Below are 144,179 nucleotides of genomic sequence, written 5' to 3'. Positions count from 1 at the left end.
AATGAATTCTTTCCATCACGTTGATAAGACTACATCTACGAACTGAATCACACAGATTCAGATTAATATCAACAATTTACAAAGTTTAACGGGCTAAGAAATCTCACAAATATCAATATTTTCTGGACTGTACTCCAATTCATTATTAATATTTAGTATTGATAAAGAAATCGTGCGTATAAAAAAAATCAAAATGTCGATAACATGGTTAAACAGTGAGTAACTGCCGTAAAAGTATGAAAATCGCTTACACGGTACGAGACAACATTATAAGAATTCTGACAAAAGATCCTTTATACTGTACCTGAAAATGTTATGAAAAATTCTATGCTCAGTGTTTATGATAAAAATTCAAAGTATCACAAAAAAGGAACTGATTGCTCTACATATCTAAAAGTTCTTAAAACGACACAATATCAATTCATTCCTTGATACATAAGCTGAGTAGTGTGTAGCACAATTTACAGATGGACTGACCGACGGCAAGGCGGACAAATTCTTTCAGTATATACCTACCCGTGTGTTGAGTTATTTTATATCAAACACGGTGTTGTCCTTCTCTAGGAAAAGTCTTGTTTTCAACATTGTTTTTGACATAGGATATTCTTACCTGATTCATGTTTGATTAACGGCGAAACAACGACATAGTTGCATGATCAAAAAGTGATGCATATTTACTGAACTATATCTAATCGACACATTTGTATAAATAGACTCGAAGCTGCTTTGTGATGTCGGAAATACAAGTGGCTCAGTCAGATTTAATCTAAAAAAATATCAACTTTGAAGCATGTTTTCTCTTAAATTACATTATAGAATACTTACCTGCTCATTGAAAGAATATGTTACTCCTTTTTTATGAATTCCAAAATCCAAGTGACAGGAATCAAATTGAGCTAATGCTAATAAAGTGCTTTCCAAATAGTACGTTTGAATTTGGGGCTGTTATATATATATTTTTTTTAATTTCTTAATAGAAAATCCTTTCTTTGAATTTGCTTAGTTTCAAGCTATCTATAAAACATGGTTTAACCCATCATTTTCTTCGGAAAATGCCTGTACCAAGTCTGGAAAATGACAGTTGCTTCCATTTGTGCCGTTGGTTGATATAGTCGAGCATTTGGTTTTGTCAGGTATTATGTACTTTTTTTAATCTACCTTGCTGTTCGATTTTTTTTTCTAATGATTTCCTGCGAAAACAAAAATCATCAAAGATGCCAGGTTAATAATTGTGTACGCCTGATGCATGGCGCGTTTCGTTTACAAAGGTCTCATCAGGGACGCACTAATAAAATGCTACACTTTTTAAAGTGTAAATGCAAGACAGAATGAGGTATGATCAGATCTCTAACTGACCACTGATATTCCCAAAAAAAGACTCGATAAAATCATGAATATTTTCAAATAAACTCGTCATAGATACCATGATTAAAATTGTGCACGCCAGACCCGCGTTTCGTCTTTAAAAGACTTATCAAAAACGTTAAAAAGTTTAAATTATGGTTGAACTATTGGTAGAAACAAATCAATTCAAATTAATTTTATTGTTTTCAAATTCTAAATTCAAAAGTCATTAAGTATATAAGATAAGTAAAATTTAATAATAGCAAAAATCCAAAAAATTTACTTTCAAACTTGTAAATAAGAATATAATACAGCTAACACAATCCGTAATTAAGTTAGGTAGAAATACATATATTTATACAGATTGTTATATGAATAGGATAGGATTGGGATCGACTTGGGCCGAAACGACTAAGGACGAATCTACTTCAACATGAAAGTTACCCGGTCACTGGTTCTTCAATTACTTCACTGACGGCTTGAAATGTTTGTATATATATTAAGTCTGACTTTTTCTTTCTTATAAAACATATTTTAGGTTTCCTAAAATATCTAAATGAAATGATGTAATGTCCAGCTGAGATACGATGAACGAATTTTTATTTATTAGACAGTGACTATAATCTGACTGGCGGCAGACATGTTATTTAATTGGTTCACTGACGGCTAGAAGTGTTTGCATATATACAAGTTCTTACCTTTTCTTTGATGTAAAGTATTTCTTAACATATCCAAAAGAAATAATATAATTTCCAGCTGAGATACGGTGGCCCAATTTTTACTTATTAGACTATAAAATAAACTAGAGAAAACAATAATAATTGACGGAGTTGAATTTCCGGATTTTATTATCGAACGTTCCTGAAATTTTTCTCATTTGTCCTACACAAAGCAAAGGTGTAAAGTTAAGAATTTTGCAGTAAAAACATCAGTTCAGCGATAAAGGCCTAACTTATATGTATGATTATACGTTTCGTGTCAACATAACAAACTTAGTTTTTTTTACATGAAATACTTCCGTACCCCATGATCGAATAAATAAAAAAAAATGTAATGACAAAAACCAAATAAATTCACCACATTTTATCTGAAGTGACCAGAAGCGTTTCGTATTTATTTCTTAAGGACAAGATAATGTCATTATCAAGTTACCGTCATTATATATGTCAATCATGCAACATCGTTTCATATGAAAACACAGGATAAAAACTTACATATGCAACCTTATGAAGTAAATTAAAAAAAAAAACGACATAAATTTTGGAACGGACATCCTACTACGCAAATATAAAATATTTAAAACAACACTGATACTTCAAATCACAATTCGAATCAACAATCACTGTATATTGTGTTTTTTTACTTATATATCAACATCCTATTTGTATATTTCACTTGCGCTGTAATTTATGAATTCTTTCCAAGTTGCGCAGAATATTCATAATTTCTTGCCTGAACGGAGCTTGGTATTTGTCCTTTATGGTGGCTGAAAGCCTGTTGATCAAAATTATGATTAATAAACATTACAGTTTGTTTTCAAACTTGCATTTAGTATTTATCATGCTTGGGGAATGGTATGAATGCAAATATGCATGCTTCAACGCAGATGGTTGAATATACCACATATATGTTCCTCTTGTCGTAGCTTCAACTCCACCGTCATCTTTTCCTTGATTAGGACATAACATGTACTTTATGCAACTTATCATTCTATTTTCAATTGCAATGATTAACAGGGCCGTGCCTACTAGTAGAGCAGAACCTACCAACACATCCATAGCACGCGAGGTCATTCCTTTGTGTTCTGTGCAGTGATTCTGTTTCTGGTGATTTTCGTTTTTCTGTTTATCCATGTTTTATTTTATAGTATGAAGTTCAAGATTTATTCCTTTGATTTTTGATAATAAAAAAGAGAGATGAAATACAGTTTTATCAAAAACCAAAGGAATAAATCTTGAACTTTATACTATTTAACTAACACATTTTTTTTGTTTTGATCTATTAAACGCAATGTACAATAAGCTGCAAAAATATATTTAAAGGACATGTACGATAAGCTGCAAAAATTTCTTAACACCATCCGATTTTACCTGGAGGCTGCACGCGCCTGATGAAGCTAACAATAATTTTTATAACACTCATTAGCGTGTTAAAGTTACATTCTTAGGCATTTATATATATGATTACTTATAAATGGTGTTGATGTATACATGTCTGAAGGTACTTGAGTAACTAATGATTAATTGCATTTAAAATTCCTTCCTTCGCTGCACACGAGTTCACTTTTCCTAAGCTTGCACTTTTGGCAAATTTGCCTGAGCCATTCCACCACATCTGTACCGCCAGAGCAAATTTGTTTCATGTGCAGGACCCTTAGCTACGTAATTAAGCAGACAAGATAATACTTCTAAATAGGAAAAAAATTGTTGCTCCCTGCGCTGACTAAATAGAATGCTTAAATGCATCAGTAAGTTCTAATCACCGTCCTTTTGTTAATTATTAAATGTGTTTTATTTACGATTCTAAAATTCTGTTTGATTGATCTGGTTTGACTTTGCAATCATTTTGTTCGAAAGGTTTCTATTAAATTATAAATTTAAATTATAATTGTTTACATAATAAGTACATGTAGTAAATGAGCTATTAGTTATGGTATACAACAGTACTCGATTTGAAATTCTTCACCGAGTTGATATTCCTACAAAATATGCAAAAGAAAATTGTTACCAATAGCAGCCTGCATTGTACACTTTTGTCAGGAGATATCTATTCCTGTCAAGTAAATATATACTAGACTGAATTAAGCGTCGAATTTGGTACTGTGCTACGCAATTCTTGTTGAAGAGCCTACTTGACTTCATAGAGATTTTGCGGAGCCGGTTGTCGACGGCATTCGCCTCGATCAAAATCATCCAAGAAATGCTCTATTAGGCTCAAATCTTGTGAGTTTGACAGTGACTTTATGGTTCGCCAGAAAAATAGGGCAGCCATAACACTGACGGTCAGCTGTTGACCCGGAAGTTGCTAGAGTCGACAAATTCTGCTTAGATAAACGTTTCAAAGTCTAGCAACTGCATTCTGTGATTCAATGGCCTGAGGATATTCAGATAGTCCGGGTTGGATCACCCAACCTTGGCATGTCGTACATCTTCGGATATGAATTTAGCGACTATAAATAATCAAACGATGAGCTGCATTTTTACTCATCATACGGTCTTAAAAAAAAAGTCTTAATCGTGCAACATTACACCTGCTGACCCAGAACAGTCACATTTGATTAAAACCGTAATCAGAAATTTCAATTCCTTGGACAATCAAATTTACACTGATAATGTATTTCGTTTTTGTACTTATCTAAATGAAATAAATATCTTGAATGTTGCGAACCTTTAATTGGAGAGTATATCTAGCAAATGGCTATAATTAATACCTTTTATATAGTACTACGTTACAACACTTCGACAATTATCATAAAAACTATATTCATTTTGATCTCAATTCTTTTCAAAGTGTACTGGGACTATTTGCTGATACGCATGACATAACGCAAAAACATCATCCTATTCTGAAACTTTTTGATGCTATTCCTGAAAAAAATATGTATATCTTGACAATACCATGTCCTACTGGCAAATTCCTCATCTTTAAAACAAAAACCAGGCACGCCAGGGTACAATGCAATTCTGGCCGAATATAGTACTATTTATGGAGACAAATCGGACCGTCATACATACAATGTTCAGTAGTTGTCGTTTGTTGATGTGGTTCATAAGTGTTTCTCGTTTCTCGTTTTTTATATAGATTAGACCGTTGGTTTTCCCGTTTGGATGGTTTTACACTAGTAATTTTGGGGGCCCTTTATAGCTTACTGTTCGGTGTGAGCCAAGGCTCCGTGTTGAAGACCGTACTGTGACCTATAATGGTTTACTTTTATAAATTTTGACTTGGATGGAGCGTTGTCTCATTGGCACTCATACCACATCTTATATCTAATGGCTTCTGTGTATTATTTCATCGATTTAAAAACATCTGGGATCATCTAAGGAGACAATTAGAAGAGTCAACAAGGACAACCCACTCCCTATAGCCCTTAACAATGAACAAAACCCATACGGTACCGTAACTATACTAAATTAGACTATACTTTTATGTACCCGTAAAAGCCGATATTCAGGATTTGTATTCATGACATCTTTTAGCATTTTCTCTATGTCCGTCTCTGATAACCCCATTTGTAATCCAATGTCATTGATGGTTCCACATTTACCGAAAGGAAACTTGTTGATAAGCAACATGAAGAACTGGTCTGAAACTGGCATTGGATCGCCTGAAATTATATGTTATATTTATATTGACAATGCATGAAAGTTGCAATGAACATTTGATTAAATTAAAATCAGTATTTTAACGTTTTTTCATAACACTCGCATCATATATCTGCTTATATTATTTCGCAATGTGATGTTTTTATTTCGTTTTTAACAGCAACTTTACACTGGAATAGGTTTCGAATTGTAACAAAACCAGACTCTGGACCTAAATTCGCCTTACCTAAATAACTTAGATTATAAAATGTTCAACTATTTACTAGTAGTTTTCGTCTTCGCTTTGTTAGCCATACATTAGGCTAGTTGAAATTAGTTTTTCCTTTATTTCTCGATGTGTTTATTTTTTTTAGCTAACTTGGTTGGAAATACTTTATGTCTTATCCATCATAATCCCATCTTACCAGTATCTGTGATCACCAATGTCAATCCTATTCTATTATAATCCCATCTTACCAGCATCTGTAATCACCAATGTCAATCCCATCCTATTATAATCCCATCTTACCAGTATCTGTGATCACCAATGTCAATCCTATCCTGTTATAATTTATCTTACCAGTATCTGTGATCACTAATGTCAATTCTATCCTATTATAATCCCATCTTACCAGTATCTGTGATCACCAATGTCAATCCTATCCTATTATAATCCCATCTTACCAGCATCTGTGATCACCAATGTCAATCCCATCCTATTATAATCCCATCTTACCAGTATCTGTGATCGCCAATGTCAATCCTTTCCTATTATAATCCCATCTTACCAGCATCTGTGATCACCAATGTCAATCCCATCCTATTATAATCCCATCTTACCAGTATCTGTGATCACCAATGTCAATCCCATCCTATTATAATCCCATCTTACCAGTATCTGTGATCACCAATGTCAATCCTATCCTATCATAATCCCAACTTACCAGTATCTGTGATCACCAATGTCAATCCTATCCTATTATAATCCCATCTTACCAGTATCTGTGATCACCAATGTCAATCCTATCCTATCATAATCCCAACTTACCAGTACCTGTGATCACCAATGTCAATCCTTTCCTATTATAATCCCATCTTACCAGCATCTGTGATCACCAATGTCAATCCCATCCTATTATAATCCCATCTTACCAGTATCTGTGATCACCAATGTCAATCCTATCCTATTATAACCCCATCTTACCAGTATCTGTGATCACCAATGTCAATCCTATCCTATCATAATCCCAACTTACCAGTATCTGTGATCACCAATGTCAATCCTATCCTATTGATTTTTGCCCAATGGTAAAAATCAGCAAAATGATCTTTTTGGTCTATGTTGGATTCTAACCTGCAAACAATCACATGACTACACATACTACAAGTCAGATATGGAGCACTTTGTATACAAAATATACTTTTTGACAATGTCTCTTTTCATATTGATAGTTTTGTCGGTTAACAGAATATGGTATTGTTGACAGATCTGTTGTAATCTCTGTTAGATTTATTCATATTTAATATCAAGCGAAAAACAGCATGATTTATTTTCTAAACACCTGTCTTATTATAAAATTGAGAATGGAAATGGGGAATGTGTCAAAGAGACAACAACCCGACCATAGAGCAGACAACAGCCGAAGGCCACCAATGGGTCTTCAATGCAGCGAGAAACTCCCGCACCCGGAGGCGTCCTTCAGCTGGCCCATAAACAAATACGTATACTAGTTCAGTGATAATGGACTTCATACTAAACTCTAAATTATACACAAGAAACTAAAATTAAAAATGATACAAGACTAACAAATGCCAGATATATGTTTGACATCCAGGTGTCTTTTGGTGTTTAGCTCAATTTGGTTGGCGTGTCATCGCCGTATGCAAATATTTTCTTTTATTCACCTTTTGCTCTCTTTCTAAGTGTGTATGTATGTGTTTTGTTTTGGTGTAAGATAATAGTGTAAGTATGCCTGTTTGTAGTTTGCCCCCCTTGCAGCGCATTAAATGATAAAGAAACATAAAGTAAAAATTGCTTTAACGTTGATATATTCGATTTTTCGTAATGTTCAGGAAATTATTATGAAAATGTCTAATCTGTTCAATTTCAGATATAAATATAAACTTTTACAATTATAGATAATGCTCGCTTCTTCACAAAATAGCAAATAATATATACTAACCATGTTTCGATCTCGGTCTGCATTAGTTCCAGCAGATCATCTCTTCCGATTATGCGAAGAGCTAAAGCGATTTGGTTTACTCCATAGTCCTTTTTTGTTTACATGTGTCTCGCCATACTTCGAGTATCTGTAAAAAAGAAAATTTGTGTCTTTTGTCGGTCATAAAAATATTCCGAAATAAAGATCAACGCTGTATGACTGTCAATGAGCATACACTTGACCATTGCTTTGTTTTAAGAACTGCCTACATGGGTACGTTGCTTACTATGTTGGCCGCAAATTTTCGTTTTTTTTTATAAATGAAAACAATCCTGTAAATTCAAGTGATCATAATGCACTTTCTCGTTTCGCAAAGACATACTTTACAAATTAAACTTCAAAATTATGGTGGCCAAGTGGTCTAAGTAGTCGATCTACTGTATCACTAGCCTGTCAACACCGAGGTTGTGAGTTCGAATCCCGCAGGTGGCAGGTGCGCTCGACTAAAATCTTAATTGACTAGGATTATCAGTTTTCCTACCGAAGGTCGGTGGTTCTCTCCGGGCACTCCGGCTACCTCCACCTATAAAAACTGACGGCCATGCACGAAATAGCCAATAATGCTGAAAGTGACGTTAAACACCAATCAATCAATCAATCAAATCCAAATTATTGAATTATTAATTAAATATATAGTTACAATGTATATATAAGCTGCTTTTTTGAACTTTTTATATACCTGTTAAAAGGGTTCTTTTTATAACCTAGTTTTTTATATGTTAACGAATCAGGTCGTATAAGTAGTTTTAAATAAAAATACATAAAACAAAGTTTCAAAGTCCGGAGCCAGTAATTCAGTAGTTTTCGTTTGTTGCTGTATATCATATTTGTTTTTCGTTCATTATTTTATACAGAAATCAGGTCGTTAGTTTTCTCGTTTGAATTGTTTTACATTTGTCATTTAAGGGCCTTTTATAGCTGACTATGCGGTATGGATTTTACTCATTGGTGAAGGCCGTACAGTGACCTATAGTTGTTAATTTCTGTGTCATTTGGTCGCTTGTGGAGAGTTGTCTCATTGGCAATCATAAAACATCTTCTTATTTTCATAGGTTGATATATTTACTCTAAACTTTTTGTCCGTATCAGAAAGGTTGGCGTTGGTTCGATAAACCTCAACAGTACGAACAGACAAGCCAAGAAGAATTGCCAGTGTTGTCCATTCGTCTTCCAAGTGTGTACATACTAATCGCAGGAAGCTATTGCTGGTGGAACCTAATCACGAAGGTAAAAATATATGAAAGTCAAGAAAAATCCTTCGAGATTTCAGATTCAATATGGTATATGTCTGAACTCGAAATTTAGAAATTCTAAATTCAACGGTTTTGTTTTAATTCGATATTTGAAATTCAAGCTGTCTAAAAGAGCCGTTCAAAAGACAGCTGATGATGAAACTATTACAGCAAATGAAATACATTTTAGAAATTAAGAAATGTCATAGTAACTTATTTGATATTTGATACGAAATTTGTGAGGCATGCCAACTTTGTATTACTTTACTTTTATCGTGCAAGTCAACATAAATTCCATCTTCCGGTAAATGTGCTGAAGTGTGTTTATGAAAAAGGAATATTATCAACTGATTCCGGTTATTATCGCACTTATGTTCTTTACTTTATCGCATGCCAATTCGACGCCACTCGTAAAATATATTTCAACTGTAAAAATAAGGAATATTTTTGGACGGAAGACAAACACAAAGACTATTCATAGGCCTGTACAGCTTCAAATCTTTAATGATTTATTCTAGATGGTAAGTTTGCATAGTTTGAATCTCAAATGAAGATCGATTTCAAATGTCAAATTTAGTTCTTGCATCTTGAATTTCGAGCCTCAAATGATTCCTTCGATGAAATAAATTTTCCAGCCATGATAAAGACCTTGACTGACTAAACCAGACTTTCAGTTAAATCAGGTAAAAGGTTTTATTTGCATTTAACCAATTTGATTATAAAAAGAGAATACTAACATTAGACGTAGTATTAGACATAAGAAAGGCAATATGCATATTAATATGGTCGTTACCTGAAAAGGCGTGTACGTCAATATGCACTTGTGCTCTAGCAACTGGCGTGCCTGTCAATTCGAATGGCAAACATATTAGCTTTTTTCAATCTCTTTCTCTTTTGATGCAGTTTTTACTCCGAATACATCCACACAGGCTGTGGTCGAGTTTAACGCCGTGACTTCAAAGATTTTGTAGTTTTCTTTTAAAGGATGAAATATCAAATCCGTAGTGGGACTCCCTGAGACAATCTGGAAGTTGCCACTAAGTTTAAGCACATATCTTGCCCCTGGAATACTCTCAAAGTCTCTAGAATAACGTGGAGCTTGTTCTTGATAGTTCTGATCCATCCAGAAGTGCTTTCGAAGTTGTCTTTTCCATATAGTAGTACAGTCCACGATGACCTTGTAAACATTGTCGTCCACTGGCTTTACCATTACGAAAAACACTATAGGAGATTTACCTTGACTCACAATCCGTGTTAACCTCCGGATTGTATCGGCTTCCTCTACTGTATATCTAATAAAAAGCAAAGCAAAATAATTAATTATGAATTACTAACCTAATAGGCCGTTGACGAAAGTCGGAATTTTCAAATTTTAATCGTCAGAAATACTACACGAGTAAATCATATATCATTCAATTCGCAAATGTGTGTACTATTAATTAAAATTAATTTGGTCGTCAAAAGAAAATATGTGCATGTTTTCAGAAATCAAGATCAAAGTCACTAACCGTTTTCAAGGATATTTAATTCAGATTTAAATGTCTTTTTGTTGTAAAATTAATGCAAACTTGCATCTATTTTCTTCCTTATTCAATTTTTGATAAAAAAAAAAAGTGGAAACCTATCATTGAATGAGTTTCCCGAGTAAACGTATATGCGACTTAACAAAAAGGGGGTGGTTTTCATTTTTTTCAGATAATAACAACGGCTGTCAAAACCATACCAAATGTATAGACAAATATGAAAGTGCAATGGAATAGAGTGCTGGTCGAATGTTTGTGTACAGCATATGCATGTAGCGTGCTTTTATCCAGCATCATAGGACATTTCAAAACGTTTCGTCATTGCAGAATACACTTTGGCCATATAAAAATGTTACAAACAGAAATGGGACACAAATGTTAAATTTTCAGATCTGATCTGGTACTTAGCATATAAATATATTAAACCTCGAAAAGATGAGTTGATCCACGGTAAAGCTTTTAAAAGGTAACACAATTCGTGATGGTGACCTTGAAACATAATTTTAAGACCCCAGTTCTTCCTCATAACTCAGTACATATCACCAAATCACGTTCGACGCACATGTGTCACATGTGGAGCAAAATCTGCTACACTTTCCGGGGGACACGATATAGCCCCGGTTTTAGTAAGGTTCGTGTTGATCTTTAGTTTTTTATGTAGTGTTTTGTAGAATTTGATGTTTCTTTAAGTCGTTCTTCGACTTTTGCCATGACGTTGTGATATTGTCTTCGACTAATAAGTTTGAATATCCCTTTGATATCTGATATGTAAACTATATGATGGCACAGAGGATACTATTGAGAAATGGGGAAATTGACAATTGGAAAGTTAAAATCGTCATGCGACATTTGTCATAGATTTTTGTTAGAAGTCGTCAATCTGTGTCACTATCATAGAAAAGGTCAAGATATGAAGCATACATTCTAGTTTCGGTAGTATCCTTTATCACAAGCTCACTGGGTATATGAAATATAAGCGCTGACTGAAATGTGGGTTATAATGAACTTCGAAAGAAATTTATCAAACCATATTATTGGAGAAACCCTTCGAATTTTAAACTCGTACTGTTGAAAATGTAAAGGAACTTAACAATTTAGGGAAGTATTTATTCCTGGCTGAGAAGGCACGTAATTAAACTCATTTATAAATGCTAAATATGTGTTATATTTTATCATTCTCTGCTGTACTGTTATATGGGTATACTTACTTATATGATTATTTGACTGATTATTTAAATGTATTATATATATTTCACTGATGTAATTGAATATTTGTAATTATCTATATTCTATAAGTTGTATTGCTTACGAATAAAATATTATTATTATAGAGTGACAGGAAATCTTCAATATATCTGAACCTGAAATCAAAGAACTAAGCAAAATGGTTTTCTTAAGGTCTTTGACAAGGTACTGCATTTCCATGTGAATATGGCAGTTGTTATCAAATTGTCCGTTTCTATGTTTTTGTTTTTGTTCCGTTGTTTTCCTCTTATAGTTGATGTGTTTCCATCGGTTTTAGTTTGTAACCCGGATTTGTTTTGTCTTAATCGATTTATGACTTTTGAACAGCGGTATACTACTGTAACAGTTGCCTTTATTTACGATACACTTTATTCATCAGCGCTTTATCGTTTATTGTATGATGTTGGAATCCGGTGAAACACAAAATGTCCCCGTTTACAGTAAGTTTTACCTTCATAATTTGTCATCTAAAGGTTTTTAGGATTAACCTTTTCGCCTAATGAATAAAGCATTAGTGTATACGTAATGCTTGATTAAAATAAAAATAAAGTGTATTTGAGTGCAGCCTTTGAATAACAAGTCAAACTGCATGCCACTAATGATCTTCATTTGTAGTCAAATTGGCTAGCTAAACGCTAAAATAACTGCACCATATGACTTTTTGACGACCAATCTTAAATTCAAGTAAAGCGTTTTTCTAGGACTGTGCACATTTTTAGCCGTGTTATATGAAGTGAAATTAAACTCTTTTCATATTCGACTTTTTCTTATTCCGTCACCGCACTATAATACGTGACATACATGTACATATTTACTCTTTTTCTTCTTTTTGAAATATTAGTTGATGTGGACCACTTACGTTTATGAATAAGCCATAATATCATAACCGCTACCAAGTTTTCTGCGCCATTTGCGCTTTTAGACAATTAATGTCTCTACAATGATATTCGAGGCCTAAATATTTGCAATTCCAAAACATAATACAAACCAAAAAGGACCAAAATTATAATCAATGCCGGACAAGGAAGCATAATTCACTAACCGCATAGAACTTAAAACAAAATATTTTTTGGTTTTCTTTTTCCCCTTTTTGCACAATTAGATTAATTGAAGAGGTCAGATATTTTTCTCTGCATTTTTTACAATGTCTGCTTCCTGTAAAACACCAGTAGTGTATAGCCCTCCTGTGTCAACACAGTTACACTGTTTACCTATTGCTTGAGAATTGTACCCAAGTGGTTTAAATCCTTGACCAGGGATCAACCAGCAGGACGTGGTCTGAATTCACAGGTGCGTGACTTTAGGGAAATTTGAATGACAAAATATAACATAAATAGACCGACAGGACGGAATATTTATTTTATTTTACTAATGTACAAGTTATCTAGTATGTTGTTTTCTTTTCACCTGATATTTTTTGTGAAACAGCATTAATATAAATGAAATTTGACGCAGCATATATTTCAACGAAACTTTAACCAATAACACACTAAGACAAAAAAAAAGCATACAAATCGGAGGAATTTAATCCTAATTTTGCACGAGAGTATTTTTCACTATTTTCAAAAAAGAAAATAGGTCAACCCGCCCATTTTTTAACCCGCCCATTTTGATTTAAGTTGAACACTTTACTTTAGTTTATTTCTACTTGCTAGGTACCTTTTACATGTTTGTGTTTTATCTCTGTCTAACAAGGATATTGAGAAAAAAAACCATGCAAAACATTTTTATCAAAAGTTTGACAATTTTAATTTATAGATATGTTTCCTTTAAAACAGTCCAAATAGTCTCTGGGATGGCCCTAGCTGTAGTGTCTGTTAGACTGTGTATATAACGATTACTCATCCTGATAATATAGCTTAGGTCTCCACCTTGTTACTGCCACCATCGTCACCTATAATACCACCACCGTCACCGCTACTACCACCACCTTTACCACCTTTTCATTACCACCACCGCCACTACTTATACACTGTACCACTTCCATCTTTAGGACATTTAACATACCATCATCGTCACTACTGCAACTATCACCACATTCGCCACTTTCAGACTACTAAAACCATCACATTTACTACCGCTCTTAACTACCACCATTAACATTACCACAACTACCACCACCATTTTCACCTTTTCACTACCACCACCGTCACTACTACTACAACTCTTAACTACTACCAACAACATCACCACTGCTACCACCACCTTCATCACTCTCTCACTACCACTACCACCACCTTCACCACCTTCTCACTTCCATCACCATCACCACTTCTACCACCACCGTTACTACTACTACTACCACCTTTACCACCTACGTCATTACTACTACCACCGACATCATCACCACAACTACCACCGACATCATCACCACAACTAAAACCACCAACATCACCACAACTACCACCGACATCATCACCACAAGTACCACCACCAACATCACCACAACCACAACCGACATCATCACCACAACTACACCGACATCATCACCACAACTACCACGGACATCATCACCACAACTACCACCGACATAATCACCACAGCTACCACCGATATAATCACCACAACTACCACCACCAATATCACCACAACTACCACCGACATCATCACCACAACTACCACCGACATCATCACCACAACTACCACCACCAACATCTCCACAACTGCCACCGACAAAATCACCACAACTACCACCGACATCATCAACACAACTACCACCACCAACATCACCACAACTACCACCGACATCATCACTACAACTACCACCACCAATATCACCACAACTACCACCGACATCATCACCACAGCTACCACCGACATCATCACCACAACTACCACCGACATCATCACCACAACTACCACCACAAACACCACCAATACTACCACTCTCATCTACAACCACAATCACTACTATACCACTCTCAGCTACAACTATCTTCCAAATATCACCACTGCTACCACCTTCATACTGTAACCAGCATTATCTCCTACACAATCGCCACCATAATCACCACCTTCACCAATACCACCATAAACCACTACCTCCCAAACCTTAGAACGTGATTATTGGTTATCCGTTTACAGTGAAGATAGCAGATTAATAAAGCTTTGGAATGTTTTTTATTCATCACAACACATTACACAAAAAGACCTGTATAATTATTTGTAATTTCACAATGCTTCTTAGTATGTTGTTTGCCAGTATATACAATCACAGTCCTAGGTGATGAGAAAAATTGAATCACGCACTAGTTATATATGCAAGCTGAATTTCCGAAGATGGGTGTTAGAGGTAATGACACATGGAAATTCGGGAAAATTTTATAGACAAGAGCCACGGTTAGATGTAAGCAGTATTCATACAATGGTTGCAGTAGTAAGATAAAACGTATTCGTGTAAACCTGCTCGCATTGTGAGATATAGAGTGAACAAACCTGGATATGATAAATTGAAGTCATTCCTATTTACTTCCTTGTACGAAGGATACGATGTACTGTTGACCCTTTCGTGATATTGAAGATACTGTCGAGTAGTAAGCAACCATTTCTTTTGTTTTATCTCGATGTATATAATTGGTTACGCAAAAATAATTAAATTTTAAAGACAACATTTGAATGACTCTGCCTGTTTTGGCGAAAGGGATTTCAATAGCATATTGTACGGAAAGTTTTACTCCTTTGTTTTGATGAATACATGCATTATTATAATCTTTCAATGCTCTTCAATGCTCTTCAACTTCGTATTTTATTCGGCCTTTTAATTTTTTTACTCGAACGTCACTGATGAGTCCTTTGTAGAGGAAACGCGCGTCTGGTGTAAAAAAGTAAAAGTTTTTAGTTCGCTATTACTTCATTATAAAATCATACCAACATTCTATTGTTTTCATTTTCTTTGTATGAGCAGGGATACATTTTGTCCTTGCAAAAAACTATAAAATTGGAAATAAAGTTAGTAATTGGAAAATATGGTACAACATTTATAAATCGTATATATATTACGTGAGTTGTGATACAAAATAAGTTTTTATATAATATAAGATATTACAATATGCAAATTACTAAAATAAAATCCTTTGTCACAAGTATTAAAGACTGCATGATATGAAATCAGAGGGTACTTTTACTGGGGATTGGATTTGCATATAATCATCTTTAGTGTTTTATATGATCACACATTTTTGGAATACAAGACTGGACTGAAAATTTATGGACGACAACAACTTAAGGAAGTATAAAATTGAGAATGGAAATGGGGAATATGTCAAAGAGACAACAACCCGACCAAAGAGCAGACATCAGCCGAAGGCCACCAATGGGTCTTCAACGCAGCGAGAAAATCCCGCACCCGGAGGTGGTCCTCAGCTGGCCCCTAAATAAAATTGTGTACTTGTTCTGTAAAAATGGACGTCACACTTAACTCCAAAACATATAAATAAACAAAAATTAAAAAAACATACAAGACTAACAAAGGCCAGAGGCTCCTGACTTGGGACAGGCGCAAAAATGCGGCGGGGTTAAACATGTTTTGTGAGATCTCAACCCTCCCCTATACATCTAGCCAATGTAGAATAAAGAAACACATATCAATACGCACAGTAAAACTCAGTTCAAAAGAAGTCCGAGTCCGATGTCAGAATAGGTAACAAAAGAAATTTAGGAAAATGACAATGATACATAAAAGAACAAAGGACTACTAGCAGTTACTAACATGCCAGCTCCAGACCTCAATTAAACTGATTGAAAGATTATGTCTTCATCATATGAAAATCAAGTACAATCCCTCCCGTAAGGGATTTAGTATCATACCATTATAAAATATATGAGAAGAACATAACCCGTATCATGCCAATAACTGGTTTTAGAATAAATGTGTTTATTTGCGATGCAAAGACCCTATGAGTGAATCAATATTAATAACAAAATATGCAATCCTTAATGACTTGACAACGGTATCGTAACTATATCCTTTCCGAATAAGTCTGTTTGAAGATTTGGTTAGCTTTTGAGGTGAATGCCGACATTTTTGTGCTTTGTAAAGAATATTACCATAAAATATTGGATGTGAAATACCCGAACGTATAAGATGTCTGCATGTTGATTTATATTTACGAATGATGTCCTTGTACCTATGATAAAATTTAGTAAATGTTTTGACTAGTTTGTGATATCGAAAACCCTGGTGTAATAATTTTTCAGTAATACAGAGATTTCTTTCGTTGAAATTAAACACATTGTTACATACACGAGCGAATCGAACAAGTTGAGATATATAAACACCATAAGATGGTGACAAAGGAACGTCACCATCTAAAAGTGGATAATTAACAATAGGAAATGAAAAATCATCTCTTTTATCATAAATTTTGCTATTAAGCTTCCCGTTCAAGATATAAATCTCTTTAGTGTACATACTGAAGTCGTCATTATTGAAAGCCAATATATCATCTAAATATCTAAAAGTGTTATTAAATTTTTGAATCAGATGGGGCAATATGCGCAATTGTTTCTCCATAGGCGGTAATGGTAACTTTTTCTTCTGTAGCTCAGTCCATATCGTAAACTTGGATATGTATGATGGCTCGTTTCGAAGCTGAGACATTTTCACATATGTGGTTAAATTTTCGGGGTACGAAGTGTGATTCATTTTCCCGTAAATTAGCATACCCCGAAAATCTTTTCGTGATGCGGCTCTTCATGGTAAAAAGTCCCTTTTTTCACACAATAGTTTCTTTGAAAATTTAATACTTTGAATACATATAATAACTCCATAGTTTTTACACATTTATTCTATGGTCCTATACTTTCCAGATCAACACAAATGGTTAAGCTCAGTCACTTGTTAAAAATAGAAACATGTCCAATATCACTACACAGATATTTTTTGTTTACACACAACTTTTGTGTTCCTAAATTGGAGGCGCATTAGGGATATTGACCCAGATGTTGTTTCGATGGGTCTTTGCTGATTTTAGTCATAAATTGAAACTCATAACAATACAGAAACAGGTCCGCAATAAGTGGTGCACAATTAGTCCCCATGGGAATTCCGATAACCTGACGATATACGGAATCTCCATAACGAACTAAAATGTTATCTAGTAAAAATTCAAGGGCAGTTATAGTATCAAAGCAGGTCCAATTGACATAGTTCTTTTGTTTTTCGTTACTAAAAAATGACCTAAAAGAGTTTGAACATATATATTCGCATTCCGATTTTTTAAATGCCCATTTAATCAGGTGTGTGAATTTTTTCTTAATAAGATTATGAGGCAAAGTGGTATATAGTGTATAAAAATCAAAACTTTGAACAGATTCGAAATCACCAATATAAGCCTGGGATATGGGAGATAACCCTTACAAATGATTTGGCAGTCATTTATGAGTTTTAGCGCAGGAGTTAATGGAACAATAACCAAGCATTTCTGTTGTTAACATTTGGTTTTATGAATGAAACAGCAGCATCTAATAAGAAAATTGGAAAAGTTTGATTCTATCTACATTAAATTAAGAAATTACAATATTAATAAAGATTAAAAAATCAAAAGATAAAACTGTATAAAAGTATTATTCATAAATGAAAGGCTTCTTAAAACTATGTTTTTATGTTTTTAGAGATTTAACACAATTAAGATAAAATTTTTGAAGGTTGGGGGGAAACTTGAACTTGAAAGAAGATGATTGTATATTGTTATTAGGTATATATAATGTTTCAGTGCTAAGAAATATGCTGTATGTCTGGTTTTCATATACCAATGTGGCATTATTGTAGACATATGGAAAAATCCTAGGTACTTTTTTCATAGGATTTGCACCACGTGGCTTCGGCTCTTTTGAATGAATTATCTTTAGCTGTAGATTGAAAAATACAAACTATTATAATATTAAATTTGCGGATAACGAAGTTTTTTTTCTGTCTTGGATCTAAAGCTAACGTGCCTTTGAAAACTTCCTTTGGCAGATTTTTACAAATATGTTGTGTAATGCCAAGAAAAAAATCTTAAAATTTTACTATTTACGAAATGGGAAGAATGAAATCATAATGTTTTTAAAAGAATTTGACCGAAAACTCAAGAAAAGAAGTCAGATAAAAGTTATTCACCCTGAAAATTCAACCTTACAGGTGTTTCTCTTAATACGTTCTGCAGAATTTATGTTATTTTATATAGCAATTATCCACAGGCACTTGTTTCTATCCATGGGAAGGTCGACTATCCATGTATAATACAAGAAGGTGGCTAACGAAATTTATTCATATCAAGACCGTCTCCGCTTCGGACGCTTTTTGTTACCTTTAACTTAATGCAAAAAATCCCAATCATATAGGAATCGATTCATTTAATATTTTCCTTTAACACTAAACATATTTTATATCCCCCTCAGTGATCCTTTTCATACTAATCGAACTATTAATCACTAAAACGCAGTTACATTTTGAACTTCTCATTGTATTCACTTCCGGTTTGCATCGCAGTATATATAACTTTGTTTCCATTAACTGAATTTCCCTCCCCCAATTCTTTCGAATCTGTATGTTTTTTTTACCTCCAAAATAGAATATCGAGGAGTTTCTTTAGAGTTACCATATACATTCGGAATTCTCTAGTAGTATCCAATTCAATCAAACTTGGTTTTTGACTTTCTGATTTATTTAATCACAACGAAAAACGTACTTATATTGACGATATTTATTCTTTAAAAACACATAAATAATGAAAATAATAACACAGTAATTTTACAGCATCATCTGTTTTTTTTTTTTTTTTAAAGATAACATTCTGCTCTGATACAGGACAACCGGAAGTAAATACAGTGAGAAGTTGCTAGTTGAAAATGTCACCACGGTTTAGTGAATAATAGTTAGATTAGTATGAAGAGGATCACTGAGGGGGGTATAAAATATGTTAAGTGTTAAAGAAAATATTCAATGAATCGATTCATATAAGGTAGGGATTTCTTGCATTAAGTTAAAGGTAACAAAAAGCGTCCGAAGCGGAGACGGTCGTGACATAAGCAAAATTTCGTTATCCACGTCTTCTATAATATATGGATAGTCGACCTTCCCATGGATAGAAACAAGTGCTTGTGCAATAATCCTATCTTACGCTTCCAATTTTCAAACTAAAAAGTTTTTAAAGTGGACAATGTTCATTTGTACACAAACCGAGGGCAAAAAAACATGCGCAATTGACCTATATGCGGACAAATTGTAGATACGAATTGGGAATAATCAATTGGAATATTTGCATATTTATTTTATGGGCATATATAATCCCATTGAAATGGCTGCCGTCAGGAAAAACAATATGGCCGCCATGCAAATTAGCAAAGTGCTCAAAATTTTGCCATATGAAAATATGATCTGAACAACCGCCCTAGTACACGCTAATACTAACAGATAACCAACATTAGCACAATTAGAGTACTTAAATAGTGACAGATTGTATGGTTATTTTAGGATATATTGAATTTGGTGTCTGTTGACTCGATGTGAGGGGGGATTGTTGTCTTTGGGAAGGAAACAAACCTACAGTATTATAATGACGATGTCTATTCTTCCAAAGGGTAATTGCCCCTTACTTTATATAACTGATTTTCCTTTTAAACTTTACTACAATTTTCATTTAAAAATGATACAGAGAGATTATAGAAGGTTTTATAGAAAAAAATCTGAATATTGTCTCAAAACGTTTTTTTCTTATGTATGTGAGTTAAACTGTTTGAATTTTTTTAAAGTTTGTGATTCTCAAGGAATTAAACGTTCAGTCTGGACCCTTGCTTTTCAATTGTGTAAATATCTGAAAATTAACAAGATAAAAAAATGTGGGGTTACCAAGGCATACCCCTTAACTTGATGCAATTTTGATAGATCTTTATAACATTGTATCAAACTAAGTAGTTCTTATATACTCTCTGGGATAAAATGTTTAAATAGGTATTACATGGGTGTCATTTCTTGGTCTGGTTCTTTTTAATATTTTCTACATAAATGCCACATCTCTTCAAGTTTGTACAAAATATCATAACTTATAACATGCGTTTACTAATAATAAAATGGTAACATATAGTTTTTATCACGTTAATAAGGATGTTTACACGGAAAAGATTGATTGGTTAATGGCGATAAACAGTTTTTCTGTAAATTTAGTGAAGGCTATTCCTGACAAATATAATTTGACATTCAATCAAAACGATGACAAAATCTATTATGAAGATTATCTTTATTTGGAATAACTGTTTAACAACAGTTAAATATTCTAAAACGGATGGGCAAATATGTAAATAGTTTAGGTAGATAACCGGCTTATAACTTAATTTATTCTTCTCGAAGTTTCCCTATTGTCCTGTAACATGACACTACTATAGCAAAAACAATCTTTTGTACTAGACAGAACTCAAGAAAGAGTTCTTAGATTCATGTAATGAAGATTCTGATAGTAAATGTACTAGAAAAATCAAAAATACTTTCTTTCAAAATCAGGGGAACAAAGCCTAGTGTAATTGAAACGTAAAATAATTCATAAAAAGAGTCAAAATTTCCTTAACGATTTAATATATATTTAAATTTTAGATCACAGGAAAAAGCAGTTATTCAAAGAGTCAGAAAAAGGAGTAAGTAAAACTCTAGGAGTGAGAAATATATTTGCACCAGGATCGTCCTGAACATGCATGAAATATTTGCCATTGGACGTTAAGTAACCAACAATCAACTGTCCAAGGAATTGTTTGAAATCGTTTTGTTATAATACTGCACAAACTTGTGACAAGTTATAAAACCATTCTAGCGTGAAACATGTTTGAGAAATCCCAAAAAATAATACAAAGATTAGGACAAATTTAAACCACATGCTGATATAATATTTAAAAACAGGAAATGGATAATAGAAATCACCATAAATACTCGGCATTACATGTATACATTTTTTTCTTTAGATTTCTTGATATGTTTGGCTTCTTTTAAGTGCTATCAGGTACTGTGCTATTCTTAATAAAATGCTATGTATTAACTTATACTTTATTTTTGCATTCAGTATGCCCACTACTTAATGTATGCATGGTCTGGACCATGACTTGGGAACTATTCTTATAAACTTTTATTTGGCATTAATTATTTCATATGTATGTGTAAAAAGTCTATTTGTATTTTTTATATAGATTAGACCGTTGGTTTTCCTGTTTGAATTGTTTTACACTAGTCTTTTTGGGGCCCTTTATAGCTTGCTGTTCTGTGTGAGCCAAGGCTCCGTGTTGAAGGCTGTACTTTGACCTATTACTGTTTACTTTTTACACATTGTGACTTGGATGGATAGTTGTCTCATTGGCACTCGTACCACATCTTCTTATTTAGACAATGCATAGTCTATTTGTAAAGTTCATTGAGCTTTGTAGTCTGCTTTTTGAATATCGACTTCTACTAAAACTTTGAATTGAATTGAAAAGAAATTTGAAATTTAATGTCTTTTATAATCGATCATTTTACGTCACATTATTGATTTAAAGTAGTTGCTTTGTTTGCTTTATCACTTTGGTTTTTAAACATAAAACATTCAATTATGGATAGATAACGCATTTCATTACTTGGTAGTCAAAAAGACTTGAACTTTACCAAACATATGTACTGATTTTGGGAATTAATATTTCAGTTATTATTTCATTACTTTTACTGAAATTTCAGCCCACATGTTAAATCAAAAACTTCATGCTTAACTTAATATTTTTTTTCACTTTTATTTTCCTCGCAAGAAAAACAAACTGATATCAAAAGTTTGTACTTAAGTTTTTTTTTTCGTAAATTATAAATTAAATTAAATATTCTTTGCAAAGGTGGTTACTCCTCCCATGGTTTTAAGTGATTTTTTTATGATTTTCCTCAATTTAGATAGGAAAGCGAGTCTGGAAGTTAAGTTATACATTAGTTCTATACTGCTTAATCCCCACTTTCCTTTTTTCTATTTATTTCACATCATGGCTATTTTCAAAATAAGTATCTAAATCTTTACTAAATAAGGTGCACACAGTATCATAGTTTCATGTGTCATTTTTGAGGTTCCATAAACAATATGATATTTCTGGAGAGATGACTAAAACTTGCAGTTTTGATACATTTCGATATATTTCAAAATATGAAGGAAGACAACAAAACTAAAATTCTTTGAGGATTAAAGCTATGTTTTATCTTTCCGAAAAAAATGAATTTATGCTTGCTAAGGTTGTCTTTCGATGAAAGTTTTACAAAAAAGTGAAATATTTACTATAATGTATCAAAACCGTAATCAACGGCGATGTAAAACCATTTTATGGAGTATAAATAATGATTTTAGTAATAAGTATATTATATAGTGTCTCAGAGCTCTAATAGTGTATTTACTTTTCAAATGTAGTAGATAGATCTTTATTCTCATTAACTTCATTACATAGTTACAGAGATGATAATATACACAGTATTATATTACATATTTTGCATGTGTGAAAAATACATAAATAACTAGCACTTTCAGATCTTTCTTGTTATAAAAATTACTCTTGTTATAAAAATTTATTGTACAAAAAAAAAATTAGTTTACCTTTTTTTTCAAAAAAAAACCAATGCTTTAGGACATTCACATGATAAGTCCCCTTAATAAACACTGTTTATTTGTAATTTTCAAAATATTTTCTGGAATTTTTGTTTGTTTGTTTAAACGAAAGAACATATAAAAAATAAGAAGGAGGACGAAAAACACGGAAACCACAACTGTGGTTTTACTTACAACATACAGACAAAGGTTTCGAAATTTACAACAAATTATACTCTGTTTAATAAATTGAATAAAATATACATACATGTACACTGTCATGATTTTGGAAGCAAATACAATGATGGCTGATAAACGAAAATTCTTCCTATTCCAAAGTATAAATGTTAACTTGCGGATATTATTCGACAGATGGCGTTTCTACATGAATAGTATAAACCAGGATGTTAAAAGTACTTTCTACATGCTTTGTGAACATGTCTATTAGTATGAAACATATTTTTATGAACTTGCATTATGATAAAAAGAAACAAGATTAAATTAATTATCCCAATTTTCTGATGTAGGTTTTAGATTGTTTAATCTTGGTCTAGACAAGTGTTAAAATAAACCGATGGTGAGTTTCGCCCAAAAAGGTAATCAGTCAACCGATAAAGGTCAACTAATACAGTAAGGTTTTTAAAAAGCGCCAATGTCAGCCGAAATTATGCCTGTCAAAAATATGAACAGAAACATATATATTAAAATTTCTGCTGAACTATAAGCTCGTGTTATAAGAAAGACATGTTGATTATCGTGCTATACATAGTACCGAGAACTTATATAACGTATTTGGCAACAGGCACCTTCTTAATCGTGATAGGAAATACAAGCCATTGAATATCGCATCAACTGAGAAGTTAAAACTCCATACGATGGAGCTGTCTGAACAAATGCTACAGAAATATAAACTGTAATCACCTCCAGGGTTGTAAAATGTAGTTTTCAACTGATCCTCACTGTCAATATGTAGATGTAAATCAGGAAACGAAGCAGTCCTCAATATATGTTTTTTTCACCTTTATTTCAAGTTTAATGAACAGATATATTCAATCTAGTCAACAAGCATTGGAGTATTTACTGAGAAGACACCCTTTATATTTGAAAGAGCCAATAAAAGTTTACCGATGTTCAAAACATTTAATAACATTTTGAAATATGCAAACCCAGTGGGAAATCACAAGGTAATCTCAGAAGTTACAAACTGAGCGGGACTGGGCGCGTCGATAGGGTAAAGTTCTTTCCTTTGCATTCATCATCCACCATGCGATTCCAGAATAAGTGAAACATGTCATAAAAGGAAATTGAAAGTTGATGGAAAATGCCAGCCTATTTTCTTTTCGGTCTCTTGTATGGAGTTTTCTTCATACGAATGCTGATTAATTATGTGTTACTAATTTGGAAGAGTTTACGCGGGGCATTTTGCACACTCGGTTCATAATATAAATATAATGTTAATTGTAAGGACACTTATGTTATTTGAGTATCCAGTAGATACATAGGTCAGCGTACGGTCTGCAACTATTTAAAAAAAACATGTGAAAAATACCATATAGAAAATACTACCAAATGTTCCGACATGACATAATGAGAAACAATTGGAAAGAAAAACCCTCCAACAATATTGTTGAAATAAAAGTTCAGTATGCCGCGTTTATTATTCTACCGTCATGTAGGTAAGCATAGTGAACGGCAAACTAAGATTGTATTTGTAAAAGTTTGGAATACCAACGGCAACATTTATGATAAAACATTGACCACATAAAACAAATACGGCAGATAGAAACCAACGACAACCAATGCATTACATCCTCCTGACTTACATACATGATATGGTTGGCTTAAATATGTCTTTGAGCTCTCAACCCGCATTCTATCCAGGGACAGTAATGGAACAACAAAAATGGGAGAGAAATATAAGAAAAAATAATTAGAAAGGTTTTGAATCATCAGATCGACGCATAGCAAAACAAAAAACTTCACATTGGGACAAAAACACAAAGTGGCGAAATAAGTACACTCGCATTTACTGAAAGTCAGTTCAAAGCCAATTTCAGCTAATGAATACACCACTGTTTCACCGGACAATAATATATATCAGTACACAATTGCAACTAATGGATTTCGCGTATAGACGATGTAAACAGTCTTAGAAAAGCATGAATTTGTGCCACGCTAAAATATTGGTATCGACATGGGTGCTGTAAAGAGACCGAAGACACCAAAGGGAGTATCAAATCTCATATATCAACATAATCAATGTAAGAAGCAAAAAAAAAAAAAACAAAAAAAACAATATTCCAAGATCTTACTACAGCTTCAAATTGATAACCTTAAAAATTAATCTTTTCACAAACACAGGTGTACATTTTAGTGCATCTACATCACACAACATGATAAAAAAAAAAACTTAAATCATCGATGTCTTACAGACAAAGACGACGATTACATTGACCTATACCTTTCAATGCTTCATATACATACCTGCCAATGAACCAGTTCAAGGAGGGAGACTCCCTTTTTTTAATTAAAAAAGTTGAAGCCTCCTCTTTTGGAGAAAAAAAAACCGAACGATATGCAGCTTTTTCGTTATTTCATTTGATTGATTGTTTTTTTTTTTGTGTTTGAATTTCACTGTATTGCAAAAAACAATACAAATTTGCATATTAAAAAGACATATTAGTCATCAAAAATATTGTTTTAAGTAATTAAATCTGTATATGGATATATATATAAATATATATACAAGTCTAAATTGAAAACAACGTTCAAACCTATGATTGCGTTGGATAAAAACCGCAATTTTTATACGTGTGCATGCAAAACAAATTCCTTGGAAGAGTGGTCTAAATACAGCACAAACAACATTTTCCAAGAGACCGAATGAGTGAAAAAGTATATTTTAACAACCCGCATTTGACTAGCAGGTCGAACAACTGATGTTCTTAAACCCTGCTGACTGCCATTGGCGATTGCCAAATAAACGGATCACAAGATGTAACAAAGTAGATCTTATTATTAATTTGTTACCAAACAGAAAACAATTAACTTGCGGAAAAGATGATGTACCGCAAACATGAGGTGCAAAAATTGTACACAATATCCGGATTTCGACAATTAATGTCTCTTCATTGATGTTAGGAATCGAAATGGTATTTGGAAGGCCATATAATTTACCTCAATTTAGGATAGACTCTTGAATTTTGAAAGAGTCAAAATAGGATGAACGGATCATATAAACTCGAAGGCAAATATAAAACAAGCCTAAACGAGAAAATATAAACAAGTCTAAATTGAAAACAACGTTCAAACCTATGATTGCGTTGGATAAAAACCGCAATTTTTATACGTGTGCATGCAAAACAAATTTCTTGGTAGAGTGGTCTAAATCCAGCACAAACAACATTTTACAAAAGACCGAATGAGTGAAAAAGTATATTTTAACAAAACGCATTTGACTATTAATATATATATATATATATATATATATATATATATATATATATATATATATTAGTAAATTTCTATCCGTTTGTAATGAAATATTTATACACTTTGTATCTTATTTCATTTCTATTTTTACTGGGAAGTTCTCTGAAACTGACATTATCAAAATGCTTGATTTTTTTATTGACAACATATTTGTTACGTCTGGAGGACGTGTTTTTCAACGAACAATCGGCATTCCAATGGGGACCAACTGTGCTCCTCTTCTTGCCGACTTGTTCCTTTAATCGCATGAGACTGACTTAATACAGGAGCTTCTTACAAAGTATGAAAAGAAGCTAGCATTATCCTTTAACATCACTTTCCACAATGAAGATGATGTTTTCTCACTGAATAACTTAAAGTTTGGTGACTATGTTGAACGCATATATCCCATCGAGCTTACAATAAATGATACAAAAGATACAGTTAAGTCTACTTCATATCTTGACTTACATCTAGAAATTGACAATGAGGGTTGGTTAAGAACAAAACTTTACGATAAAAGAGATGATTTCAGCTTTCCAATTTTGACCTTTCCGTTTCTATGTAGCATCATTCTAGCAGCACCTGCATATGGAGTATATACCTCCCAGTTGATACGATATTCAAGTGCTTGCATTTCCTATCATGATTTCCTTGATAGAAGGGTTGCTGCTTACAAAAAAGCTATTGAACCAAGTGTTTCAAGGAGTTAAGTTGAAATCATCCTTTTGAAAATTAGACGGATGCCATCTAGAGTTGGTTGACCGTTATGACTATCTGTTTCACTGATAACGACGGATATGTTCCAATCGTTGCAGCAACATACCTAACCTCCTTTTTCCCGAATTTGACCTACTGAATTCTACTTATCACTGGGTTTGTATTTACATGATCAACACGACGGGTGCCACATTTGGAACAGGATATGTTTACCCTTCCAGAGCACCTGCTATCTCCGCCGGTTTTTAGTGGGGTTCGTGTTGCTCAGTCTTAAAATTTTGATGTTGTGTTTTGTTTACTGTTATTTGTCCTTTGGTCTGTTTGTTTTTTTTCCATGGCGTTGTCAGTTTGTTTTCGACTTTTGAGTTTGAATGTCCATTTGGTATCTTTCACCTTTCTTTTATCTAAATAGTGACATTTTTCATAGATTGTCTGTATACACTATTTATTGAACTTTATCGTTAAACAAATAGCAATAAATGATTAAAAGATAACTTGTTTAAATGCCACATTGAATACGTATTTAAGCATAAATTAAACAGTGATATTATTACGCACTCAAACTTATCTATTATTGAGAACTTATTCGAAATAATGCGACAATCCAACAAATTATATATGTTTTGATAATTTTAAGTAGTATTAGGTCGGTCTTGTTATAATTTGATTGAAGTTTTGCGTGTTTCTTCTCTCACCCAGTGAGGTAAAATGTTTAATCCACATGTGCCTACCGGAAATATTAGGAAATGTCGAAGTAGGAGATACTACTTCCATTATATAATTGGACTGATTTATTTGGAAAATTGTGAAGTCATTATTTCTATTTTGTATTCGAAATTGCTATGATATAGTTTTGACGTCTAATGAAATTATCTCATGTCGTTATTTTTACTATGTATATATTGCATAATTACAACTATTATGATATAGTTTTGACGTCTAATGAAATTATCTCATGTCGTTATTTTTACTATGTATATATTGCTAATATATCAAATCAATAACGCATTAACCTAGTAAATAAACAAAATCTATGTAATGAATAGAAAAATAAAAAAAAAAAATAGGAAACGAAAGTTTTTTACTTTTTTAAGTCTTAAATGAAATTTCACGCAAAACAAGATAACCTGATTCATCAAAAAAGAATTCATTTTTATAAATGCTATTTGTTTAATTACAGAAATATGATTACAGAAATATGAAGTATTTTAAGTAATATATCATTCATAAGATTTTAAAATACAGCAATCATAGGTCCACAGTATATTTAGTCACAACTCACATTTTGCTTTGATCTTGCAGAGTGAACGCGTAAAAGAATTATAGACAGGACAAATACATTCATATGACAAGGAAAACAACACGAAGAATATGATTGAAGGCGATGTGGAATATATGAGGTAATCCAAAAAGACAGTCATAATCACATAATGAAGCGTTTATTCATAAAATCAAAACGAGGTCAACATGTATAGTCTTCAACAATGTCAAGCTCTAAAACACCACGAATCTACCAAAAATTTTGAAATATTAAACAGTGATTATTAAAGACTTGTCACCAACTCCAAATTTCCTATAAATGCAAAAAAAAAACAAATAACAATATATGTTATAACAAACAATCTTTGGCCTAGAACAGACACATAAAGAGATAGCTGATTAAAACTACTTATTTTATAGATCTAAATCCTCCACCCCCTCCACCGTTGTGTACCTAATCAGTGAAATATTAAAAGGTACATACATTAAAACGCCCAGTAAAGATAAGTACAACAACACTGAATTGTACAATGCTGGTATGATTGAATAAAAGGTACAGGCAAGTTTTAAAAAAAAACAGCTACCAACAACAAGCAATACCATTTTTTTAGAATCTAAGAGGTACTAAAACAAGCTAAAGATCTTAACCTGCTGATATGAAATTATGCCGTCCTACAGTCTTATATCTGTAGTTGTATTTTTGTGGTATACTACAACAAACAGCAACGTCTCCACCATTGTAGGGACTGTTTCAAAACATCAATTCAATATCACTGTAATGTCAAAAGGTAGTTCTAATCGTGTAAAATTTGGCTTAAATAAATATAAAATAATACGAGTTTCTACTAGAAACAAGAGGTATCGCTACATGTGTACTTCACTGCTTTATTAATGTCACTGGTCAAGGCAAGATGATTATCGTCATCTTAATCAACAAATTTAGTGTCTTGGTTGTGAATAGACCAATAGTAATGATTTTAATAATATGGCCACACTTAATAGATATTCCATGCTTAGAAATTTTTGAAATCTGTTCACTACAATATTAATACATTTCAATGCATTCTGAAGATAAAATACTTAAAATATTTCCAGTATCCATTTTGCTACTTTAAGGAGAATTATTCCAAACATTGATTTACTATGACCTTATAATATTAAACAACTGAAATCGGAAAAGAAGACGTATTACTTTCAAAAGCTTTTTTTTAAACATCTATGTTTCACGTTTGTTATTGCTGTTGACTTTCTCATTATTTACCCGTTCGACGAATGTAGTTCAAATTTGAAAACGCTTCAAAATGCCATGCTCATAATGCAATTAAAACTACAGTTGCGTTTGGTCTATACGGGGGCTATAGGTGTTCAAAGCATTGGGATGGCAGCATTTTCCCGACACTGCGAGACCAACTTGGGTAGTCAAGGTTAAGAAGCCGGTGATCTATGATACCATCAACCCGAGCTGTCCTTGTTTTGCTGTATTGTTGATGTTATCCACCTGATGAGCATATCCATATAGACAAATTGTTACTGTTACAATACTTGACATTTCTGACTTTAAATACTCCATTATATGTGTTTATATATCCGTAAGACAATATAAAATATATACAGAAAACAAAATTGTTAACTGAACACAGTCTTCAAAAATATAGATATTTACAGTTTAACAGTTTGGCACGAGAACAATTGATAGTTTTCAACAAACTTGTCAGTACTATAATATGAATGATGATTTGTTTTACAATAAGATCTCACTTAATAGTAAGTCAACCAAGTGAGACTGCATATTGTCACTTTCCATTGATGTTATTCCAAAAATATCACATGATACTAAAATTTCTGCTTTTCAAATTAGATAGTTGTTGAATGTACATTTTAAACGAATGTATATGTTGTAAACAATAATTGAACGTCGATAATAATTACGCGTAACGTTTACTTGACGCTAGCATGTGCAACCTTTAGACTCATTGTTTTTTTAACGACTTAAGCTCATCCGTTATATCTCCTTTATTTATTCCAAAGTGTATCATGGGTCCAACAGTGTTAATTAATTCAGAAAGAATAAATAAGTCTCTTTTTCACGTGTTGTCTGTTACAATCCTCGGATGACTCCATAAGTAAATTAAATTTTAAAGTTGTATCTGGTTCACGGAAGAAGGGACCGAGCTAACAAAGGAGAAGGTCCGGTAAGGGCTAATTTTGGCCTAAAATTTGAAGTAAATCTGATGAAAGATTTTTGACATTTTTTTAACATTTAAGTGTCTTCTTCAGTCGATTCAATTAGTTTAAGTAAAAGATCTGAACTGAGTTGGTCATTAAAGACGCTCAAATTCAAGCTTAAATATGAAAAAGCCATCAAATATGCCACAAAACGTCACTTTATAGATGTTTCTTGTCTAAAATGGGAGTGGCTGCATTTGTGTTTAGTTTCAACTTTTTTATATGTCATCATCAAATACAACATATATTTAAATATTAAGACTGAACACAAGTGCGGCCACTTCCATTTCAGATAAAAACCGTCTAAAAATTAGCACAAATGCTAAGATTAGGAAGATTTCAGTAATTTTGCATGAATTATTGATGCTAGTACATGATGCATGTGCAGTGTAATGTCAAAAACAAGCCCTATTTATGTAACAAAAGTATTCTACTTTCCAAAAAAAGCTAAAAGTTTACATTTTTATCACTTTTTTTAAAATGCTATATTTTGGGGCCAAAAAGGGATCTTACCGGACTTACTCCTTTTGTAGAGAAAGGTTGTTGAAAATAGTGAGGTCATCTCATGATCAGCCGGGATATTTATGAACTTGGAAATTGACCCGATGCAATCAGGAGTTTTAGACTTATAAATGTCAATATAGAGATCCTGCAATACATGATTGAGTTAAAAAAGAATGGTCGCAATATAGTTGTTGTGAAAGTATAACATATGATTGGAAAAGACTCATCTTTAAAGAAAGAGAGATGTTTGAATTTGCTTGATTCACGGTGAAGGATTTTGCTTAATTTGAGGACACAAAGACCTTGTTTACAAAGGAAAGTTAAAAAAAGGACAGGTTCTAAGTTCATCTATTCAAATGACAATCGGTCTGGCAAATTTGTGGTATCCAATCTGTAAGTGTGAATTAGTTACAATTGGCATTTATAATAGGGATTTCCAAACAACATTTTAACACATAGTGAAGTTTCGAAGGAATAATGAATATAGATTCACAAGTATGTGATGCAAACCAAACGACTTCTGTATAAATGGTAGAATTCATTTAAAGAACCATCATGAAGAAAAGGTGATGAGTAATGTCGATGGTAATTGATGTGTCTACACCGAAAAGAAGAGTTAGAAATATCCGTCAAATTCACCGATCTGCATAAGGGACTAGATTGAACACATGTACCATCAATTTTGTCTTTAAAACCATAAAGTGTCGTAGTTCCAAATTCCCTAATCCAGTAGACATCTTTTTTGTTTACGGAAAGATGTTGCAAAGTCTAATAAAAACAGACAAAACCTAGGCCAAAATAAAAATACAAGGAAAAGACAACCTATAACTACTGTAACAAAACATTACACCAAAAAACTAAAGATTGAGCAACAGATAACCCGGTAAAGTTTTTAACCCTCTAATATTGCACACTGTACTTGAAAAATTAAAGCATGGCGCCAAATATAAGATTAAACAAACATTATCATCTTGAGTAATGTATATGTTTTAAACAAACGCAATGAGAGGAAAAAATTAACACATTAGTTACACCTAAAGTGCTGACGTTTGTTTTTAGTAATTCAGACTGTAAAAACTCACAAAGATATCAGGCATATAATTTTGTACAGCAGACGTGTGTTCGTTTACATGACCACATCAGTGGCGCTCGAATAAAACAGTTGCAACGTCAAAACAAATATTACAGAGTTGAAGACCATTAATAACCTAAAATTCCGAAATGTTCTGCCAAGTATTTCTAAGGCATTACCTGGTAGAAAACCTTAGCGTTTTCAGTATTTAAACTTTTATTAATAAAGATTTCCAATAAAATGACATTACTCGACAAAACCGAACTATCTGTCCGTATATCGGCCTATTGCATTGAAAGATGACGGAGGGGATTATAGACTGCATGAATTTTTGACTCGTTGAATATACATACTTTGTTGGAATATATGCTATTTAGAAATAAGCACAATCTGCTGATTTGATTCTGTACATATTTTGTTATTCGATTCGGGAAGAGTCCGTGCAAACGTATGCGTAATTTAACGTCATTGCTCACAAATTGTTTTTATGAAATGTTTGGCTTTTGACTTATGCAAATACTTATGAAAAATGCAGATGTACGGATTTTTTATTGAAGTTTTGTTAAGTAGGATGATCATTTTAGTTTTATGACCAACTTATGATAGCAAGGGAATATTATATTTATTGGTCTGTGCGTTCGTCCGTTTTTCCGTTCCTTTTCAAAATATAAAACGTTTAAATTTATATACAAAATTAGAATTTGACCCGGATTAAGTGGTGCATTGAACATGGAAATGTGATAATGTGAAGGGGGACGGTGTCTTAAGGCCACATATTCTTGCTGCAAATTGTTTTATTATACATATAGTCATATTCATAACCGCCTCTTTGGTCTTGTGGTAGCGTGCTCGCCTCGACAATCGCGTGCTCGCCACCACAGAAGAGCCCCCAAAGGTGACCGGGGAGTAGATATATGGTCAGTATTGGTCTTGTTCCGACCGGCAGTATAACCATTGACAAAGTGGGGCGTCCATTTGGCTGTGCGGGATGAACAAGTACACAGTCACGTCCGATCAGAGTGGGGACGTTAACTCTGATGCCTCTTGTAGAGAGAATGCCAAATGCATGAAATATTTGCTACTGGACGTTATTCAACCAACTATCAATTAATCAAAAGTAGCGTAATTTGAATTTTATAACTAGTGAGGCAATTGATTTGAATCTTGGTAGCCAAAGCTTCAACTTGGTTAAAAGACGTCAATGCCAAAAGGGAGTGGACGGTTAATGGGTTAATCAGCATTTAAAAATGCCAAAAAAAAATCATAATTCTGAACAAGTTAGATTGATTGATTGATTGTTGCTTCCGGACATATGGAGACGAAAACGGCATGCATATTCAGGACAAGTTTAACAAAATAATCCAATAGATATGTAGACTGAGTCGACCATGATACCAACATAAACTTCAATTGTACCTAAAGCAAGTTACTTAGGGACAGACATTTTGTCTAGCAACTGGCTCCCTATGGATCCCTGATTATGTACAGCATAGAGCTAATGTACGTACCTACACTAGATTTGATTGAACATCCCCATTCCTACAGGACGTTGCTGTGTATTAATACATTCCGGACAACCAAACGGACGAGCCTATTAAGCAGGTTATAATGTTTGAAAGAGTCCTGTATATATAAAGTACATACTGGTACGTCCCGTAACGCTAAGGAACCACCCCAAGAGGGGTGAGATAGGTGACCATACTCTTGATAGGTCACACACTGTCACAAAGATCCTGTCATGAAAAATACAGATTTATGGAATTTTATCATGAAATAATAATATATTTCTAGTGCGTATTAAATCAATAAATTTCAATGAAACTGCTGATTAATAATTAAAATTCTCAGTATTCAATAACAGACAGGTCCTGATCAAAACAAAAAATAACGGACAGAATTATATGTATGACCTCCTCTAAAATGCGTTTGTACAGATTTGTTGATATTAAAGTTGAAGATCCACTATGTCGTTTACCTTTATACGTTTAGTCTTTGTCAAAATGCATGGAACATAATAATTGGGTGAACTATGAAGTCTTGCTTATATTTACCATGTTGATGTCTGTAAGAAGAGGACTGCATACAATGTAGGAATGCTAAGTGTCTGTTGAAAACTACCTAGAGTAACAAGTTCGTTGTCAAGAAAAAATCAAGCATCATGTCGGCCTTTTTCTTAATCAGTTTTTTACGACGTATACTTTGTCTGTTCATTAACAAAGATATTTGTATCTATCTTGTTCACTTTATGAAAGAAAGTTTGACGTAAATTTTGTCAAGACATTAATAATGAGAAATGAGTGGGTAAAGCAGTTAACGTTATGAACCGTCGTCACTCTGTACTTTTTAGTATGAAATACACGGTATATATTTTCTGTTTATCTGTCTTTATTAATGATCAAAAATTTGGTGAGGCAGTTGCCTCATTGCGTCAATGAAAGCTCCACCACTGCTCAAGTGCGGGGGGTCTTAGGCTCGATTCTCGCCAAAAATCAAAATACTGGATCTGCATCTAGCATCGAAATCTTATTATCTTATGTTGTTTCATGTTTTTTACCTAGCACATTCCAGTTAATGATTTATGAAGCAAAACAAAATCGGTGATCCTCTATAAATTGTTTATCAATAAAATGGATAAAATACTGTAAGTAAATTTACTTCAAAGGATATAAAATATGTTGCCTGGAAATGTCTAATGTATTTGGACTCCGATAGCATTCCCGTTAAATAAAACAACGCCGAACAATCCTTAATCGAGCACACCTTCTAAAATACAACCAATATGGGTTTTTTTTTATCAATAAATTTTATAATAAATGGAACAAAACTTTTGTTTAGGCTTTATTGAAAAATAATTGTCATAATCCAAAACCATGAAAGATAACTCAAATCGATCGTATGATAGGTAAGGGAAAATAAAGGCGGGAATCATGAGAACCACGTGATACAATTGTTTTATATGGTTGAAAATTTCAGTGTGTAATTTTAAATGTCTTGGAGTACTTTGTTTAAACTTGAGCGACGTCTTTAGTCAAATTCAACGGTTAGCAATAACCAGTCCCATTAGGAATCAAGCTATGTAGCAATTGCAGGGAACATATAATATCAACAATCATACTTCTGCGCGTTTCTGTTTTTATGATAAGTAATAAAAATAAAATATTGCGAAGAAAAACGTAAAAAGTTGTACTTTTTATTACGTTTGCCTTGCAATCGTGTCATTTCATTCAAGAACTAAGCCTGAATGGAAGATTAGTGGCTTATTAATATTCGTAGGGGGAATATTTATTCAGTTATTGTCTATTTAATGTTAAAATTGATTGAGTTCGTGACTAATCTCAATCTGTTTTAGTTGTCATCAGACAATACTATTGCCAAAGACATATTTAGAACATACTCACGCCTTCTCGTCCAAAACAAAATAGATAATTTCACTTTTACTTTTCATACTGTATGGCATTCCTGGCACTTTAAAAATATTTTTAAATATGTTAAATGTTGCAGACTTGTTATTGCAGAGAATCCATGATAAGAGCAATTAACAATGTATACAAATACCTGAAGCAATTAGAATAGGGAAAAATATCCAACTGAAAGGTCTTACATTATGATAACGTAACAAATTATTGTCTAAATGTACTTTAACGCATGTGATACTTGTATCAAGTAAACATTTTTGTCATCTAAACAAATGTAATAATAAAATCGCACCTGCTTTCGGTTGATACTAACATATTTGCTTTTTAATATTCTATGTAATCAGTTTTTTTTTAATTGAACATGTCTGTAGACTCGTTTTAGATTTGAATAACAGTACTTTATGGATAACTGATAAATTAATATCATGGATAACACATTAATCAAAACCTTTACCAATTTCATTCATATATACAAAGATTGGTTTAGGAAGTTTGGATGGACCTATAGACTTCTTTTTTAAAACGGGATATAGCATCTTAATTTTTATGGGGATGATCCAAAATTCTGTCGATACTGAAAACTTATATTTTGGCATTGCACAATGATATGCGTTTCGTAGACTGTTTATCACGTCTTTACACTAAATCCGTTCGACGTGTAATGATAGATACTTTAGCTTTGGAGAACATGATTATTTATTAGTTGTAATTGGCTTTGAAGTAGATGTCAGTAACTTTGAGTACTCTCTGTACTTGTGTCTTTTTTGTTGTAGGGGAATATGAATTATCTGTCACGTCCGGTTTGTGTTTTTGTTAGTTGTTTTTCTACCGTGTAACGATCTGATGAGTTAAGCCCTTTTCAACTGATTTTTATAGTTTGTTCTTACGTTGTACTGCTACACCACTGTCCAAGGTTAAGTAGAGGGTTTGGCGCCAGCAACAATGTTTAATCTCGCCACATTCCCTATGTACCTGTTTAGGCCGTTTATTTCCTCAACTGAATTGTTTCACATTTTTCATGTCTGGGCCTTTCATTTGAACTTTGGTGGATAGGTGTCTCATTTGGCAATCTTACCACATCTCCTTATTTTCATATTAATAAATGTAATCTGTTCTTATGAAAAAAAAAATCGAAGAAAAACTGAAAGGTAACGACAGACGAACAAGTAAAACACTACACAAATAAATAACGATTGGACAGCAGTAACCTTAATATAAACCGGAGGTTAGCTCGGATTCTAAGGGACAAGCAGTTCCTGCTCCACATAGGCATCCGTCATGTTCCTTATGCATACATCTTCGTTTAAATCGGAGCAATTAAACGTAAATTTATGCTACATGTGCAAGTTCCACTACATTTCCTTACCTTATACAAAATTTTACAGTTCGTACTAAAAAATAGTATGCATTTTGCTTCTCTTAAATAGGTAGCAGTCTGTATAACTGTATCGAGCTTAAAATTCAAATATATTGAAACATATATTGAACAAAAAGTGTCAGCATATGTCAATCCTACGCTAAGCTTCTGACAAAACTGAAGTGTAAAATTATTAAAATATTAGCATGGATTATACGGTTTTGCTGTCCGGTACCAAGTTGTAATCATGTAACCATTGCGTAAGCCTCTTTAAGCGTATACAGAACCTTTAAGCCTGGAATCTAATGCAACCTTCTCGGTCCATCTGTACTTGTTGATTACATCATTTGATCAACACATGAAAAGCTAAATATTTAAAGGAATTAAACGAATAATCAAACCAGTCGTCCTTGCATAAGGCCACTGCATCCTAAATCATATTAGACATTAAAAAAAGTATCAGATGAAAGTGTATGATACTAATTGCGCATGACAAGTGCCAAAAAATCCCTCGAGCATCACTACATAGACATGTATGGTTGAAATGCGCATCTTGTGCAGAAAAATTGGTACCGTTAATGTTATTCTAGCTGGCTGATACCGGATTTGAGTTGATCATTAGAAGTACAGAGCAATCAGGTGAAATTTACGATTTTCTAGTGTTATCATTTTACATTCAATTACGAGTCGGTTTGTTTTTCTTTTGTGTTTTGCATCAGAGTTTTGGTGTGTGTGGATTCAAGTTACATGATGTGATTTTACATAATGCTTTCGAAAGAATTGAGCTAGAAAACCCCATACTTAACCGATTTATTTGACACCAGTCTATTGTTCTGGCAGTCGATTATTTTTTCAAGAAAAACGCAACATAAAATCACCCCAACTACCTACAGTCGTGTTTGTCCTTGGAACCTGTAACAATGTGCTAAAGCTTCAAAGCTATATACGCCGGGGATTTATTAAGATGTACCATTAGTAAAACGGTGACTTAATTTGTAAAATGGCACATCATTGTCCGTGCTTGCTTACCTTGGGATATTCCTGTAGTCATAATAGATTAACACTGATCAATCAATTATCTTTTGTAACATTTATCGTCAGTGGGCACTAGTACTATAAAGAGATATTTATTAACAGATTAGTTACAAGCCAAGACAATCCATCAACATGTCATATCTTAAATCAATTATTACACTCATAATAAGATTACTTTCTGGTTCATTTTTCAAGTATAACAGCTGTGGTATCATTTACATGAAGTACAGTGTTTCGCCTACCGTTTTCTGGTTTTTAAAATTGAAATTTCATTGAAGCTGGAATAAAAGAATTTATCATGAAATCTTCGTTGAAATTAATTTTAGAAACTTCTCAGAATACACTTCCTCCACCCAAAGATTTCATTGTTTTCGACAAAAATAAATTATGAAAGTAATCTTAAAATATGTCCAATGTATTTGCATGTATTTAATGAGCTTTGAGTGTATTCATCTTTACATAAGTATACTAACATTTTTTTTTCATTTTCTAATCTTTCCTCATAAGGAAATAAGCTATTTACATTTTGATACTTAGATTCCGGGTGATTAAGGCTATACAATTGCAACTCTGAAGAAAACTGGATTTTTTTTCTCTTCGACATTGTGATATTTGAACCCTAAAGTATACAGGCCAGTTCCATATATTGACACATAAAACATGCTCTTCAACTATTTACTTTATTTGACCTTTTCAAACTTTTTTGCTTCAAGCGTCACAAACGAGTCGTTTGTAGATAAAACGCGCGTCTGGCGTACACAATTTTAAGCCTGGTATCTATAATGAGTTTATTTACAGCCACATGTCGGTTCCACTGCTGATCGTATCACCAGCCCAGTATTCAGACTTCTGGATTGACATGAATTATCAATGATATGGTCAAAATTCTGAATTAACTGTTTCCAAACTTTAAAAATTTTAAAACACTAAGGATTTTCTACCCAAGAAATAGTTTACATTATCTCTATTTGGCAAAACCGCTTGGAATTTAAGGTCTTCAATGCTCTTCAACCTCGTACTTTTTGCTTCGAGCATCGCTGGTGAGTCTTTAGTAGATGAAAAGCGTATCTGGCGTACAAAGTTTTAAACTTACCCTCGGTCTATCGTATGGCGTTAACCTATCTCAATAATAACGATACGATCGTACATGTTCACGCCTTACGATCTCGTCAACAGTTATATTCTCCTTACACAAATATTGTTCCAATAGAATTACGAGGAAGAACGACTGAAATCGGCTCTTCATACTAGTAAGTTTAACTTTGATCATCATTTTGGCTGACCGATACGACGTATAACTGTCTCAACTGAACAGTTAAATGTTCCACAGTCTTAGATCTATAGATACAAAAATAGTCATCTGATCTGTAAATTAGCCGTATGTGATCTATTTCCGATTGTGACATTTTGAATACATGTGTATTCGTATGGCGTGTAGTGCATATATAGCAGGAGGAAATAACCTTGTGGAAGCAAACGGTCTCGCTCCTTTTTTATAGTTCACGTAATTCTCTCTGTTTTTGGTCTTTGTTTTGTTTTACCTGAATTTGTTTCTTCTTCATGGATTTATCAGATTTGAGCATCAATTAACCATTACTGCATTAAACTGTATGCAATAGATCAACATATCACTTTAAGATTGAAAATCATTTGAAGCTTTTTCGAGCTATCGAAACGAAATATCATCCCTGTCTACTTTGATTGCTAAGGGACCTAACTAGAAAACCATTTACAAGAAAAGGTTGAATTCAAACGTGACGTCTGTTTAGCATTCTTTTTATTGTCATAAGTTTAAGCGGAAATTTTGAATATGATTATAGCATAATTATTCTATTTACTAGTATTTACATTCAGTATCTTGTATATAATAGACATATTTTCAATTCAAGAAAGAGGTTGTTCCACATGCAAAATGTCGTCATTTTATCCAAAAACAATACTTAAGATACATGTCTCATTTCCAAGAAATATAAAATAGGTATGTCTTGTACATTCGATTCTAATCGAATGGGCGTTAATACAAACCATTTCGTCTTTGCCAAACGAACTGCAATCTTAACTACATATACATAATCTATAAGTAAACAGTTCTTAATTAAGAATATTATTGTAATTGTGCCAATACGCAATCACCACCTCGCCTTGGATGTACTGGCGAGGACTAACAAATAAATAATGTCAAGGATTCGTCTGAATAAAGCTTATATGGACAAAGAGATGTTTTATATTTGCCAATGTTTCAACTTTATACCAGAGACCGAAGGAAGTATTTGTCACTGTACAACCGTCAGCAACAGGCGAAACTCATACTGTTTTGTAATCTTTAAGAGGATCTGTCAAGATAAAATTTTTAACAATTTAAGAATGAAAAGCAAAGTCCAAATTTATATAAAAAAAAAACACTATAAACTAAAATCAAATATAGCAGACAGCAACCACCGACAACCACTAAAATCATGTCTGCTGACGTCATACAAGCACATTACAAATGTGGTTGGATTTAACATAATTAATCCCCCTTAACCTGGGACAGTGGTGTAACAGGACATCATAAGAGCAAGTGTGTCTTATTCATGATTCGTAGTTGCGACTTTTAAACATGTGACATGAATCGAGACATAGCGATTTTACATTCCGTTGTACTTACTGTTCGGTTTCTCTTTGATATCGCCCACTCGAAACTTCTATTTCTCAAAGACTGCAATCGGGGTATAGAAATACAAACAACAAAGTAACACAACATATATATATATATATACCTATATACAAGTCTAAATTGAAAACAACGTTCAAACCTATGATTGCGTTTGATAAAAACCGCATTTTTTATACGTGTGCATGCAAAACAAATTTCTTGTTAGAGGGGTCTAAATACAGCACAAACAACATTTTCCAAAAGACCAAAAAAAGTGAAAAAGTAGATTTTAACAAGACGCATTTGACTAACAGGTCGAACAACAAATGTTCGTAAACCCTGCTGACTGCCATTGGCGATTGCCAAATAAACGGATCACCGATGTAATAAATGGATCTTAATGTAAAATTTAATACTTAACAGAAAACAATAAACTTGCGGGGAAGATGATATACCGCAAACAAAAGGTGCAAAGGTTTCTGTACACCATATCCGGATTTCGACAATTAATGTCTCTTCAGTGATGTTAGGAATCGAAACGGTATTTGGAAGGCCATATAATTTACCTCAATTTAGGATAGACTCTTGAATTTTGAAGAGTCGAAATAGGATGAACGGATCATATAAACCCGAAGGCAAATATAATACAAGAAAATTGAGAATGGAAATGGGGAATGTGTCAAAGAGACAACAACCCGACCATAGAACAGACAACAGCAGAAGGTCACCAACAAGCCCAAACGAAAAAATATAAACAAGTCTAAATTGAAAACAACGTTCAAACCTATGATTGCGTTGGATAAAAACCGCAAATTTTATACGTGTGCATGCAAAACAAATTTCTTGTTAGAGGGGTCTAAATACAGCACAAACAACATTTTCCAAAAGACCAAAAAATACTTATATATATATATACCCACCTATACTATATAAGCATTTCGTGCATTATATATGTAAATAAAAGTATATTTAGACATAAGTATTTTGCGAAAATAGTGTTTGTTTATTCTATTCTATTGAATGTATTAAATGTATCGAATTTTACTACACTCGTTAAATGGCATAAAATCGGATATGTCTTATCCAAAGAAAGACAAATCTGGAAACCTAGTTCATTGTTATGATGAAAGGTGAAAATGGTTGATATTATATGCGAACGATAAATAAAGGCAACAGTAGTATACCGCTGTTCGAAACTCATAAATCGATAGAGATAAAAACAAATCCGGGTTACAAACTAAAACTGAGGGAAACGCATCAAATATAAGAGATGAACAACGACACAACAAAAACACAACATTAAAATGTAACACACACAGAAACGAACTATAATATAACAATGGCCATTTTCCTGACTTGGTACAGGACATTTTAAGAAAAAAAAGGTGGGTTGAACCTGGTTTTGTGGCATGCCAAACCTCCCGCTTTTATGGCAACGTCAAACACAACACCAAAACGACAACATCACATGACAGGACCACAATACAAATAAATGGGAGAACATATAGGACAAAGAAACACACGAATAATAGCTAACAAAAGGTACTAGGCTTAAAATTCAATACGCCAGACGTGGAACTTAAGAAAAAAGGATTAATCGAAAAGTCAGGGAAAGCGACATTTTTTTCTTGCGTATTATATAAAGCATTTGCCATGCATTTTTTTCGTTTTAGGTTTTTTTTTACGTTAAACAGCTAAAAATCCACTTTTACCCATTGTACGTCCGTTACTCACGTTAGGTATAAAACTGTATGTAAAGTATGTCACAAAACCGTCAATATTTTCTTTAATATAACCATTGAAAAGGATGATGAAAATCTCCCTTCTTTATACTGGATACCAAAAAGTTCACAAAATCCTTATAGAGAACTATATATTGCCGACTCATCTAGATGTTCTAAAGTTAAAACAGCCAAAAGATGGCCTACACAAATATTGTAATGAGGCAAATAACCAGCAGTGTTCATCAAATGTGATTTCCGAAAAATTAGACCTAATTTAATTTTTTCAATCATAATTCTTACACGTTTGCAATAGTATCAACACTTTTTGATATTTTGATATCTCTACGCATCTGTTATACATGCTCAGTCGTAAGATCGTCTACGTCTTCTCGTTAAGCAGTGGTTTTTTTTTCTTCTATAATGATGGGAATCATAGATACAAATAACAAACTACTTTGTGAAGAGTTTCTTTGATTTAAACAACAAAAACATCTTAGAAGATGTTATCAAAATGCTGGAATTTTTATCGACAACATACTGTGGTTGAGTTAATTGGATTGTTCTTTCAGCAAACAGTCGTCATATCAATGGGTTTTAATTGTCCATGCATACTGGCCGACTACATTTTTACTAAAATAAAGCAAAATCTTTTCAGAACCTTTTAAAAGACAGATTGAAACTTCCTCTTGCCAAGATGGTTAATTTCCCTTCTAGCTAATTTGATGATATCCGGTCAAAATCCATCATTATAGACTGGTTAGTGATTTGGCTCAAGTTTGGTTTCCAATGATCATCAACTTCGTATTTAATTTTACTTTTGTACATTTTTTTGTTCGTGCGCCAAGGTTTATCTTATATTAATGCACCGTCAAAATTTCATGTTTGGTTAAATTTCTTCAAAATACTGGTCTGGTCGTCTGTTGTATATTGCCCTTTCATACTATTTTAAACTGCTAGGTTTTCTTACATATATTTCGATGTGCCCCGTGCTGTCTATCATTTGTGTTTTAGTTTAATATGTATTGTCTTTCATTTGTTGTTTCTAAATTATTAGTCTTCTGTTAGGCAATGTATGACAAATATATGTTGGAAAACCTCGCCCGTAATTATAAATTATGTAATTCATTGACCGCTCCCGACATGTGTAACTTCAAGGCATATTTTAGCGGCGATCGATGTCTTTCAAAATTACTGCACTTTTCTTGTATCCCTGGTTCTTTCGACTGGAGAACCGTCGTACACAAGCATCGCACAAGTTGGCACTCCGAGGCGGGTGGGGAGCAAGAAGGTGAACTGTGGTTTATTTTTATCAATAGTACCGCTTAAGTCGACGCTAGAGGCCGACTTGACTTTGATGAAAGGTTTGAATGATTCGTTCATTGTTAAAGTCCCTACATCAACTGTCAAGATGAAGAACAGGAATAAAAGCCCTGTTCATTGATAATTTTCTATGTTCTCTATGTATTGTGTGCGATTTTGTCCCATGTACATTTACTCCATATCCTTTCATTTTCTATTAGTCTTGTCCCAACGAAACGAGTGTCTGGCGTACAAAATACAAGTATGGCACATTGATGATTATTGTTTCAAATATCTAAATCGTTTTATTAATACTGACATAGATTGACAACTTCCAACTAGGATCTGTAACAAACGTAACGATTTCCTATTTCCCATCATTAAACTTTCAATTTTCGGCAGTAAAATACCCTCCACTCGTTCGTATGGTGTCTACATATCTCAATTGACATATTACACAAGCGCATTATACTGACTTCATTCAAAAGAGTGTGCTCCAAACACAAAAACTGCCCCAGCGGGGTTATGAGAATAATTTTCACGGTCATTAAATATGTGTGTTTTTCAACTAAAAAGCGAAATTTCCGCGGTCTTATATCTTTGGGTACAAGAAAAGTCATATGATCTGTGTGTAAATTTACCGATTGTGTACAATTCCCTTTTGTGAAAATTTGACTGAGTGAAGATTTGCATGGCGGGTAATTCATGCAAAGCAGGTGAAGTTTACCCTATCGACGCATCTGGTCTTGCTCCATTTGAAGTTTATGCAGTTTCATGGAGGTTTTTTAATCTAAGCTAGTATATTCTTAATGGATTAACGATATTTGAATATCGGCAAACTACTATTGCCTGTGATTAAGGTCAAATTTATAATATAGTTTAATATTTTCATACACATTTATTTTGGTGAATTTTAATGCCATGAACAGACAAAATAGAATGATAATGCAGAAGGGTAGGTATATAACTTAATGGGGCATACGGTTAACTAAGAGATGCATTGTAGTGCATTAACTGTCAAAAAGTGTAACAATAAATATTTGTCTCTGCCACATACAGACTCTTGTCTAAATAAGCTAAACTTTCTGAGTTATGTATGGCTGCATGTGAAATGTGTCATACGGTGACCTATACTTGTTAACTTCTACGTAATTTGGTATCTGGTAAAGAAATGTCTCATATGCAATCACACCCCATCTTTTTGTTTTTATATCCATATATGACTGGTTAAAGTTACTTCTTTTTACTTTTGTTTTCATATGATACCACATATAATTTTGTAATGTTCACTGCGATTGTGATGACGGTAAGGGGGAGAGAAAAGCAAATATCTGCTAACAGCATAAGTGGTATCAACTCATCAAATATTGCGTTGTAAGGCATAATTACAAACTTATATTCGTTATATATATTACATAGTAACTTATCTTTGCATCATAGGTTTCATGACTGGGTTCCATTTCATCGTCTGTTTGTTGAAGTGTAACGGAAGTATTTAATTCCGGGGAAATAGCTTTCTAATTTGTGTACCCAACTCAGGTAAACATATTTGAACACCGGGGTTGGACAATAAAAATGGCATCAACTGAAAAAAGTAGACTAACAAAAATACCGAACTCTAAGGGAAATTCAAAACGGAAAGTCCTTAATTAAATGGCAAAATCAAAAGCTCAAACACATCAAACGAATTGAAAAGAACTGTCGTATTCCTGACTTGGTACAGGCATTTCCTAATGTAGAAAATGGTGGATTAAACCTGGTTTTATAGCTAGCTAAACCTCTCACTTGTATGACAGTCGCATAGAATTCCATTATATTGACAACTTTTATAGCTAGCTAAACCTCTCACTTGTATGACAGTCGCATAGAATTCCATTATATTGACAACAAGGTGTGAGCAAAACAAACAGACATAATAGATAAAAATGTCCAAAATTGGGGTTCATCAGTCAACATTGTAATATAATCTTAATCACTATAAAAACAGTTAACTATTTCAACAAGGAAAACAAAATGAACACATTTTTCAAAGTTCCCAAAAATCTTTTGATGTGTCTTTATGATGATACAAATTTGTGCTGCCGTCCCTTCCGAACACTTCTGGTAATTACTAACACGTAACAAACAAGCAATAATAAATAGTGGAGGTCATAAAAAAACAATGATTTAAACAAAAGACTAACGAGCTAGGAAAAATAAATAAAACTAGTACAAAAACGTACAAATTACACACCATTACGTGAAAAGAATAGAGAAAACAGATTTACAACTTTGTTTACAATAATATTTATATAAAAAAGTAAAACATTTGCACATATAATATAAATATTTTTTTTTACAATTAATGAATCATATTACTAGAAAGTGAATTATACTGTGTAATGAAATCAACAGTTACTTGAGACAGAATTCTTAAATAATAATGTATTTAAGCAACGGTTACAGAAATAAAATTCATAAGCTCATAAACATAAACACACAATATGTTTCACATACTATGAACATTTTAGTCCATTACATTAATATAAAGTATCATATGTCGGCCATTTCTTCTCTTTTCCCTAGGTTTCAATGCTATTTATCGAATATTTGAAATAATGTCGTTGGGTACATGAAACTTTAATCTTTTCTAACTTGTTTACATATAAGATTTTGAATAGACATATATAATCTTGCAAATTGATGCAGTTCACTATTTCCCATTACTTATATTCACTGTTGCAGTCAACTTTTTCGTGTCACAATGTTGCTTATCAACAATTGAAAGGCAACAATGCAATCTGAAACAGTCATTTAATTTTACACTGTATTACAATGTTTACAGTATACTTACACATACTATTACTAAATGTTCATACTTTTCTGTATAAGTTTTAGAAAATTTGGTCTTTGTGCACTATTTCTGCTAAGGATATTTCCAAAGATATATAGGTTTAGAAGCTAGATGGGGACATTTTTGGAGCTGCCAGACAGAAAAATTTAGTAGTAATATTTGATATATTTTGGGAAATTAACGAAATTTTTCATAATTATGAGTAGTGTTTTTCGAAATTTTCCTAACATAACCATGATAACGGTGTGCTAAATTTGTCATCCATTATTTTTTTGTTGTTGTTGAAAAGCTACATGTATTACTTAAGAATGTCATATTTTTTTTATATAAACCAATACATGTATGTTATATCATGACAAATATGTTCTTTCTGACTGTATCAATTTGGCAATTATAAATATTGTAAAAATCAAAAACCACATTACAAGCGTACATGTTGCAGTTCAAATTAAGAGGGCAACAAAAGCAAACATACAGACAGGTAGCAACATTTATCAATATATGGTGGATTCAAATTATTGTTAACTGTATATATCATTTAACAGTACAGTTTCAAATCTTGTCATTTATTAATATTATTAATCTTTTCGAATTCCTTATAATTATGAAAAATTTCTTTAATTCCCCAAAATATACCAGTTTCCATGACAGAAAAACAAATATTACTAGTTAATATTCTGTCTGGCAGCTCCGAAAATGTCCCCATCTAGCTTCTAAACCTATATATCTTTGGTAATATCCTTAGCAGAAATAGAGCACAAAGACCAAATTTTCTAAAACTTATACAGAAAAGTATATACATTTAGTAATAGTATGTGTAAGTATACTGTAAACATTTTAATACAGTGTAAAATTAAATGACTGTTTCAGATATGTATGTGATAACCTATAATGCAATTGTACTGTGAGACCCGACTCTTAAACCGTTCGAATTGTCTTCCAAAACTAGAAAAAACATCAACGCGTTACTAAATGTTTGTAATGTAGCTATTTAAGAATTCACTGTTAAGAAGCGGAATGCATCTATACACATAAGTGATACGTATAGGATGAGTTAAAATGATATTTTTCAAAAACCTATGCAACACATAAACAATATGAAACAAACATGTCATTGATATAGATATACTCTGAATTCTTGTTGGTGTACTATAGAATATAATAAACAAAAAGGAAATCTACTTTATTAAATCTGGATAGTACAATAACAAAATATCTCTTAACTATACAGACATGGTCTATTTCGGCTCTCTGTTACAACTCTACGTGACATCTAGTTCTGATTCATGGAGGATTTAAAAAAAGAAATTCATGAAGGTAGGGCTGTTGCCGTGGTTTGATACTTTATTGGTTTAAAGTATTATGTTTTTTTTTAATACGCGAGACAAAAAGCAAACAATATAATCACAGAGAAAATTTTAAACTTGATGTATCAAACCTTTTTTTATGATCCGCGTCCTTAAATTTCTGCCGGATTTATTCAAAGTTCCAAATCTCAATGAATATCATTTGATTTCTTAATGCTTCATTATTGTAAATAAAACGACATCACCCGAAGTCCTGAAACGGTAACAACTTTAGAAACAATCGTCTATACATGTAGACAATTTTGAAATTATTATATTAAAACCACTGTTACCGATGTCTTTCAATATATTTAATGGAATAAAAAACGGCAATAGGCATTGCATTTATATCGATTAATGAACTTATAAAACGATTAATTTCTTTCGGCACTATTATCCAAACTCCGTTCTATGGCACTGACGAATAAGCTAAGTTTGTATTATTCTGCGTATTGTTTTTCTTCACTTCAAAGTAGAGTGAATTCTCAAACGACTGTGATGAAGTTGGTTGACTTATTCCTGGATTTTGATTTGGTATTTCTTCTTTGTTGTTAGGTTCAGCTAATCTTAAATAATCAAAAATACAAGAAAATTATGAAGTACAATATTCTTTATGCTATTTCTCATATTAATATATGAGCAACAATGTGGATTTAACGTGAATATAATTTCAACAATAAACGTAGAGTTTGAAATGACACCGCAACGCTTGCTATATTAAATGATAAAAATTAAATCTTGTTGAATAATTTAAAAACAAAACTTTAAAGTGATTCACAATAACGATCGGGTACGATTGATGATTTAAGTGAATTTAGAAGAAGTTAGCAATATCCTTTAACTCTACGTTCCGCTACATAGATGATGTTCTCTCACTAAATAATACAAAATTTGGTGACTATGTTGAACGAATCTATCCCATCGAACTAGAGATAAAGGATACTACAGATACAGTTAAGTCTGCCTCATATCTTGACTTACATCTAGAAATTGACAACGAGGGTCGGTTGAAAACAAAACTTTACGACAAAAGAGATGATTTCAGCTTCCCAATTATGAACTTTCCGTTTCTATGTATCAACATACCAGCAACGCCTGCATACGGAGTATATATCTCCCAATTGATACGATATTCCCGGGCTTGTGTTTCCTATCATGATTTCCATGATAGATGATTGCTGCTCACAAGGAAGTTTTTAAACCAAGAGTTCCAAGTGGTTGAGGTCATCCCTTCATAAATTTTACGGACGCCATCACGAGTTGGTTGACCGTTATGGAATAACTGTTTCACAGATGATATCGGATATGTTCCTTATGTCGTAACTACAATACCCTCCCTTTTCACGAATGTGACTTACCGAATTAGACTATTTACCGGATTTGTAATAACATAAGCAACACGACGGGTGCAACATGTGGAGCAGGATCTGCTTACCTTTCCGGAGCACCTGAGATCACCCCCAGATTTGGTGGGGTTCGTGTTGCTTAGTCTTTGGTTTTCTATGTTGTGTCATCTGTACTATTATTTGTCTGTTTGTCTTTTTATTTTTGACTATGGCGTTGTCAGTTTGTTTTAAATCTATGAGTTTTACTGTCCCTCTGGTATCTTTCGTCCCTCTTTTAGAACCTTTCAATAACTTGGATGTTTTGTGCAATTGCTATATTGTTTTCCCGTTTTTTGTGTGAAATAATAATTGCATAAAGGTGTTATTTGTTCATGCTAATAATAGAAAGATGTGTTTAATGTTTCCCTGTTAAATTTTGGTTGTTCATGTTCTTTTGATTATAATTTTGATTGATAGGTATTGGTTTTTTTTAATTTCGGTATGTGGTTTGCCATATGCTTTTTTGATAATAGTCTATAAATATTAGAATAACACTTACTCAATGTACTTACTTTTTATGTTTGAAGCATATAAATATTCCCACAGCTATAATTAAACAGCAAACAACCAAAACTAGTATGACCACAACGTACCAGTATACATGCATAAAACTGTTTTTCTGGAATAAATTATTAACATAACAATATATCGGGTCCTCAATAGGTCCTCAATGCTCTTCAACTTCGTACTTTATTTTGCCTTTTTAACTTTTATTAATAGAGCGTCACTGATGAGTCTTTTGTAGACGAAACAAACTTCTGGCGTACAAAATTATAATCCTGGTATTTATATGATGAGTTTATTTATACAACAGAAAAGCACATTCACTTGCAAAATTAATAGGACTACATAAAATCTGAGATATATTGCAATTACCGATAATATAAAAAGGGGGAACTTATATTAAATTACTTTGTGTAGTGTAAAATGGTGGTATGATATGATTGGAATCAATTTATGCCCCAAAAAAACCACATAATATTTAGAACAAGCTAATATAGGAGGACACGTTAATACAACCGAAAAAAGGCTGTCTGTCACATCGTGACCTGGCAAAGCAATATACACACGTTCGATAACTATGTATCAATTGCAATCCAGACTTATGATTAATAAATACATACATGAGGATCAACTTCGTGTAAGTGAGCAATAGAAGATTTTGCTCGTACTATTGGCATATGTATATGACTTTCGATGATTTCCGTCGGTGTTTCGTCAAAAATATGCTGTATAAGTGTACTGTTTACTGTATGATGTCCATCCTTGGCTGACATTATGATTATTTCGCTGACAATATCCCTAATGAAAATGAAATGATAAGATTTGGTTATAATTTTACCAATTCCAGGCGACAATTGAAAAAGTGAAAACCATAAATTGTCTAGAAATAGTTGGGTTTTTTGCGTATTTTTACTAAATGATTAATACAAACAAAAACAAGTATTAATCTTACAAAGCGTCAGGAAACTCAAGATGTATTAGAAAAATGAAGAAAATCTTAATTTTGTTTAAATTTATGTGGTAGTTTCAGGTAAAACAAATATTGGATGGAGAGTTGTCTCATTGGCACTCATACCATATCTTCTTATATCTATGTAATTCAAAGTACCTACTACTAGGTGTTTAATATTGCCAAAAGCAGTCTATATTTTAATGGTTAAGTGTTACACAAACATTACGTAGAGAAGAAGGAGTGACTTTCAAATATGTTTATTCCACCTATTTGTGTAGAAACAACCTGCTGTTTGACCTTTCTCACCTTAAATGATAATAGGAATTACCAAAAATATAAGACACTTCTGCGCATGTTCCTACAAAGCCTTCATATGAAGGAACTATATATGACAAAAAGGTTGAAGTAACAAATCATGTTTTTTTTTGGTTTTTTTTTGCAATTTACCATATGTATAGTTGAAAGGCTTGTCCGACAGATATTTGAATAAAAAGACCACTTCCACATTTCATAGAAAATTCAGCAAATTCTAAAGAGCCTGTGTCGCTGACCTAGGTCTATGTGCATCTTCAAAAATGGATACTTTCCATCTTTGTAGAATAGAATAGAATTCATGACAAAAATCTCTTCTTTGTTGATCTAGTCTTGCTGATCATTTTTGCTTATTTAAGTTTCTATCTATCTAATATAGTTTTTCAGATAGTAGGCAACAACGCCAAAAAAATGTCAAAAATTGTTATTAAAGAGAACAACCCCAATAAGGGGTCAACAGACGATTTAAACCATGTTGGCTTATTTGTAGAACTTATCTTGCTGATTATTTTTGCTATATAAAGTTTCTCTCTATCCATTATAATTTTCAAGATAATAGACAAAAATTTAAAAGTTGGTATAATTAGTCATTTAAGAGCCCTTGTCAGATTTTCTCTATTTATAGTGGGTTTCAAGATAATAGACAAAACTTGCATTTTACCCCTATGTTCTATTTCTAACCATGTCGGCCATTATGGTTGGAAAGCGGGGTCAACGGACACATTTTGTAAACTAGATACTCTAATGATGATATGGGTAAAATTTGGTTAAATTTGGATCAGTGGTGTCAGAGAAGATCATTTTTATAAAAGTTAATGACGACGGACGACGGACGCCAACTGATGAGAAAAGGCCAAGTGAGCTAAAAAAGGGACTTAATTTTACAGAAGAAATCAAGAATACCACGAAAACAAAAACATCTTAATATATAATGCACCTAATCATTGTCTAAGGACCGAGTTAGTTGTTGTCAATTTATCAATTGTATTCAACTTTTCAACAGTTTTACCTTAAATTTAAACATTCACAAATCGAGCATTGCATTTACTTAAGAAGGAGATGTGGTATGATTGTCAATGTCACAACTATCCACCAAAGTTCAAATGAAGTGGATTTCAACAATCATAGACAACCGTACGGCCTTCAACAATGAGAAAACCCCATACCGTATAGTCGGCTTTAAAAGGCCCCGACATAAAAAATATGAAACAATTCAATTGAGAAAACTAACGACCTAGTTAATAACAAAACAATTTACGAAAAACAAATATGTCATACATGAACCAATGACAACCACTAAGTTACAGGCTCCTGACTTGGGACAGACACACATAGAATGTGGTGGGGTAAACTAGTTTGCTGGCGCCAAACCCTCCCCCATAGCCTGGGATATTGGTGTAACAGAACAACACAAAAACAAGCTATAAAAATCAGTTGAAAAGGACTTAACTCATCAGATCGATACAGAAAACATCAAACGAAATACAGACCGGACGTGTCAACGTACCAATACATTCCACAACAAAAAAAGATTCTAAGTAAAGATCTGAGAGTACTCGCTTTCACTGACAGCTAGTTCAAAGGCTGACAATAACAATTAATAAAAAAATCACGATCTTAGACTTAAATATCAATCAGTACACATCCAACATCCAATGGATTTAGTGTAAAGTCTTCATTAACAGTCAGAAAAAACATGAGCTTGTAAAATGCCAAAATATAGCTATGGACAGATTGTAGTACAGTGAATGTGTATATGTGTACAACAATAATATTCAGTATGTTTTTAATTTACTGATAATAAAATCAATATTTATACAATAAAAACAATATTCAAAGATCTTATTACAGTGTTGCATTGGTAACCTTTTATGATAAGTTTATTTAAAGGATTGATAAGTTTTCCCGGCTCGTATCTAAATTTCCGGGCTCGGCAAACAACATTCCCGTAAAAATTAGGATGTGCTATGCCGTTTGAGATAAGTTTTCTATAATTACAGCCACACTTGCAAACCAAATCTATGAATCTATGAAAGAATTTAATAAAGGTTTAATGTAATTTGTGGTAACGAAATCCCTGACTTAATAATTTGCCAGTTATATATAGATTACGCTCATTGAAATCCATAACGTCACTACAGACCTAGCACATGAGTTGTAATATATAAACACGGTAAGACGGTACCAAAGGATCATCGATGTCCAAAAAAAGGAAAATGCATGTTTTATGTTTCCTTTATACGAACATTATTCTTGAAAATGAAGAATTGTTACCATCAACAGGAATTTTACGAAGCAACACGTCGTTATGTCATATTTCAATTCTAAAGATATGTCCTATATTCCTTAAGTCGCATGAAAGATATGTCTTGCAAGTCAATGTCTGTATTTTACCGAAAACATAGCATCGTTGCAGTATAAAAAAAACAATATCAAAATTTCTAGCTTTTTTCTGGATTAACTTCGTCACGGATGTTAAGTTTAGAAAGTTAACGTAAACTGCATGTTTGTTAGCAACCAGACCAAACCTGGAGGTTGGTTTTGATCCTTTAATTTATACCTAGAATATGATGTTTTATATTTAAAGTATTGCAATAACATTGGGTAAGAAAAACAATGTTTTCTTCTTTTCTCTTTTGAAATACTCGAGTCGGTCGAATATCTGAAATAAATCTTAATTAAATCGTTTGCTGTAAATAAATATCAGTAATAATATGCATCAAACAATATGAATTGAAAAACGTATGTATAAAAGTTAGATTTAAATAAGAAAGAACAGTAAAAATGCAATACAAATAATGCAAGTAAAAACCGTATGCATTGTACATGTTCCTTAAAAGAGCATAATTTGTTTCTAATGTGCGAAAGAAATACACCGACTAGTACACATACTATTATAATCCAGAAGGAGTAAATGATCGATGTTATTTAATTTCAAGCTTTAAAAAAAATATTGGTCGGTTACCAATCTTTTATCTGTTTTTGAAAGGTCCTTCAAAACTGCAGATATATGCTAAGAAAAAAAAGACTTTATTCGCAAACAGTTCTGACACGCATGTGAAATATTTTTTAAACTATTCCGTGTCTTTCATTCTATGCGAAATCATTTTCATCTCTTAGTATACTATTTAAAAAAAATATTTTGTTATCAGATGTATAATTTGTCAGTGTAGGTCTGTTTTTGGTTCATGGAATGAAGGAACACCTGTCTACTTGTCTAGCCGTAACAATCTATTATTTAAACGAAATGAACGAGGATGTTCATTTATATTTTTCTTATTTTGATACAACTCTTTAACAGTTGTATATTATAACATAGTCTATCCAAATTTTTGGCAAATCGCCCCATTATATATCGGTTTCCGAAAAAACAAATGTTATAACGTACACAGCGACCTAGTTCGGTTTAGAAATCAGTTTGAGAACCGGATGATAGGAAGAACTTAGGATAAAAGAACAACTTACCCTACCGATGTTGTTTTCACCTTATACTGGATACTCAAATATAGCTGGTCTTTTACTTTCATTAAATCATACAATAAATTTCTAATTCCTTTCCCAACGATTTCTCTATTATTTTTATCCACCCTTCCTCTAACAGTCAGGTAAGGTCTGGTGATTGTCTCAGTTGTTGTTTCTATGTTCTGTTTGACTGTTGACGTTATTGGCATAGTCGTACTAGATAAAGATGTTGTTGTTTCTGTAGATTTTACAATATCTGTTTTATTGTTTGCATTGTCAACCGTTTGATTGGTTGTGTTAAAAGTAGTTTCGTCTATATGTGTCAATTCGGTTGAATTAAGTGCAGAGGAAACAGGTTCGATTGTTTCGTTTGTAGGAGTGGATAAAATCATCATGATCTTTGACTCCAATTTATCTTCACAGTATTTTCCCGTAAATGTAGAAGTGCAACGACAGTAAAAATCAGAATGTTTTATCATGCACGTTCCGCCATTTTGACAGCTTATATCAGCACACATATCAAATTCCATGTTACAAGTGAGACCAATAAATCCATGGGGACAATCACAAATCACATGACCCCGAACTATATTACACGTGCCGCCATTCATACATGTGTCAGGCTTACATGTGGCGTTAATAGATTCGTCGCAATTATAGCCTGTGAAATTAAAATAACTATGTATAATTATTATGAAATATGAAAAGATAACTCATTATTAACCGGGATATTTTGACCTGCAAATTACAAAGAACAAAGACATTGTGAGTATCACGCATTTTCTCTGAAAATGATAATATGATACTAGATATACATAAAATGATAATATGATACTGGATATACATAAAAAAATGATAATATGATACTGGATATACATAAAATGATAATATGATACTGGATATACATAAAATGATAATATGATACTGGATATACATAAAATGATAATATGATACTGGATATACATAAAATGATAATATTATACTGGATATACATAAAATGATTATACTATTTCATTACAAAACAAAGTTGTCTGGCGAAATTTCTTGCGAAGTAAGTCTGTTTCCACACGGACACTATCTGCGTCCTACAATAATAATTGAGGTCCTGGAATGCTTTTTTTCAGTATGTAATATGACGGTAGAAGAATGTCAGGTTTACATCAATAACAGTCAAGCAACGCTTGTTTTTGTTTATGATCAAGATGGTCGAATAATGCATGTTTTCTCTCTGGAATAAAATGCTGACGTATAGAAAAGTCATCATTCGTTGTGATTTATTGCATTTAAATCTTATTTTAATTGGTCTCTGATAAATATTAAATTTTTATTTAAGAAATGTACTGTGTTTTACTTCTATTGATTAATTTGCTTGAAGGTTAGTTCATTAATTGACTATTTGGTGAACAGGGTGAGAACCTTTTGAAAATTATCACTATTTTCGTTATGCCATCTAGTATACTGGCATTCAAATCGTGTTATAATACCTTTAAAACCATCGGGACATACACAACCATAACCGCTAGGAGTATTTATACATGTCTGAGACACATTACAAGACTGACATTCATCTATATTGCTTTCATCACAAAATTGGCCACTCCAACCTGTAAAGAGAGACAATATAATGTTGGTTTTAACAATATACTTTAATTCTCATTGACAGTAATTCACATATGTTACAGTGCTATCATGACAATCATAAATGGTAGTAGGTTTCATTTAAACATGTTGTATGTTACTGTGATCACAACTTGGATAGTCTTCTCTTAAATATGAATTTGTTGGTAGGAGGTCTTACCCCCAAGTGTTTTAAGGGATACACAAATACCTAACCGAAAGAAGTAAATTTAAAACTAACAAAGGTCATACCCCTGTCTCGGTCAAACACGAAATTCTTAACCGCACTCGCCCATTAACAACTGACATAAAATGTTTTAGGCATTGGAATTCCACCCAAACTGTTATAGATATGAGTTGATCATATGCTGCTGCATAAGATACATCTATAATCGAGACAGCTATCCTGCAGGGTCCAAATGAAGTGGATTTAAGCAACTAAAGGTCACCGTTCATCCTTCAAAAATGATCAAAACGTATTTGAAAACATGTCAATGAAGTGGATGGGTGGGTTTTTGTATTGTTGATTGCTCAAACGTGGCTTTAAACTCTATTAAATCGTATAGTGTTTTATCAATACGATAAGTATAATTCATACGATGCATTTTAGAATTAAAAAAAACACGTTGTCATAGACTTTTGTGTTCAAGCTTTTATTATATTGAAATAAAATTATTGCATATTGTTATATTTTAAATCTCAAAAGGATGTGTTGCTTGTATATATAATAAAAAAACAAAGGATATGGGGTATCCAGTCATGACAGAAAATCAGTACATGCAGAGCTAAAAAAAAAAACACACAAAAAGCCAATGAACAGCGCTTTTATTGCTGTTCTTTATCTCAATGTCACAGTGAGGCCTTCAACACGGAGCAAAAAAATCTCACCTCACTGCAAGTTTCAGACGGCCCCTAGCATCGGCTTGAGCGGAATTCTTTTCAAAAATAATTTGGATAGACTTTGTAAAAATTACACCACCTAATGGGGCCCGGTCAAAAAAGAACATACTGGAAAGTAGAACATATTTAAAACAAAATAGTTCCTTCGCACAGGTGTACATCAATTTTAAATTTAAACGTGGATAGGAATAAGGACCAAGAATATGTGGTGTGCGCCTTATTAAAATTTTAGTATACCAACTGTCCTAAAATTGAGAGAATGATGTTGCACACAAAAAGAGAAGTTATATGGAACAAAACCTGCTTGTTCTTCTGTAACACCTTATTTTGCATTCAGTTTTATTTGAGTTTTAGTCGCCCAATCTTTTCATTGGACTATTGATTATTGGTTTTCATATTTGTCTTGTTTTTATTGGCTGTTTAGGTTGCCCTTTTATATGTCTTTGATTATCTACCGAAATAAGATTGAGTGAAATTGCTACATTACAACTATTTCGTATGATTCATACATTTTTACTTTATTTTAGGTAGGTACACTGTATATAGTCTTTGATTTTAACATCTATTTATTAGCTGTTTACCTGGATCACATATCTGCATTCCAGTTGTCGAGTCACATTTATAATGTCCAAAGTCTCCATCAGACGGCTTACAAAATATCTCACAATGTTCTCCATAATAGAATTCATCACAATAAACCTTAACATTGTATGTTAAACTGAAAAAAAACCCTGATACTTTCTAAAAACTTCGATGATTGAGGACTGTTAATGTAAATATATATATCAATGATACATGTGTGTACGAATGTTTTACTTGTATTCTTAAATTATGTCTTTCGTATGTCTTAATATGGTGTCTTCTGGCTATTCCTACATTTTATATTTTACTATTCTGGCTATTCCTACATGGGAGATTATGGGAAGAACAATAGATGTTGTTATTGCAAAATATGTTGTTTTAGTCATTAGTGTCTAATCAGGTCACAGGTAACTTAAAAAAAAAATTATAATTATTTTAATGAAATTTATGTAAAAAAAAAATGGTTGTCTTTTTATTTGTTTGAAAACATGTATCAAGTGTTATAAGTAAGTGTTTCTAATATGGAATTTCTTGAAAATAAGATTATTTAAAAGAAAAGGTAGTAAAAGCATTCAGTAGTCTGGAAAATAAAATTATTTAAAAGAACAAGTAGTAAAAGTATTTAGACTAAAAGTCCGGAAAAGAAACTATTTGAAAGAAAAGGTATTTAAAGCATTTGATAGTAACCTACACTTTCAACTTTAGCTTCAAAGATTTAATCAATTTTGTTATTTGAAAAAAATATGATTTTTTAAACAAAAACAGAAGGTTTCCAAGAAAGAGAAAATACAGAGAAATAGATGACAGACTTTATGACGTCTTTCCTCTAAATCCATTGGATGTTGGATGTGTACTGATTGATATTTTAGTCTTAGATGCATGATTTTTTTTATTAGTTGTTATTGGCTTTGAACTAGCTGTCAGTAACTGCGAGTACTCTCAGATCTGTACTCAGTGTCATTGTGTTGTGGGGATGTATAAGTACCCGTCCACGTCCACTCTGTGTTTTTGTTAGATGTATTTCTATTTGTATCCATCTGATGAGTTAAACCTTTTTCAACCGATTTTAATAGTTTGTTCTTATGTTGTACTGTTACATCACTGTCCCTGGTTAGGGGAGGGTTGGCGCCTTCAAACGAGTTTAACCCCGCCACATTCTGCGTGTGCCTGTCCGAAGTTAGGAGCCTGTAATTCAGTGGTTGTCTGTTGCTGTGTAACATATTTGTTTTTTGTTCATCATTTTGTACATAAATTAGGCCGCTAGTTTACTCGTTTGAATTGTTTTACATTTGTCATTTCAGGGCTGAATGCCGTACGTCGACCTATAGTTGTTAATTTCTGTGTCATTTGGTCTCTTGTGGAGAGTTGTCTCATTTGCAATCATACCACATCTAATTTTTATACGACCGCAAACAAAAAAACCCCAAAAGGGGCCAAAAAAAAGCATTTTTGTAACTTCCAGACATAACTTGTGTGTTAGTGTATGGATCTCTCTGACATTGTACCATAAGGTTCCATATCACAAAGGGAATGCTGGGATTGATTTTGGGGGTAATTGCCTCAAAATTTAAGGAATTAGGGGCCAAAAAGGGGCAAAAAACAAGCGTTTTTCTAGTTTCATGACAATAACTTGTGTGTAAGTGTCGGGATCTTTATGAAATTGTACTACAAGGTTCCATATCACAAAGGAAAAGCTGGAATTGAGTTTGGGGGTAATTGCCATAAACGTTTAGAAATAAGGGGCCAAAAATGGGCCAAAAATAAGCATTTTTCTAGTTTCCAGGCAATTACTTTTGTTCAAGTGTATGGATCTCTCTGAAATTGTACTACAAAGTTCCATACCACAGAGGGAAGGCTTGGATTGAGTTTGGGGGTAATTGCCTCAAAATTTTAGGAATTAGGGGCCATAAAGGGGCAAAAAAACAAGCATTTTTCTAGTTTCAGGACAATAACTTGTGTGTAAGTGTATTGATCTTTATGAAATTGTACTACAAGGTTCCATATCACAAAGGGAAAGCTGGGTTTGAGTTTGGAGTTAATTGCCTTAAACGTTTAGGAATTTGGGGCCAAAAAGGGGCCAAAAACAAGCATTTTTCTAGTTTCCAGACAATAACTTGTGTTCAAGTGTATGGATCTCTCTGAAATTGTACTGCAAGGTACCATACCACAAAGGGAATGCTGGGATTGATTTAGGAGGTAATTGCCTCCAAATTTTAGGAATTAGGGGCCAAAAAGGGGCATAAAACAAGCATTTTTCTAGTTTCATGACAATAACTTGTGTGTAAGTGTCTGGATCTTTATGAAATTGTACTACAAGGTTCCATATCACAAAGGAAAAACTGGAATTGAGTTTGGGGGTAATTGCCCAAAACGTTTAGGAATAAGGAGCCAAAAAGGGGCCAAAAATAAGCATTTTTCTAGTTTCCAGACAATTACTTGTGTTCAAGTGTATGGATCTCTCTGAAATTGTACTGCAAGGTACCATACCACAAAGGGAAGGCTGGGATTGAGTTTGGGGGTGATGAATCATAAGGGGTTCAAAAAACGGGGGGGGGGGATTTTTTTTCATTGTTTTTCTTTTAAATTTTTCATTTTAAATTGGTTATTTCTGATTTATATATAAAAGCAAATAATAATGATAATTATGGTTTGAATAGTTAAAAATTTTTAAGTTCTTAGACCACATTCATTCTGTGTCAGAAACCTATGCTGTGTCAAATATTTAATTACAATCCAAATTCAGTGCTGTAACAAGCTTGAATGTTGTGTCCATACTCGCCCCAACTGTTCAGGGTTCGACCTCTGTGGTCGTATCAAGCTGCGCCCCAGCGGAGCATTTTTTATTATTCGAACACTGAAAACAAGGTTACAGAATGATAAACTTACGCGAGTCCAGTATGGGGATGCTGCTTCTCATCTACTGCACATTGATTAAGACTTTGTATTCCCTTGTGTGTTCAATTTAGTGCAATGTTTTACTGTGTTAGTGTCTGTTTTAATGTCAATTTAGTGTACTTTTCGGTGCTTTGTTTGAATGAATAATTACTACCATTTTGATATATTTATATTTCAAATGATATTATTTACTTACATATATTAATATTTTCACCTAAATAAATTCAATTGCTCGTGAATGACCTTGTGCCTATAATTTCATATTGTGCTTTTGAATAGTATTTACACAAAGTGCATGTGCTATTAAACTGTTAAATAAAATATTGTAATAGAAACTATTCTTTTTCTTTATTTTCCACAAGATTTACCTGGATTTACCTTGGTTCATTAGTTTAATGTTGTTACAACATAATCCTACATAATCACATTGTTTACATAAAAATTCTGGGAACTCCAACATAAAATTTTACTATTTTACCTATAAAATTCAAAATGTAGGAATAGCCAGAATGAACCCTTAACATAGTAGTAGTTCCGTTTTTGACAACAATTAGATATGCACCACGCTATAACCGATTACAGTCTTTGATTTTCAAAATTGTTTGTTTCAAATGACAATTTATATATTTGTTAACATATAAATATGAATAATAAATTTTATAATATTACCAGTCCTTATTTATTAAATAGGGAACGCTAAAGCATGAGAGATGACGCGGCTACATGTTCGTACTCAAATTCTTGACAATTGCTATCAATCCCATTATTATCTATGTAAGTCACGGGTTTATCAATTTACGAAATGCTTGTAAGTTCAGATAAAATGTGTTAATATCGGAGATTTTTCTTCTATCATATGATTTACCACTGGTAATAATTGAAAAAGATTATGAAATCAATATCCTACGACAAAATGGGAAAAAATGTAAAAAGATGTTACAACTCACAGTGTTCTTTTCTTTATTTGGAATGCTGCTACAGGGGCCTCCAGTTTAGATCTGGCGGCTTTTAGACCAAACACATCACTAAGGAAATCTACATAATCATTGTTATTGTCATCTACATCCCATACTTCTACTTTCAGTTTCAGTTCTCCCTGTACAAACAAAGGTATCTTACGTTTCACTTTGAACATGGTTTACACAACTTGCATATATTTTCATACTTAGCTCAGTATTTAGAGCTCCAAAAAATATGGAGTGTTCATTTGTTCGTCTGTCAATCTGTTACACATTCTAGTGATATCAGCACTTCTTTTATTTTAAATGCAGGGGATTATAATTCAGGATTACATATCATAAGTAGAAACACAACATTGACTTTAGATTTTAAATTTAATGAATTTTGAATTAAAAGACAAATGAGCTTTTGAAATTTGAAATTTGACTTTTTACATAGTAAATATAAAAAAGAAGATGTGGTATGATTGCCAATGAGACAACTCTCCACAAGAGACCAAATGACGCAGAAATTAACAACTATAGGCCACCGTACGGCCTTCAACAATGTGAAAGCCCATACCGCATAGGCAGTTATAAATGACTCCAAAATGACAAATGTAAAACAATTCGAACGAGAAAACTAACGGTCTAATTTATGTACAAAATAATGAACGAAAAAGAAATATGTTACACAGCAACAAACGACAACCACTAAATTACAGGCTCCTGACTTGGGACAGGCACATACAGAATGTGGCGGGGTTAAACTAATTTGACAGTTTGTTTTCGATCTATGAGTTTGACTGTCCCTCTGGTATCTTTCGTCCCTCTTTTGAAGATGAACATATGTATATGTATTTGGATGTTTATTTATTTTCAAACTGACTAACTAGCATCTTTAGAATTAGGAATTTTAACATGAGGTAGTGTGATAATAATAAGGTTCCTTACATTTCAAATATAGAAATTTCTTTTATCCTTTAGTTTACTGATACATATAGATTCTTAAATTGGAACCAGTGGATTATTAAGAATTATCCAATCGACATAGTTAAATTATCGAATTTTAAAGTCTGAGGCTCGACGAGGACTTTAAAATTGATAATTTAACCATCGAGATTGGATAAATCCGATAATACACGAGTAACTACGTAAGAATCTGTTTCTCTAATGATTATCAAATAAATAAAGTGAGCTTATAAAGGTTATGATCCTTAAATCAGCCGATCATCTTCTGAGATCATCGGCAACCACTCATTGGTTAAATTTTTTTATACAATGGTTCCAAAAAGGATTAAATTACCAAAGAATCAGAGAAATGTTAATACAATGGTTTAATGCTATATCTAATGTCATTTATGATGTAACTATAACGTCAAAAGCTTGAAAAATATAAACAAGCTTTTCATAACTGACATATTTGTCCACAAAATGCCATTTTTACAACTAAGGAAGTGCAATGAAATATGATAAGAGCTACAACTACCAAACTGTTATGTCACTTCCATCGACATAATTGTATTAGTAATTTTTTTTGTTAGGCTGTGGCTCATACCTACATAATAATAAGATAATTTCAAAAAGAGACAATATTGGCAGTTTAAAAAAAATTGTTCTCTTAAAAGATGTCAAAAGGCATGAAGCAAAACTGCAATTAAGATTTACGTATAGTGTTAATGATCCCGACAAATAAAAGGAGATGTGGGACAAACATCAATACGAAAACCAAAACACACTGAGGTTAATATACGGTCTTCAACATTGACATGTTCCTTAACCATATTTTAAGTTTTAAATCGCACAAAGTCTAAGTCTAATCTAGGGCTAAAAGCATCTAAGGTCTGCTTACAAAATGATTTTCCTAGAGGACACAAGCAAACATTTATATGTAACTAGAGAAATTCTGAATATGAAAACTATGCAAATTTTACAGAAAAACGGGGTTAAACTCGGCTGTTTCGTGAGCTCAAGCAGTCTTGCTCCCCTTTATGTACCCATAGGGTTGATAATGTCGAAAGTTGCAAATGAAATATAGTTTGTGGCGCAAATGAAAGATTTTTTTTGGTGCAAATGAAATGACAATTGGCGCAAAATCAAAGCACCGATTTATATACTCACCGGCCAAGAGTCAAAGAGAATTATAATAGGATTACGTATGCCTGCTATAGACGATCCGAATGTCACAATATTACTGTTCTGGATCTCTCCTGAATCTTTATGGTAGTATGGACAGGTATGGATATCTTCTGGTCTAAACGAGAAACCATGTAAAACATACAATGTACGAATCTAACGAAGACAAGATAAATAATAGCATTGCATTTGCGTTTATAACAGGTAAAATACATTGATTCATGACCCCATGATTAAAATTTTATACAAGTAAATTGGATGCATGTGTTTAATCTTGTAAATTTCAGTAAGAATATATGTCAATCATTTAATTGAACGCTAAACCGGACCAAATCATAGAATAATGCAGATAAACATAAACCAGTAATATAAATTATGCAAATTATTTTGTCTACCATATTCAGGAGATCCGTCATGTTTTACCGGCTTAAGTCACATGATCGATCGTCAATCAATTATAAATTTCTTCTCTGGATTAAACAGGAACATCTGGCTTATTACCGTGTGATTTTTGTAATTTTTGTCACAGACCTACTTTTCTGAAATGTCTGGCCATGATACAAAGAACGTTAATACTTATATTAGAAGGATGTAAAACTTACAAAAAACTACCTCGAGTCGATACATAGGCTTTTTTAAGGGGGTCAGAGACCCCGGCCCCACTTTATGGAGCTACATAGTAATATGTTTAATGCATAGACTTTTTACATGTTCCACTCCTAACGTTGCCTAATTTGCCCCCCAACCCCCCGCCTCACACCCATCCTTTCAAAATACTAGATCCATATCTGCGATAAACTGAGTTCCTGCATTTACTCAATCAAGATAGATAAAACTCAATTGATTCTTCTGATAATAGGACATAGATGTTCCTTTATCACAATTGATACTGTATACCTTACTCAATTCGTATTTAGAGTTTTCAAAAGTGTTATGCAACCAGTTGCACATTAACGATGGCGTAACTCCCATTTATGTTGACGTCATATATTCATAAAAAAAAAATCACACATCCACAATTAAGAATTGTGCATAATGATAATCAACATAAAATATTAGTAAAAATATGCAAATATTTATGACATAACAAAATTAAAGAAATGAATTTGACACACATAAAAACAGAACTGTTTGACACACAAGGTGACAGATATCTGGGATCCATACAATAAAGGTTTGCTATTAAGAACAAAAAGCAGTTGTTACTTAAGTGTGCCCATGATATACATACACTGATATATTCTATTTAAAAAAATGATAAGGGATCAACTATTTAACTTCAAGCAGGGGGGGTGGGTATGGTTTTTTGTCTGAGTAAATAAAAAATTTCGAACATTTTTTTTTCAGTTTTTCGACGCTATCAATCAAATTATTATTTTCAAAATTTAACACTATAAGGTATGGGGAAAATCTTGATTCAGAATATTTTTTGTTATCTGCTCGACCACAATATTTTTTTTCATCAAATTGGGGATCAGAATATTTTTTAAGGAAAAAACCAAACCCGCCCCCTCCCTTTGAAGTTAAATGGTCGTTCCTTAATAAATCTATACCAGTTTGGTCTCCAATTGTATGACTAATGCATTTAACAGACATAAGAAGTATTGTATTGTGTAGAAATATGTATTACCCATCTGGATCATCTATACAAACTCTAAACTTATGATCACAGTGACTGAAGCAGAACGGTCCCCTTCCATCACAGCAATGCCCATTTGAACCAACGCCTCCAGCATTGATGTATTTCAATAATCGGATTTCTACGATACCACTGCTATACACAGTCTGAAATACAAAATAATTATTGAGTAAAACACTTTTGTGCAAATGAATTAATCCAAGATAATCATGCTTTTTCTTTTTTTTTTAACATCTTTATTTGATTATCACAACTTAAAGGAGCATCATTGTGATTGTGTGAAATCATTGTTATATGAACATTGTAGTCATTGTGAAACACGATAACATATACTTCGGTATTATCTACAACGTTAACATACTGGTTACACATATTTTAGCTGATTTAAATTTCATCCTACAATACACGTGTATAACGTGTCCTTTTTAAACCATTGTTACTTTGAATTGATATTTCTAGAAACCTTGTCTTACAATTTTGTTTAAAAAAGGACACGTTATCGCAACTGAAATTTTCATTTTATTGATAAAAATTTGATGTGGTTGTTCTATTCGTTTTTGTTTTAAAATGTTGACTCCTCTGCGTGAAATAAAAAATGTCTAAAAGGCAAAATTAAGCGTGACGTCTTTGACTGTATTAACCATTATTAACGTTATTTTCAATGGGTTTGTTTTTTATAGAGAAATGCCAAATACACTTGAATGATTTATACAGCAAAAAAGAAGAGGGACCCCTAACGGTTAATGAAATGGAATATTCTATTATTATTACTTTTTTTATTATTATTATATTTGTTAAGATTATTACTAATTCTTAATGATTAGTTTTAAATGAATAATTAACATGCTATACGATCATACATGTACAAAAATGTACCTATAACAATTTTTATATTTTCTTAAATTCCTCTTGTACAAAGATGTGTAATATAAACAATTATATAATTATAAGATCAAATCTTTCATGAATAATTAAATTCTTTGGCAAGTACAGGGAAAGAAAATTAATCGTCTTCAGAGAAAAACACACGAGCAGTGTCACCTAAGAAATTGACGCAAATTTTCACAAAGCTGTTTATATCACAATCCATATCTGGACAGTTTTCTATGACAAGATTTCTTCGTTGGTGGTTTAATTTTGACATTGTCATGGTAACATTTGGAATTTAAAATTGTTTTATTCCAAAACCTTAATGATAATTTGGTCACATTTGCAAATCTGTCTAGAACTTTCGCAAAATTAACAGATTCATTGATAGATTGTTGCATGCTTAATGTTCAGTTGCAAATAGTTCATGCATATGCAGGACAAAAACAAATTCATAATACAGTAGTTAGTTTCTGGGAAGTTGAAAATTTAATTATACTGATAAATGAAGGTACATTTGTGTATGTTGAATTGGGGCAGACATTTTGACTCACAACAGGTCAAATGCTGACCCCAGAGAGTTATTACAATTGTATTGTAGCTATCGGATTTAACGTCCCAATTCCGACCGTCCACAGATGTCATTTCATGAACCCAATTTCGACTAATTTCATGCATCCCTCACAGTCAAACGAATGCCTCTATTTAGTAAGGGTTTACTGCCTGGCAGGAGAAATTCAGGTATGACCATATTTCTATATACAAATCAACCATTTAGGTCGCAAATAAAACAGGTTAAAATAATTAAACAAGAGATGATCAAAAGTTTAAAAAAGTGCAATACAATTCTAATAAATGATAATGAATATTCAATATAACGAAGACTTTTCACATTTTCTAACCTTTTAATGTCAAAAATAAGGTCTCAGTGACACAATAACAGATTGACAAGCACTTTTATTCTATTTTTTGTTTGAAATATCATATCTGTCAAAATGAAATAAATCCGAAAAATATACAAGTTGTTTATTGTTTATATGATATATAATTCACATGCCATAACTATTATGAGTCATCAATAGCAAGAATGACTAAAACTAAAATATATGTACGAGGTTTAATTGAAATCCATTACATGTACAATGAACTTTCATGTTAAACACAAAAAAAAGAAAAAGGCTTAGACTTAGACATACTTATGGTGCGTCCCTTCTTTTATTGTAGTATAATTGTATACTAATTTCTCTGTTACATTATGTTTATAAGAATAAAAAAAATATTCATTCCGAATAAAGGAGATGTGTAGAATATCTTTCAAGCCATGCTTAAGAGTTACTGCATGACATTAACCTTATCTACGGAGAGTTTGAACAGATATGGACACTTTGCACTTCCATGGATCTGTATTTCATGTTTGATATCAGTTGAAGCTTTTGTCGTTATGGTTTAATTTGTGGGATACACCTCTTAAATATGTTCTTAAAACACTTTAAAGATACAGGATTATAATTTTATATTGATTGATTGATTGGTTGGTGTTTTAACGCCACTTTTAGCACTATTGTGCTACTTCGTGGTGATCATTTTTTATCAGAGAAGGAAGCCAGAGTGACCGGATGGAACCACCGACCTACGGTATGAAAACTGACAATCCTAGTCAATTAAGGTTTGAGTCGAACGCACCTGCCACGTGCCGGATTCAAAATCACAACCTCAGTGTTGACAGGCTGGTGATACAGTAGTTCGACTACTTATGCTATTCGGCCACCGAGGCCCCTACAATATGATACGCCATAAGCGCATAGAGATTTCTTTCATTTTGACGAACGACTGAAACGGGAGCGCTTATTGCAAAAGATATATTTTCATTTTTAAGACAACACTAAAGTCGATTTGCTATAATACAAAAACAATAGTGACATATCCACGAAATAAACCGCTGTCAGTTGGAAAACCAGCCTCTTTTGTTCAAATATACACACTACTGTATTTTAAACCTCCTCGGTGGTTTCGTGGTAATATGTTCGCCTCGAGTGCGGGAGGTCGTGGGTTCTAGCCCCGGTCGGGTCAAACCAAAGATTTTAAAATCGGTATTTGCTGCTTCTCCGCTAAGCACGCAGCATTAATGAGTAAGAGCAAAGAATGGTCGGCTCGGAGTCAGAATAATGTGTCCGGGTAAGGTGACATGTCTTCCTGCGGAGTGTTACATTGTGAACTAGCACGTTAAAAACCCGGCTCAGCGTGTAGGTCTAGTACAAAGCAGGGTTAATATTCATATTACATTAACATGTTCTCGTCCTGAATATGCATATTAATATGCCGCTGGACGTTAATCAGCCATCCATCATCATCATTACACTATTTAAAAATAAACAGCTGCGCCATGAGCGTATGATACGCCCGTCGTCTTGTGTGTGAATTTTTATGCAATAAGAATAATAGTTTCTGACATACGGCGTGACATGCGAAACCCCCCTTTTTTTTTTACAAAAAACTCAATATCTCAAAAATAAAATTTTGAATCAAAATCAAAAAGTATACAGATCTTTAGATTAATATAACTAAGAAGTGTGTAAAATTTTAAGCAATAATCATAAACTGTATTTGAGATACGGCGCGACATGTGAAAAACCCCTCCCCCTTTTTTAACAAAATACTCAATATCTCTAAAATAAAATTTTGAATCATCACCAAAAAGTATACAGATCTTAAGATTGATATAACTAAGAAGTGTGTTAAGTTTTAAGCAATAATCATAAAATGTTTTTGAGATACGGCGCGACATGTGAAAAAAAACACACACCTGTTTTAGTTACTAAGTCCCGTAACTCAAAAAGTTTTAATCTTATTTTCACCAAAAAGTATACAGATCGTTTGACCATCATAAGAAACAACTATGTTAAGTTTCATGAAATTTGGATAAGTCATTCTCAAGTTACGGTGCGACATGTTTACGCCAGACAGACAGACGGACAGACAGACAGACAGACGGACAGACAGACAGACAGACAGACGGACGGACGCCGGACATTTGTATACCATAATACGTCCCGTCAAAAATTTGACGGGCGTATAAAAACAGATGACATTTTCCCGCCATATCACCCCAATCGGCAACACCGTATCTCCCGAAAGTATTGATTTTTTTGTCAATAAGTGTAACACTATACGACGATCGGATGCCTTTCATTACGCATGTAAACAAATTCAGTAGTACTGAAATGATAAAACAATAATACAAAAAACAAAACAAAAGTAAACAAATGCTGAAGCCACCTTGCAGTGTAATGGTATGCATGTTATTTTTTTCATGTTTACGAGGTAAACAAAGAGAAAAAAGTTGTAAAATTTGTATGCTTCTCTTCACTAGAATACAAATACATGTATATGATGCACGAACAACAAAAAAAAACAAAAAAATGCTACGTTAATGTTTAGACATTTTATTGTGGTCAACCTAAAAGCCAGATGGCTGTCATATAGTAAGTTTACCAAAAAACTAGGTCCATTGTATTGAGTATATATCATGTCAAATATTTACCGTAATAATAAATGAAAAGGAAATGTAAGTATGTATACGTCACTGCGACAGTTACCAAATATCACGGAAAAAAACAGACAGCTAGAGGTAAATTTTAAGGGGGTCTTGATGGGGTTTACAGAATAGAGAATAAAAGGCAAAACCTGCGAAAAAAGGACAAGAAAAAAAAGGAATAGAGAATAGAGAATAATAGGGTGCCTAAATATAAAGAATAGAGAATAATGAGCAAAATAAATAAATAATAGAGAAAAAATGGTCTAACAACTAAAGAATAAAGAAATGAAGGACCACCATCCAGACCCTCACATAGGTCTTCAACAGTTAGAAAAATGTAGATCGCTAAATCAGCCTGAGTCAGGAAAAGTTTCGAATAAAATGAACAGAGTCTTGAGGTCCTCTCATCAAAATTAACACGAGTGTAAGAATGACGCGTTTCATTTAAGATTAAACGACTGTCCATGTACATGAGTATGCATGGATGTGGGAGTTTAAATTTAAGTACATTTACAATGATAAAAGACAACTCATTCCATGCATGAACTGAATATAAATTTCTTCCTTAAATGTTTAACCTCATCATTTCATTTTTCATATCTAATTAGTCTTGTTAAAGACCAAAATGCTTAAGCAGTTTGTATAACCGGTTTGATGTACATTTATAAAATAGTTATGCAAAACAATGCATGTATGACTACCTTAACAATACGACTCATTACATAATATTGTCATGTTTTTGTCATAACTAATGTAACTTTAACATATTAAAATGGGCTTTAACAAGTAATAGAGGTGTTATTTTATAATTTCCATAACAATAAACATGCATTTTATGATTCCACAACAATAACAACACTCCCAAAGTTGTAATTTATATTTTCTATTCGTTAAGAAATTGCATAAATCTTCGATTGAAAATAATGTTTTGCATGTTAAATCCGGTTGTCTTTTAAATGTTTAATCTTTTAGTACTTTTATCTATATTTATAGGACGAAACTGACACTTTTGGCTTCCATTTGTCAAAAATTTATTTTCAACTGTGTACACAACTGATTTTATCGTGAAGAATATTCATATTCATTCTGTTTATTTATTTTCAGCTCTTACCAGGCCATAATATTCATTTTCAAAATAATCCTATATCACCACCACGCCCCCACCCCCACGAAAATCCAATGATTGTCCCCTTAGCTGCGGCGATAGAAGCATGCTTTATACAGCGAATATTTGTGTGCTAGAGATAAAATGTAACACATGTATGCCCAAACGGTTGATATGTAAAATAGATATAGTTTAATAAGGTTATATGTTGCATTGACATACTTTCATTATTGTGATATGAACTTTGAGATGGGCGAACATAATTTAAAAACTTTTGATTATTATAACAGCTATACAATCGATCACCATAAGCTTCGATATGAATAAAAAGATGTAAGAGGTTTGAGTTTTATGTAAATAAGTCAGCAGCTCAACGACGAAAAAAAAAAGCCACAGAAGTCAAAGTTCGATCTTCAACAATAAAAAAAAACAGTATGTCAAGCTTTAAATCGTTCCGAGTGTAGAAAAGTTGTAAATAAATTTATCATAGACTCTCAACGATCTGCCACCAATACCAAAATCCTTAATGACAAAAGATATCAATAAAGACTGACTAGGTTCCAGACATTGTACTGGCACATTGACATGTAGGTGGCACGGTAGTATTTCCTGGCCCATAGGGATAATGATAGCCTTTTTAGAATTTTCACCACTTTCTAAAACTGCCCAAAATTCTACATACACAGTTAACTGAAGTACTTTCATTATAATATCCAAAAATTAATTTGAATATGTATGATGACCGTTTACTTTTTTGCTATCTTTATGAACCTAAGGCCACTAGTGCTTTTAGGTCTTTTATCATGCAGTGAATACAAAATTTAAAAAAATTCTCAAACATTCATTTTCACCTGTATGTAAAATTATTTCATATTTTTTCTACACCTGATTCATCCCTCAGTTTGGGAAAGTATTTCAGTAGATACTGTATTTTTTGTCCAATCACACTGTTCAGATACATTGACTTAAGTAGGGTACACAAAAGAGCAACCTAAATTCCAGAATGTAAATACTACCGTGCCACCTGTAACCGGTTTAAACACTTTTTCCAGGTCTCAGTATTTCTCTGTTTTATTTCAATCAAAGGAATAACAAACGCAATATCAAAGAAATTTTAAAAAAAGAGTCAGTACAAGAAAAATACTTAACTCTTTAAGACCATAAAGACTGGTACAAAAAAAAAGAAACATAAGTACAAGTGCAATTAAAGCAATAGTGATTAATACCGTATCCAAATGCTTACAGTTACTGAAAGCAATCTCAACCTACTAAAATCTGCTGGTATGCAATCACGCTGCCATACACTGTTATATCGGCGGTTGTGCTTGGGATAATACTGAATACACAGCAAACGTACTTTATGGCACAAAAAGACGCAATCCAGTGCAATGCCAAGAGAAAATGTGTACAGAATTTAAATGAAAAATAAAAATCATGATTGTAAAACAACTGTAAAACAGTAACCAATTCAATTAAGTTTATTAATCAAATTCGAAAGATTTGAAGGATAATTCCCCAACTTGTTTTCTTCGTTGTTAATATCCCCATAATGACTGGGTGTGAAATACATGCAAGTAGAACGATATTTTTTCTATAAATCTCTATATTTATGATAACATTTAGTATACCTTTAGACCAATTTACGATATAATATACTACTTGGGATCTTCACAGAGGATGTGGATTCTTATTCCTGTTATATAAAACTCTTAAATTTAATATATAAAATAGATTTGGTAATGAACATATAAGCCTATCTGATATACGAGAAGTCACACCAAAAAAAACCCATATCTAACCAACTACGAAATACACGTCATAAAAAGAAGTCAATAGAACAGCAAGGAAAGGTAAATTTACAATAATAAAATGGAAAAAATCCCATCATGTTTGGCATAAAATTTTGTATAATGGAGATTTTTTTTTAATATCGAGGTCTACAAAATGGGATCTACATTTAGTTATTGAAAGTTCAGGAGAAGAAGTTTCATTTGTGTTTTTAGAGAAAAAAAAAAGAACCTGTGTCGTCTAAACATTTACAGAAATTGTTGTTTACCTGTAAAATGAATGCGCCCAAATGTAAATAAAAAAGGCGCGCAAATTTAATGCTCCGATTTAATCATATCTAGTACATGTATCTGGTGATATATAGTGTTAGGTATATTTTGAAGTTATAATAACAATCCCATCTGAGATTATTACCCGTCAACAAAAATTGAACGACAAACAAATGTGAGAGAGAGAGAGAGAGAGACAGAGAGACGTTCAACAAAAAATATTCAATATAAGGTGATCTTCACTAACAACCAGGAAATGGGGGTCAACATAGGTGAATAAGATGCCTTAAACAAAATGTTACATATTGATCTACTTAAGATAGTAAAAACATAGAAATTAACAACATCATTGTCAGTTATGTCAAGTTGGACTAGATATCGATCATCGTGTTTAATCTTTAGAATGACATTTACATCTCCTTTTTTTTTTTAATTTAGGATAAAACACTGGTAATGTCATGGACATTGAGCTATACAATTTTGTTTTGTAATTTCATTTAAAAAAAAATAATAAATATCAATCATTGAAAGGAGATGATTTGCCAATTTTTATATTAGTAAAATTCGGTATTTTTAAAGATTTAATTCTGTATTTCAGATTATTTTACCTCCAGTTTTCCTATACTGTGGTACTTTTTTCTGTTTGATGTTTTCAACATATCAATATGATACGTTTGGCGGCCATCAAAACGTCTTTGTATATATTTGCCTGTAGTTCCTCTGTAGGATTCTTAAAAATCTTTTTATGGGATAAAGTCTAAAGTTTAACCCGTAATCAGCTAAAGGCATTCTCTGAACATAAGAAGGTCCGGGGCAAGTAAAATATCTTTTAATCTCGGCCTCTAGTGTTTGTTCTACTTCTAATCTTTCAATGCATTTAACTAGTTCCTCAACTACTATCATTATGCTAGAAATACTTACTGAATGCGTGATGAAAAGAACCCTTTTCTCTAATGAGAAAGGCAAATATTCTAGAAATACTTGCTGAATGAGTGATGAGAAGATTAAAGCTGTAAATTTTTCCTTCACAACATTTATGTACGTTTTGGCAATAAAGTTTATCGACAAGTTGTAGGTATTCCTATGGGCACCAATTGTGCCCCTTTAATATCAGACCTGTTTCTATACTGTTATAAATCCTAGTTTATGGCCAAACTCAGTAAAACCCGTCTAAATTACATTTAATTGATAAATTCAACAACACTTACCGTCATCTTGATGATATTTTTTCGTTAAATAATCGAGAATTCAATTATACTGCCGAAAGGGGAACTTACTTTGAATGAATCAAATATTAACAGCAATAAATGTCCTTTCCTAGATTTAGATACTTAAGTTTTACACGAGAAATTCCACAAAAAAATTCACGACGATTTTTCCTTCCCTATTGTTAATTTTTCTTTTTTGGACGGTGTTAATTGTTCCTTTGGCATCGTCTTACGGTGTTTATATATATCCTAAATCGTTCACTATGTCTGTGTCTGTAGTGACGTTTTGATTTCAATTAGCATAATCTATGTATTGCTTGTAAATTATTATGTCAGGGATTTCGTTACCACAAATTACTTAAAATCTTTACTAAATTCTTCCATAGATACAAAGATTTGGTTTGGAAGTTTGGCTGTACCTATAGAAAATTTATTTCAAACGGAATAGCACATCTTAATGTTTGCGGTGATGTTGTTTACGAAGCCCGGAAATTTAGATACGATCTGGGTAAACTTATCAATCCTTTAAATAAACTTATTATACAATGTTACCAATTCAAAACTGCAATTACATCTTTGAACATGGTTTTCATTGGTATAAATGTAAACTTTGTTATCAGTAAATTAAAACCATACTAAATATTACTATTCTACACATATGCACACGGTTCTACAATGTGTCGATACCTATGTATTGGCATTGCACAAGGTCATGGTTTTCTCTAACTGTTAATGACATCTTTACATTAAATCCGTTGGATGTTGGATGCGTACTGATTGATATTTTAAAAGTCTTAGATACATTGTACATGATTTTTTTCAATTAGTTGTTATTGGCTTTGGATTAGCTGGCATTAACTGCGAGTACTCTCAGATCTGTACTTTGTGTCTTTTTTGTTGTGAGGGATGTATAAATTTCCTGCCACGTCTGGTCTGTATTTTTAGTACATTCTTTTTTGTTTTTGCTTTGTATCGATCTAATGAATTAAGCCCTTTTCAACTGATTTTTATAGTTTGTTTATATGTTGTGCCGTTACACCAATTTCCCAGGTTAGGGGAGGGTTGGCGACTTCAAACGTATTTAACCCCGCCACATTCTCTATGTGCCTGCCCCAAGTCAGGAGGCTGTAGTTCAGCGGTTGTCATTGGTTCGTGTCTGTCATACTTATTTTTCCGTAAATTGATTTGTTATAAATTAAGCCGTTAGTTTTCTCAATTGAATTGTTTCATATTTTTATTTTCGGGCCTTTTATAGCCGACTATACGGTATGGGTTTTCCTCATTGTTGAAGGCCGTACGGTTGCCTATAATTGAACTTCATTTAAACTTTGGTGGATAGCTGTCGCATTGGTAATCGTACCACATCTCCTTATTTTTATATAGTCATAGCTTGACCGACGAATAAAACATTTTAAGGACTTAAACCTTCTTATTCTACCAACTATATTTTTAGAGCCACCAAAATTATCCGAACCAACTGAAGTGATTTTTGACCTTTTAACTTTAAAACTAACAGTTGTCTTTTGATTTTGTTTTATGTTTCTTCCTGTACATTTTCTTGTTTCTTTATGTATACCCCACATCTCATTTTATTCGTAGTCTAATTTCCGATGACTACTTTTATTACTTGATGACTTGCACAATTAATTGTCTTGAAATCAGAGATCAATTGCCATTGTATGATATTGTCATTAATTATGGAATATTGTAAATTGTTTGTCTTTGATCTAAAGAGATAATATATGAAGTCTCCAAATATAAACTCTCTGTAATAAATTATACCAGTTTCTAAATAAGGAAACAATGAAATCTATTGAATTGTAACATGAAGTCTTTCTTGAAGGATGGTTAATATCACATTAACTCAAACATTACAAGAAATAATTTATTAATCAAAATCAAAAGCTTTAAAGGATAATTCCCCTACTTGTTTTCTTTATAAAGACTGGTTTGTGAAATACATGCCAGTAGAATTTAAATTCCTCTATAGAGCTCTATATTAATTACATAATTTAGACCAAATAACGATGTTATATGTTATTCGGTATCTTCACAGGAGACATACATTCATGTTCTCTGTAATTGTTGTACATCCCATGAGCCGTCAGACGAAGGGGATATAGGGCAATGACAGGGAGTATCCCCTGTAAAGTCCGAATAACAATTATATTATACTGGAGTCTCCTGATGTCAACATTTAAAATTACCATAATGATCTTTGTTATTGTTCACGGGGTATATGGGCTGAGCAATCAATCAAATTTTGTAACGAGTTTTGATTTGTGGTGCAATATTTGGTCTATCCTGCTACCATTTTTAGACGGAATTATCAGCTATGAAGAAAACGTATGGCTGTTCAAGAACAAAGATGAAAAAAACTTCATAAAACATGTTTAATCCCGCAGCAGTTTTGCGCCTGTCCCAAGTCAGTGTTTCTCTAGTGTGTTCTTTTAATTTTGGTTCATTTGTATGTTTCGGAGCTTAGTGTTGCGTTCAAATCGCCGAACTAGTATACATTATTGTATAGGTGTCAGCTAAAGACCGCCTCCGGATGCAGGATTTTCTCGCTGCGTTGAAGACCCGTTGGTGGTCTTGGGCTGTTTTCTGCTCCTTGATGGGGTTGTTGTCTTTTTGACACATTTCCTGTTTCCATTCTCTTTCTATTCTATAAATTTTCTTTCTGTGCATTGTAAAATTTGCAGCACAATCTGACCACAGTAATAAAATGGAACTATGATAATAGCCAGTTTATGTAGGTAGGAAACAACCGTCGTTTCTTATTCAGACATCCATTACGTAAATGAAAGTCATGGTCTATATACGAGCGAATTTCCAAGGTTAAATATACAGTTCCAGACAAAGCTATTCAACTGATGTACCAGTCAACTCGTATTCATAATGCCAGACCTAGTTTGTAACGAGTCTTATAATGTATATGCCTATGTCAAACTAAGAGACCAGCATGCAGAACCTTTAAATTAATTATCAATATTTCTTTTTTTTCAGCAAGTTCATTTCAAAGAAGTCTTCGAATTTTTTACTAGATTTCATATCAAAGTTTCACAATTCTAATCTATTATTTCGGCATGGCGCGAGCTTTAATAAGATCATTACGACGAAATTAACTCCCAAAATCAAATGTAAAATATTGTATTTGATTTTCAATTCCGATTCATTTTACTTTCTTGTGTGTCTGTTGTGTAACTATAATGATTTTTTTTATGAAGACGACTAGTCTACGTTCATATTAAAAACGCAAAGTATACATTTTCTTTTCAAAAAGCTTTCGTTTAGCATTTCAGAAAATAATAATCTCGTGTATACGTTGCTTAACCAAACTTTAAGTGTTAGTATCATAACAATTTGAGAACTGTTCTTTGGGCTTCAAATCAACAATATGTTTACTTCGTCTTATGTCAGAGATTTTTTTTCGGAGAAAAAAAAAACATTCATTGTAGGAAGTGGTTATGAATTTCTCTTTTTACCTTTGTTTTTTTAGAAAATGTAAATATATAATGTCAAATCAGAAAGATAATCAGTTCCTTTTCGTCTGGTCGTCAACATCTTAAAATTAAATGAATAGCCGTTCTTACCTGTATGAAAGGGAACACGAAAAATAAAGTCCAAACTAGACACAAACAAGACATTTTCCTACAAAAATTATAACAATAAATACACTTCTGGTTAATTTTACAGATACACCAATTGTGATGGATGACTCAGTTGACATGTTTTATCACGTGACATTGTACTGCAATATGTATATGTCTTAAGACAATGATGCTACATGTATTACATCTTATATGACAATTACTAATTAATAGTTGAGTTTATTGCGTAAAATGAATGTATTTTTATAAGGAACACCTTTGAATGTTTTTGCATAAATCAGGCCTTTGATTTTATTTTTGAAATGTTTCATATTTTGTCATACCGGGACCTTTTATATACTATATGTACATGTACTATACGGAATAGTTTTTTTTCCGTGCGGTGACCTGTAGTTGTTTATACCCTCATACTTTGGTGTCTGGTTGATAATTGTCTCATTGGCAAACATGTCACATCTCTATATTTTGTAAACAGAGTCGTCAAAATATGACGGAAACATATGGCTATTTGGTAAATTTGTACGGGGTGATTATTTTTTCTTAAAATAGTATTGCTATGACAGCTTTTATTTGTACTTGTAGACTAGATCCTTTTGACATTTTTCTCCTGGGTTTCAAATATATACGTTTAAGTGTTCCTGATAAAGGTAAATCTGGAAAAATATATTGAGTGGTATTTTCGTTTTTTATCACATGTTCTTATGGAAATTATAAATTTAATTCACGGTCTCTAACGTTTAATTAAACGTAACTGGAGCTAATACATCTTCCCTTGAAAAGATAAAGATATTATAGTTTAAAACAAAATCAAGTTGCATGTATTACGTACGTCCAATAACTGTTATTGAAACATTTATAGTCCATTAAACGTTAAATACAACCAGAACACATAATAAACGTGATCAACAGAAAAGAAATGGTAAGATAAATGTTTGAAAAGCACGAAATTTTTATTTCTTTTTTCTCCTTTTTTTTTTATCTATTTAATCATTTATTTATTTCTTGTGTTGTTACAGAGATTATCGTTAAGTTTGATTGATAGTTTTAAGGTTCGCGAAAATTTGTTGTCCTCAGAGGGCGGTTAATAGAATGATATAAATAAAAGAAAATAATCAAATGTCAGGTAAACGTAAATATACCTGGTCATCACATGATCTTCCGATGGACATGTGACGAATTCGTAAGATAAGGTCGTCTGCTTAATGATAACTTCAAGAGAGTTGATAAAATGTATGACACTAATACCAAATTTGGAACTCATGAAAAAACTAGGTTATATTTTTTTTTAAATTACTAACAAATCATAAAAACCAAAAATTAACACAGCGTAACTTAGATGGTGATGTTATTTTCTCTTTTCAATCAACTTTATAGATATACAGATAATATGTTGTTATGGTGAGTGACACCGCTATGAATCTATGTCTGATAATCTGAACATCCTTTCTCGATCTTTAACTAGTTCACTGTTTACAATTGAAAACTTATTATTAAGTTTTGTTACAAATGATATGAAAATAATGTTTAGTTTTTTTTCATCTAAAACATCTTTTTTGCACTTTTCTCTCTGTTATGACAAATTACTCGACCTACAGCAGTTGGCCGAGTATCTCTGTGAATTAGTCACTGGATAACAAGGGAAATTACCCAGTTAATTCATATTTATATGCTGTTGATTTTACAAGTGATAATTAATACAAAAGTTTTTGGAATATATTAAGTAACATGATAACGGAATTTGTACAGTTTTGTACGCGTTTGTTTCTTAGTTCTAGTTTTGATCATTGACCTTTACCTTTTAAAAAACCGTTATCAGTTCTCCTGAAAGGATGACCTCTCAGACAGCTTTTAACTTTCAATTAAATATTGTAAGTGGTAAGCCTTGGAATCTTCTTAAGTTTGTTTAAACATTTTGATCGAGCTGTCTTATGAAAATAGGCATATAAGTTTGGAGACAAATACTGTACATTGGTTTTCATTACGTATGCCGTTTTAATTTATTATCATGTGCATAGATCATACACCAACTACATTGTGATGTATAACTATGAGATAGATTCAAACAAAATTTAAGAGCAACAAATGATAGCTTTGGAGCCAAATTAAAAAAAAAATCCATGCTACAAACACATTGATAAAAACAAACATATGAAACCAACAAAAAAACACAGCGTAGCTTACCGCATTATGATATATTCTATTTTCAGTCTGTTATTTTTATAAATGTAAAGAACATAATATGTCTTTATTGTGAGTGACACCGCTATGAATCCTTGTCTGATAAACTGAACATCCTTTCTCGGTCTTTAAATAGTTCACTGACTCCATTTAAAGAATTCATTATTAAGTATTGTAACAAAGAATATGAAAATAATGGTATTAATTATGTTTGGAGTGTAAATAACTCTATGGACGTTTTAGATAAACTACGTGCTTTTGATGGTCCTTTCCAATCGGTTGACAGTTGTGATTTTTTACTGTTTACACTTCACTTCCACACAAGTTTATAAATTAAACAGAAGTTTTCTCATTTAATCCACTGGTCCTATGAAAAGTCTTATTGAAAATGTATTTGCGTCAACTTTCATCTAAATGAAAAAGGATAAAAAAAACTAGTTACATTTACAGGAATTGTGTTGAAATGATTAGAGCTGTCCATTTTCTCCTTGGCTTCACCTTTGTACGTTTCGGTAATAAGGTTTATCGACATGTTGTTGGTAATCCTATGGACACTAACTTAACCCCTTTAATGGGTGAGTTGTTTTGTATTGTTATGAATTACTGTTAATGAACACAACCAGTCAGGGTTCGCCTAAATTCCATTTTATAGAAAAACACTTAACGTTTTACCTCGATAATTTTCTTTTGACGTGTTAATCAATAATTGTAAGTTCACTGAGAAAATTTACCAAACGGAATTGACTCTAAATAAATCTAATACATACAACTATTTATGTCCTTCTTTAGATTTTTAATATTTAATTTTCACACGGAATACTATATATGATTTCACGACAAAAATACGATTTTTTGTTTCATATTCTTATTTTTATTTTTGGACAGTGATATTCCTTTGGCGTCCTCTTATGGGGTGTATATTTCCAAACTCGTACGCCACGCCCGTAACTGTAGTGATAACAATAAACGTAATCTATAAATACCATAAACTTGTAAATCATTTAGCCAGAAATTTTGTTACCACATTTTACTTAAAACCTTTATTACATTATTTCATGGATACATAGATTTCATTTAGAAGTTTGAATGTACCTGTAGCGACCTTATTACAAACGGGATTTTGAAGATGCTGTTTATTAAAGCCCATCAATATAGATACGATTCATGTAAATTGGTCCTTTGAAAAGATTGTAGTAAGCTCTTTAAATATTGTCTTCATCGGTACTAACATTGGTTTTTTTCTTCATCAAATGAAATGTAAATGAATATGTATGGCTATAAAGTTATGAACATTTTTGTCTACATCCTGCGGATCCTGTCGATATGTTCTGACATTGAACAAGGTAATATCTTTTCCTAAGACTGTTTAGGACGTCTTAACATTAAATACATTAGTTGTGTACTGATAGACATTTTAGTCTAAAAAAACATGATAAATGTACTCGAATTTATTTCTGATTATTAAGTTGGAAATGAATTTGAATCAGCTTTCAGCAACTACGAGTACTTTGTTTTATGTCTTTTTGTTAGTTTTTTTTTAGTATCGATCTGATGGGTCAATCCTTTTTCCAACCGATTTTTATAGTTTGTTCTGATGAAGTGATGTTATACTATTGTTCCAGGTAACGGGAGGGTTGAGCGCTCATAATCATGTTTAACTCAACCGCGTTCAGGATGTCTCTGTTCCAAGTCAGGAGTATAAAATTCAGAAGTTGCCCTTGGTAGCTATAGGTCATATTTACTTTTTGCCATGTCGTTGGTATTTATAGCTCGCTATAATGTATGAATTGTGCTTATTTTTGAAGGCCATGCGATGGCCTTCTATATTTGATTACATCTACGTCATTTGGTCTGTTTGATAGACGTCTCATTGGTAATCACACCACAATACCTTTTTCATATTATTTTCTTTTCTGTACATATATATTTACCTTTGACATTGCACACATGATGGTGATAATAATAATTATTTGTCTTTTTTTTAATTTATGATGTTGCTTAAACAAAGTTTTGGTTAAAACAGTGGAAAAGTATTAACAAAAATACCGAAATCCTAAGTAAATAAAAAAAGGGTTAAGTCCATAAGACCTGACAAAATCAAACATTACACTATATCAACCAAAATAACAAATGAAACCAGCGGTCATATTCGTGGCCGTTATAAGTTTGTGAGATGGCCTAATATTTTTAGATAAGATATCATATCAGTATTGATTTACTTGTGCCATTCTCGATTTAATTTAATTACAACTCTGGTTAATCAAGAAAAAAAGACAGTTTGTTTTTAATCTTTCATTTCAGGACAGTCACTGCATTTTTTTCTTTCTTATTATTTGTAAATTATTTTAGTACAGGTCTAGATTTTAAAGTTAACACACTTAGACTGACCAGTTTTAAATTCTTTCATAGTTCCCTAACTTTAATATTTGAAAAATCATTTCTTTAAAGTCACCCTGTAAATTTATTTGTAATAGCACAAGATTTGATACGGAACAAATGTATACCTCTAGGCACCATATGAAATAATTTTTGGTTTCATATAATTGGACCTAATTTCATTCTTTTAAAGTGTTCGGGACACATCTTTAAAAATAGCACTTTTAGACTCAAAGCTCATTTTTTATCCCTTAATTTTATCTGATAATATAAACTAAACATATTTCAAGTACCATTTTTTATTATGAACAATGGTGTGTCACATGACACTGACTTAACAGAATATTAGTTACATGTCACATTTGAGGTGAATGCCCCGAAAGGGTATATAGCTATATATATAATACATGTCATTTATGGGATGGTCTGCATTTCAATCATTTATATAAAAATAATTATCCAAAGTTTATAGTTTTTATGTTATTCATCAATAACACTAACCACATATAGTTAGTACGATAGTGATTACAAGGAAATGCGTCACGCTAACATGAATATCACTTTTTTTTTGTAAGCAGTTTATTTGAACGAAAGGCGTAACCTTTCCAAAGGGTGAAACTATTATCCATTCATTTATATATATTAGTTTTTCCCTTTTTTTTTCATTTAAAATATAAATATTGTCTCTTTATGTTGAGTATCTTCTAAAAACAAGATATGTGCAACAAATAATCTCGCAATTATAAATCTAAATTGCGTTTTTACTTTTTTTATTCGATCGTCAATGATGAGTCTGTTGTGTAGACGAAACGCGCGCCTGGCGTACAAAATTATAAGCCTGGTATCTATGATGAGTTTATTCGCTCCATAATTGCAATTTGATCACTCCAACGATAAGGGTTAGCAATTGTAAAGCGCAAACGTTATATTTACAAATCTATAACTAAGGAGGGGGTTTTCTGCAATTTTACTTTATGTGAATGAAAACATGATACATTTTGTAAATGAAGGGTATCCAAAAACATTTACATCTTTGTTTAATTCAAGATATCAGACCGACTTTACTATATCTAACCCAAAAACACAGTTATTTCGTAGTGCATTTCTTTCAGACAATAAATGCAAATTTCAAATATCGCACCTGCGCGTTCCCAGTTAATAAATTTTACAGTGTGGTGTACTACTTTTGGGACAAATAATATTAAAATTATAGAAACCTTCATCAGCTCTATTTCTAAATATAGACAGTTTTATGTTCGGGGTCCCGCATTCTGTTTGACTGCTACAGAGATACTTATTTTTGAACTGGCCAAAATCACTACTTTACTTTATTTTACACCTGTTATTTGAGGCATAAAACAAGAAGAAATGAATTTGGAAGATGTATGAAAAAGATAGCAAGTAATACACTGACCACAGCAGGGGCTATAGTTAAAGGTTAATGTAAAATCTCCTGATTCATATGAATGCCTCACAAGAACAAAAGAACAAATCGACAAGACCAGCACGGTTGGTTCATGTAGGAATGTCGATTGTCTGTTGAAAAAAAAACATTATCTCCAAACATCACAAGTATGCTGTCAATCATCAAATAATCAAGCATATCGATGATGTCAGTTTCAAGGAACACCTTGTTTGTATCCGAGTTTCTTTTTAACAAAGTATAATTTGTTCCTTCAAAAACCAAGACATGTATTTTTGGAAACGCTAAACAGATATTTTCTTCTGAAAAAGTATAACTTAAACACGGTGTTCTACAGGGCTGTCCTATTGATTATAACTTATATTGTCGATGCAGCACAACCACTAGAAGTATTTATTGTTTTCTATAGAATTATGATTGCTTTTTACTGTGTACAAAACTGCCAACAATATTTAGTAATTGTTAGTCTGTTATAAAATGCACACCTAATAATTGAGAAAACAAACACTTGACAATTATTCACCAAAAGAGCGTCTGTACCCTTCTTTAACGTGTTACATTATAATGTTATCCGTGTTCAGTATATATAAAACAAAGCTGCAACTATAGAACGGAGTTCCTGACAATTTTATTACAAAGCTTGGTATGTTGTTGGAAGTTGACAGTTTTGAGGTTCAGTAACAATTAAACGTTAACGGAACAAATATGGTATGAAAATAAACAAAATACTTGAAAATCATTGTTTGTTCTATTCAATACTGTCCATGTGATCTGTTGTCTGAAAAATACCCGTGTTTATCTATTTTGACAGCGAATCAAGATTAATACTCTGTCTAGACGGTTTTTTTTTTGCAAATGCTTTTGCATTAACACTTATATCCAAAAAATTATGTGATACACAATATTGATACACTTTTGCTTTTATGATTTTTTTTGCTGTACAATTTTGCATCGATTGACAATGTAAACCAACATGAATTTATAATTGATAACATCGAAATAACAATATCATACTTTAGTTCCAGGAAAATGTGGTTTGGTTAAGAATAAAATTGAGAATGGAAATGGGGAATATGTCAAAGAGACAACAACCCGACCAAAGAGCAGAAAACAGCCGAGGGCCACCAATGGGTCTTCAACACAGCGAGAAAATTCCGCACCCGGAGGCGGGCTTCAGCTGGCCCCTAAATAAAAATGTGTACTAGTTCAGTGAAAATAGACGTCATACTTAACTCCAAAACATATAAATGAACTAAAATTAAAAAAACACACACAAGACTAACAAAGGCCAGAATGTCTGTCTTATTTATTTTCTTCCAAAATCTTTCAAAATTTCATTTTATGCAACATTTGGCGATTATTTGATTCAGATATGAGTCAAGCTGCTGAAAGAACGTCACAATATACACACAAGCCTTGATACTGTAAAATTTAGTAAACTTTTAAGACTAAAATACTTTTTGATATTTTGCCAAGTGGAAATAAATTCAGAGATGAAATGGTTCAACCTATGTAAACATATTGCATGATTTCAGAAGACTGTATTCTGCCCTCTTGATGTATTTAGGTTATTTGTGGATGTCTCATTGACGTAAATTCCACGTCTCCATTTATTCGTATGCTCAGTTTATAAAATTGTGTTTTTTACACTGGATTTTTTATGTTCCGGTTATCTTGATACAAACAATAATTAATTTGAAACTCTACCTGAGAGTTTGGAAAAGTTATTTCAATTTGTGTATTGATACCGAATGACAACTAAAATGGTTATTGTGTAAGATCATTGGTGTTTGTACTTAAATGTCCTCTGGTTTTCTCTACTGTTTGAAAACTCACGATCATGTACAGGATCACGTTTCTGATCATTTGATTATAAATTCAACGAAACAAAGATAAAAAAGAGAAGATACTAAGTGGGTAATCATGTCTAGATTTGCCACCTTCACCCGAACGTCGAATCGGCAATATTACGTTAAGTTCATAGAATCGAAAAAAGAGAACATTGCAAAAAGCCAATCTGAAACCCATTATAAAGAAGTTGATAAAATTGAGATAAACAGGTAGGCATGCAATTATAACACCTTTGGGTAAATCAGTAAACCAAGATACAGAAGTGGTTCAGAAAAGGGAATATTAAGCATCATGCTTATTGAATCTGCATGAACTTTTCAATGACAGGGTGATGTTATCATATAATCTACTTTTAAATAACAGCTTTCAATAAATATCTAAAGAACCAAGAGAAAACGTTCTGAAGTCGTGCATGACTTTCTAGTGGAAAAATAAATAAAGTTAGTTATCTACCGTGCATGGAAATTTCAAGCGGGCTACAGTTGAGAGAGGCTCCATCCTGTTGGCTGACTAGGTGAAAATTCGTATCTCCTTTTTTCATTACATAGTGTGGAGATTGCAGAAAGATAAAGCATTTGCTGATCCCGGGGGAGGGTGTCCCGGTGTAAAGAACCTCACTTTTTTCGATTTTTTGAAAAATCTATTTATTTATTTTTAATCATGCGAACTTTTCATAGTATTCCGGGGGTCGGAACCACTCTTCCCCTTTTAAAATAGCTGGACCCGCGCCAGGGAAGATTCCTAGTGCTTGAGGTGTATGCTTTCATATTTTATAGTGACGGTGTATTTATTCTTAAGATAACTTTTCATTTGTCCTTTGGTCTGCAAGTTAACGAAAAATTGTCCATCCGAATTATTTTTCCTAGTCATACATTATGTCCAGTCAAACTTGTCTAAAAAATATCTTGATGTATACGTGGTTGTCGAAAGGTTTTATAGTGTCTTTATTATTCAATTTAATTGTCGTTCACATTATTTCAATCATTGTCAGATTTTTCTTCCAGTTTTTTTGCCACCTCGTTGATGTTAACCCGTTTCTATCGGTTATCCAATACACATATGTAGGATTACTGACTTCCTAGAACGAATTACCCTTAACATGTGATAGTGTCTGCTTCAACTTTTAGCTATGTATGAGCTTTTGATAACATGTTAAACGCTTTTTGCAGAAAGAACAGCAAAAAAAGGCGCTGTTATTTCGCTTTGGACTATGGTGACGGAGTTCTATGTATAAAACAGAATATTATGTTTTCAGATTTTGTTTGAAAATTAAATGTTTATTCTAGTTAGCACATGTAACAGAATCATTTATTGGTTGACGTTTTATTTTATAATTGATAACAATCAAAATAAAGTTTTAACTTATTCAAAAAATGAAACCACGAAATTTACATTAAACAATATTCAGTATAAGACCAAGTTATACATTCATCTAATTTTCATGAAAGATATATTCATGTATCACGTGTTTGATTTAAAATGCCGGTAAACATATGGTTACTTTCTAAAATGATTTCAATCTTTAACAAATTCCAAGGACGCAATCATAATTGGTTGGGCGTTAAACAATCTCAACAGAGACAACTGGCTTATAAGTTGGTACACCAGACGTGCGTTTCGTCTACTTAAGACTCGTCAGTGGGACTCGAATCAAGAGTTGGAAAGCCAAATTAAATTTAATTTGAAGAGCAGTAAAAACAAAACAATATGAAAGTTTGTGCCTAAAATGGCTTAGGCAATCTATATTAAAAGGGTAGAAAACTTTAGTGTTTCGAATAATTCAACATTTTATAAACTGTAAATTTGCTGAAAATAACATATCAATGACATTTCATGTCAGCACAGAAGTGGCATCGACACAGTGGTCGTAAAAACTCATCAAAGATACCAGAGTTGCTTAACCTTCCCGAGCAACTCCGTCAGTTTTTCTGCGGTGTTTAATGAGATTTGTGTTACACAATCTTTAGATTTCTGTGTACTGTTTTTAGTTTTATTTTCTCTTTGTGTTTTCATTTTTGGACATGGAGTTGCCTGTTTTCTCCAACGAAGGGTTTTTTGTTTCCCGTTGGCATCTTCATACTTTGTTCAAACACAGCATTATAAAGTGTTTAATCAATCTATGAACTATCAGTGTTTACTACTCTATGATAACCACCAAATTTATATTCTTTTGTATGAAAAAAATATGTTTTTTAAACCCAATCTTACATTAATGTATTCTGCAGTCTGTTGTATATGCATTCATTATAAAGTGAAATGGTTGTTTACAAGCATGAAGTGGTTTTTATTAATACATAAAATACTTAAATATGTATTTTTATTGTCATATCACATTCACAACTACAAGGGTAATAAAATAATAAATTAATTGCAATTTAAACAAAAATTGTTATTCAAATTGATACAAGAATGCAGGTATAAACAGTCTAAATTGTCTTATTTTACAATAACATGATGTTTAAATAATTCAAAGGGAGACAACTTTATATTTACAGGGCGACAACTGTATATTTACAGAGTGCAATTGAATATTCAAGAGACCACACGAGACGACTCTTTATCATGAGACAATATCATTGTGATGAATATATCAGAATATATTAGCACTAAAAGTTCATACAAGTTTATATATCCACAAAGTGCACCAATGAGAATGCAACATCACAAGAGACAGTTGTTAAATATTTTTTTTAACTTTTTTCTCACACATACAAGTTATACAAAGTAGGGCAAAAATAAGATTGAGTGTACTATTCTGTAACAGTATCACTATTATATCACATGTTTTACCTCGATAAACACATTTCTATACATTCCTATACCATAACATGCCTGCCTTTAAGATATAACCAACGCTATACAATCATAAGTGAACATGCGTACAAAGAAGCAAATGCAAACGCATATTATTCACTAGTTATACTGTTTGACTTTTCTCTGTAGTAAAGAGTTGGTCTTGATGATTTGAAGGGAAAAAATAAAGAGTCATATGAATCATTTACAAAACTTGTTGTTGTTCTTGTACTGTCTGATCTTTCGCTTCTTCCGCTGTAGCTACTCCTTCCACTTCCGGTACTAGGAATTGAACCTGACGCTGACAATGATCGTAATGCTTTCTCTTGTTCTGGAACCTTACAGCAACACAAAATTAGCCATTGGTCTCGAACACGTTTCTTTCGTAAGACAAATAGGATGAATATGAAAAATCCTTGTAATGAATTAAGGATAGTAAAGGCATACTGAAATGGAAGTCTAGCGTCGGATATCGCAAGATAACCAAGAAACCATGTCAGTCCTGAAAAGTAAATATTTTGATTTTAGAAATGTTGATATAAAATTATATGTCAGATTGCAATTATATGATGGAGAAAAAGAAAACAGATTTCAGTAAAGGTTAAATATATATTTTTTCTCTAGTATCTCGCTTAATTCAAATAAATATCAAGATCAATTATGATGGTTTTGTGTAACTAACCATAACTATGCAATGATATATGTTTTTGTCTTATGTTACCTCACGCAACTACACAAAAAAGATTCAAAAATGCATAGCGGAATATACGCTTCAATCAATTTGATAAGATAATAACAATATAAACACATACCGAGCAAAACAAAACTTGTTATAGCCGCCTGTAAGTTTGCCATTGCCATCTTTGATTTTGATTGGTTGGTCCGTAAACCAGTTGGTCTTCTACATATACTGATGACCGTTACCACGAATACTGTCAGGTTACATAATATAATTAACCCAACGGGAATGGCAAATGAGTAATAGAACGCTGTTAAAGACATCCAGCAACTAAAAAGAAACCCAACAAAAATGAATATGCATATTGTTCAAAATCTTTTAAAACTAAATACAGAAAAGTTTGACACACTATTACGTAGGTATTAACTTTTCATTTAACATGTACTATATCTAACATGTACTTTGGTGATGTTTCTGCAAACAACTGAACTCTGGCTTCTACGAGAAGAAAAACGTGAATTTGTTCTTTGAATAATAAAAGTTATTTAACAAACATACATACAGACGTACATACATATTTATTACGTTTACGTTTTGAATTTCACAAACCAATTTTAGAAATGCATTTTTGCACTTGTCAATTTATATTGTTCGCACGGTTGGATTTGAACTCAAGCTGCTGAGATATCAACCACAATATCACCAGCATTGTATCCGTCGGATACCTAGGCATTATAAACATGTAGCTGTAGTCACTCGGTTAATGCATTTTCTCGTCTGCTTATTCTATGGCTGTAACACAGTTCGTAATTTGTAGTGATTGAGCTGCAACATCTGCGCTCTCCTAGAGCGGGTGTATGATTAAACAAAAAAGATGACAAGTGCTTTTTAAAACATAGTCACATAATTTTATGTTGTTATTCATACATCTATTTTCTAGCAATTTCTCTGCGATATATATAAGTAATTTATACATTGAATTAATCCAAAGATAGTTAATCTGAATTTTAGCACTTGCAAAGATATATTGTTTCCTTAGACAATGTTAGAGTATTTTCGTTCAATCTGTTAAAGTCTTCTACGACAACCCTTCATGCACAATGTTTTGTTATTTTGCTTTATCAGTGTTCTATACTTAGACCATGATCATGAATATAAAATAGAACATGGACTCCCAAAACAGAATAATGGTATACATACTATCGACTGCCACCAGAGTATAGAGTGTAGTCTATACTTAATACAGCTACTACTGGAATTAAGGGTAGACCTGGAATGACAAAAATAAATCATTTGACCAAACTGAACTTATAGCAACTAATCCGTTCGTCCTAAAACATGACAAAGATATTAATCATAATAGCTTGATTTATGAAATAAAAAGTCACAAAAAGTAGATATATTAACAATCCAGTAGAACCTAGTTTTTACTATGCGATGTGTAAGTCTAGTGACCTTGACATTAAACTTACCCCATGCTACAAGGACTGTCTTTAGTCTATATCTAGTGACATAGGTGCCGAGAACTTTCACAAATGTAAGATACTGCAAAAATGCCTCCATCAACATCCACATAAAAGATGATAAGATAAAGTAATGCAACAAGACGGCAACTACAATACAACCATAGAAACTATGGGTCTGCCGAATACCAGTTAGAAATACAACCCAAGAACACAACATCGAAAGGGCCAAATTAAATAATGTCTGTTGTGCACGTCCTCGTCGTAACTTCCTGCAAGTAATAAATGAAATTATTTATATTAATATCATAAAAATGTTACATGTCCGTATTTTCAGTGCTAAGTAGAAGTATGAACTTTTAGAAAGGAAAATTGAGAAACTCGTTACTATCGCTAATGTTAAGATATCATTAAAGCTAATAACATGTACAAATCTCCTCCCAAATCAAAACATTTAAATTTTACATGCATGTTAACAATATATAAAGAATTAGATTTTTTGTGAATAGGACTGTTTGAGTTTACACCCCAGCTCCTAACTAGATTCATGTTTTGGCTTGGAACCCCCACAACAAAAATAGGAAAAGTTTAAATGAAAACCAAGATTGAGGATTACAGAACCTAGCTACTTTGCACGGTTGGGTCATTAATGATCTTCAAACTTGTACTTGTTTGGCTTTCTAACTATTTTGAGCTGAGCGTCACTGATGAGTCTTATGTAGACGAAACGCGCGTCTGGCGTATCAAATTATAAGCCTGGTACCTTTGATAACTATTTAGACTGATTCTGTTACCAAATAGTCATTTCTGATGATTACCTTTTTCTAACTTTAAAACGTTAAATTAGAACTACACTGTGCAAACTTCAAACATAACATTCTCATTTTCAGAAAGTGACTTGAAACGTCGTGTTGATTCTTCACTAACGAAAATTGATACTTGACCAAATAGTTGATCATTTGTCATTTTGCTATAGAATATGCTAAATCTTCATGGAGTGTTGTTAATCAAATTGTTTTCTAATTTAATAAAATTGACAAAATTAAGAGGATTTCGAAAACGGTGATTTTTTGAAAACTAAAAAAACTGAACATAAAGAAAAACAAATAGTTTGGTAAAACTGATGTCTTCATATTGACAAAACATCTTGCAAGGTGTCGAGTTTCTAGACAAAGGAAACATTGGTTTAAATGTCGGGTATACTTTGACAATATAAAACATATACTCTTGTCTTAACTAGACATACAATAGAATGATCAAACATTATTAACATACCTGAAAAAGGCGTATGAGATGATTGTAAGAGACAATCCTAAGATAGACAAACTTAAACCAATCAGTGAAATAATGCTGAGAGATATCTCATGATGTTCGGGTATAGGTTCTGCTTGACCATAAAAGTCCTGGAATGTAAAAACAAAAGTTAACACTAAAGTTTACTTAGCAGATGGTTATTTGTTTTTGATAAATATTAAATATTATTTCAACGTTGTTTTGTCTTGGAACGTAAAAATAAATAATGCATGTACCTGATAGTGTCCTGCTTTAAATAAATACTAAATAATCATTCCAGCTATTTTTGATGTCATTCAGTCAAAGGTAGATTTTGATAATTTTTATTACGGATCAAATTTGTTTTGAGTTATCTGAATATCTGACAATACATTTACATCGACCATAAACTTACAATAAGAACTGCGAAATTAGTCAAATGATTACACAGACAGACATCTCTCCCATTTACAGTTCCATTATAAACACATCCTTTGGCTGACCATCCTCCACGGTTATTATTTAATGTAAAATCCCAGTGGGCACACGTTTTTTCTTTCCCTTTAGCGTCCTGAAATACACAAATAATGATCAAACTCATTCTGTTATGCTATTTATAAACTGACATGCTGTATGGACACGCTATTACTGTATTTATATTGAATACTTATCGCGATAACTTAAAATTCATACAAAGCAACATTTTTCATGTTATATGACTTGTTTATTGAATTAAACAATTGGTAATTGGTATTAAATTAAAGTAAGTTTACTTGAACATATCGTACAGATTTCATTCGTAAGCTTCATGTGATATGTCTTTCAAGAAAATTCCATAGAACTGAATTAAATACGTATCTAAATTGTGCAACAATATACAAAAGAAGTAGACGGATGTCACTTGAAATATAATAAGTTTAAATATAATCAGACATACATTCGAGTGAAAACAGTGGTAACAGTATGAACTAAACCGGGGTAATAATACGTATTTAGAAACACAGGAATCATCAATAATATATAAGCCAGTACAACAAGCCTCACACACACTGACCCCTCGTGAAATAGTACAAACAAAGACAAACTACAACGATCAACATATGGTCCATCTTTAGCTGAGTATAAATATGAGTATAATTTACCCATCGTGCGATTGTAAATCCAATTCAGTACCAGGTAGAACCCTACAAGACAGTTGGTAATGTCAGATAGATAACATCGACCGTGTTGAGTTACCATGTCGCCATTCAGATAAGAAAAATTCTTGCGGTACTGCATGCCTTCCTCTAACCTTGCTACATACGTTTTCTGTATTAGGAGTTTAAGCTCATTAAGGGAAATCTACATTGAACCAACTGATGATTTTACACACCATTGGCTAGGGCAGAATGTATTTAACTACCTGCCGTATGGAAAGTTGACAAAAGGAATTTGATTAAGGCGACATTAGTTTACCGATGTTCAAATATTGTCAATCGATTACAAAGAGACAATGAAGGTTATCAACAAAAACTGAGGGAAATAGTCATGTTTTTTTTCGATTTTTCAGTTGTCTGTATCTATGATGAATCCTCATTTTAATGGAATGTAATTTTATATGATATGTGAATATTCAAGGAAAATGATTGTAAGTATTACACATCCTAAATATAAGTTAGAGGACATATTTGTTTTTCTTTTGGTCGTTCTGTTGGGTTCATTTTCTAATTATGTTTCATATCAGTACAAACATTTTTTAAGATTTGTTCATAGAATCAGGAATAGTTGCTATCTGTTGAAATCTTAATTCAATAAATTCATCAAAATGTCCAGTATTTTGGAATTAATACTTAGATATACATATGTATTTGTCTTTAAAATGTGACTCAAGAAAAACAGGATTGTCTCTAGTACATTCTTATAAAAGAAACACTGTTCAATAAGTTATAAAGTATGCTTCAGTCTAGAATAATAAATAATAAAATAATTTGTAAGTACTATATTGACCAAACAACAGATATTTAGATAACAGTCCAAACATCCATACACACGACAATGAGGCGAAAGTATACCAATTTATACCTAATTAAACCAAAGGGAGAACCAAACACATAGGTCAAAGAGAGACTGACAAAATCATGATAAACGAAAAATCGAAAACAGACTAAGAGACTAACAACATTTTGCAAAGCGCACTACGTAAAAAACTTAAGACCGAGCAACAAGAACCCCAATAATGCAATTACAAAAATCCATGTTTGTGTAGCAATAACATAAAAAATTGTAAATTAACCTTTCATACTAATTTGTTTTTAAGCATTACCTTGAGAGGTTTGAATATGGCTTTCACATGGTTCTTCAAATTTTCTATTTTCTTGCCACCAATACTAGCTGATATTACAAAGGTGTTCAAAGTTCCACTGTCATCAACAAACTGTGCCTCTCTGTTTTGTTCGAGGTTTTCTTGTGCTTCGGTCATTGTTTGGAACAAACGGCCATGTCTGTACACCATCATGTACAAACGAGATTCTGTTTCTAAAATTATTTCCATCAAAATATGTATTTATCTATCAGTTTTCTATATAAAATGCAATTACAATAATGCATTTCAAAATAAAATTTCTTACGTGGGGAATAAACATTAATAAACTGTTCACTTGTTATTAGTGCTTGATGCAAAGAAAGGATTATACGAATATAAAACTGTAACGTCACATCGAACCTTCTATGTCGAGATACAGACAGACAACCGTGTGATTGAAAGCAGTCAAAAACCTCATCAAAGATGCAAGGCTTATAATTGTGTACGCTGGACGCGCGTTTCGTCTACAAAAGGCTCATCATTGAGGCTCAATTCAAGTTTCGTTATTAAAATCATAAAATATAAAATCCTCACATTTGTTTTACGAATTCACACTTCATATGAAACGAATTTATTTCTATGCTGAATAAGTGATATTTCCGTAACTTTAAATTCAACTTTGACATACCTGTCATCACTTCCTCTACAAGTTCCGGTGGTAATTCAATAGCGGCATTTATGTCATCAAAGTAAACTTGAGATCTGTTATACAATGTTATGATATGACTTTCATCGAATTCTTTTTTCTTTTGATCTTCTTTAGCAGCTAAACCTATTATAGGAAGGCTCTGATACTTCAAATCCCACACTTCTAATGCAACATTTGGAGTAACTATTCTAAACTGTCCGTATACGTCAAGATTCATTTTTCCTGCCACTTTTTCCAGGCTTTTTATAATACTGAAAAATATAAAACACATTGCTTAGCTAATGAGTTTTTGCAGAGTATATCTCTTTTGTAAAACATTACGTGTAAGATGTTCAAATTACCAAGTATTCCATATGACAGGAAACGTCAACTTGGAATACACCAAAACTTTGCCTGCAGCGCTTTCCTAAAGATTAAAACTCATCAGAAATTTACGGAACTAAACGAAACGACAAATACCTAGTGACCACTTTTAACCAGAGATGCATGAAAATAAAGCAAAAAAGACAACCTGTCAAGAAGAAATTCTAGTCAGAATATTATAACTAAAGTATCATTATGTGTCCCATTGTCATACTATGTTACCACAGTAGAGGCGATTCGAATTTTAATTTTCTCATACCGAGTGATTAATATCTTTACTCAGATGAAAGTTTTAAGAACCCAAATGTAGTATCGAAGGAAACGAATCATCTATTGTAAAAAGAGTCCTTGTTTGATATATGCTTCTTTATTGGTATTTAGGATTTTTGCTTTTTTTCGAACAATTCATATTCTTTTTAATGTAAATTATCGGAACGTATTCAAACAACTTGAACAATTTAACACCTGAAAGATCTAAACTGTTTCTCGTGTTTTCTTTGTGCTTCAATGGACGTTTCATCCAATATCGTCTTATTCTTAAAATAGGTAATTCAAAAATCGTGTCTCAAATTTGAAGTCAATTTCTTAGCAATTTGAATATTAAAGGATTTATTTTACATACCTATTGGCCTTCGTCGATTTCTTAACCTCATCATCATCAATATCTAATAGTCTATCGACAGTCTTAACAATGTTTTCACTTGTCTGAAAAGATATGAATTGTTTATTTAAAGTTTACCTCTTTTCTAACCTGGAACCTTGGTGTGAGCAATATAAAATCTTATTCTTGTAATGTGAAAAACAAAATGGAAATCACAAACGGATTAATTATATCATTTTTATTTCTTAAATAAAGCAAATGAATACTGAAACGGAAATGAACTTTTTTGTTAAAGAATTATAAGAATATAAACAAATATTGGTATGATAGGTTATATATCATGATTTAAAAAAATATATAATAAAAAGAATATTTTACAGATCTTGTTTGCAAAAGAGTTTGTACAAAGTATCATATCGTATTCAATATAAAAAAGAAGACCACAATTAATGACTAGAATAAAAATCTAGATAATACAAATTTTACATGCAATATGCTACAATAAGCTGTTTTAAATACTTTAAAAAAAATCAAAAGAAACGCTTGTTCATTGATATATTAGTTGTATTGCGCTGTTTTACAAAATATATTGAATCACTATAAACTCTTTCAAACCATAAAGCTATCGGAGTTATCTCCCCTTATTTATCAAAGTTTTGAAAACATACAAAAATTATCATCTTAGGATTGAATAATCTAATTGACTTTACTAATATGAAGAAATCTCGAAATAAATTGAATCTCTGTATACCAGAACTGTCGGAGTTTAATTTCTGTAGTAAACTAAACAGATATATTGCACTAGTAAATGGGAGAATTTTCCCACATTTTAATAAGTTTAACGAAAGCAAAGCATAGATTTACCATTTGTGTTGCTTTCTTTACTCCTGCAGTTTTGTCCACTATTTCAGCTATGTAGTCGACATACTCTGCGGTGATTTCTTGGGCATTTTCTATTATCTCTGCCGTTTCTTCCATTACTGTTTCTGCATTGTCGTCTTCAACATCAACCTTTAGGAATTTAGAAATTATTAGAAATTAAATACTTTAATTTTACTGAAGAACATAAAATATAATAGTAAAATCTGCATCGGCACGATAAACAGTATATTGAGTAGACACAATGCATATATATTATTTCTTAGTTATGTAATTAACTATTTATTTTTGTTCCATATCATTATAACATTGCATGCTATGTTTATGAAAACGTTAATTGGAGTTGGTATTTCACGGAAACGGATTAATATAAGTTATGTACAGCTTGTTTCCGAATCCTATTATTATAGTGTATTTTTGTATGATGATATATTTGTAATGATGACGAATAAATATGTTTAAACTAAAATGCAAAATTCACTCCTGCTCATTCAAAATATATGAATTAATCTGGTCTGGATATTTCAACTAAAGCAAAAGTCACTTATAAGATCTCTTATATTTACTCTTGAACGTATTTTATGATATTAGTATCAGACCTCTGCTAGCTCTTTTAATCTTCTTTCTCTACTTATATGACCCATAACAGTGGCGTCGTCTTGTTCTTCTGAGGAAGAATCCGTGTTCTCACTATCATCATCTCCATTATTACATGTTTTAAAAACTCGAACGTCGGTCCAATGGGCCCCTGTTTCGAAATCACCGTCACATTTTGCCCTTCCTGCAACTTCTCCTTCTGCAAAGTGTAATAAATGAAAATGTATTGTCATTAGTATCGATAAATTCACATTTAATCAAAAAGATGAAAGGAACTTACTGTGTAATAAAATAATGCACATTATCAAATATGCTCCAACATAGAGTACCATTTTTAAACAAACACTGGTGTATGCCAAGGATTTTTCTTTTAACTAACGCATGAGTAATCAGGTCCTTAGGAGGTAGTGACATAATGATGTTTCTGCAGTAACTGGCAATACATCAAGTAATTAATGTCTTTTACTTTATACACCTTATTAGGATTATGTACATCGAATAAAATAATGAGCTGATTAATGATATATTTTTAAAAATATACTATATTTGTGTTAACTGGGTTTTTTTTTTTTTTTTACTTATATTTTTGATTGCCTGTTTGGTATATTTTCCGCTTTTTGTTTACCACCAACAACATGTGTAGATGTTAAATAATATATATATATAAATGTTTTAAACTTTTAAACGTAACATAGAACATAAATTTTAAACATTATATGTACAAATGTGTCTGTATCCGGTAAATGAACATTTCGCATGCTTTAGGGTTAACATTGTTTACAGATAAAAGATAAATAGTGTAACTTACCACATGTTTCTATACTTGTGACTTCTAATCCTGTTGCTGAGCTTGGAAAGGTCGCAACTAGTGAAGTTTCTTTGTCTTTTAGTTCGTCCATGGGACAAGCAACTAAATTTAAAATAAATAACAATAATACATTGTCCTAGTTACTGGAAATATTATAAAAAAGAATAACTGACTGAACTTGTTGAACTCATGTTTATTTTTTAAAATTTGAAATTTGTTTGAAAAGGTGTAATCTGAAAAAAATAATTTTATCACTCACCTGTGCTGTAGAACTTTAATGACCTGACTAGATGAATTGGTGTTTTTCCTGGAAGGGACAGCATAAATGAAGTGTTTTGTAAATTCTCCCTCAGCTCCCTCCTCATCAGTATGTTAATTGATCTTTCTGTTGCCATTGTATACGTTGTTGACATGGTAACATGTGTATAGAATTTCAGCCTTTGTGGCTTTCCACTATAAAAAATAAAACTTTTATTTTAAAGAGACAGAAGACTTTGAAAACGGACATATACACATATGGGAAAGTTATAAACATAGACGTGGATGTAAACAATTATAGTTCACTGTTCGGCCTTCAACAACGAGAAAATCCATACTAGGTAGTCAGGTATAAAAAGACCCGACATAAAAAATGTGAAACTATTCAAACGTAAAAAAACTAACGGTCTAATTTATGACAATTCAATTTAGGAAAAACAAATAAACCTGTTTATTCTTAATATACCAGTATTTGTACTGTACTACTTGTAGATATCTATATCTTCAGGTCGCTATCTCATTATCTTACCTCGTTTATTTCTTTTAAATCAATCATATTAAATATGATTTAGCCGTAAGTTAGGTGGTGCATTTGTTCGCTAATTAAGAACCTTTTAAATAACGCCATTCACCTACAATACAATACAACTCGACACAAATTTTGTCAAGACACAACTTTTCTTAGTCATGTCTTCTCAGCGGTGCTGTCAAATAAGTAGTTATCGCAGTGGATAATGTTTTACACTATCTATGGTTAAGTAAGGTTCATACTTTGGTTAGATATAATTTGAAATGTTTTGCCTATGGTTTCAATTTGACTGTTTGTAAATAAACGACAAAGTTTGAGGTTATCAATACGTAATAATCGGTACAGTTTTCAAAAACGATTGAAACAATCCAAACAAAGTTCATGTTTTTTCACGTTTTTCATACGGTTTCGGATAATTTAGTTAAATGAATTACATAAAATGGTTAATTCTGACTTTCTCTCTGGTTTGTATAACATTTTAATCGTCATCCTTACCTTTCAACAAAATCTGGATTGACTTTAATTATAACAACTTCAGGAACAATCAATTGAATATCTGACAAGATGCTGTCATGTATTATCTGCAGATCCTTCACCACATTAGTGATTGACAGAGACTTTTCGTTCATCATGTTGTAAAGGGTGCGTTCATACACTGATAGCGGATGAATATTCAGGAAACCAACAAACGACATAACATCTGTAAATAACAATACTGATATGAACAAAATTGTACAAGAAAACATTCAATATGTTAGTATGTTAGTGAATAAGTGCAACAAATAAAGATTTTTTTTTTGTTTGTGGTTAAAATGAACTAACATCAATAACCGCTGTATTACATATTGCCTATCGCTGTATAATCTTTTTATCGCGTTGTTTATGAAAGACACAATTATTCAAAATGTAAATTCATAGTTGTTTTTTTCTATAACATGAGGAAAATAAGAAATTGATGCATAATTTGCCGCAAGCAGAAACTTTTGAAAACCATTAATCTTTAATGACATAACTTTAAGAAGCCATAGATTTACTGCTATTTTCTGAATCTTTTAAAGTCACAAGTTGATATATGTAGCTGCGCAAAAGATGTTATCAAGCAAGTGTTGCATCTTATCGTCAGAAATGGACAATTCAGAGTATTAAACGACAAGAATCAATTTATCATTTAAAATCCTTATTTTATCTGATTGACATGTTCACCAGCGAGGACTTTTGAGGTTGAAAATTTCTCACGATACCTACCTGAGTATCTAATGAGTGTTGGTTTGGATTCCAGACGTTTAAATGGATTGCTTGTCCATACTTCACACCAATACCTGCCTTGTAGTATTTCCATTGTGTCATTTGTATTACGGAAATGTAGTGATCGTGAAAGGTCAGGTGTAAGGTACAAATCTGACGTCGAAGTGGCAGCTATAAAAAAAATTACTCCAAGGGATATATAAAATGTAACAGAATTATACCTAATGTAAATGTTCTATTGCACATCGTGTGCCTTGAAAGCAATCCCTTTATTATTTCACGTTTTTAGCGCATTTCAGTCCAGGTTCTCCTAATTATGCATACAAATGGTCACTGGAGGTTAGCAATTTGTTGAGCATAAATCCTTAATTCCAGTTTATCAAATAATTGCTTTACCAAGAATGATTGGAAGAGATTTAAACTATAGGTTCCAAGGGGTCTTAGTCGGCCATCTGGGGGAAAATACGCTATGGTTCTTTGTATTTATTCTATGTTACAAGCAGTTAATTTATGTTTGTGCTTTAAGAAGAGTTATCTAGTGATTAATAATGACTTGTTCCATGTAAACATATTACCACTAAGCCTTATGAAGATATTGTCCCAAGAGGTGTTGTTTCCAGAATACAAAACAAAACAAAACAAACGCACAATTATCGCAATAGGTAGAAATATGCGTGTTTGCCTTCATAACTGTATATAATCGATAAATAAAGATTACGGAATTTTATATAATTGAAATCTTAATGATGTTTAAGGTAATCGCTCTTTAAAACATGTTTTTTAGATTGTATTAATTGCAAACCTCTGTTTTATGCAGCTTAATTTTTTCACGGTAATAACAATATTTTCAAAATGACAGATCTAATGATAAATAGTTTAAAGTATATATATAATAAATATTTTTGATTTAATTAGGTTAATTCAAAACATGAATATTACATTGTATATAAACTAATGGTGATGCTGGATGAAGTCAATTAAAACACATGTTTCTAGCACGAATGTTTACCTAAATTGTAACTGATTGAACGCCTTTGTACATTTAAAGTAATAAACTGAAATATTTGTACAAAAATACAAATCGTTCAAAGGGTTTTAATGGTGTAAACTGTGTCATGTCATTGGACATGAAAAGGATAAATAGTACGAATTGAACTTTTATACTAGCATAGAATGTATGTAAACAGTATCTTACCTATTGTTGAGAGTGATGGGAATGTGATACTCTTTGATGTTTTTGTAATCTTTGGTTTAAGGGGGACACCATCCTTATACCACATAACAGGCAATTCAGGATGTTCATTATTAAGAGGACATTCCAATTTATTATCGGCGCTTTCCATTTTAAACTGTTTGACCTCTGGTTGAACATATTCAAAGTCGTGGTCAGTATTGTCACCTTCATTGAATGGTTCTAAAAGACAATATTCATATAAAAAGAAATATTTGTTTAAATCATTTCCAACAACTGTTTTGTAAAAATTCGTATCATAGCTTGATCTTTTAACAAAAATTAAATCTACTTTTTTTCTATAAATATATAATCAATTATCACGTTTATGCAAATATTGCATATCGATAATTTGCTGATCTCTTCATTATAATGTGTAAATAAACTAATAACAGAAAGTGCATTTATGATTGTGTTCCTTTTTAAAGTCTATTTCAATTTTGAATGTCCCTTTGGTATCCTTTGCCTCTCTTCTCTTCCTATATATACCATAGCGAAGAACAGACAACTTACTTATTTGTTGCTTTGGTCTTTCGCATACTGCTTCAGCTAACGTCAAACAGTTAACATTCTGCACTCCTATGTTATTTAACTGACGACACTGATTACTGTTAGACTCACTATGAATCCAAACGTTTATAATGTTATCTGAAATATATAATAAAGCATTACTAATTAGTTTCAGCGTTAAACAATATTTTTATTTCTATTTTATTGTTTCAATAATATAATTGTGGTTTTTTTCCCCTTTTTGTTTGTAAACACACATACATTGTGTCCAAACGGTACTATAAGAAACAAATTGTATGTCGAATAGCCAAAGTAATTGTTTGTCAAATGGCCAAAGTAAGTGGAAAACACATATTCATTAACATTACTTTATTTGATCTTTGTGACACTTTTTTATTTCGTTGTTCAAATCGTGTAGATAACTGGTTATTTTTGCTGTTCGTGTAGTCTCTTTTCACTTTTTTGGGGGCTCTTCGTGCATGAATTCGTCTTTTACTTTCTAGTTTTTCCAACAATGTTTCGGTTCTTACTGTTCGTGATGAAGGTTGATCCGGAAATATACATCGAACATATAACAATACGATTGGTTTTCATTCGATTTTTTTTTATTTCAATTGCTTTAAAGCTTTTTTGTCAAACAAATCAGCATTTACCATCTTTTTAAACTATTCATGTAAATAAAGAAAACAAATTAGCATGTTATCATCAAATAACAATAGACATACTTTGAATTTTAGAATTGTATCTTGCCAGTGCCACTGACGTTAATATAAATCTACGTAGAAAGCTGTTGTCAACTCTTGCAAGTTGTCCCCCTTCCTGAATACAAGTATCTCTGGCAAAGGTAAAAGTCATTGCTTCTGATATGTACCGGAAACACTTGTCAACAAAAACATTTCCGTACCAGCCAATTCCACACATGGATACTAAGAAATAAAACAGTATATGTGATAATATAAGTACATTACACAGGAAAATAAAGTATATTGCTGTGGTTTTATTTTGCTTGTATAATAATTACATGCATTTCATACTTTTGTCTCACATATTTTGATAGATGGTATACTGAGTTTTATGTCCTTATATATTTCTACTTCTTTTGATGTTCTCGGTGAATGAATGTTAGGGGAAGTGTTTATCTGTTCCTGTGTACAAACCTGAACAAGTCATCCTAGATCTTTTAGATTTTGTGCTGTTCTGTTACATCAAATATATAACTACATTATACATAAATGAACAGATTTTGAATTACAAAATAAATCAATAACTATCAAAAATTAGAAAACAAATATCATCAAAAAACATAAATTGTCAAAACAGCAACAAATGATAACATGCCTAATACTTTAAAAAATTTTAATTACCTGTTGTGTCCACTTTAATTGGCTGTGTGAAACACACAGATGGCTTTGGCTTGTCACAACCTCCAAGTCGCATGATCAGATTTTTTGTATCTTCTATGATTTTTGTGTCAGTTTCAGATCGTTTCGGTATATGTTCTACTATATCTTCTGGAGGGACAAACTCCTCGACATCTTCTTCCGGATCAAGATCACGAAATTCTCGCTGATGTATTGCGTCATCCTGTGCTGCAGCCTCACTAACAAGTATTTCATCACTTGAATCGTAACTATGGGTTATATTTTCAATTCCAAGTATCTCATCCGAAATGTTTTCATCTGTTTGAATGTCAACTTCCTTCGATAGCTCATCGCTGTCGCTGACGATTTCCTTTGCTGCGTTATCTTTTTCGTCTACATCTACGTCTAGATCGTCTCCTAGAATTTCATCTGTATCATTAAACTGCTCGTCGAACTTGTCATTTTGATTATCTATGATTTTACTTATGTCATCGTCATCAGATGTGTCCTGTAAGATATCTTTCATATCGTGTTTACTATTAAAACTTTCTATTTTAATATCATTTATTTCACTTAAGTCAAGATCATCTGACATATGTTCGTCAGAAGTATCATCGGTTTCTTTAAAGTCATGCTCGTCAGACAAATATTCGCCAGAAATATCATTGGTTTCATTCAGGTCAATTTCATCCGATAAATAACTGTCAGAAATATCATCGGTTTCATTTAAGTCATGTTTGTCAGACAAATACTCGCCAGAAATATCATTGCTTTCACTCAAGTCACGTTCATCCGACAAATATCCGTCAGAAATATCATCGGTTTCATTTAAGTAATGCTCGTCAGACAAATATTCGCCAGAAATATCATTGGTTTCACTCAAATCACGTTCATCCGACAAATATCCGTCAGAAATATCATCGGTTTCATTTAAGTAATGCTCGTCAGACAAATATTCGCCAGAAATATCATTAGTTTCACTCAAGTCAAGTTCATCCGATAGATATTCGTCAGAAGTTCCATTTTCATTTGATACAATTTCTTTAGAAAGCCTTTCTTCCTCGTTGCTATTTGTGTCATCTTCTGAGAAATTATCGATTGCTTCGTTGGTTTCGTCTGCTATATCGTTAGTTCTTTCACTTATATTGTCTCTCGCGTCTTCAATCTTTTTAATCACGTCTTCATAAAGTTCTGGTACGATTTCTATTGCTTTTGTACCTTCTGTCGATTTTTTTATTTCTCCATCGTTCGTTTCTGGAATTGCTTCAATTGAGTCGTGAATATTTTCAATCATGTCTTGTGTTTTCTCTATAATATCTTTGTTTTCATTATTGTCGATATCTAATACTTCTGAAACTTGTTCACCAATTTTTTCCGATGAAGTTGAATCAGAAACTTCTGACATAATTTGTTCCTCTATATCTCCTAAAGCATCTGGCAAATTAGTTGTTTCTGTTTCCATTACATCAGTAACTTCTGATGCAGTTTTACTGCTATTAGCTGGAGACACTACATCTGTCTCTACTACAACCTTATCACTGTCAGTTCTAGATGGCGTTTGTGTAATGGTATCGTCTTCATTACTATCATCTGATGGTAATGCCTGTTCTGTGTAAATGTAATCACTGTTTTCTCTTGTGATATCATCTGTTTTAGTAACTGTGATATCACCCTCTAGACTATCTGATTGCTTTGGTGATGTTTTAACACGGTGATCATCGTCAATGTTCAAACGTTTGCCATCAGAGACAGTTTTATCTTCTTTTTCCAATTTGTCGTCCGTCTTGTGAGTTTCTAGTCCCGCTTTATCTACTATGGATGTTTCGTCCGCTGTAACAGTTGTAAAACCTGAGTCTACCTGCTCATTAATACCAACCATATCTTCATCTGATGATATTGTTCCACTTGTTTCTGGTACTGATATTTTCTCATCAAGCACTGATTTTAAATCTGAAGGCCTAGAAGACTGAAGATTTGATTCAACAACAACAGGTTTAATCGATATATCTTCCAAACCAATGGATTTTTCGTTTACATTCAAAACCATATTATCAGAATCACCAAATGTTAAAACTTTTGTTTTGTCTTCCAAATCGGTATTTAAAGACTTAACAAGCGTTTCGTCTTGGATGTTTGATATGAGAGTTGTATCGCCCTCTGAGCTTATCATGTCATCCATCGGTATGATTATCTCATTTATTGTAGTATCACTGTCATCTGCAGACACACTGGTGTCCGATGTGCTTATGTCTTCATTTGATTTGTTCTCAATGATTGCAATACCTTCTGGTGTTGTCTTCACATCTTGAGAACTTTTACTATCTTCTTGAGAGATTGGAGTTAAAGTTAAAGATTCAGTGGAAAGTAAATCTTGTTTGTTAGTGCTTTCGTCTGCTTTTGGTTCTGCTGTTGGCAGTATCAATTGAACATCACTAATTGTCTTAGGTTTTGATGGTGTCGTTAAGTATGCTATACTTGCAGCCTCCCTGTCATTGATCATCATGTTTTGAACAACGCTACTACCAAAAACATTATCATCTGGCACTTCAGTTGGTTTTGTTTCACTCATTTTGTTCAGTATTTTAAGGATGTTTCCAACTTTTCCACCAAATTTTTCGTTTACTATCTTATCATAGAGATTTTTGTTTATATTAGTTCCCTTTTTGTTTGCTAATTGATCATCTGTTGTTTCTCGTTCCGGTGTCTGTATTATCAAACCTTCATTAGATACAGCCTTTTCACCTGTTTCAGTGACAGTACTACCTTTAGATACAGCTGTCCCGGTGGTAATACTAGCTTCAGTAGTACTCCTCATTGATTTAGTAATCTTATGGTGTGGGTTATTAGCCTGTTTAAGTTTTCTTTCTAACTTGGGTATGCTTTCATCAGTATAGTCCCTATTGGTGGCAATGTCATTCATACTCGGATGTGGTGCACTTGTGACATCCACACTATTTATATCATCCTGTGCAAGAACTTCGTCTATTTCTGCAATGGCCTTGTCAATTATTATGTTTGTTAGAATTGACTGTGGCGTTAAAGTTTTCTCGTTGGGATTATCTGTCTTAGTATTTACTTTTCTGTCTTGTTTTTGGTCCTCTTTAATGATGCCTAGATTTTCGTTTTGTGGTTGCAAAATATCGTCGTCTAGATTTTCTTTTGATGAAATTTTAATTCCCATATTTGCAATGCTTTGTTTTACTTCTTCTTGCTTTCCTTGGTCAACAGGTTGACTGTTTGTTTCATCAACCCCAATATAGTTTTGTTCAGTTTTAGATGCTAGATCACTTTCCTTTTCATCTTTACCGATATTTTTTTCTATTGTATCTATTAATATACTAGTGTCATGTATTCCCTCATTACCAATACTTAGATTTGGAATTATATCTCGAGGTGTCGACGGTATGTTGGGTTTAACGATGGTCAGTGGTGGATTCAAGACAGGATTAAAATTCGTGTCGTCAGTTTTTAAATTGGAGTCTTTCAATTCCTTTTTATCTTCGTCTATTGCTTTGTTGATAACTTTCAGATTGGTATTACTTGATGGTTGTGCTTCTTTGTCTGGTAAATGAGTCGAAGGTATAACTGGTAACGGTTGATTCTGTAATTGGTTTATATTTACTCTACTAGATGTATCTTGTTTTGATATAGCTAAAGGCATACCAAAACCAAAATCTATCATACCGAGGTTATTCTTATTATCGTTTTCAATGTCTATCTTGTGTTTGTCATCACTTAATATTTTTTCAAATGCATCACTAATTGATGTTTGCTTCTTTTCTGTTCCAGTGTTGGCTTCTGACAATCCAATAAGTGGATTTTTAATATCTGTATCAGCACTTTTCTGAATGGTATCAAAAATAGTTTCCATGGTTGGTCTGATTGCAGAATTAAGATTAGAGACAAATTGCAAATTATCAGAAGTAGTCATTATTTTTTCTTGGAGTTTATCAAATTTTAGTTTTGAATCATCATCCTCGCTAGGCTTTGGTTTGTTGAATAGATCTCCTATCTTTTGAAGGCTTTCCATATTCATAATCCCAGTTCGATCTATTTCTTCTGGAGGTGCAATAGTTGTTGCTGTGTTTTCCATAAGATTTTTGGCTTGATTCATCATCTTTATGTTGTCTGAATTCTTATTAGTGTTATCTTGCTGTATTTGAGTTGAACCGCTGCGTAACATATTCAACAAACTTAAAAATCTTTGGTTATTGACAGGTCTGACATTGCTTGGTGATATAGAAGGATCTTTGAACTTCTGATTTATTCTAATTCTTTGTGAATTTTGATACCTCTTATTTTGTATTTGTCGTTGATTTAATATCGGATTGTTGTGACGATCTGAAAATCCTCGTTGTCTGTTGTTGGCAAAATTGATAATTCTACGTGCGTTGTTTAACGTTCTTAGTCTATCTACAATGTTCAGCTGAGCAAAGTCTTTTTGAAAATTTTTATCGATATTTTCTTTAGAACTTGGTGTTGGTGTTTGGGATGGGAAAAAATTAGGAAACAGGTTGCGATTCGTTTTCTCTTCTGGTGCTCGCTTTTCTCGCGTCTCTCCAATAGAACGCCTTTTACGTTTAGTTTCTATTATGTGGGAGTTATTTTGGATGTCAATTTCGCCACAAAGTTGATTTCCATTGTGTTCTAAGTTTTGATCGAATTTCCATGGAGATTTCTCAAACCTTAAATGAATAAGAATGTGCATTTTTTTTATAATTAGTGAGATACAGTTCCAGTTGTTCCAAAGTTGTTGTATTCGTTAAATTAAAACAGTAGATGGCGAATGAGAAATATTTTTTGTCAAATAAACAATGTATCAAAAAAGATAACTTAAAACATTATTTGTCAGCTCTTCCAAAATATTATAAACAAATGACACAGATTGTAAAAGCCCACAACACTGATTTTTTGTTTTATTCTTATTTAATTTTTTTTTTTTCTTTTTACAAGAATTATTTTTGGGATAACTTTTATAAAGTACGCTTGAGACAAAAGATTTGAGAGCCAAATTTAAAGATTAGGGACAACACGAGCTACACGATGTTTTTTAACAGAACAATTTAGGGCACCAAGCCCTACTTGATGTTAGTCTTTAAATGAGTATGAATTATCTCATTTATAGTCATCGGAAAACACACAGCTGTTTGGCTCTTGCCTGTGTCCGCGTATTAAATTAAGTCTAAATACGTATATATGAACAAACGATTTATTCCATAAATTTAAAGAGAAAGACTTTAAAAAAAGTTATATTGTTGTTCTTTTGTGTTTTTTGTATATACCACTGAACTTAAATAATGTTTTGTGAAAGTGGAACAAATATAGTAATATCGATGTGTAATATACAGTAGGCAGTTCAATTATCACAGCTGGAATGCAGTAGGCAGTTCAGTTATCACAGCTGGAATGTGTTCCATTGCTGTATTAAACTAGATACTAGTAATATGTTTGTTTAAATATAGTTTTGTGGAAGCCATACCTAGACTGACTCTTCACTAAACTGGGACTGATGCCATCCCAAACCAAATGATTATGCTCCGAATGTAAACCAGTCCAAACATTTTTTATACCTGAAATAAATTTTCAGAATTGCTAAAGCAACTGCATGGTAATTAAATTACACAAACAATGATAATCTCGTTAAACATTTATATAGTCTTTTCGAAACCTGTCGCGTTATCATGGTAGAAAACAAACGAAAGTTAGGCAGTATGATGAAACAGCAACAACTTCATGTGTAAGTAACATAAAAACTATAGATAATAGAGTCTTTACAATTATTGTTAATTTTGGAAACTGCTGCACGTATCTCGTTACGGGTTTTCATGCGTTTCTATATAAATAATGAAAAATATTCAAAAGTCGTGGCATATAATTTCTGAAGATATTATTGTAAAGTAATGTATGCATAGTTTTAGTAGTACTATTATAAAAACAAATATAATTATTGTATTGCATCAATGATACAAATGAAAAAAGGATCGGGCGCCGGTTTTACGTGCTAATGAATAAGACTAAAAATGAGATTCATGGTATACGTCAATACAAGCAATCCACGATATAAAAACCAAAGATATTAAGAGATAAAACTACGCTTAGAGTATGCTAACATGGAGCATCACATTTCAAAGCGAAAAATCGTTAAACATGCCTTTATATATTTCGTTCTTTTAAGAATACAAGAACTACTTTACATCTTACATTTTAGTAGTTGCATTCAACTGGCATTTTATTTCTAGGGTCATACAAAAGGGTCTAGATGGAGGTCTTTAATTTCAGTATTCATTAAATTTTTATGGCATCATTTTTCTTCTGTAAAATTTTCATGAAATGGTTAAACTACTAAATTTGTCTTTAATCAGATGATTTTTTTATTCTGTACATTGTTCAATCCTGTAATCGGTATTTTATTGCCTAATTCTTTATTTTACGCAGTTATTCTTTATACCTTTGCACCCTTTTATTTTCTATTCATTTTTTTTTCTTAATTTTTCTCTATTCATTATTGTGCTTTGGTCATTATTCTGTAAACCCCATCCACACCCAAATACAAAACATATGTCGGTGTTAATTTTGCATCACAACGACATTTTAGGTAAAGAATTTTGAATCATAAAAATGAATCTGGGTACATAATAATATAAACAGTACCAATTGTAATTTCGACTATTAATGTCTCTTCGGTGATGTTCGAGTCCAAAATATTTGAAAATATACTAATTGAATTTTTCAGTTTACTGTATTCTCTTTTTATATACGGAAAATTGATCAGGTATTATATTTATTTCTAATATTTATGAGGCTGATGATTTAAACTTACCAAGTGACAGGAGATGATCTTGGATGGATTTTGATTGTACTTTTATTGGGACTTCTAGTTTTAACAAAAACGAATAATCTTGTCTACATTTTTCTTGGGCATCATCCCATTTTGATGGATCTGTATTTACACGAATACATATTGCAACACCATCTAATGATGCTTCTGTCCAACCATCACGGCAAAATCCAGTATTTGGAAATTGAGACTGTACATTGTTTCCACCTGTATACCCGCGTTCAGAATCAGTTCCTTCTGCCTCTCGTCTATCTAAAAGTCTCTGTTCAAGTTGTTGCTGTTGGAATCGAAGACTGTTCTGCTGCACAACATTCAAATTTGTTCTCTGAAAGTTTCCAATCCTTGCATTTCCACGAAATCTTGGAACATTTGGTATAGTTCGAAAGTTTTTAATGGGGTCAAAAGGATTTCGTCTTGGTCCATTTAGAAACTGACAATAAGATAATCTTATGATATCTGAAAATAAAATAATATTTCCTTTATTTTTTTCATCTTTTTGTTTTCCCTATTTTTCATTAGTTTCTGTTTGTTAAAGAATGTGTTTCATCCTGTGAAAATATCATCATTCATTTTTCATGTCGTATTTTGTTATATTGTTACCTTCAGTTATTAAGATAACTAACAAATATCAATTTATAATCAAATCTCTGTCTGGAAATTTCTTTCTTTTGTGTCATGTTTAACTTCATTAAAAATGTTGCCTATTATACAATTACAGTTTTATACACATATGAAATTTCACTCTTTACTTATAAAAAGCCAGGGTCATGTTCGCATGTGTTTGTATCATTCAAAGGGTAATGATCTATAACAAAAATCTAAACCGACTTGAATTGGAATATTTAAGAGTCTATATCTTATATTTAAAATAACTTTCAACATTTTGAGTTATTCCATGAAATTAAAATGATATTCATTGCGACATGTTGCTATTGAAGATATTTTGTAACAAATTCCTAACTGTGAATGTTTTTGTAAAATTTTGCGTTTGATCAAAATGATTTCTTTAACCCGAAAAACAATACAGAGCTTTTAAAATTACTCCAGAAAAAAACTTTGATTTGTGAATGTGTTCTGACCTTCTCATACCATTTTTTTTTTATAAATACTCAAATTTTCCCAAAAAGTACTACAAGTTTACAATCTGCATGATAGCATGCGATTACTTGTTTCACATTTTGTGACACCGGGGCCTTTTATAGTTTTTATGGAATTTGCTCATTGTTGAAGGCCGTACGGTGGCATGTAATTGTTCACATTTTTGTCCTCTGGTCTTTATGGATTGTTGTCTCATTGGCAATCATACCGCATCCCCTTATTTTTTATGTACTAACCGTTAATATATTAAGAATATTTTAGTTATTTTCGGTCATATGAAAACAAATAGAAACGCAGTTTGCAATTAGAAAAAAAAGGTATGTTAAAGTTTATACTTTTATTAAAAAAGTAATTATGTTCAATAAATACTTGAACACAGAAAACAAAAAAAATCCATTCATTCATGCAAAACGGGATACGTATTGAAGGTGTAAAGCATATCTACAAGGCAATTTTTATTCATGTGGATAATTTGTTTTATGGTTTTATCACGTTATATCTGTTCATCTATATGTAATGTAATGATAGGAATGCATAGGACATCCTTAGTGTCACATAAAACTAATTTTAGACCAATATCTGTATGTATATCCTATCAACCTCTAAAATTTGTCACACACTCAAAACTGAAATAGATTGCTATAGATTAACATATTTTTAAATATTTTTTTAGATAATTTTGTTAAATTTATTTTGATCGTTTGTCCATTAACTGCGCTTTGTAATTAATGTATCAGACACAGGCACTTGTTTCATGTTACGGGAAAGGTCCCTTCCCCTTTCTATAGAGGGAAAGGGCCTTTAACATCGGCAGCAACAAGTGTCTGCTGTATGAGTCTGATAATCACCAGAGACCCTAACTACTCTTTGAGAACAGTTTTGACCATGGTAAGAAATCAGGAGCTGGAATTTAGTAAAGTACATGCGTTTAGCACCCCTATTATTCTCTAATCTTTATTTTTACAGAGGATGACCTTGAGGTCACTCCGATGTATTGCTATCGCCTAAATTTCCATTATGCAAATTAGTTTTGGGATTTCAACCGATCTATAAAAATTATAGATCCGCGGTCATTACAAGGGAAAAAAGTGCATTTTTATACCTGCGATTCCGTTCTCCGTTCGTACGATGTTTCATCAAAAAATGGAATCATTTCAGTTGTTGATTTCGTACTGAAAATTTGAGTGAATTATCTCCTTATTAAATACAGTTTTATATGTTTAATTGGTGTTTAAGAAAGAGGTCAGGTGCTCATGCTCATTCATAAAATTATCGTTCATTCATGAATTTATCGTAAAATCAAAATCACTACACAGGTCACACAGGTTGCGTCAAATGATTACCTGTTATCTAAAAATAGACCAACTTAACTGACTCCCCTTACTATAGTGTGTGATACGTGTAACATTTTGTGAGGGAATTCGATGTTTGCTATACCACTGTTCATTTCAACGCACTTTATGACGATACCACTTTATCAATATGAATGAAATTTTTTGCAGTGTTTTAAGAAATAATTTTACTTTAAAATCGTGTATCATTTGTGAACTTTTAAATGTTTTACAAGGAAGAATTTTCTGTATAAAGTCAATAATTGTGTGAACTTTTGAAGCCCAAACTTTTTATAGCCTTAAATACGCTAATGAAAGATCCGAAAACTATACCCATACAGAACGACATTTTTTTGAAATTGTAGCAAAACTTTTGGTTGACAAATTTTAATTCGTTATTGCATAAATATCAACTTAAAATATCTGTCATTTTCTCCCTACCCAGTTTACCCCTATTACTCATTATGATGTGGACTGGACATTGTTATTGAATCTTATGCAATTTGATTGGATTAAGTTATTATTAGATTACCTTCAAACTGTTCATGCTTTTTCGTACGAGTATATTGATTAAATCAGAGTGTGCATGAATGTGTACAGTAAATTAAATGACCTGCAAACTGGACACTGGACCAGTCCATATTACGTTTTATCAATGAATAGAATTTTTTTTTTATTTCCCAAATTACAGGGCCCATAAAGGGCATAAAATCAGATACAATTGATTTACATAATTGGTAACAACAATAATAGCAGCATATAAATAGATATTTAGTATATAAGCATTGGCCAGAATCGGATGAATGAAACTTAAGGTATGAAAGGTAACAATTGCCACTTTTTATCTTTTCACATAATTTTCCACATACACATTAGATAATTTATTTTTGATAGCCTATTGCGGAGAAAAAAGAGAAAGTTTACTGTATTAACGTTCCATTAAATACGCCATTTTTCGAAGATAAATGCAGAAAACATTTTTTATGCACGGCTACGCCAGGTAAAATTGTTGTTTATCCTAACAAAAAAATACAATTTTCAGTTTCATTAGAATATTATGATAATAATAAATCCCAAATTTATCATAGTAGTCATTAGATAAAGTCCTTATATGTCCGATCTGCCTATTTTTGGACATCAAAAGATAATACAATCGTTTTAAGGTCAATTTCGTCTACCTCACACAATCTTGTTAGGCACTATAATGAAATGGACCTGAAATTTATTTCACATGTTTCCTGAAAATTGATAAATATCAAAGCAACATAAAGCTGTTTGTTCTAGTTCGTATAATGACAATTTAATGTCATGTTTGTTTGTGATGACCCCCCTTTTCGGGATTGCATCAGAATTATAGTTATCTCGTATCGCATGAGGATGACACATATCAACTGATCAATTATGTTTGGGACTTAGTTTTAAGAAATGATGTCAAAGTAACATTATGAAAATATTTTTAGTAAGCTGAAATATATATTTATTTTTTACATGTTTATGTCTTGTAAGATATTTTATTTCTGTCCCGTTTTTCAACATTTGCGTCTGGAAAGTTGAAATGTTTTAACTGAATGGTTAATTTAAATTTATTATGAAAATTGTTAAAATTAAATCAATAAAGGAAATTATTGCCCAGTTACAAACACTACCAGGGGATAATCCATAATGATTTTTTTTTAGTTATATGTTTCAGCACATGTATAATTAACCCCAACTTTAGCCTGGTAAACTTGTTGTCTCCTTGTGAAATATAAAACATATTTAAAATGATTTCCTGCTAAAGTCTTTTATTGATATAAATTTAAAACCGTCTTGCTTCTCACTAGTCAACACTCCTGTCCTGTCAGGTTTAATTCTTATATATATGGATGAAAAATAAAAGTCCACAAAACATTAACATGACAGCAATTGCTTTTACAGCCTTTAAGGCTTTGATTTTTTTTTACAGAAGAGTGTCCACCATGCACTTGCACTGCACTATAATAATAGTAGAATAGAATGATATACAAATAGATGAAAATTATATAAACATGCAACCGTAATATTAATATAATATATAACAACAAACCAGTGTAATCTCTGGAACTATTATTATATTAGTATAATAGTCTAAAGTATACTGATTTGTATCACTACAATATAATAGTTATTACGGTGAGGTTGAATTTCCTGTCATTTATTCATCATCCAAGCACATACTTGTATCAGAAAAAAAATCTGTAAATTAACCTCAGTTCAGGTATAGAGATGTGATCTGTTTCTGTGACATGTGCTTTTGACCATCCACAAGAACATGCGGTCATCCGATGTTCAGTACTTCAGTACTTTGATTTATCCATTTTTTTCTCTATTCTTTATTTCTAGTCCCATTGTTTTGTATTTTGGCACATTTTCCCTTTTATATAAACCCCATTCAGACCCTTTAATATTTTGTAACTTCTTGCCTTTTTCAATAGCAATGCGTTATAATTTTTTCACTAGTAGAACCTTATTTCTCAAAATCTTTAACATACTTCTCAAATAAAATCCTCACAAAATATCTACCCAATTCGTATTTTATTTACTGTTTTTTTTCTTCATACTGACTTTAAACATTTTTTTTATAAGTTTCATACGAAAATTGAGAGACATCTTTTCCTATAAAAAATATGTTTTCAATTCTTTTTGGTGGGGTTCGTGTTGTTCAGTCTTTAGTTGTCTATGTTGTGTTTTGAAGATTGTTGGTTGTCTTTTTGGTTGTTTATCGTATTCAGCCATGCCATTGTCAGTTTGTTTTCGACTTATGACCTTTGGTATCTTCCGCCTCTCTTGTATCTCTAAAATTACCGTATGGGCCTATCTCTCTTTTTTCAGGTCTTTTGATTTATATAGTCATTATCTATTTTAAACGCGATTTCAATTATGAATATATTGTTTTTAGAATATTATATATTTTATATTCTTAAAAACTGGAAGTCAATAAAAAAGCAACCCAACGACATACTAATACTCAATAAGAACAAAGACAGTTAGAGGTCAATAGACAGTCTTCAACAATAGACGAATGGCGATATCATATTTAAAGGGTAAATCGTCCCGATTAAATTAGCGATGAATAAATCTTACATCAAATATGTGTCATCAATATCAAATTGTATAAAGCACAATCATGAAGATATTACAATAAAGTTCGCCCAATGACAAGGTTCCTGGTATGGAACCGGCATAAACCAGCTTTGAGAACTCAATTCTTCTATTTTCATCTCGATGAGTAACGAACAAACATGATAAATAAAATGAGCATACATGTAGTTATAACAATAAAGTCGCTGTTAAATAAGTCCATTTCAGATAAAACAGCGTATCGGAGAATAAGGATTATCGATGGTCAACAAATAAAACAAGTTCTATTAGTATGTAATCTCCCGATATAGAAATCATGCTTTATTTCACTCTTATATCTGTCGCTTTATTTGTAATGTTTTGTACAAATAAGTACACCAATTCAAAAATTGCTTTTAAATCTGAATAAATGAAAATGCGGGTATACGTCACTGAGACAGCAACCCAACGACAAAACTAACCAAAATCGGGCAACATACAATCTTTAAAAATAGGCAAGGCTCTACATATCTCCCCACCCACCTCAACCCCGCAGAGTCTATAAAACTTAAGAAAATGTGAATAGACAGGATTCCTCAACTGGTTGGCCCTCTTTTGCTGTGTAATATATTACAATTGTAAAACCTCAAACTATTTTCTATCAGAAATTTTGCGTCAAGTTGAAATAATTTTTAACATCCCAAAAAATGCAGTCATACTATATGTTAAATAGAGATGTGTCATTTATGGCATTGAGTTTTCTAAGCTTTTGAGGGAAAAAAATAATTTCTACATTAAAGACAAGGAAACTGTCCACCCACTTAGAATAACCTATGAAAATATAACATGTCAAACATGACAAGTACATTTTATTTGTAAATGGATGGCATGTGCTTTGTTCGAGAGTTTATAGTGCCTATCATCGTCATTAAACGAATTATAACTTGCACTGTTTTTATTTGCATAATTGCCATTGTGATAAACTACCAAATGAATAAAATATGGCCAAACACCTATACTTTGTTTTTACCACAACAATAACGATATTAATGACAAAATACATATCAAATATTTGACAACACCTGATGAATTAGATTTTCTAGGAGCATTTTTAATTCGGAATAATATTAATTTTGAATAGGAAAACAAAAAATAAAAAGCGTCAATGGGTATAAAGCAGCATCAATAAAATAAAAAGCAAAAATGAAATAAATAAACAGAAAAAACTCAATTAGATACTAGTAGTGCACACATTAGTGTAAACAATATTTTATTGTGAAAATATTAACATAAAACATAAACATTACAATATGACATTTTTATAAGAATTTGAAAACAATTGACTTTTCACATTTACAAATTCCTCTCCTAATTTACTTTAACAGATTTTTCTCCAAGCACACATTGAAATAACTCTTGTGATTTTTTTCTGAAATACTTGACTGTTATAGTGTACAATGTTGTGTTATAGAGAAAACGGTAGTATTTATTCTTCCATAGGCGACAATACTAACATTTTCTAATTTACTACTTTTTATAATAAAAACCTGGACAAAAAAGTTATGTGTGGTATTAGTACTTTATTATTCTGTTTTAGAAATTGAAGTCAAATAGTATCATGACCAACTTCCAACGGAGCTTGTTTATGGTATCCATGCCCACCGTCATTTTACTGCAAATTTATGAAAATTTGGAAGTCTCTTCGAATAATTCTCAAGAAAATATTTCAATGGGTTTCAAAATTTATATTGTAAATATACACACTTTAGTTATTCATGAATGAATAAAACAATATATTATACCCTTACATCAAATCACAGCGCTCCTAAGTTGACTTCCTTCGCCTGCCTTGGGTACACAAAAGGCTAAAGCTGGGAAAATGTAATACTACTTTTTTCCTTCTATGAACTATCAACGGTCATTTTCGGGGAATCGAAAAAAATGCAATAATTTTATGTTCATACATATATTACATGTACTAACCTGTGAGAAGAAGAAATGCAAAGGCTGTACTGACCACATACCGCCACCTGGTCATTATCTGGTTTGGTCACCTAAAAGAAAAGAAGTCATTAAAGTTTTTTTCAATCAATGATTCTGCTTTCTTATTAAAAAAAAATAAAAGATGGCGATAGGGTTTATTGGTACTTCCAAACAAGAAAACTATACACCTAAGTCAAAATGACGTTCAACGGAACTCTACAACAAAGGTAAAGGGCCAATACCCTTGTAAGAATGAAAAGAAACTGACTAGGTATTCAAAAGACTTCGAAGAAAGACAGCATCGTTGCCAAATTAAAAGAAATTACCTGAAGTACCGTTATATGCACAAGACGAGACAAAACGAGGTTTTCTATCGCACTTGGTGCTTCTAATGGGACCTTTACCTGCGATTCTGATCATATACAGTCGAGTCCGGTAATTTCGTTCGTCCGGTTATTAAGATTTTTGTTTACAAAACTTCCAATAAACGGATTTGTCAGATAAGCGACATTACCAGACATCATCGTATAATGCTGCACTGTAATTGGCGCTACTGACTGAAACCTAGAGTTGATATTAGAGTAGAGTTAAGGAATGATTTCTAATTATGTATTAATTTAAAGGCTTCCATTCAGTAACTGCGAGTATACTTTGAACTTGGTATCAATTGGTACTGTTTTACTTTTAACTGTACTTATTTGCATGTAAAACCGATATTAAAAAAAGATGATAACAACTCAGGAATCTAGTCAAAGGGTTTTCTGTGTTAAAGCTTAGTGTTAATTGGCCTTTAAAAATGTGGATGTTGATAGAAAATCATTGATGGCCTATATTGTATTCATTCATAGACTTTCTAGACTCTGTTTTAATATAGAGCTTGACCTATGGTATAAACACTTTTTTTGTTGTTGCAAATCGTTTTTTTACATCTAGATAATTTTGTGCTGTTTCTGGCTGTCTTATTGAAGTACAAGGCAACATTTCATACTACAAAGTATGTGTATACATTTTAGTCATACAAATGTACCAATGTCTATTTCATATATATTTATGCACAATGACTAAACACTTGGAAATTGTTGAAAAGTTCTAGACACATTTTGAGCTCGGCCTTTTTCATGCGCTATAGTTCAGAAAGACGTATGACCGATTTACCCTGATTTTGCTTCTCTCACGAGATAAAAAATATAAGGAAAAACATTGGAATTTTAAATACTAGAGAATCTAAATCATGTTTAACAGTCTATTCAGGTGGTAGTGTACAGGTTGAGGTAAAATTCTGATTATCATGATTATTGGAAATATAATTATACTTCAAGAATTTTGCAACAATTTCCCGTGTGTTCATAAAATCAAAGTAAATATAATATTTAGTGCTATACAGCGCTTTTAAACAAATTCTGATAAAAACATTGCATATTTGAAAAATCAGCATAGGAGGACTGACAACTGTGCTGATGTAAAATTTACACAACTTAATTTCGAGCGTCCCAACCCTTATGTGTAGTCAAGATCATAAAACATTTATTTGTACGTCTTTATGGAAAATTTTCATTTTACAGAATGTTTGATAACCGATAGGAATGTTCATCAAAGATCGTTAACGTATTTCTTTCATTTGCCTTGACGTCTAAATAACCATATCTTATCGCATCAAAAAGTTGTTCTAGTATGTCAATACATGTACTTGCAACTAATTGAACACTTCTTATAAATAATTAACATGTTCTCGGATTATTTAACATATGTTTCGGATTATTATCTTGCATGAATGTAATTTGTACCTGCTCATGTCGCAATTGATATATTTATATTTTATAGTGCAAATGAACACTTTGGTTTTTTTTCTCGAATTGGTGCAAATTTTAATGTTATAAACTAAAAAGAATGACACTGCTTAGCTTAACTTCCGATAGATTTTGCTTTTGGCTATGATTGTCCTTGTTGTTCATTTTAAAAAAACTAAAAACTGACCTTAGCTTTTCAAAATTGCGGCTTTGCTCCATTGTTCTGCATTCAAAATTAGCTATAGTTTTGTGACAGCCTCTAAAGCTCGGAAACATTTCAAAATTTTACAAAAAATATAAGCGATTAGGTGCATTTCGAAAATGGCCCTAGTTTGAAATATATACAGGAGAAATTGGTTCTATCCATTTTTAAAGTCATATTTTAGAAATTGAAAAGAAACAAGTAAAAAAGGATATCTTAATCAAGGGTACACCTCTTCTGGTTAATACCGGATAATGTTATAAATAGTAGATACTTTCAGATGGTTTCCTGTTTCGAAGCGAATACAGTTCATCGGTTGATATTTTCTGACACTGTGGGTTTATTGTTTTACAGTGAATTTATTGGGTTTGCACATTGCTTTGAAGCGGACAGCACAAAGATTACCGTTGTTGGAGAAAGATGCGTTTATATTTGACAACAATGCTTATAAAGAATCATACATATGAAAATAAGGAGATGTGGTATGAATGCCAATGAGACAACTACCCACCAAAGTTCAAATGAAGTGGATGTAAGCAATACAGTCGATTTTGGAAAATCTGTATTTCTCCGATCTAAAAGCATCTTAAATAATATGTCGTAATGCTAATTCAGATGTGAATCCAAATTTACGTGGACTTTTTATTTTCATAATAAAGATATTGATTTTTTGAAACTTTGAATATTATTTTACAAGCTTAGTTTTTGAATCTTGGGTTTTAATTCTGAACATTTTTTCATGCTTGCATGCAGTTAACATGCAACTTCTACGACAAAATAAAAAAGAAGCATACGATACATGTACTAACTTCAGTGAGAATGACAAGTCTAAATATCATCATATATACACTGAAGACCAAAAAGTTGGGAAGCCAAATTTATCAAACGCTCTGGAGCATCAAAATTATGAAGGGCCTTATTGAAACAATCATATCAAAACTGTATATTTATTAATAAGCTCAATTTGTCAGAGGAAACACTGAACATAATTTTAAATATACAAAATGTACTTAAATAATTCATTACATGAAAATTTATAGACAGGCGAAAAATGATCAGTTAATGAACCTTTCCTTTGAATAATTGATAGGAAAACAATATATTCGTCTGGAACATAAATTTTAGATTAAAGTTTAAAATATTTATGTATTCCCCTTATTCATCAATCACATGGTGCACATGATAAATCACGTGAAACGACACATTTTAATTGGCAAAATATCTTCGACTTCTAAAAACCATTTCATCCAATTAATCCAACTGGTCATAAACAACAAGGAGGATAGATAGTTAACTTTAAATGAGCCAACGTTGCCCTTCCAAAGCACTTGTTTTGATACCAAGTGTTAAGTGGAATGTGTTATGCTGAGTATTTAAAAATTTAATTACGATGTAATATGGACGTCTCTTTTAGTCAGTCTTTCCTTTGTACAGGGGTCTTTTCTCGAATGACACCCTTGGTATTGTTTTTTTAAATATTCAAATTTGAATTCATTGAGTTTTTATGAACTTGATTAATTCCGCTCATGACAGGTATGGTACAAATGCCATCATTGAAGGACACCAGGCTTACGATTTAGTAGGTCACACAAAGGTTTTTGTCCACACAAAAGTCGACAGTGCCAATCGAAAAGAAAACAATGAAGGCCAAATCACAGCACTTCGGGAATTTTCTCTTTTTTTTAATAATATTAGTTTATATATTATTCTTAATTTCCAGGATTTTAGAAGATCATCATACATAATCAACTGTTATTTTAATAATATCGTATGGTGAAGAGAAAGAACACATGAAATAAGTGAAAAAAGGTTAAAATATAAGAGAATATTTACTAAAACAATAATAAGAAAAAAGGGGGGTACTTTCCCCCCAAACACGTGTGGGCCAAATTAAGATGTTGAAGAGATATGAATTAAATTCATGCGTGATTAAATTTTTTTATGACTCCCTCTCTTTTAAATAAATGTCTATTTCAATGAAGGTGTGGTTTTATAATGTAATAAAAAATAATATATCCAATATAAAAAACAAATATTAATGTGAACACATCTAAAGGTTTGCATTTGCATAATGCAACTGACAGCTACAAACTAAATTATTGTTTCTATCTCATATTAATGGTCCAGTAGATATTACATCACTAACTCGTTGACGCCATCGTGTGACATTGACAGGATAGATGTGTAATAAAGCTGTAATATTTCATGTCAATCACTATGGAAACCGTAACTATAATTTCTTATTTCACAGGCAATTGAACATCATACATGTATATTATTACACGTCCTGGCATACACTACAGTTACTGACAGAATGACAAAGATAGCACATGTTTTATTAGTATTTATAATAATAATTGTAATGTTGTAGTACCTACTTTACCATTTATTGTTGAAATCTTTGTATTTTCATTTTCGTATTTGGTTTAAACAGAGATTTTACCATTTATTAAGCTTTTATTTTCGATGCGTATCATTCACTTCATATTCACATCGCAGTGAATACAGATTAACTATCGTTGAATTCGTATTTCAACTTTGCAAAAGAGTATTCTTTAATCACGGGAGGTTAAGTGGATAACCTTGCCGTACCATTTCTTTTAAATCTTTATTATTTTATTGATGATATTAAAGGTGATTTGCGTCCTATATATAGCAACTAAATCTTCCTAGTACGGCGGTGTTATGTTATTGTATTCACACAACTCATGTTATATTTAAATTATGTGGATTAGCTTTTAAATTGCATTTGAATAAAATTTTATAGACAAAGAAAAGATTATGATCCAAGTTGCAATTTACCTATGAACAAGATGTAATGTCATTACTGTAATGGCAACAACTATATATCATATACACATAGATGAAAAGTCTATGTTTTTGGTGTACTTAGTCACAAGATAAATGAAAATATGTCTTCTTTTTATACAAAAAAAAATAAACATATACTAATAAAATGAGTACTAAAATGATCCTTTGTTACCTTTGAAATTTTGTTTCAGGAATTCCCGTCGCCAAAATTGATGTATTTGATGATTTACTGTCAACACATAAATCTTCATGTCTTTGCAAGTTTGTTCTTAATCATTGATTTTATATATTTCTTATAAGTAAAAAAGTCGTTAATCAGACACATAATTAGGATCTATCCCCACTCCCCCCTCCCCCTCCAGTTTTGTTTTGGTGTGATTCGTGTTAGTCGTTAGTTTTCTATGAAGTATGAGTGTTATGTAGACGGTTGTTTGTCCTTTTGTCATTTTTTTCCATATCCTGATAAATCATTGGTAACAAAATTCTTACTTCTCTCTTTTGGTTCATGCAATTTAAAAAAAAAAAATGGAACGCTTGCCTATACAAATGAAAAATAGTTTTGTTTGCGCAAATACAAAACGAAATCAAACCCCGTTTTGAAAAGCAATGAAATGTTGATAAAAACTCCTACATCAACAATGAAGTAAACATTTGTTTATAAAATATGATAAACTATATCATTAATATTTAAGTATAAAGGGTCAACTTTAGTCATTTACGTAAAAGCTTGACAAAATTTATACTGTGTTAAACAAGAAGACAAAAATGCCTATAAAATGCAGATGTCTGCCTAATTAATTACCAACGCAAGTTTTCATACGTTAACTAATAAAATATATAGTGAGTAAGACGATTTTCTACATATTTCTGTATCAAAAATATAATAATAAAGTGAGGTAAACTTGTCACTGAGAAAACTATCCATTTGACCAAATGACAAGGATTTAAGTAATTATAGGTCACCGCACATACTTCTACAGAGTACATACAAACTAAGTCTCTTTCATCTTGCAATGGTATTAAAACATTTGACTGTTCTACACTTTACACAAGTTAATCCCATTCCAAACGAAAAGACAAATTTAAAGAATTGGTCCTGCTTTAATTTATAAAAAAGAATGGCCGACGTAAATACAAGTATCTTGTCTTAGGGAGGGACAAATCTTACTTTGTAAAAAAAAAATCACTCTGATTCTAACAACATCTTCTCTGAAACTGACATTATCAAGATTCTTGATTGACAACATATTTGTTACGGTTTGGAGGACGTGTTTTTCAACAAATTATTGTCATTTCCATGGGAACCAACTGAAGTCTTCTTCCTGCTTACTTGTTCCTTTAATCATATGAGGCTGACTTCATACAGAAGCTTCTTATGAAGAATGAAAAGAAGCTAGCACTATCATTTAACTTCGCGTTACGTTATATACATGATTGCGTCCGGTCACTAAATAGTTCAAAGTTTGATGATTATGTTGAACGCATCTATCCCATTGAACTTGAAATGAAGAACACAACACATGCATCTAGAAATTGACAGTAAGGGTTGGTCGATAACAAAATTTATGACAAAAGAGATGATTTCAGCTTCCCAATTGAGAACTTTCCATTTCTATGTATCAACATTCCAGCAGCGCTGGCATACGGATTATATATCTCACAGTTGGTACGATATTCCAGAGCTTGCATTCCCTATCATGATTTCCATGATGGGGGAGAGGGTGTTATTGCTTACAAGGAAGCTATTAAACCAAGAGTTCCAAGTGGTGAAGTGGACATCATCCCAGCGAAATCTTACGGACACCATCATGCGTTGATTGACCGTTATGGAATATCTGTTTCATATATGTTGGACATATATGTTCCAATTGTCGTAACCACAGTCCCAGCCTCTTTTCTTCGAATGTGACCAAACGAATTAGACCTATCACCGGTTTTGTACTCCCATGAGCAGCACGACGTGTGACACATGTGGAGCAGGATCTGCTTCAGTGACTCTTTTGGAGCAACTGAGATCCCCTCAGATTTTTGCTGGGGTTAGTGTTGTTCAGTCTTTAGTTTTCTATGTTGTTTTTTGTGTACTGTTGTTTGTATTTTGGTCTTTTTTCAATTTTTTGTCATGGCATTGTCAGTTTGTTTTCGACTAATGAGTTTGAATATCCCTTTGGTATCTTTCGTCTCTCTTCTATAAACGGCTAAAGAATAACGACATGTGAAATAATTCAAAAAAAGAAAACCAACAGTTTGATTAAAGCTAAAACCCACAAACGAAAAACAGATATGACAGTCTGCAAATAATGACAACTACTGAATTACAATCGCGAGCTCCTGATACAGGCACATGAAGAATGTAGCGGAGTTGTCATGTTTGTGAACCTGCAACCCTCTCCTTATCCTGGACGGTGGTGTAACAGCACAATATAAAAGTTCATAGACAGTATAATATGATGTCTATAGGAGGGTGTAAGTGTCATCTTCATTATATATTTGAAACAAATATCACTATCAAAGCAATATGATAAAAATACTTTTAGAAAGATCTTCATGATAAAATTCATGAATAATTCAGGTAAAATCATATAGTTAGACCATACACATTAAGGTGGCATCTTAATTGTTACCAGTAAATTATGATAGACAAATATATCACAAACATATCTACTATATAACGTTGATTTATGGTTTTATTCTTATTAGTAAAGTAGATATACTTGTAATTAGTGTTTGTTCAGAGATATGGTTAAGGAAATTACTTCAAATCACTTTCCACATAAGGACATTCCCGCATATTTGTATTTTATGATAATTTCTTTGAGAAATTTCCTACATTCCATTCTTGCTACTAAATTTTAATCTCGTAAACATTTTTACAAAGATAGAATAGAGAATGAAAACGGGGAATGTGTCAAAGAGACAACAGCATGACCAAAGAGCAGAAAACAGCCCAAGGCCACCAATGGGTCTTCAATGCAGCGGGAAAATCCCGCGCTCGGAGGCAGGCTTCAGCTGACCACCTAAACAATAATGTATACTACTGCAGCGAAATGGACAAAAATACCTTTATTAGATAAATTGTGTACCTGTCAAACTAGTTTTTTTACTAATAATGGTAGCTAAGGTGTTTATGGGGTCCTGTGTACATTTACATCGGGCAACTGAAACTGAGAAATGAAATTGCTATTCGAAGTAGATATTTAATTGATTGTTTTTATATTAGTTATCTTTTTACTTATACTATTTATATATAACTGAATACATAATATATAATTTTCAAAGTACGCTCGTTTTTCATAATAAGTTGACGCTTTCGTATAAGATATCTAGACGTTCTACCATACACCTGCATGACAGTTGTATTCGATATATTATGTCTCAGCAAACACATAAACTTTTATTTATTCAACAACATAAAATGAAAACTAAATGTACTATATTTATCAATGATGACATTTTGGTGCTTTCAACACGTCACAAAGTCTACAATATTGCCCTTTTATTTGACATATTTTCGATTGCGTTATAAACTTCCTGGTATAACAACCCTTTAACATCTTAGTAAATGTTGTATTCAAAAATTCAAACGCCACATAAAATATAACCACAAAAACGTAGAACATAACTTTTACTAATTAATATAAGACTGTATATGTGGGTGTAAATTTTAAGGTAAAGAAAATATTTTTATTATTAATTCGTTATTTTAAATCATTTCAACTAATAGTTTCCGAAAATATCTTGGCTATTTCGTTTTGATATTCATTCTGCAAGAATTTATTGAAGAAATCATTTCCTGTAACATATTTGAGACTACCATAATTGTTTTATTTTGGGGGGAGGGGGAGGGGGTTGTAGTGATTAACATATCTATTTTTTACCTTTATGACAAAAAGTTTGTTTCTATTAAAATTCCGTAAAAAAAACAACTAGAAACTTGACTGATCTAACAGTATATTAATGGTACGATATATCAAATATATTCTTCTTATGTATGTAAGTTTTTCAAGGTAAAATATTATGTGTAAGTTTACTTACATGTCTGTTCTGACAATTATGGGCTATTTTTCTTCCGATTGATAAATATTTTTAAAATGCCAAATCAGCAGAAAGATTTAAATCCAAAAACACATCTACATTTAATATATGAAACGAAGATATCCTAAAAACGAAAATATTCCTTTCACAACAACACAATGACACTCATAAATATTCCGAATATATAAATGATCACTTATTGGTGCTCCTTGTCTTGTTCCAAAATTACCATAGTTGTTGATTTGGTTAGTGATGTATTCGGATATGTCAATGTTCGTAGCCCGAGGCACATTCACTTTGCATGTCTGTCATTTGCTCCTTGACAAGACGTTACATTGATACCTGAGGGACAATGATCAGATCACACAAAATATCAACTTTTAGTATCACCTCTTGTGCGTATCATCTGATCATCTGTAACAATGATACTTGTAACACCTCTAAGACATTGTTGTAATTTGTTATTTTAAATGTATGTCATTTATCTACTTAATATTTATAAAACCACAAACATTTGTTGATAAAATATTTTATTTTTATGTCAAGATTAACCATCTAGCATAACTCATTTTGAGATACAATAACACTTCCCAGTATGCTTCAAAGATTATTAAAACGACAATTTCAAACAACAATTGTAAACATTTTTTTTTAAAGATTATTTAAACAACAATTATAAAATATTTTTTTATTTTCTAAATAAGTTTATGGTATCAAATGGGCAAATTAAAAAGAAAATAACATGAAACGAGGTCAAAGCCTTTCAAAAATATGTTTAATTAATTGTAAGAAAAGAATTTGAAATATGTAGTTCATAGATATATGTCAACAATGACGTCATAGTTATACTGCTATAGTTATGCATATTCATAACTTTAAGAGAAATATATTAAGTCTTCTACAAAGCAGAAATAGACTTACAGCACCAAAAACGGTATTGTTTGCAGCTCACCCTCGTAAGTTGGTTTCACCTAAGTTTGTTTTTTATGAAACTAATCAAAAAGTTTATGAATAGAGAAATAGAAAACAAACAAACAAACAAACAAACAAACCAGCCAAAACCAAAGATAAAAATACATGAATGTTCAATTTTTTTTTAATCAGGAGAAAATTATAAAAAAATCTGACCCACATGTACAATATTTTTTCTCGGTTAGGTGAAATATGTTAAAGAACATTTTCATGAAAAAACGTAAACAAATATGCGCGAGAAGTTATTTCAGTATTAAATAAATAAGTTCCGTGTACGATGATACTCATTTTGTTCTATTTCTATTTGTCCAAATTGTTAGCATTGAGTTGAGTTGCATTTGTATGTGAAAGAATATTAATTAGATGGCGTTGAAAGTTCAACCATTAGAAGACTATATTAGAGACCATCAACGTTTTCCCAATAAAGAACCTGATATGAGATCAAATGAAAGGTGATGCTGACATACATTAAAATACACAAACAGAAAAATCAGATATGTCAAAGTACTTTTTTCTGAGACTTTCTTGCTGCGTTATTTTTTTTTTCATAGTTTTTGCATCCCCTCCCCCCCCCCCCCCCCCCCCCCCCCCCCAAGTGTTCGTATTCTTTTTGATTTATGAATTCGAATACCTGGTAGTTAGTATTCTAAATTTTCTTTCATAAGGATTTACATCAAAGTGAATTCTGAGAAAGACTAATAAACAGGTATGGTGGTTTTCTTAAAACACCAATAAAAATAAGAAGATATGATATTATTGCAAATGAGACGATCGTACAGAGCTAGGCCAAAGGACGAGGATGAAAACCCTTTTACAGGTACAATCAAACTTAGAAACTAAATATTTTCTATACCTCATCTGTTACAGTTCATATTTTTGATAATTTCATTTAAAATTGTGTTTTCACGGTGTTTAGAAATAAATTCGTTAAATTTCAATTAAATTCAATAATTCATAATATGTTCCCAAATTTTGACAAAATACAAACAAGTCCGCAAAACAGTATCTTGAGTAACACGAACAGCCCCCTTTCCCCAAGAAAACTGGGGTAATACATTGAACCGCACCATATTCATCCCAATGCTAGTAGTATACACGAATAAGATCAAAACTGCAAAATACATTTATCATCTAAACAGCCTTAATTGGAAATTGTTTAGCATTATTCTTGGAACTGATACATTTAAAAGGCAATCGTAGTTTTCGGCAAAGCACACCTTGCTTTATCTTTTTTTTCTTTTTTAAAAATCACAGATCGAATTCATTGTGAAGTCATTAATAAGTACCTTGTTGAAGAGTAGTTAGACAAAAATCATTACAAACTGGTGTATATTGTTTAGCTTTAAACCTTTGCCAAATTCTTTCATAGATACAAAGATTGTGTAAGGAAGTTTGACTGTGTCTGTAAAGTTCTTATTAAAAACGGGTAAACATCCAAATTTGTACGGTGATGTTGTTTATAAAGTACGTAAGGTTAAATACGGTTCATGTAAACTATTTGATCCTTTGAAAACACTTTTTCTTAAAGGTTATGAATTTAACACAATAGTAAAATCTTTAAGTATTGTTTTTATTGGTACTAACATTGATTTTGTTTTTGAGAAATTAAAACATAGCTAAAATATATATTTCTATATATATATACAGCTTTGAAAACACATTATCCCACGTCCTGTCGATACTGTTAGAGTTTGGTATTGTACAAGGTCATGTGATTCCCAGACTGTTTATGATGACTTTACACTAAATAAGTTGGATGTGTACTTATTGATACTTTAGTCTTGGGGAACATGATTTATTTGTTAGTTGTAATTGGCTTTGGACTAGCTTTCAGCAACTGCGAGTACTCTTTATTTCGGTGATTTGTGTCTATTGTTTTTATGTTAGTTGTGCTTGTGTCTCGTTATTGTGTATATCTCTTTATTTACTTTACAGTTTTCCTTTTATTTGTCTTCGTGCTATTATATTTCTTTTGGACAAATGTCTTTGACTTGACTCGGTATTTATGTATCCCGCTATCGGGTTTTTTTACTTTTGGCATTCCTGGTGCAGATGGGTCCTGATGTGCTATTCGGACACAGGAGGTTTTTCAGTGTTGTTTCCATTCTGTATATTTATATTTTACTTAATTTGAGCTCTATCGAGAAAGTGTATATTATATATGGTATGTATTATCAACTACAAAAACGTTTTATCGGCGTCTCTGTCAATATACAATCAACTAAAAAATCTTTTTTGTTGGCGTCTTTGTCAAATTTAGTATACCATCAACTACAGCAACGTTTTTGTTGGTGTCTTTGTTAGATTCATTTATATGTTTTTTTTTATTTTTTTAGTCAGTTGTGTTGCATGTCGGTGATGTATGTTTACAAAGTTTTGGCTGCACGATCCCAAATATTGTCACATTAACCTATTATGTTCTTTGGGTTGCTCAACCAATTTTGTCAATATAACGGAAATATAGGCAAATATCATACAAGTGGGAGGTTTGGCTAGCTATAAAACCAGGTTTAACCCACCATTTGCTTCGGAAAATGCCTGTACCAAGTCAGGAATATGACAGTTGTTTTTCACTCTTTCCGTTGGTTTTTAACGTTTGATTTTGTCAGTTTGTCAGTTTTTATGAACTCCCCCCACTTTTTTTTAATTTAGCTTGGAGTTCGGTATTTTTGTTATACTTTTTTTCTCGTACCGATCTTTTGAGTTTGCAATCGATTTTTACAGTTTGTTCTTGTGTTGTCCTGTTAAACCACTGTCCCAGGTTCGGGATCATTCCACATCTCCTTTATTTTATATTAAACATTTTCAATGTTTAAATATAGAATGCTATAAATTAAACTTCAGGCTTATGTGGCAACAATCCAATATTGAAGTTATATTTAAGATATTAGTAAAAAGTAAAATATCTACATCAAAGATAATGTTAAATTTATTGTACCTTCAAGTCTAATAATCATTTCCTCAGTAATCAATCAAATTTGAAACCAATTGAACTATAAAATTAGCATGGATTTCATGTCCAGTCAGATGTTCAATATCATAAATATATTTTGAAGGTCGTGATCATATTTTTCTTTTCTTCTTTTACGTGCATAACATATTTTTACATTGTTTTATTGACATAACTACTAAAGTATGATACGCAATAAACCTAGTTCAGTGTGTTTCTGAGATATTTACCAGAATATACACTTGAGACAGAAAATTTGGAAAGCAAATTGCATAAAACACTTGGGAATACGAAAAAATAACACCAAACAGTTTTAAATAAGACAGACGAACCAGTTAACGATAAATTTACATGAGGGAGTTGCGACGTTAATTTTTTAGTGCAGATATATTTGTTTAGAAATTAGGAACAGCTGCGCTATCACAGAATAATTACCTGTATAATTTAATATATTAAAGTATATAGGTATTTTTTTTCAGAGACAAGTGCAAGTATTTAGCTTTTTTTCAGAGACAAGTGCCTGTGTGCGACATGGATGCATACGCCGGACGTTCCAATACTGTAGAACAAATCATCTGAAAATGTTAATTGTGAATTTTCCTTTTATATCTAGCAAAATTTCAACAGCATCTCCATATGATTAACATATCTCCCAGTTGTAACCATATTCCAGTACTTGTGTTTCTAATATGGTTTTTGATGGGATTCATGACACCCAATTATTGTATAGCGTTTTGTGGACTGTGGTTCGTCTATTCTTTATTTTTCCATTGGCCATGGGGTTGTCAATTTTCTTATGGTTTTAGATTGTCTCCTTGGTTTCTTATCCCCTTTATATTTTTGTCAATAGAGTCTACTAGTTGCAGACCTGCCGACTATCCCGATTTATTGGTGATATCCCTCATGAGAAGTGTTGACCTGGATTTTGAAATTATTTATTACTAGTATATAAACTGAACACCTCAAAACAGGCATGGAGATTTTGAAAAGTTGGCAGGTATGTAGTTGTAAGATTGTGATAAATTTTCATTGGTTTAGGTGAAAGCAGAAGTGGACCGTGTGTTAGACACAGCAAACATTGACAAAAGGTGCATCAATAAAGTTCCATAACTATGGAACAAAAATTGATAAAGTCAAATCACCTAGAGTTTGTCTCTATTGAACAAATCATTGTGTAAATATTTTATACAGATTCAGTGAAATAGAGAAAAATTATCATGAGATGTGCTCTAAACTGTTGAATTGTTATAGTGAATGTTCCATGGCTTTGAATTATCTGATCTAAAATAAAAACTTCAAATAGAGCTTAAAAAACCATAATGAACAAAATTCAGAAGATCCAAGGTATCAAGAGCTTGAGACATGCTAACAAATATCAAAATTTTAATGAGTCCTATCACTCTACAACTGAAAATATTCATATCGGAAGAAAGCGTGTCTTCGTGGTAACAGAAATGTGTTAACATTTCACAAAGACATGTCAGATTAACTGACGCACCAACAAAGGAACCTAGAGCCAGCTGGTGAATGTATTACCATAATATAACTTTCCTTACCGAGAGAAATTATATTAATGAAAGCTCTGAGGAAAAATGACGCCACTGTCTCTAATATTGTGATATTTTTTATGCAAGTCTTGATTTTCACATACCGTAATTAGTTTAACATTCCAACACGTCTCGTAAGCATATAATTGATATTCGTATATGTGTGTGTGTTATGTGAAGATGACAACTGGCTGTTTTTTTAGTACAAATGTATAGGTCAAGACTACCTGAATGATCTACAGTATCCAATGACTACTGGCTGTTTTTTTCTATCAATAAATAGGTCAAGACTACCAGAATGATCTACAATATCCAATGACTACTGGCTGTTCTTTTGTACTAATAAATAGGTAAAGACTATTTGAATGATCTACAATATCCAATGACTACTGGCTGTTCTTTTGTACATATAAATAAAGACTACCTGAATGATCTAAAGTATTCTAAATAATATGATTTTTGTCTTGCAATTACATTTTTCTAAATCAAGAATATAGACTACTAGTATCCTTTTCAAACCAAATGATTATGAAGAGCCTGTTGTTATCAAGCTCTTATACCCCACATACATATACTCATTAAATAAGTTACTAGTGACCTAGTTATTTCTGTTACTTGAAGCAAATTATATTTCTGTAGATTTAGACAATAGTATAATATTGTTTTACTAGTTTTATTTCACCTTGAAGATTAGACAAATAGGGATACTCCTTTGATTTTTTATTTCATGTCAGTCAGGTCGCTTTATATGAAACTTGAAACCACTTCTCTGCCATATTGTTATTTCATAACAACTCTGCCCTTGACCATGTTGACCCATGTAATTGATATTCATTCTTTAACCATATATCATAGTCAGTTAGTTTTTGATTTTGCACTCCCACACCACCTTTCAGGTCAAATGTCTGTCTCCATTTAAGTTAATGACATTGAACAATCATGGTATTAAACACAATTTCAATAGTGATAATGCTGTTCTAGTAAGTCACCATATATTCAACTTGGGTAGCATTCCAGTTATTGAAATTTGTGTCAGATTAGAACAATGATCTAGACCTTTAGGAATGGATCTTACAATTTAATATGGAGCCATAGTATTGGACCCCTACACGGTAACAAAAAAAAACAAGCTTGAAAGGATACAACGTCAAGCGGCAAAATCTATCACCAGAAATTACAAGTCAAGAGAGGATGGACGGGATACGTCTCTAAAATGCTTGCCTAACTGGAACTACAACAAGATCTCCAGACAAGACGAACAAGGAGTTGAAGCCAGAAGTTAATATTTATGTAAAAAGTAGTTGAGGGGCTGATTCCCGCTATTGAACCATACTGTCATTCTATAATATTATTGTATAAGTATTTCTGTATTGTCCTTGTTATTGGTCCATGTCTTGGTGTACTGCTGGCCGAGGACCAACAATAAGGCCAATACAGAAATACATGTAATAGTATCTTTATTAATTAACTACAGTGTTACAATATTTTTTTATTTCATTTCACAAGAGATAAACATTTTTACCTTGAAGTGGAACTATCCAAATCTCAATTTCTTTTTATAAGATGCAATATCTAATGATTTGGTGCCTTTTCCATGTATCTTCAGCCTGTTCTCATCTGATGAATTCTACTACCCTTTCCAGTCACTATAAAGTGTTACAACTTTAATTTAGACACAACACATAAATAGTAATTGGAAAGGTACTGCCATTGCATGTGTAATGCAAATATATTTTAAAAAAAATAATGTAAGAGTTGAAATTGATACAACTATCCATAAGCCAATTGACCAAAGAACGAAGATTTGCGCAATAACAGAATGCATATGCCTGGTTCGGGTTTAAAAATAAAAGACCGTTTACAAAACATGAGAAGCGAAAGTAAACAGTAAAAATCGATTTGTACCATCGACATGATGAAATTATGAGGTCGTCAAGAAATGAACTTTGTGATAATTTACTCGTTCCCCAAACCTGAAATAATTCCATCGTCTACTTTCAAAATGCTTTTCAAATGAATGGGACCGTCTTTAACCTAAAATATATGCCATACTGAACGTTTCAGCTTGTTTATGGTGAGTAAATAAAAACTTTCAGTTTGAGTTTATCCTGACTTACGATCTAAAAACTAGAGACGTTCCGAAATCCTGTTTTGGCCGGATCAGAACTCGGCCAATACGGAAAAAAAATCTGTATTGGCCGAGTTGACATCTTATATTGCATATGCAGTTTTCATCATATTAAGTACAATAACAGTGTAGTTAATTAATAATGATACAGTTACAGAATCTGCTGCTATAACTCTGTAAACAAAGATTCATACGCACCGCGTGGGTATAACCGTATTACTAATTTCCGATTATTGAAATCTTCGTAAATCTGGATAAAGACCAGTTTCTATCCAATGGATATCAAAATGATTCCGATTATTACTTTTTTAATGATTGTAAAGTTGAAATGGCATGAAAGGCTGACATTATTTAGGAGAACTATTTTGTCTAGCGATTGCTGATAATTGGAGGGTAAAAAGTCCAACACCATAACAAAACGGATCTATTTATCATGTATACATACCGATTGTTTACGATTGTATGACATGTGCATAAAAGTGAAAGCTCGAATAAATATGAAAAATATAACAAAGGGATAGCTCCAAATACCATTTAATAACAAAAAAACATATGGACAGGTCAAGATATCTTTTGGTAAATAAAATAACGTATGTAAACTGGTTCCCGTCCGACTACAACACTTTGTTCGAGTGTAGCGTAATACAAGCAGATTCCAGTTAGTAATAGTATGTAAAATAGTAAATATGAAACCGAGTGCGGTAGGCGGAGGCATAATCAACTTCCGTTAGTTCTGGTCAATGGTATCGGAAACATGCCGCTGATAGCGTCATTTTCCAAAAAAGGCTTGTCATGGCTTTTCTAGGAATAAGAAAAACAAAACATTGCAATCAATAAGTATAATAGTGCTAGTACTGGGAATATCCTAAATCATCAACAAAAATAACTCTTCACTGGACTGCTTCAAAAGGTAAAGGAATATCATAGGAAAACACATGATAACATGTAAAGCTCTATGCAGGTGTAAACCAATTTATTTTTGCTATGATTTTTATTTTGTTTCTAAACAATTTTCACTCTAGTGATATGTCAATTATACATACATGTAATCAGCTGCATTTGTTTGCACCTGTCCTAAGTCAGGAACCTGTTTCAGTGGTTATCATTTGTTGATGTGGTTCTTAAGTGTTTCTTGTTTTTTATATAGATTAGACCTTTGGTTTTCCTGTTTGAATTGTATTACACTAGTCATTTTGGGGTCCTTTATAGCTTGCTGTTCGGTGTGAGCCAAGGCTCTGTGTTGAAGGCCGTACTTTGACCTATAATTGTTTACTTTTTACACATTTTGACTTGGATGGAGAGTTGTCTTATTGGCACTCATACCACATCTTCTTATTTCTATGTAAACCCAAACCAGTTTCATTCAGAGTTACCAAACTTAATTAAGACTGAAATAGGGTTTTTTTAGTACATTTGTAGCAGAATTCATTATGGTTTGTCTATACAAAACAAAGAAAAGAACGTCCCCTGTAAGACCCTTCAAGCCATCTTTGGTCCAATTAACATTAAGCTTTCTGAGGTAATGATATTTATAAACAAAAAAAGATGCAACAACTCACACTAGCCCTTTAGTCAAAATAAGAGGTCTCAGTTAAAAAAAATCATTTAATATTACAATAATTATATTTCTTTAGATGATAGAAAATATTTATAAATCACAACACAATTATAAAGGAATGCATTGTTATGGAGACACCTCTTCATGGTTATTTCAAACTACAATTTCATTATATTACAGATATAGTATTACATATAATAACTAGATATGGATGTGTCCCCCACTTCCCCCCCTCTGCTCTGCCACATACTATAGAACTGACAAACAGTGATGCTGAAGTACAACTTGAAATTGTTTTGCTGTCTGTAAGACACAAACCATGGCCCCGCCTGACCATAAGAAATTATAAATTTAACACTATGTATGATGATCTATCTTTTATTTTTATTCTGAATGTCTACACTTGCAGGACTGAATGTCCAGCCAAAAGGTTTCAACTTTCCAGCTTTAGTAGTCACCCAAGTTCAACTTTCTATTTCCAGTGGTCACCAAGTTCAACTTCCCAGTATTGATTAAATATTGGTAGGCCAGACAAGTCAGACGATTTTGGCAAATGTATTTTTAACAATAAAACTAAAAGATACAAAACATCTAGTATACAATATTAAATATGAAAAAAATCCATCAGTCTATATTTAATTTCTAAAATATTAATAATAATATAAACAAAGAAAATATAAAAAATATAAACTTTTGATTAGTAGTTTCATATTAGTGAATAAATAAATTATAATTCTACACTTTTCTGACAAGAATGGCATGATCCAATTAAAATATAGCACTTCTTAATCAATAATTAATTCAAGACCATAAAGCAAAAAACTTAAAACATTTGATCAAAATTTAGTTTATTATTATACCTCACAGTATAATTGAATAAATCTATTGGCTAATAAAAGATCATGTGGTGTGAATTAATTTGGATGTTTTTGTCCAACTCGGCAGGGCCTGTGAATAACCTCAACAAATTGAACCGTCCCATGAATAACTGTATTATTCACTGAATGAGAGGCCAAATTGTGTGCCAATATTTGTACGGTATAATAAAAAAGTTACGACCCTAAGAGTTGGGAGATATCCAAAATTGTCAACCCTGCTAAGGGTTATTCCCCTTGGGCTAAAGCCCTCATGATGTTCTCTTGCCTATTTAGGTTTTACCTACTACACTCTACAGACCTAAACATTAGAATGTCAAAATGACTTTTTGAACAACAAAAGACATATTGACAAGCACTGTTTATAAACATGTTTTTTGTGGAAGACTTTTTTGACCTTTTGATGAGATTTTTTTTGTGTTGTTATGTTGCTGTCTCACTGATATATTTCTACATCTCTTTTTGTTCATTATTTAAGCTTTACAGTTTAATTCAGTTTCTTGTATTTTCCTCCATTAATAGTGGAGCACTACCCTAGGGTAAGTGTTGAAGACTATGTACACCTGCTCAACATGAAAGTAACAATAAAAATACCCGCATCCATTCACAATTAGAAATGTCATATGTAAAATTTGAGTGGTTTTTAAGAGAAATAGTATTTAAGGATGTTCGACACTCTTGTTTTTGACTTTTTGTCAGATATTCGGAATCCTCTAGTTTTATCCATGTAGTGCCATTAAAATTTTTGCCTGCTTACCCCTACTTTTCTTATCATAATTTTATTACACATTGTTAAAAAAAGCCATTTTTGAAAATCTTATAAAATCCTTATTTTTTCATAGTTTTTGAAAGAAAAACAGTACCAGTGTTAAATGTACAAAAAATCTAGAGATAATCATTTCCCGCCAAATTTTCAATTGTTTATATCCCCAAAACAAGGACTCAGACATTTTTTTCTGCTTTTTAAGTTCCCTTATTTATATACTTTCAATTTATAAAAGTCTTTGAAAAAGCTTGTTATTTTGAAACAGAGAAGCAAAGATCCTTAAGTTCAAAATATGCATTATGTTACAAAAATTTTGCATGATACATATACACAAGATAAAAAATGTGTACTATTACAACAAGAATGAGCAAAGTTTTTCCAAAATATTCATGCATACTTGAGGATATGTCTAATCAATCAAGAAGCTTGGAAAAATTACAACTTTGTACGAAACTTGTATTACTTTAACTTCATCTTTAAAATCATTTCTTATTTCTAAGTGTTTTTCTTTCTTTAAACAAAAGACAAGTTTTTCCCCTAGTAAAAAATATTAAATACAAAACTACAAGATTATGTAATTATGTTATTTAGTAATTTCTAGCTATTAATTAATAAACAAGTTTTGAAAAACAAATATACTAAAGAGCTATATCTAATTAATAATTATTAACAACAAAAATATTAACTAAAAAAATAGTGTCATAAATTTTAAACATGATTGATAATGTAACTTTCATGTTTATATATAATACAGTCATCTTGTTTACAATTTATTAAAATCACTATATAAACAAAACATGGGAGGCGTATGCTAATGTTTTTCTATATCAATTATTAATAATGTACAAAAACTACATTTTTGTAGGAAGGTATTACAGTAAATATAGTGGAGGTGGTGTAGGAGTAGACTGAAAAGGGTGTAAACTTCTGAAACTAACACACAAACAAAATTTTCAACATTTTTTTCCTTGCCAAAAAGAGGGAAGGCAACTGCCCCCTTGCCCCCTCTACCACCACTATTTCGCCCCTGAGTGCTACTCTTTGACACTCAATGATAATGAAAAGAAATTCTTCAAAGTATATCTGATTTAATGGAATATAAAAACTAGATGCTATGCCCTTAGGTTTTTTAAATAGCCTTCAATATTGATGGTCAAAGTTTCATAACTCAGGAAAAGTATATACACATTTTTTTAAATTTAATGGGAGCACCAATCCCAACCATGGTGTAAAGTTTAAAGAAAATTTATCCAAGCACACTTAAGCTATTGCGTAACATTGCCTTTAATCTGGCTGTTAAAATTCCATACCTCTGGAAAGACAAACAAATAAAATCTGAGCATCCTCATACTCAGAATTGGTGTGTGATATGTGAAAAATTTACTTAATTCTGACAGATGAAGTCCCATAACCCTAGAACTATGAAGCAAAAAAAAAAAAATGAATATAAAGGGAGCTATCTTCAACAATTAAAATATTCCATACAAGTTTCATGAAACTTGATCAAAGCCTTCATTAGATTTTTTATATATGTGGAAGAAAAGACATACAGAGAAACATAGGGACGGGCATCAATATACCATAATACGTCCCATCTATGTCAGGCGTAATAAAACAGTCGTTTGTGAGAAATAATATACAAAAATAAATTAATAAAAACAGACCCATATTCAATTTATATGCATAAATGTTTGTGATATATTTCTCTCTTGTAATAAATACAAATAAAATATAATTGTATAATTTGGACCCGTTACAAAAAAAGTTCAAATTAAAATCATCAAAAAACATATGATGGAATGTGAAGATTAGATAATATAAATTAATAAAAAAATGTAAACTTAAATATTTACAAATATTCCTCTGTTAAATAATGTTTTAAATTCTAGCATTATATCATATTCCTATGTTTTTACATAATTTATGCTAGTTACTCTATTTCATTTCATATTCAGACCAAAAATTTGAAATGGTAATTATATTTCATTCAAATAAATTACGATCTTTTTATCAACCAGTTCTTTATGTCTTCCAATACCACTTTTTTGTCTTCTTCTAATTCGTTGTGCAGCTGATGATAATGTCCTTTGTATACCTAAAATGAAAATATGAAATAAAAACAAAGATCAAAATATACACCCTTAGGTGATATTTTTTTAACAATATCTGCAAATATTTAGAAGATCCCCATTTAGGGCTATTCCATTAAAATGTATGTTGGAGGGTAGGAATGGACTTTCAAAATATCCCTACAACCAAGAACCAATTTTTAGATAATTTTGCATAATGGTTATAGACGCATACTGAAAAAAGACCAATGACCCATATTCAATAATTAAACTTCACTTCCTACCCTCCCACATACATTTTAATGGAATAGCCCTTATTCAAATGATCTCATTCTCTCACAAAATTTAAAATAGTCTTCCAAGCAATAATTATATTACCAAGTCAAATATTTACAGAATTAGTAATTTTTCACCCTTATCCAATTTCTCACTTTTTATATTCAATAACTGTAATAAAGGTACACAAGTCAGTTATGAAACGTTTGTATGCTGACCTAGGATTAGTGGATAGTAATAGTGTCAAGTTTGATTTCAATAATGGCAGGAAATTTGATGTCTGTTTTATATTAGCAATTTTCAGAACTGACAAAGAGCAATAACTCAAATTAAAACATAAAGTAGAAAATAATTGATTTCATCAATGTACAAGTGAAGTATGGTTATAACTATATGTTTACAACTATCCTTGTGCTGTCATAAACCAGTGTTCTCCCCAGGATTTTTGGATAGCACCAGGGTAACGTGTGCGGACAGCTTGGTGAAATATTTCATACAATCAGTTATAAACTAATAAATGTAAACAATTGTTTATTATCATCTGTCTTGGGCAATGCTTTGAAATTAGCTACTAATTACTATGTAAACTTTTGAGAAAATTTTAGCTAAAAAATTTCCACACAAAATAACAAGCTTTTAAAAAGACTGTAATAAATTGATAGTATATAAATAAAGGACCTTAAAAAGCAGAAAAAAAATGAAGAGTCTGTGTGCTTGTTTTCGAGATATAAGCCATTGAAAATTTGGCGGGAAATGATTCTATCTAGATTTTTCATACATTTAACATTGGTACCGTTTTTCTTTCAAAAACTATGAAAAAATAACAAGGATTTTATAAGATTTTCATAGATGACATTTTAAACTATATGTAATCAAATTATGTAAAGAAATGTAGGGGTAAGTGGGTAAAGATTTTTAATGGCACTACATGGATAAAACTAGAGGATTCTGAATGTCTGGCAAAAAAATTCAAAAACAAGAGGTGCATACATCCTTAACCGCAGGTTGTAACTCCCCAAGTAAATAAACTGTTATCACAGAGATATGTCTCGCCTTTTTGTAATTTTGATAATTAAAATAGCAATACTTTTAACATGTAAGTTATGCAAATATTCAAAGTCGATGAACCATGACTGAAGGTACATGGTTAAACAATCTCCATGGAAATGAGATGTGCCAATGCTAATACAACTGCATACCAAATACCATTGACTTATTATAAGTCAATTTATAAACTGAAATATTTTATTTCTACCATACCTTAATTTCTTTATCTGTACTTTTAGCAAGTGCATAAAACTTTTTGGAACCTTCTACGTCACAAAGTTTGTCCTCATCACCATGAAGTGTAAGGAAGGGCCCCTCGATCGTAGATTGTTTTTCCTTAATTGTGTCCATAGCTTTTAAGAAGCTGACTCCCCATCTACAACACAAGTAATCAGTAAAAGCATTATCTATTAATATTACTGTCAATTTGGAAATTATTTTGATGTTTTTATTATTGCGAAAAATGAGACAGGGTTGTGATCGTAATAATTTAAACTCACATTTTGGATTTTTTTATATGAATGAAGCGGAATTTTTCTTAGTATCGCAAAAATGATAATTGCATTTTGGTCTAAAATGATAAAAACCGCAATAATAAATGCACACAATAATTTCTGAATTTACAGTATTCGATAATTTATTAGTGTTTACTAGATATCAGCTTCATCTATAGATTTAGAGAGAAACAAAGGTGTTCTGATGCAGCTATTTAATTATATATATCTAAATGAGATATGGGTTTTACTCATTGTTGAAGGCCGTATGGTGACCTATAGTTACTATCTTCTACATCATTTGGTCTCTGACTGAGAGTTGACTCATTGGCAATCATAACACATTTTTATCTTTATACTACAAGTTAAAACAGTTCATGTTCTGTAGATTGGGAAATTATTGGGATGTCTTTATTAATGCGAAAAATGAATCAGTATCAAGTTCGTAATAATAAAACTCGCATTTATTATTTCAGTAGTGATTATTCTTCAAAAACATTTTTCAATCGCATTAATTAGATTTCACATTTTTGACAGTGGTCAAGGATTTGCAATTATCAATACATGCATTCATTTCTGAATTTACAATACATATATATACTATACATGTAATTACATGATCAACTTTAAGTTGTCTGCCTTCAATTAACAATTACACTTTATTTATTGCTTAATAACCATGAAAACTTCAGAAGTCCAATTTAATATTTTTACACCTAAACTTGGTAATCACAATGTAACTTATAATATAGGAAAATTAAAGAACCTTTGTGAGCACGCTCGCATACACCAGGCCTCCACATTGTCACAGGGCAAACAAAATCTCACCAGATTCCTAAGTTCAAAGACTCATAACTCTTACTAAAGTCAACTGATAAAAATTTCTTGAGGATATGCACATCTACATATTATGACATCCTTATTATCTACAAAGTTTCTGTTCAAATTCGGTTGAGTGGTTTCAGAGGAATTGCAATGAAAAACTATTGCAGTAGTATATTTAGGTCAAAATTCTAAGTTCAAAGGGGCATAACTCCTAGAAAAAAAGTTGAATCATAATGTCCTGTTGATATGCACATCTACATAGTATGTCCTATTTATCTACAAAGTTTCATTAAATTCTTTTGTTTGGTTTTAGAGGAGTTGCGATGACAAACTTTTGGCACAGTATATTTAGGCCAAAATTCTAAGTTCAAAGGGGCATAACTCCTAGAAAAAAAGTTGAATCATAATTTCCTGTTGATATGCACATCTACATAGTATGTCCTTATTATCAACAAAGTTTCATGAAATTCTGTTGTTTTGTTTCAGAGAAGTTGCAATGACAAGAACAGGACTGACTGACGGATGGATGGACAGATAGACAGACAGGCGGACAGATGGGTCAAAAACTTTATACACTAAAGAACTTTATTCCATGGGGTATAATTATGACATTGTGCATTACAAACACAGTGATTCAGTTAATAATCACTCAAGGAGTTGAGAAGTGGGGTCAATTTCACACTGCATACTGGGGATTGTGGGTGATGCACTCTGAAATATATACATAAATCAGTATGTTATTACTTCCTGTCACCAACAATCATCCTGATTCACAATGATTTACTCCAAAACCAGCAAGTCTTTACATATGTTTGGCTTCGCATTATCACAACAAAGTTAATGACATTAATCATTATAGAAAGCTCTGTCAAAACTTTGTAGTTATTTGACATAGGCAAAATAATGTGAGAATCAAATTTAATTTCTCACTTAAAAAGTGGTCAAAGAAGACCAAAGCCATAAATTTGACCTTTACAATTTATTCAATATTTACCTTGCCTTCAGACCATGATGCCAGACCAATGGATCATCATCATATTTTTTAACCTAAACAAAATGGACAGCAAATTTACACATTGCTTTCCTTTATACTTTAAAAAATAACTCACGTTTTATAACAAATAAGAAAAATAAAGATAACAAGAACAAATTTTGAAATAAGTATTCTGAAATTCAAATCCATTAATAAACGTTTTTTATTTTTTAAATATCAACAGATGGCAATTTCAAATATCATAATGACTATCACAATGAATTTTAACAAGACAGAAATATAACTGTGAATGTTATTGTACACAGATAAAAATAACAGCAAATTGTTATATGAAATAAAATAAATAATGATTTTATACATATTTTTGTTACTCAATGAAATATAATTTTAAGAAAAATAGTGTCCTGTGGATATTTCTCATTAATTGTTAATATACAATAAAACCATAATCATGTAGAAATACAAGAGAGTGCATACTTTGAGTCTATAAATCTTCAAAATGAAATTATTAAAAATCTTTTTTTTTTAATGATGTTTGGTTGCATAACTTTATTTATAAATAATATGAATTATGACGATTAATTTCTGAATTTTGTTCAAGTAATTAAATGATGTTTTTGAGGTCTAATAGTAAAAGTTCTCGGACAGACGTAAAATATAGCGAAATGAAGTCAAGTGACGGAAATGATCAACATCAACTCAAATCAAGTATTCTGTTCACAACTCAAAAAAGAAATGATACATTATCAAATACCACATATAAAATTTAGATTTTTGATAAAATGATTATTGACTATCTATAGACCTCAAATTAATAATGGCTGAACAGTAAAGAGTAACTGCAAAATGTTGAAAATAGTATTCTAGACATAAATGCAACTAATTTCACTAGCACATATATTTTCTAAATCTTATTCAGAGTTTTATATCTAGAAAAAAAAAGATATGGTGAGTTCATTCAATCGTTTTTCAAAAATATCCTATTTGGTAAGACAAGCACAGGCACTTGTCTCAATTTTTTTTTACCTATACCTTTAAACCAATATATAACAAAACATACTCAACTTGCATTGTAAAATGACACTC

General features: G+C 32.0%; 4 protein-coding genes across 4 annotated transcripts in view; all 4 read right to left on the bottom strand.

The window, feature by feature from the left end:
- Nucleotides 1-14,080: 14,080 nt before the first annotated feature.
- LOC127737878 (loricrin-like) lies at nucleotides 14,081-15,329 on the bottom strand. Its single transcript, XM_052248830.1, has 3 exons — nucleotides 15,306-15,329; nucleotides 14,309-14,805; nucleotides 14,081-14,246 (listed from the first exon to the last, which is right to left on the bottom strand). Exons 1-3 carry the CDS (start codon nucleotides 15,327-15,329, stop codon nucleotides 14,081-14,083), a joined length of 687 nt encoding a protein of 228 aa, XP_052104790.1.
- Nucleotides 15,330-47,238: 31,909 nt separating this feature from the next.
- LOC127723700 (protein jagged-1-like) lies at nucleotides 47,239-78,119 on the bottom strand. The gene is made up of 10 exons (XM_052230454.1): nucleotides 78,008-78,119; nucleotides 65,634-65,788; nucleotides 63,989-64,121; nucleotides 61,877-62,025; nucleotides 58,034-58,170; nucleotides 56,420-56,539; nucleotides 54,939-55,596; nucleotides 50,830-51,007; nucleotides 50,218-50,324; nucleotides 47,239-48,886 (listed from the first exon to the last, which is right to left on the bottom strand). The coding sequence occupies exons 1-10, from the start codon at nucleotides 78,059-78,061 to the stop codon at nucleotides 48,730-48,732; spliced, it is 1,848 nt and encodes a 615-aa protein (XP_052086414.1). The 5' UTR covers nucleotides 78,062-78,119; the 3' UTR covers nucleotides 47,239-48,729.
- Nucleotides 78,120-87,617: 9,498 nt separating this feature from the next.
- On the bottom strand, nucleotides 87,618-126,792 carry LOC127723664 (uncharacterized). The gene is made up of 23 exons (XM_052230405.1): nucleotides 126,593-126,792; nucleotides 117,761-117,831; nucleotides 110,253-110,726; nucleotides 108,912-109,002; nucleotides 103,436-108,117; nucleotides 102,797-102,997; nucleotides 102,075-102,209; nucleotides 101,526-101,744; nucleotides 100,331-100,501; nucleotides 99,581-99,785; nucleotides 98,558-98,751; nucleotides 98,299-98,400; nucleotides 97,493-97,689; nucleotides 96,879-97,025; nucleotides 96,036-96,118; nucleotides 95,030-95,301; nucleotides 94,363-94,574; nucleotides 92,476-92,631; nucleotides 92,064-92,191; nucleotides 90,798-91,060; nucleotides 90,526-90,595; nucleotides 89,459-89,655; nucleotides 87,618-89,148 (listed from the first exon to the last, which is right to left on the bottom strand). The coding sequence occupies exons 2-23, from the start codon at nucleotides 117,813-117,815 to the stop codon at nucleotides 88,760-88,762; spliced, it is 8,643 nt and encodes a 2,880-aa protein (XP_052086365.1). The 5' UTR covers nucleotides 117,816-117,831; nucleotides 126,593-126,792; the 3' UTR covers nucleotides 87,618-88,759.
- An 8,984-nt stretch (nucleotides 126,793-135,776) lies between these two features.
- The window catches only part of LOC127723720 (monoglyceride lipase-like), an 18,367-nt gene continuing 9,964 nt past the window's right edge, over nucleotides 135,777-144,179 (bottom strand). The window contains exons 6-8 of the mRNA XM_052230473.1: nucleotides 143,094-143,146; nucleotides 140,994-141,156; nucleotides 135,777-139,483 (exon numbers count right to left, since the gene is read on the bottom strand). Of these exons, the coding sequence (XP_052086433.1) occupies nucleotides 139,385-139,483; nucleotides 140,994-141,156; nucleotides 143,094-143,146 (315 nt within the window). The 3' untranslated portion in view covers nucleotides 135,777-139,384. The remainder of the gene's footprint in view (nucleotides 139,484-140,993; nucleotides 141,157-143,093; nucleotides 143,147-144,179) is intronic.

Source organism: Mytilus californianus, unplaced genomic scaffold (genome assembly GCF_021869535.1).
Source record: "Mytilus californianus isolate M0D057914Y unplaced genomic scaffold, xbMytCali1.0.p SCAF_1, whole genome shotgun sequence".
Lineage (NCBI taxonomy): Eukaryota > Metazoa > Mollusca > Bivalvia > Mytilida > Mytilidae > Mytilus > Mytilus californianus.
Note: the sequence above shows the minus strand (reverse complement) of the source record. Positions and strands in the feature narration are given on the sequence as shown.

Bases quoted from the DNA above. Each gene is read 5' to 3' on its own strand.
- LOC127737878 (XM_052248830.1), bottom strand. From the start codon at position 15,329: ATGACTTCAATTTATCATATCCAG. The intron at 14,806-15,305 runs GTTTGTTCACTC...GATATTTGGAAG, and splicing joins CTTCAATTTATCATATCCAG to ATAGTTGTAGCTGAGAGTGG. The intron at 14,247-14,308 runs GTTGGTGGTGGT...TGGTGGTTTTAG, and splicing joins TCGGTTGTGGTTGTGGTGAT to TTGTGGTGATGATGTCGGTG.
- LOC127723700 (XM_052230454.1), bottom strand. From the start codon at position 78,061: ATGTCTTGTTTGTGTCTAGTTTGGACTTTATTTTTCGTGTTCCCTTTC. The intron at 64,122-65,633 runs GTAATACATATT...TTTCTCGTTTAG, and splicing joins TGTATAGATGATCCAGATGG to ACCAGAAGATATCCATACCT. The intron at 50,325-50,829 runs GTATGTATTTAT...AATTTATTCCAG, and splicing joins TACACGAAGTTGATCCTCAT to AAAAACAGTTTTATGCATGT.
- LOC127723664 (XM_052230405.1), bottom strand. From the start codon at position 117,815: ATGACCAGGTGGCGGTATGTGGTCAGTACAGCCTTTGCATTTCTTCTT. The intron at 98,752-99,580 runs GTAAGGATGACG...TATTTTTTATAG, and splicing joins AATCCAGATTTTGTTGAAAG to TGGAAAGCCACAAAGGCTGA. The intron at 97,690-98,298 runs GTAAGTTACACT...TACACTTTGCAG, and splicing joins CACAAGTATAGAAACATGTG to AAGGAGAAGTTGCAGGAAGG.